This window comes from Eschrichtius robustus, chromosome 10, assembly GCF_028021215.1.
Source record: "Eschrichtius robustus isolate mEscRob2 chromosome 10, mEscRob2.pri, whole genome shotgun sequence".
In the NCBI taxonomy this organism is placed as follows: Eukaryota; Metazoa; Chordata; class Mammalia; order Artiodactyla; family Eschrichtiidae; genus Eschrichtius; species Eschrichtius robustus.
Window position 1 is genome coordinate 45661334 of NC_090833.1, and position 144179 is coordinate 45805512.

Genomic DNA, 144179 nt, shown 5'->3' on the forward strand with positions numbered 1-144179 from the left:
TTAACAAAGCACATTTGAGAATCCTGTGGAACACAATCCTGTCTTTATGTTATCTCTTACCTCAGCACCCTTTGTGGGGGAGGCCAGGAAGAGAAGAAGGCTAACACACATCCCAGTCAATCCCACGTGATTATTTGCCCAACACAGAGATATAAATGGATTAGTATAATATGTTTTACTGTATCCATGGTTATCTTCTAGACTATCATTTCTAGGTTTTGCTTAGGCTACAGCAGGTGACAGGGGTTCACATGTTTTTTCTTGCAGGGGGGAGGGGTGAGGAACTATAACCCAATGTCAGTCACAACAGAAATCTAATAGTTGAGAAAGATTCTAGCCTTGAACAACCAGGAAGAAACACATAAATCCTCACTGTGAATCAAACGTGACTCAAATCATGATAAGGACTGGTTACTTTGTTACCTTACTAGAGAAATGGCATAATTCAGAGATCTGGGAGCTCTTGCTGAGTATCTGATCACAGATCCCACATACTCATGCTACAGTTTCATATTGATGGTGTCTGTGATTCTCACAGATGAGCAGGTGGGTATTACCATGGTTCATTTTATAGATGAGGAAATCAAGGCACAGGGCCATTAAATAAGTTATTTAAAGTCACACAGCTAATTAGTATCACATTGGAGCCTCTTCACCATCAGACTTGGGCTCTTAATAGCAAACATTTTCAAATAAGAAATCAACATCCTAATTTGTACCCTATGCAAAGACAGTGAAAAATATTATTAATGACTTCAGCAGAGAGTGTGATAGAAGCTGGATAATATAAATGCTTAAATATAAGTCTATCCTACTTAATTCAGATCTTTTGTCAGGACTATTTTGAACAATATATTCATTCACCCCCAAACATATGGTGGAAGGCAGCAGTGTGGCAGCTCAAGCTTTCAGAACTGCAGAACACTGAACTCAGGTTAAAAAGATATTGTCCATTCAAATCAAATGATAGGTATTTACTGTTTCATTTTCACTTTTTAAAAAACAGCTTTGAATGGGTAACCTAAGTCCTTATCAGAATATTTTCTGCTCTAGATGAAAAACTTGGTGGGGAAGATGAAGTTAAGTTTAACTTGTGTGAGTCAATGCCATGCTTAAGTGATTGCGAATAAATGTGTTTTGATCATGTCTACTTGCTAAATAATCTAAGTTTCATTTAACTTAAAGTATCTGCTCCAGAGTACTGATTCTATCGATTGTGTGATTCAAGAAAATCACTTAATTTCAGTGGGCCTCAGTTTCCTCATATAAATCAAGTGCTGGCTTAGATGATTTGCAAATTTGAATTTTGTACCAAGCTTGACAAAGAACAGAATCCTCTAGTTTTTCTGTAAAATGTGATTTCATTTTATTTCTTGTAGGAGGAGGGGTGGGAAAAATTGTCACAGAAGTACTTAATGAATAATGTATCCTTTCTCCATTCTCATATTTTCAAATAACAACTAAAATATTCTTCTTCATTCTGTCTGACCCTAGGCTAGTTTGCTGTTGTCACTTGTTTCCTAAATGCAACCATTACAATGGTTTTGTTGCTGTTTGTTGGTTCTAGACAAGGTAAAAGTAAACCTTGCCAAGAAATTTTCAGACATATGCCATAAACTTTAAGCCTAACAATTGTATCTTTATTTTATCCTTAGGAAAGAGAGAGGAGAGACAAGGAAGAAAAAGAGTTTTTCCAAATATGTGATGCTTAATAAGATGTTTATATTTTCCCTCTCATCACGTTAATTGTTTTTAATTTTTCTAGCTATCTTGGCATTCATGTCATATGGAAAACTGAAGGAGCAGAGGGAGACATTTATTTCCAGAATAGGTCAGAGAGCATAATCAGGGGACAGAACTAGTAAGTAATCAAGCATGCGGTACACACTTTCATTAAGGCCCATGTGTTACAAAATGACAATATTTTAATTTTCTGCTTCCTGCTGTTTAGGCTGAAGAGGTTCTGTTAGGGTTTATTTCAGTTATATTTTGCAAAGGATAAAAGTGTGACATTTTCAGTCTTATTAGAGGTGCAATGTTTTATTCTAAGGTTCATCTTCACTTACACGAAAGGAAAAAGCTCCTCGTGATGGTTAAATAATAAAGAAGGCTGATTGCTTACAGAGTCAAGTAACAAGACTCAATTGTGTGCCATGATCCAATCTCTCCTTAAATCTTGAAATTCTTATCCAACTTCATGATGGCATCTGCTGGGAGAAGAAAATTTCCATGGCACATCTTTGTAACAACCCCAAATCTCATGGAAAGAAGCCAGGAGAAAAACTTAAATGAGTGTAATCCTCTAGGAAAGATACACTTAGAAAATTTCTCTTAATGGGAACTTTGTTTGCTGACAGTGAATAGTCTACCCAGATAACACCAACAACATCTGCTGCTGTTGGTAAGAACTGACCTCTTAATCATGAGCTATTCACATCAAAATGACTGCGGGCTGTTGGAACAGCACGAGTTTTCCTGAAGAAGCCTGTCTCAACAATATCATGCAGACTGAATGCCAAAATAATATTTTACCTTTTTGTTTTAAATGCAATTTGCTAAGACAAGGTAAAGGGAACACACAGAACAGGGAAGAACAACAGATCAATCAGGTGAGATGAAGGCGATCTGATTCGTTTGGCATCTGCTCTGGAAGAGTAATGCTCTGGCATGCTTTTATTTCAACTTAGATTTGTCAATTTGAGGGAATCATCTCTTTTTTTTTTCTCTTCAGTAAATCCATCTTTACTGTGACTGTACCAGCTGTTTGTTTTGATTATAGGATGTAGGGACACCAGTTTTCTGACCAAAATGTCCGTGGAGAAAGGAAGGATATGGGGGTAGAGAACCACTACACTTTACAGGTTAAAGGTCCTTACCTTTATTTAAATCTCTGTCTTGGGCCATTGATGTGACAGAATATGACTTATATGTCATATAGTTGGGGACTTTTGGCTGTTCTATTTGTGTGATCCATAGTAGTTCACTTTGTTGTCAGTCTGTTGTCATTTAAGGTAAAGTAGCAAAGTAAAAACATCTTTCTGTTGATCCTCATGGCTAACTTGGAAACTGCATCTCCTGGCCCAGTATTTTAAGTTATTTTATGTTATCTAATTCTAGAGTACAATCAAAGAATTTGAAGGGACCTTAAAGGTCATCTACCCTAATTCTATCCTTTCACAATATTCCTGGCAGAAAATCATCATTCTTGCTTATATATTTCTAGTTACTGTGTAAAAGCTTTCCAACACTGATGATAGGGAAAAGCCAAAATCTGCCTCTAGGTAGTTTCTACAGTGAAAGAAAAAAACTGAATCTCTGTTCTACAGATCATCCCTTCAGATAAGTGGAGAATAACAAAACAAAACAAGAGAAAACTTAACTATTGCATTCTTCCCACACTTGAGCCATCTTTTCAGGACTATTAAGAGGTAATTCCTCATGTGATGATGTCCTAGATGTCCTATGTTTCTAGATCCCTCACTGTCCTGCTTCTTTCCTGTGGACAAAACCTAGGGTAGCTAGGTTTACTTTAAAGTGCATTACGTGCAGAATAGAATAGAACAGAATAGAACAGAACAGAGCTGACAGAACTAAATGATTTCAGAACTGAAAGTAATATCCAAATTTTTAAAAAGTAGAAATGGGACCCAGAGCAGTTCAGCGAGTTGTCCAGTGTCACACAAATGGGTCTCCTCTTTCTCAAAACAATTCTCTTTTCAGTTATTTTCCCTAAACTGAGCATTTTATTAACTAGATATAATATTTCAGACACTGTCTGATCAGCCCAGACCTCAGGAACATATGCATTTGCTTTTATAACAACACTATTATTTGGTTGTTTGTTTTATATTATTTACATGGCAGTTAAATCAGGTCCTATACAATTATGTTTTCCCTTATGTTTTGTCTTTTGAGGTTTAACAATGGGCAAGATTCTCAAGATATTTTTGAATCCTTTCATCCAATCAGTATACCATCTATCCTTTTTGACTTGTGCAACTGTTTATTGTCAGAATGTTTTCTATGTCCTTGTTCAGATTATTGTTAGAAATATTCAACAGGATGGAGGCAAACAAACAAACAAGCAAAAACAAAAACATAAAGTGCAACTCTGTACCATGATATTGGACTCTAGTTCTAGACTGACAATTCACTAACCAAGATGTTTTGAAACCATTTGTCAACTGTGTATGTTTATGCTTATTAACTGTATACTTACCCATGTTATGGTTTTCCTTCTTGTCTACAAACATTCTGTGAAGGCCTATTCACAGATGCCCTACTGGAAGTAAGACATTGTCTAAGATCTGATAACTTTATTTGAAAAGGAAAAGAGGTTACTATGAAATGATTTATTCTTATATTCCTCAGTATCACTTAGAGATCTCTTTCTTTTCTATGAGCTCACAAATCTCTTTAGTAACTTACTCTAGAATTTTGCCAGGAATTGATGAAAAATTCATAAATCCTTGATATTATTTTTAAAAAATTTTTGAAAATCATGACTTTTTCTTAGACCTCACCTATTCATGAATTCTCAGAATAGTACAGTGTTTAGGGGGATAACTTGGCATATAATTGTACTGAGCCTTACTTTGACCTATTTAAAGTTCTTTGTGCTCTGTTACAAACCAATCCTTGGTTTCGGTTTCCTGTTATTGATGCATGCTCTGCCATTTTTAAGATTTAAAAAAATTAAACACTGACTAGATAAAAAGAACATTTATAAAATATATGTCATGTATGGAGAAAAGGACATACAAATACCCAGTTATAAACACAAATTTTAATAATTAGAACATTTCCATTTACTGTGAAGTCCTTTGGGTGTTCTTTCCTAACTACATCTCTTTCCCTCCACAGTCAGAAAAAAAGTGCTGTGCTAATTCCCCCTTGCTTTTCTTTTGCAGATGTGATGCTGTTTTTCTTCACAAGCTCTCACTCATGGTGCTTTCCTACTCCACTTAGCGCCGATATGCAATTTTCCTTGCAGCCCCTCAATTGGTGGGGTACCGGTGGCTATATATATAATATATTTCTTTTTCTTTTTTTTTTTACGGTTTTGCTGAGGGCTATGAACTTTAGGAATTCAAATTTAAGTGGGTGTGTATATCTCCTATTTGACTTCCCACCTTGGTATCCTGTCTTTATCTACTTTATTCCCACGCCTTGAGGACTGTGAAAGAGCTCACTGGAGCTCAGCAAATGCCTCCACTTCAGCCAGCAAGTGGGCTTCTGTGGGATTTGCTCATCTCTCTGGGTTCATATTTGTTCTTAGTTTTTGACCTCTGTGTAGATCTTTTTTTCCAGGTCAGCGGTACATTTATAAATATATGTTTCTATGTCTTATCCAATGTAAGTCATTTTCAGCAGGAGCATTGATCAGGAAACGAAAGGGTGCTTCTACACTTTTCAGTTTGAGGTAATTCTTGATGGAGAAAGCATAATGAAAACAGGAGTTGAATAAATAATTCTATTATTAATATCACACCGTTGTGGCCCTATCTTCTGCTTTCAACATAGTTATTGTCTTAGGATCTTTTCCCCAGTCTTTGTTTATTTGCTCCTTCTACTTTTGCACGTATCCTCAGTTCTGATCTTCTATATTTGTATTCAATCTGATCTTACAATTCCTCTCTCTTTTTGGATGGAATCATAACTATCTTTGCAAAGATGCAACAGTCTTAGAATCAGAAACTTAGAAAATTTCTTTCTAAGAACTTGCATAGAATTAGATCTTTGTTTTTTTGTTTTTCTGTTTTATGGACTCTCCTTACCTTATGACTCTCTTTCTTTATGAGAATATCTTGATCCCATATATTGTGGGACTTGAAAAGCCATAACGCTTTCTCTGGCACATTAAATAGCTATACAGAACACAGGCTCTGTTCTTTGAAACCAGTGATTGTTCATTGCCTTGCAGAGTACTTCTCAACTGCCAAAGGATATCAACCAGTTTAACAGTACAATATAGTACAATATAGGTAACTAAACTCGTTCAGCTTATTAATGTACAGTCTGATTGCATTTGGAACATTTAGAAGAAGACTTCGGTTGATCTACTCAAGGTGCTTTCCTATAAAAAATAAACGGCTGTTGGTGATTCCCCAGTTCTTAGTATCCTGCAAAGACTAGATGGGGTCAGTGGCATAGTAAGCAGTTGAATACTGCTTCGGTATGATGGAAATGATTTTTGGTGTATTTCACCTAATTCAGATTCTGAATATGACTGGAACACCTATGAGGGATGGGAGAAGTTAAAGAACTAGGAATAACCTATTATTCATCATACAGGGATCTTTTATAATCACCTCAAATCTTTAGAGTGTTGGTTTTGAGCGAAAATTTACAATTTGGTGATGATTGATCTGGAACTTAGAACATGGCATTGAGACTGATTCATCATCTTAGCAACTATCCCTAGTTTCAAAATATTTACTATTTATTACCCAATCAATTGACACTATATAAGACTTAAAGGAGAGTTGAATTACTGCTGTTTGCAAATGTTATCTTCATAAACTATATTAAACCTAAAATTCGATTAACTTTAAAACTAGGTGTAGTAAACAGAACTTTCATAGATACATTTTATATTTGTGAATACATGACTTTTATGTAATTTCCACTCTTTCTTACTTTTTATAATTGTGAATTTACATTTCTTTTAAGCTGAAAGTTTGTTGATCGTTTAGCTTTGCAAATCTTGGTCACTATGACTTGAAATTGTACAGGTAAACTGGCACCTGGATTTTCTGATGTGTGTAATTTATGGACTACAGATAATCTTGACTTCCTTGTAAATATTATTAACTTTGGTAAAATGTCATTGACCTTAGAGGAGGTTATATACCTTGGGAGTATGGAAACCCCTAAGATTCTCCCCCTGAACTTAAAGAAAGTTAGGGTCTAACAAGGGAAAAATAAATGTACACAAATGATGCAAGGAACAAATGGAGGGCTCAGATAAGAACAAGGACACTTATTTAATCTCAGAGTTCCAAATTGAAACAATTGTGTTATGGTTTGGATTGCTTTATAGTCCAATTCCCAGTCCCAGTGTGGTGACTTTCCTTGATAGACTAGTTCAAGAGAGTGAGCCAGATGGAGTGACCATGGTAAATTATCTTCCAGTTGTATAGGAGATTTCAATGTATTTGTTGGAAGGGTAGAGGAGAAGGAAAGAAAGAAATAATACTTAAAATCTGGTCTTTGTTGAGACTTCAGTAGAACACAAAACATCCTTCAAGGGCTAAATGGTGAAGAAGCCATGCTTCCTCTCCTCTTCAGTCATTAGCTTTGTCTGGACTCCTGGTTTTCATAGATAAGGACAAAAATCACTATCAGTACGGCCACTCTAGTCTGCATGTATATCCTGTATATTAATGACTAACTAACTTACTAACTTCCATTAATGACAGGAATCGTGAGTTCAAATAAATAGACTGCTACAAATATGCAGAAGCATAAATATTTAACATTATTGTATTTTCAGTGGAGTCAAACTTTTAATCTTTGCAAATTACAGTGAATAAGAACTTGAGAGAATTGTGCCTAACAGTAATATGACTTTCAAAGAGAACAAAAAAGGTGTCCTGATTACAGCTAGAAAGACTTTTAATACTTATTTTTTTTTAATTGATGAATTTATATTGACACATAATAATCACCCAAAGGCCACAGTTTACATTAGAGTTCACTTTTGGTTTTGTACATGCTATGGGTTTGGACAAATGTATGATGACATGTAGCCATCATTATGGTATCATACAGAGTATTTCCACTGCCCTAAAAACCCTCTGTTCCATCTATTCATCTCTCCCTCTACAAATCCAACTCTTGGCAATGCTGATCTTTTCACATCTCCATAGTTTTGCTTTTTCAGAAAGTCATACAGTTGGAATCCTACAGTATGTATCATTTTTATATTGGCTTCTTTCACTAAGTAGTATGCTTTTAAGGTTCCTCTATGTATTTTTCATGGCTTGATAGCTCATTTATTTTTAGCACTGAATAATATTCCATTGTCTAGATGTACCACAGTTAATTTATGAATTCACCTACTGAAGTACATATTGGTTGCTTCCAAGTTTTGGCAATTATGAACAAGGCTGATATAAACATTTGTGTACAGGTTTTTGTGTGGACATAAGTTTTCACCTCATTTGGGTAGATACCAGGGAGCACAACTGCTGGATCATATGGTAAGAGTATGTTTAGTTTTGTAAGAAGCTGCCAAACTATATTCCAAAGTGGCTATATCTGCATTCCCACTAGCAAAGTATGAGCATTTCTGTTGCTCCATATACTCATCAGTATTTGCTGTTGTCAGCGTTCCAGATTTTGGACCTCCTAATAGGTTTGTAGTGGTACCTCATTGTCTTAATTTGTCCCTGATGACCTATGATGTGGGACATCTTTTTATATACTTATTTACCATCTTATTTGTCTTCTTTGGTGAGGTGTCTGTTCAAAGTCTTTGGCCCATTTTTTAGTTGAGTTGTTTGTTTTCTTATTATTGAGTTTAAGTGTTTTTTGTACATTTTGGATGGGTCCCTTATCAGATGCCTTTTGTAAATATTTCCTCCCAGTCTGTGGCTTGTCTTCTCATTCTCTTGACATTGTCTTTCATGGAGCAGAAGTTTTGTTTTTTTTTTAAATTTTAATGAAGTCTAGCTTATCAAATATTTCTTTCATGGATCATGAATTTGGTGTTGTATCTAAGAAGGCATTACCATACCCAAAGTCACTGAGGTTTTTTTCCTATGTTACCTCATAGAAGTTTTATGGTTTTGTGCTTTACATTTAGGTCTATGATCCATTTTGAGTTAATTTTTGTGAAGAGTGTTAGGTCTATGTTTAGATTCATTTTTTTACATCTGGATGTCCAGTTGTTTCAACATCATTTGTTAAAGAGACTACTTTGCTCCATTGTATTGTCTTTGCTCCTTTGTCAAAATTCAGTTGATTTTATTTATGTAGGTCTATTTTTTGGCTTTCTGTTCTGTTCCATTAATCTATTTGTCAGTTCCTTTGCCAATACCATACTGTATTGATTACTAACACCTGAAGAAAAGTCTTAAAGATGGATAGCATCAGCTCTCCAATTCTGTTCTTTTTCATTATTGTGTGCTCTTCTGGGTCTTTTACATCTCCTTATAAACATTAGAATCAGTTTATTTATATCCATAAAATAAATACACTGGGATTTTGATTGTGATTGCTTTGAATCTATTCAGCCAGTTAGGAAGAACTGACATCCGGACGATATTGAGTCTTTCTGTTTATGAACAAGTAACGCCTCTCCATTTGTTTAGTTCTTCTTTGACTTTACTCATCAGAATTTTGTAGTTTTTCTCATGTAGATCTTGTACGTATTTTGTTAGATTTTTAAAAATAAGTTTATTTATTTTATTTATTTTTGGCTGCATTGGGTCTTTGTTGCTGCATGCGGGCTTTCTATAGTTGCGAGCGGGGGCTACTCTTTGTTGTGATGGGTTGCTCGTTGAGGTGGCTTCTCTTGTTGCGGAGCACAGGCTCTAGGCTCTCGGGCTCAGTAGTTGTGACACACGGGCTTAGTTGTTCCGTGGCATGTGGATCTTCCCAGACCAGGGCTCAAACCTGTGTCCCCTGCATTGGCAGGTGGATTCTTAACCACTGCGCCACCAGGGAAGCCCTCCATATTTTGTTAGATTTATACCTAAGTATTTTATTTGTTTGGGTGCGAATGTAAATGGTATTTTATTTTTAATATCAAATTCTACTTGTTTACTGCTGGCATACAGAAAACAGATTGATTTTCTACATTAACCTTGTATCCTACGAACTTGCTATAATCATTTATTAGTACTAGGGATTTTTTTGTTAACTCTTTTGGATTTTCCACATAGATGATCATGTAACCTAAGAATAAAGACAGCTTTATTACTTCCTTCCTAAACTTTATACCATTTTTTTTTCCTTATCATGCCTTATGGCATTAGTAAGAACTTCTAATATGATGTTGACAAGAGTGAGAAGGAAACTCCTTTCCCTGTACCTGATTTTAGTGTAAAAGCTTTGAGTGTCTCACTAAGTATGAAGTTAGTTGTAGGCTTTTCGTAGATAGTCTTTCTCAAGTTGAGAAAGTTCTTCTCTATTCCTAGCTTACTGAGAATTTTTATCATGAATGGGTGTTTGCAATACTTAATTTTTGATGATTGTGGAACATTAGGTGTTACAGTTAAAATCTTTATTAACCTGATAAGTGGAAAGATTACCCAGTGTGTTATATAATTTACATAATTATTAATAAAATAATAAATCTATTGGGCATTTGCTTTTCTTAAGGAAAAATAAATCTATTGCTTGTTCATATACTTGACTTATTTCCTTTTGTGGATGGCCACATTTTCCTTGTTGATTGTTAAAACAGTCATCAGCTTCTGCCCATGATGAAATAAGAGGGTCTTGACTTATCCTCCCTCCATAAACAACTAGATAACTGAATGAAGTTCTTGAAATAACTATTATGAGGGTCTTCCCTGGTGGCACAGTGGTTAAGAATCCACCTGCCAATGCAGGGGACACGGGTTCGATCCCTGGTCCGGGAAGATCCCACATACCGCGGAGCAACTAAGCCCGTGTGCCACAACTACTAAGCCTGTGCTCTAGAGCCCACGAGCCACAACTACTGAGCCCGCGTGCCCTAGAGCCCTTGTGCTGCAACCACTGAGTCCATGTGCCACAACTACTGAAGCCCACATGCTCTAGGGCCTGTGTGCCACAACTACTGAGCCTGCATGCTGCAACTACTGAAGCCCACGTGCCTAGAGCCCATGCTCTGCAACAAGAGAAGCCACTGCAATGAGAAGCCCACACACTGCAATGAAGAGTAGCTCCTGTTTGCCACAACTAGAAAAGCCTGCGCACAGCAATGAAGACCCAACACAGCCAGAAAAACAACAACAACAATAAAAAAACCAAAAACTATTATCGGATATTAGATAGTTGTGATCCCTAGGATAAGGGAACAAGTGAGGTGAACCTGTGATTGCCCTGACTTTCAGTCTAGTGGCACACTCTAGGCCCTGTTCTAGAGAAGGAAATTCCAAACTGAGCATGGCAGTCTTGCTAAGTTGAAAAGACTGGAATTGAGGATGGTTGAGAGGTTAAAAACAGAAGTTTTGGAGAGGAAGAAGATACTGAATAAAAGGAACGTCAATAATCCAGTTAGGGATCTTTTTTCCAGTCTCTGCTGAATACAAGTTTGTACATGCGTAGGATAAAACTTTATGAAGCTGGACAAAGAATGACAGGGAAACTACAAGTTTAACAATTCTTAGAACTCATATAGAGTGGGATGATGGTTATTCTTCAGTCATCTTGAGTAGAGAGTCCTCATTTTATACCTAGAGAACTAAGTAATTACCTCAATGAGTTAAACTTTAACAGTAGGGCTCAATTATCCCTAGAACAAAGGTTACTTCAGATCATCCTAAGTAAGCTTAAAAATAAACCTGAAAAAGATCAAAGTAATCTGTAAGTAATTTTTCTGCCCTCTGAAACAAATTTCAACTGTGTTTACATAAAGAAAACAAAATTCAACACAGAGCATGACTGCAAATCCTAGCATCCAATGAAAAATTACTAGATATGTGAAAAAGCAGCTAGTAGAAAAATCAGTCAATATAAAGAGACCCAGAAATGACAGACGTATTAGAATTAATAGACAAAGACCTTAAAATGTCTATTAAAAATATGCTTGTATGCACAAATGTTTAAAAGAAAATATGAAAAAAATGAGAAACAAAATGAAATACATGGAAAGAACCCAATGAAACCTCTAGAAATTACAAAGAAAAAAATAATTTGAAATGACAATTTTTCTGAATGGGGATAATAACAGATTAGATATTATAGAGGAACAACATCAATGAACTTGAAGACAGAGCAATAGAAACTATCCAAATTGAAGCACACACAGGAAAAGACTAAAATACTTGACAGAGCCCAGTGACCTGTTGGGCCATGCATAGAAGATATACTTGGAACTGGAGTCTCACAAGGAGAAAGGAGAACAAAAAAGGTATAAAAAAGTAGTTGAGGAAATAATGGCTAAAAAGCTTTCCAAATTTGATAAAAACTATAAATTGACAATCTAAAAACTTCAACAAACCTCAGGCAGGATTAAATACAAAGAAAACACCCACTAAGGAACATCAAATAAATTTCAAAGAGCCAATAGGAAAGAAAAAATAATTGGGGGTGAGTGGGTGAGGGAACATACACTGTGTACAGAGGAACACATGTAAGAATGACTGAATATTTATTGTCAGAAACTCAAATCCAGAAGTAAATATGACATCTTTAAAATGTTAAAAGATAAACTTGTCAACCTAGCATTCTATATTCAGGGAAAATGTCATTCAAAACTAATGGCAGTAGGAGTGATGTCAGCAAGATGGTGTAATAGGAACCCCTGGACCTTGTTTTCCCAGAGAGACATTGAGTTAATAACAATATATGGTCCAAAACGCCTTTATTAAAACTCAAAAAACCAGTTAAGAAGTTACAGTACTCCAGGCAAGCACAAAGCCAAGAACAGCTGCATTAAAACAGATAAGAAAAGTTGTTGTGTTTTACCCCTGATAACTCTTTTTCCAGAAAGCACAGTTTAGTGCAATCAGGAGAAAACACAAACTTGCTGCTTTTCCTTTGAGAAGGAAAGAGAAGAGTGGAACATACATTTGATATTCCAACTTTTTGAGGAACTGCTTGAGGGACTGTTTTTTTTCATGCCTGACTCAGAATGTTAATGGAGAACTGGCGTATTTTGGATGCCTGGGGGCCACTAAGAATAAGGGAGAGCTTAGCAGTTTGATTCAGCAACAGAGAACCTGTAGTGCCACAGACAGACACTAGAGGAATGAAGAGAATAAATGCTAAAAAAAGAAACTGGCAAACCTCTTTAATTGAGAAATAATATACAAACCAAGAAAAGATGCATCCCTAAAAAAGGTTTGAGAGTTCCTCCAAATGCCTAGCCAGGCTGACAGGTGAAGGTCTTCCCCGTACAAAACCAGTACAGAGGTGGCTGTTTTTTCAAATGTCCAAATTCCAGCAGCAAAACAAAAACAAACTAACAAATAAAAAACAAGGCATAGAAAGAAACAGGGAAACATAGTGCAATCAAAAGAACAAAGTAAATGTCTAGAAACATACCCTAAAGAAACAGAGATCTATGAATTACCTGAAAAATAATTGAAAATAGCCACCTTAAAGAAGCTCAATGAGCTAGAAGAGAGCAGAGAGACAACTTAAAAAAAAAACCCCGTAAAACACAATTGAGAATATCAAGAAAGAGAAAGAAATTATAAACAAGAAACAAACATATTCTGGAGCTGAAGAATACAATAATTGAACTGAAAAATTCACTAGAAGGGGTCAACAACAGACCTGGTCAATCAGAAGAAATAATCAATGAACTACGTCATTTGAAATTACTGGGTGAGAGGAACAAAAAGAAAAAAAGGATGAATAAAAGTGAAAAGCCTACAGGACTTACAGGCCACAACGAAGTGGAGCAATATACTCATCATGGGAGTTCCAGACGAAAAAGAAGAGAGAGGAATGGGTAGAGAGCTTATCTGAAGAAATAATGGTTGAAACCTTCCAAAAGGACATCCAAATTCATAAACCTCAGTAAACTCCAACGAGGATGAACCCAAAGAGACACACACTGAGACATATTATAATCAAACTATCAAAAGTCAAAGACAAAGAATCAAACTTGAAATCAGCAAGAGTAAAGAAACTCATTGTGCATGGGAGCCCGCATAAGACTATAAACAGATTTTTTAGCAGAAACTTTTCAAGCTAGAGGTTAATGGGATGATGTATTCACTGTACTGAAAGAAAGAAACTGACAATCATTAATACTATATCCTTCAAAACTGTCCTTCAAAAATAAAGAAAAAATAAAAACTTTCCCAGATAAATAAAAGCTGAGGAAGTTCATCACCAGTAGAGCTGCTTCAAGAAATGCTAAAGGGAGTCCTTCAAGTTGAAATAAAAGATGTTGGATAGCAAAATGAAAGCATAAAAAATGCTCTCTGGTAAAGGTAAATATATAGACAAATACAGAACATTGTAATGGTGATATACAAATCACTTTTAATCTGGTAGAGAATTTAAAAGGTAAAAGCATAAAAAATAACTATAACTATGAAACTATGTTAATGGATACACAATGTGACAGGATGTAACTTGTGACACGGATAACATAAACTGGGGCAGGTGATGTAAACGTATAGAATGTTTTGTATGTGATTGAAGTTGTTGTTATCAGCTTAAAATAGATTATTATCACTACAAGATGTTTTATATAATCTCCATGATAACCACAAGGAACACATCTATAGAAGATACACAAAAGAAAATATGAAAGAAATCAAGCATGTTGGTACCAAAAAATCAGCAAAACACAAAGGAAGGCAACAAAAGACAAAATTTGCTACAAGACAGATAGAAAACAATTTAAAAATGGCAATAGTAAATGCTTCCACATCAGTAATTACTTTAAATGGTTAAACTCCCCACTCAAAAGACACAGAGTGGCTGAATAAATAAAAAATAAGATCCAACTCTACAGTCTCCACAAGAGATTCATTTTAATATAAGAAAGAACACAGGGTAAAAATGAAAGGGTTGAAAAAGATATTACATGCAAATAATAACCAAAAGAGAACAAGGATGATCATACTTTTATCAGACAGAATAGACTTTAAATCAAAAACTGTCACAAGAGACAAAAAGGACATTATATAACGATAAAAGGGTCAATTCACCAGGTAGATATAACAATTATAATATATATGCATCTAACATCAGAGGATCCAAATATGTAAACCAAACACTGACAGAATCTAAGCGAGAAACAGTAACACATTAAGAGTTCAATACCCCACTTTCAATAATGGATAAAACAACCAGACTGAATAGAAGGAAAGAGAGAAGTTAACACTGTACAACAATTGGACCTAAAAGACATATACAGAACACTCCACTCAACAACAGCAGAATATATATTCTTCTGAAGTACACATGGAACGTTCTCCAGGACATTAAAACTGATGTCACAGAGTAAAAAGGATCATAAGAGACTACTATGAACAACAAATGCCATGAACTACTATATACCAACAAATAAGATAATCTAGAAGAACTGAATAAATTTTTAGAAACATACACCTACCAAGAATGAATCACGAAGAAATAAAAAAAAAAAAAAAATGAACAGAACTATCACTAGTAAGCAGATTGAATCAGTAATCAAAAAATCTCCCAACAAAGAAAAGCCCAGTAAAGATGGCCTCACTGGAAAATTCTACCAAACATTTAAAGAAGGATGAACACAAATCCTTCTCAAATTCTCCCCCAAAAATTAAAGATGAGGGAACACTTCCAAGCTTATTCTATGAGGCCAGCATTACCGATACCAAATTGATATAAAGATACTTAAAGAAAAGAAAATGACAGCCCAATATCTCTGATGAATACTGATGCAAAAATCTTCAACTAAATACTAGCAAACTGCATTTTAAAATTCAACAGTACATAAAAGGATTATTTACCATAAGCAGTGGAATTTATTCCTGGAATTTAAGGATAGTTCAATATATGAAAATCAATGTAATGCACCACATTAACAAAATGAAGGGCCATAACAACAGTATCATGTCAATTGATGCAGACATGAAAAAGCATCTGATAAAATTCAACACTATTTCATAATAGAAACACTTAATAAACTATGAATAAAAGGAAATTATCTCAACACAATAAAGGTCATATAAGAAAAGCCCATAGCTAACATTACATTCAATGATAAAAAATTGAAAGCTTTTCCTCTAAGATCAGGAAAAGGAATGCCCACTTTTGCTGCTTCTGTTCAACATAGTACTGGAAGCCCTAGCCAGAGAAATATATCAAAAAAAAAAAAAAATTGCTATAAATAAATAAAAAGCATCCAGATTGAAAAGGAAGAGGTAAAACTACCTTTGTTCACAGATGAAATGATCTTTTATGTAGAAAACCATAAATATCCCTATAATTGTTCATGGTAGTGTCTTATGATCCTTTTTATTCCGTGGCATCAGTTTTAATGTCTCCTCCTTATTTCACTAATTTGAATCTCCTCTTTTTATTTCTTAGTTAGTCTAGCTAACGGTTTGCCAATTTTTATGCTATTTTTTTAGAAAACAACTCAGCTTTGTTGATTTTTTTCTATTTTTTCTATCCTTTATTTCATTTATTTCTGCTCTAATCTTTATTATTTCCCTCCTTCTGATAATTTTGGGTTTAGTTTGATCTTCTTTTTCTAGTTCCTTGAGGTGTAAGTTAGGTTGTTGATTTGAGATATTTCCTAAACAAACAAACAAACAAAAAACAAAACCAAAAAAATCCCTGGTAAAAGTAATAAACAAATTCAGCAGTTTCAGGATACAAAATCAACATACAAAAACCAGTTGTATTTCTGTACACTAAAATTAGACAATCTGAAAAGAAAACTAAGAAAGCAATCCCATGTACAAGAGCATCGAAAAGATTAAAATACTTAGGAATAAACTTAAGCAAGGAGGTGAAAGACTTGTACACTGAAATATGCAAAACATTGCTGGAAGAAATTGAAGAAGACACAAGAAATGGAAAGACTTCCCATGTTCATGGATTGGAGGACTTGATATTGTTAATATGGCCATAATACATACAAAGTGATCTACAGATTCAAGGCAATGTCTATCAAAATCCTCATGGCATTTTTTTACAGAAATATAAAGAACATTCTAAAATTCGAACAGAATTTCAGAGGATCCCAAATTGCCAAAACAATCTTGAGAAAGAAAAACAAAGCTGAAGTCCTCACAATTTTTGATTTCAAATCATATTACACAGCTACACTAACCTAACCAGTACAGTACTGGCATAAAGACAGACACACAGACCAGTGGAACAGAATAGAGAGCACATAAATAATCCCTTGCACATATGGTCAAACATGTGAATACACAATGGAAAAAGGGTGGTCTCTTTAACATATGGTGCTGGGAAAACTGGATATCCACATGCAAAAGAATGAAGTTGGACTCTAACCTTAAACTGTATAGAGAAATTAACTCAGAATGGAATAATGACCCAAAAGTAAGACCTGAAACTATAAAAATCCTAGAAGAAAACATAGAGGTAAATCTTCACAACATTGGGTTTGGCAATGATGTCTTAAATATGATACCAAAAGCACATACAACAAAAATAAATAGATAACGTGGATGACATCAAACTTATAAACTTCTGTGCAGTAAAGAAAACAATGAACAGAGTGAAAAGGCACCCTATGGAATTAGGAAAAAATATTTGCAAATCATATATCTGATAAGGGATTAGGAAGATATACTATGGCAAATAAGTACATTAAAAGATGCTCAACATCACTAAACATCAGGGAAATGTAAATTAAAATCACAATGATATATCAACTCAAACCCATTAGCATGGCCACTATGAAAAGAAAAGAAATGAAAAGAAAAGAAGAGAAAAGAAAAGAGAAAAGAAAAGAAAAACGAAGTGTTCACTACAATATAGAGAAATTAGAAACCTTGTGCGCTATCAGTGAGAATGTAAAATGGTGCAGCTATGGAAAACAGTATGGAAGTTCCTCCAAACATTAAAAATAGAATTACTTTATCATCCAGCAATTTCACTTCTGGGTATATATTAAAAGAATTGAAAACAAAATCTGGAAGAGCTATTTGCACAACCACGTTCACTGCAGCATTATTCACACTAGCCAAGAGGTAGAAGCAACCTAGATATCAATCGTCAGATGAACAGATAAAGAAGATGTGGTGTATACATATAACAGAATGTTATTCAGTCTTAAAAAAATAAGGAAATTCTGTTACATGCAGCAACGTGGATACACTTTGAGGACATTATGCTAAGTGAAATAAGCCTGTCACTATGAGACTGTAGGATTTCACTTATATAATATGGTATCTAAAGTAGTCACGATCTCTTAGAAACAGAAATAATAATGGTGCTTGTCAGACTCTGGTGTGAGGGGGAAAAGGGAGTTGTACAATGAATGTAGAGTTTCGGTTTTTCAAGACGAAAAAGTTCTACAGAGCTGTTGCACAACAATGTTCACATAGTTAACACTACTATACTGTACACTTTAAAGTGGGTAAGATGGTAAATTTTATATTGTATGTTTCTTATCACAATAAAAAGATGACAATAAAAAGACTATTTTTAGAAAAACAAGAACTGTGCAAATTTACTGCTAGTGTCTGCAGGTAGAGTAAATGTTAAATCATACTAGGTTGAAATTGGATCTACATAAAAGAATCCAAGAACACTGTACATAGAAATAAGCAAAATAAAATATATAAAATTATTTTTCTAATTTTAAAATAGTTTTCAGATCCTTGAGTACTTCATGTGTCATGACTAGACAGAGTGTATCCTAAGATTGTTTTAACATTCATAAAATAAATCAGTGTAATTCACCATATTAACAGAAAAAAAGGATAAAAACCATACGCTTATTCAAATAGATGAAGGAAAAGTATTTGACAAAACTTAACATCCGTTAGTAACAAAACCTCTCAGGCGACTAGAATTAAGGGAGAACTTTCTCACCTTTATAAGGGGCATCTAAAATTTTACAGCTAACATCACACTTAACAGTGAGATACTGAACACTTTTTCCCTAAGACTGAGAACAAGGCAAGGATATTCCCTCTTCTTTATAATCTTGTATTGAATATTATCCTACGAAATCTACAAAAACTTACTGAAACTAATAAGTGAATTGTGCAAGCTTGCAGACACAAGGTCAATTATATAAAAATTAATTGGATACTAGCAAAAAACAACTGGAAATTAAAATTTTAAAAATTTCATTTACAATGCAAAAATTGAAATCATAGGAATAAATTTAACAAAGTATGTGCCACACCTCTACACTGAAAAGTATTGCTGAGAGAAAGGAAAGAAGTCTAAATAGATGGAGATATTTACCTTTGTTAATGGATCAGAAAACTCAACATAGTTAAAATGCCAATCTATAGATTCAATACAATCAAAATCTAAATCAAAATCTCAGCAGGTTTCTAAAAAAAATCATATGATGAAAATCTGGTTCTAAAATTTATGTTAAAAAGTCAAAGGATCCAAGACAGCCCAACTAACTTTGAAAAGAACACATTTGGATTTCAAGACTTACTATAAAACTACAGTAGTGGTTTTGGTATTTGCATAATTAAGAAAATGAAAAGACAATCCCCAGACTGGGAGAAAATATTATGTATATACTGACACAGGAGTTCTATTCAGAATACACAGAAGGGCCCTGACTTACGAGGGTTCCACTTAGGATTTTTTCAACTTTATGATGGTGCAAAAGCAATACACATTCTGTAGAAAGCGTACTTTGATTTTGATCTTTTCCCGAGCTAGCAGTAGTACACAGTACAATACTCTCTCATGATGTTGGGCAGCGACAGTGAGCCTGCACTTACAACCCTTCTGTATCCATACAACCATTCTGTGTTTAACTTTTAGTACAGTATTCAATTACTTGAGCTATTCAACATTTTATTATAAAATAGGCTTTCTGCTAGATGATTTTGCCCAACTGTAGGCTAATGTAAGTGTTCTTAGTAAATGTTTAAGGTAGGCTAGGCTAAGCTATGAAGTTCGATAGGTTAGGTGTATTAAATGAATTTCTGACTTATGATATTTTCAACTCACAATGGGTTTCTTGGGATGTAACCCCACTGTAAGTTGAGAAGATGTGTATAAAGAACACTTGCAACTCAGCAACAAGACAAATCACCCAATAAAATAACAGGCAAAATATTTGAATAAGCACTTCACAAAAAGATATATGAACGGCCAATAAGCACATAAAATATGCTCAACATCATTAGTTGTCAGGAAAATACAAAATAAAACCACAATGAGATATCACTAAACACCCATTAGAACCACTGACAATACCAAGTGTTGGCAAGTATGTGTAATAACTGGAACTCTCAGACTTTGCTGGTGGAAATGTCCAGTGGTGGAATAACTTTGTTAAACTGTTTGGACATTTCTTATAAAGTTGAACACACTCCTAGCATATCACTTAACCTTTCTACTTCCCAGATATTTACCTAAAATAAATGAAAATATATGTCCACACAGAGACTTGCACAGGAATCTTTCTAATGGATTTCTTCATAACAGCTAAAAACTTCAAACAACCCAAACTGATTATCATCAAGATAGATAAACAAACCATGATATAATAGTGAAATACTATCTGCAACAAAAAGAAATGAACTACTGATACATGCAACAACATGGAAGAATCTCAAAACCATTAAGTTAAAAAGCCAGACACAAAAGAGTATGTACTACATGAATCCATTTAGATGTACATCTAGAAAAGATTAATCTGATTTACAGTAACAGAAAGCAGATTAGTAGTTGCTTGGGGCCTGGGTGAAGGGCTGATGTCAGGTTGGGGGAATAATTAACTGAGAATGGGCACAAGAAAACTCTCTGGAATGATAGAAGCATCTTGAAAATGGTGGTGGTTACAGGCTTACAGCTGACAAAACCCATCAGACTATACACTCAGAACTGGAGCATGTAGTATATACCTCAACACAGCTGACTTTAAAAAAAAGGATAATCTTTCCTCTAGTCATTTGTTTGTGGTAATTTTGGCATACAAAAATTTAAATTTTTACACAGTCAAAATATATCAATCTTTCTCTTCGCTGTTTTTGAGTTTTGTGTCATGTCTAGGAAAACTTTACTTGAATATTTCATAGAGAGGCCATTTGACAGAATGTTTCATAATGTAGATTCTGACATCAGATAGCCATCAAGAGACTATTCACACTTGGGCAAATTAATCTCTATTTTATAATTTCCCCATTTAAAAACCTGTAGATAATTACAGTTTCTACATTAAATGGTAGACAGTGACAAAATGTAGGTAAAATAGAATACTAATAGATACACTGAAAGGTTTAATTAACACTAGCTATTTTTATTACCATATTTTCATAGTGTTTATTATTTGAACTATTACACAAATTAAGAGCAGTACAGAGATTATAATGAACACCTGTGTAGACACTATCCAGTTCTGTCAAATCTCCATTAACATTCTGACAAATTTGTTTCAGATGTCCTTCCTTCAAGGGCAACTGGATTCCTCTTTGTACTCTTTGATTCCAGTCTTTCCCCAACTTACACATAATCACTTTCCTGAAATTGGTGTGTATTTTTCTTGTCCACATTGTAAAGTTATACTATATATTTTTACCTTTATAAAAATATAAATTATTTGAATTTTCAATTTTACATAAATGGCACACTGTATGCATTGTTATACAACTTAATTTTCTTAATCAACTAATACAGTTGAGACTTATCTATGTTTTTACATGTCAGAATAATTCTACATTTTTATTTTTCACATCTATGTTTGAACCTATCTGGATCTTATTTTGATGTAAATTATGATGTAGGCTTGGAATCCACTGCTTTTGTTAATGGTTAGCTGGTTTCAAAACCACATGTGTAATTTTTTGCCTCACATACTTGAAATTATGCTTTTTATTGTTGTTAAATTTTCTTCCCCCAATTTTATTGAGATATAATTGACACAAAGCACTGTATAAGTTTAAGGTGTATAATGATTTGACTTATATACATCCTGAGATGATTGCCACAATAAGTTTAATGAACATCCATCATCTCATATGGATACAAAATTAAAAAAAAAATTTTTTTTCCTTGTGATGAGAACTCAGGATTTACTCTCTTAACAGCTTTCATATGTAACATGCAACAGTGTTAATCCTATTAATCATGTTGTACATTACATCCCTAGTACTTACTTATTTTATAATTGGAAGTTCTAACCTTTGGACCACCTTCATCCAATTCCTCCTCCTCACCCCCCACCCTCTGCCTCTGGTAACCACAAATATGATCTCTTTTTCTATGAGTTTTTCTGTTTGTTTGGTTGGCTTTTTTTTGACGTATAATTTACCTACAACACTATGTTAGTTCCTGGTGTACAACACAGTGATTCAATAATTCTATACATTACAAAATGATAACCCTGATAAGTCTGGTTACCATCTGTCACCATACAAAGATACTACACTGTTATTGACTATATTCCCCACTCTGTACGTTTTATCCCCGTGACTCATTTGTTTCATAACTGGAAGTTTGTTCCTCTTAACCTCCCTCACCTATTTCTCTCACCACTGCCCCCCACCACAGCAATCACCTGTTTCTTCTCTGTATCCGTGACTATATTTCTGTTTTGTTATGTGTATTTGTTTTGTTTTTTAGATTCCACATATAAGTAAAATCATACAGTATTTGTCTTTCTCTGTCTGACTTACTTTACTTAGCATCAAACCCTCTAGGTCTATCCATCTTGTTGCAAATGGCAAGATTTCATTCCGTTTTATAGCTGAGTAATATTCCATTGTATATATACATCTTCTTTATCCATTTATCTATTGATGGGCACTTAGGTTGCTTCCATATCTTGGGTATTGTGCATAATGCTGCAGTGAACATAAGGGTGCATATATCTTTTCAAATCAGTGTTTTTGTTTTCTTTGGAAAAATACCCAGAAGTGGAATTATGCCATTTTGTATTCTACTATAGACATATATACTTAATATGTTTAAAATGTATTAAACATATTTGGGTATGTGTCTTGATTTTTCTTTTGTTACTTTGATCTGTATCTTGGATTCCATGTCACTACCACATATTTCAAATATTTTAGCTTTTTATATAATTATTGCAGCTTATATATATACGTGTACATATATATAAATATGTATATAATCATAATGCTGTAAATGATGTTTGTTTTTAATTTTTAGATTTACAATGTACAAAGCATGGAAGACAATTATTGTTACAGAACAGATATAAACATTATGAATCATAACAATTTAAAAATAATATTATAAGTAACACTCTTGGAGAAAGGGAAGAGAGAAGACTGGTGGAAGAAAGTTTAAAGGTGCTAAAATCTTAGTCTGTCCAAGTGGGGAGTCAGTAGGTCCTGTCTAAGCATACTAAATAAAGTAGTACAGGTCCAAATTTACTTTTTAAGTTTAAACATCAATTATAAACAAATATTGGGAAGTACAGACATAATATAAATGTACTAGAAGTTTTATCTTTTAAAGGATTGTCAGTAGATACTATTCAAATTGACAGATCAAGATATAAGAGCACCTATAAATTACTTAAGTTATACTGGAAACTGCCAGAAGATCTAGAAATAGAATTTATTAATAGCAATTATCCCTAGAGAATGGACTAGTGATTGGGGAAGAAACTTTATGTTTTATACCCTCACATGTATTACTTTCACCATAAAAATAATTTAAGAAGTTAATTGTCTCCAGAGTATATCACTGGAGTTTGGATAAATTATGCCAACTATATGCCACAAGGCAAAGGCAGATGATCCAGGGGCTGATGTGGGACTCTTTAGAATCTAAAGCCCCCAAACTAACCATTCTAAGGAATTAGGAATTGTTGGATCTTAAAAGGTTTACCGGAAAAATTGCTCTGTAAGTAATTTTTTTTTTTTAATTTTATTTATTTATTTATTTATTTTTGGCTGTGTTGGGTCTTCCTCTCTGCACGAGGGCCCTCTCCAGCCGCGGCAAGCGGGGGCCACCCCTCATCGCGGTGCGCGGGCCTCTCACTATCGCGGCCTCTCCCGCCGCGGAGCACAGGCTCCAGGCGCGCAGGCCCAGCAATTGTGGCCCACGGGTCCAGTCGCTCCGCGGCATGCGAGATCCCCCCAGACCAGGGCCCGAACCCGTGTCCCCTGCATTGGCAGGCAGACTCTCAACCACTGCGCCACCAGGGAAGCCCTGTAAGTAATTAATAATCAAAGTCCTAGCACCAATTTCGAAAGAGCCAATTTTCAAGCTATTTATTACTAGGATATTCTATTTCATTTTTCTGGCAATATTAAGAGAAGATTCTCTGGATATATGTCTTTTCCTCTGGTTATGCAGGCTGAGAAGAAGCCGGCTAGGGTAGGTGTGTCCTATGTATTTTTTAAATGGGGTCAGTTTTAGTTTGTTAGATGTTCTTAGGAATATTTGACCTTCTTAGAAGACAAGGTCTTCAGTGAAGATGCTGATTCCATTTCAAATTATAGTCCCCCAAGAAAGTCTTAATCAGGGAATGTCAACACTGATTCATGAACATCTTTTATCTGTCATCCATATGCCATCCTTGAAATCAGAGGTATAGCAAGGCAAGTTGTTGAAATTTCAAGGCTACCTTGATAATTCTCTTGATATTATGCCAATTTCCTCTTGTTTTATCCTCTCTGGGTTATTACTAAACGTGCATTACTTCTTTAGGAACACCATTACCCTACAGAAACATTCATATGACTGTACATCCACCCATTTTCAAAAGGAGTTTCTTCTCTGGCCCTTTACTCGTTGAGAGGTAGGACTCCAAAATGGCATTCTACCTTCCACAAAACTAAATTCTTGACCTAGTAATTTTCTGACTCTTCTCTCTCTTACTGAAAATCCTTAGGAAATCTGTATTTTCTCACTTAAGCTCTACTGCTAATGCCTTGGTTTAGAATGCCTGTAAATTCATCTTCTGTCAGGAATTGGTTGGTTACCTTCTATTTTGGCCCAGTTGATCTGCCAGATTGGGACACACCACACAGGGTGCTCTCAGGGCTATGAGAAGCAATGACCCTGGTTGATGATGGGCCCAAAAGTAAGAGCTATGAAGGTACATTTTTAGATCCGATAGAATCCCTTGGATCATGCTCCATGGTGACCAAGGATTATTTTAGAAAAATGGTTCATGAGGGTAGAAAAGAAAGAAAGCAATTTTTTAGGTATTATATTTGTGAGAAATTTTAGAATTCTATGCTTGCAGACAAATATTAGTTTATTTTTAAGGGTTTCGGACTTTTCTCTTTCTGGCCCTTGGTGGGGAAAAGAGTAGGGGTACAGTCAGGAAGGTAATTTGGTGAATTGGCCAAATCTACTATTCAAGGTTCAGGGGAACTGCTGTCAAGCTGCCCAACTCAAATGATGAGAGCTATTTTATTCTGTTTTTTATATAATTCCCTGGCAAGCAGAATATGATATCTGTCTTAACACTTATATTCTCCCTGCCAAAAGCGCAGGCAGTATGTTTGGACATATGGTCTCATTTTTATGATCTTTTAACCTTTATTTATTCTACATACCCTATGGCAGAGGTAATCACTTGTGGGACTTGAATTGCTAGGAAAAGTTCCCATCTGGAGACTCTGAAAAAGAAGAGAATTGCTTCCACGAGGGAAAAAATAAAAAAATAAATAAAGATCGATGGAATCATTTAAATGCAATAATTTCAGTTCCATTCTTGATGATGTTAACCTAGTGATATAATAGGTGGGGGAGAAAATCTATGGGAAATTTTCCCTATGTCTCTTCTCTGGGGTTTAGCACTATAAAAAACAATGTAGTAAGCAACTGGTGCTGCCCACCAATCTTGGTTAGAAAGTTTGTTTTTTATTTTTTGGAGCAAGGCATGATTTTATTATTTAAACATTATTTTTCATGTAACCTATTATTACATTGTCATGTTTTGGGTTCTTTTAAAAAAATTTTATTGGAGTATAGTTGATTTACAATGCTGTGCTAGTTTCACGTGTACAGCAAAGTGAATCAGTTATACATATACATATATCCACTCTTTTTTTTTTAATATTACTCAGCCATAAAAAAAGAACAAAATAATGCCATTTGCAGCGACATGGATGGACCCAGAGATTGTCATACTGAGTGAAGTAAGTCAGACATAGACAAAGTATTTTTTTAAAGCTTGGTCATAGAAATCTTGAACTGTTTTTTCACAAGTGGCTGATGTATCAGTTAGGATTATGTGTGCCACAAATAGTAGTGAACCCTGAATAACAATGGCTTAAACCAGACAGACATTTAACTTCTTCTCATATAAAACAAGTTCCTCCAGAGTTACATACGTCAGACCTGTGTGATAACAATATTATTTACACACAGGCTTTTTCAATGTCTCTGCTTCCCTATTACTACAGTGTGGCCTTTGTCTAAAAGAGCTTCCAGAGTTCCAGTCATTACATCTGAATCCCAGGCAGTAGGGTGGAGGTTGGTGAACGTTGAGTGGTATGAGTTAAGTTGTCCAGGGAAGAGCTCTTGCAGTAAAATGTTGAATAAAAATGGTCACTGAGGTCGTCTTTACCTCATTCCCAATCTTGGGAAATTTTTAATATTTCATAACTATATATTATGGTTATGGCAGTTTTAAAATTTAGAAATCAGATTAAGGAAGTTATCTTTTATTTTTAATTGCTAATTTAAAAACTATGGGGCTTCCCTGGTGGCGCAGTGGTTGAGAATCTGCCTGCTAATGCAGGGGACATGGGTTCGAGCCCTGGTCTGGGAAGATCCCACATGCTGTGGAGCAACTAGGCCCGTGAGCCACAACTACTGAGCCTGTGCGTCTGGAGCCTGTGCTCTGCAACAAGAGAGGCTGCGACAGTCAAGAGGCCCGCGCACCGTGATGAAGAGTGGCCCCCGCTTTCCGCAACTAGGGAAAGCCCTCGCACAGAAACGAAGACCCAACACAGCCAAAAATAAATATAAAAATAAATAAATAAATAAAAGATTACTATTAATTAAAAAAACTATGAATGGTTGTTGAATTTTATCACATGCATTTTTTTGCATTTATTGAGATGTCCAATAGTTCTTCTTATATATTGATTTATGTGGTAAAATACATTGTTTTTTTGAAGATTAAGTCAATCTTACATTTATGGAATAAATACAGCTTAGTCATTATTTTAATATACGGCTGGATCCAATTTGCTGATATATTTGTATTTATGAGAAAAACTTGCCTATAATTATCCTTTTTTATTATATACTTAGGAGATTTGATTATATTGGTTTCATAGAATGAATTGGGAAGTGAACACTATTTTTCTCTTTGTTAGAAGAATTCCGTAAGATTGATATTATTTCTATTTTCTATATTTAGAAGAATTTACTGCTGAAACCATCTGTAGGCTCTTTCATTTTGGGTATTGGTAACTTTTGCCTTCTTTTTCTTGATCAGTATTGCTAGAGATTTATTAATTTTGTAAGTCTTTTCATAGTCAAAATTTGGCTTTACTGGTTTTTCTATATTGTACATTTGTTTTCTATTTCATTATTTTTACTCTTATCTTCATTACTTAATTCCTCCTATGTAACTTGTGTTTTATTTAATATTATTGTTGTAATAATTGTATTGGAGACTGCTATTTAGATTATTTTTAGTTTTTCTTCTTATCTATTACATGCATTTAAGACTATAAACTCCCTTCTAAGCCATGCTTTTGTTTCACCCCACAGATTTTGATATGTTATACTGTCATTATCATTCAGTTAAAATATTTTATAACTTATGTTGTGATCTCTTCTTTGACCCACGGATTAGTTAGAAATCCATGTATTTGGGTATTTTCTAGTTATCTTTTTATTTATTTCTAGCTTAATTTCACTGTGGTCAGGGAACATAATATATATTATTTTAATCTTTTAAAATTTGGTTAGACTTGCTTTGTGGACCAACATATGGTCAAACTGTTTCACAAAAATAAATATGCAGTTGTGTGAAGCATTCCATATATGTCCATACATGTTAATGAGCTGAATTTAAATTGTTCATATCTTCTATATCCTGACTGATTTTATGTCTACTTGGTTTCTCAGTTATTAAGAAAGGTGAATTAAAGTTTTCCACTATGATTGTGTATCTCTCTGGTTTTCCTTTTAGTTATGTCATTTTTTGCTTTTTAGTGCACATTAAACTTCGCATTTTTAACTTCCTTAGACTTGGCCTTTTATCATTATAAAATACTTCTCCATTTCTCTAGTAATGCTTCTTGCATCAAAGTCTACATTAACTGATATTAGTATAGTTACATTGGTTTTCTTTTTGTGTAGTGTTTGCATGACATATCTTTTTCCATTCTTTTACTTTCAATCTTTCTGTCTTAATATATTTAATGTTTGTCTGTTGTAAACAGATATAATCATGTTTTATTTTCTACCTTAGCCTTACAACCTAAATCCTCTAATTAAAATGTTTAATTTATAAGCATAATTATAAAAATATAATTATTTCCAGGTACAGAATTATATCAAATATTAATATCTGCTTCCTTAATATCCTGCAAGTTTTTATTCACTTCACATTTAAATAGTATTTTTACAAAGAATAGAGCTTTATGCCAGCAATTATTTTCTTTCAACATTTAAAAGATACAACTCACTTATGTTCTGCTTCCATTGTTTTTGACAAGAGATCAGCATTCAGCTTTATTATTTCTTTCTTTGAAGGTAATATGTTTTTTTTACTGTGGCAACTTTTCTCCTTGTATGTGATTTTCAAGAGTTTTGTTATGTTGTCCCTAGTTGTGATTTTCTTTTCATTTATCCTGTTTGGAGTTTGGTTATGTCTTAATTCTTTCACAAGTTCTGGACTATTCCTGTTTATTATTTCTTCAAATATGCTTCTGCCTCTTATTTTCTCTCCTTATATTCTGTATTTTCAATTACACATATCTTAGAACTTTTCACCATATTCCATATCTCACATTCTCTTTACATGTATTCTATATCTTTTGCTCTCTATGCTTTAGCTTGGTTATTTTCTAATATTCTGCCTTCTAACTACAAACTTCCTTTTCTGATGTGTCCCTTTTGTTATTAAGCCCATCTATTTATTTCTTAAATTCAGTTGTTGGGCTTATATTTGATTTCTTGTATAGCATACAGTTGCTTATGAATTTTTTGCATCTTGTTTATGTTCTTGTACATATTAATCACATTTAAGGTCTATGATTCAAAACTCTGATATATGAATTGTGTATGGGTCTATTTATATTGTCTATTTTTTCTCTTGGTCTTTTGTTTTAATATGCCTGGTAAGTTTTTATTAAATACTGGATATTTTGTATAAAAATTATAGTAGTTCTGAATGATAATTTTTCCTTTAGAGAGTAGTCACCCTATCCTCTCATAGAGAGCTTAAATAAGGTCAGAACACTATTTTATTCAGAGACTGAGCTGAGTAGACGCTCAGTTCTAAACTTTATAAGCTTTGATCTACCTCTGGTTTGTTTCTATCCCTAAGATGTAGTCTTCTTGAATTCCAAACATTGGGATCGGTGTGTTTAATAGGGTCTCTATACTCAAGTCTAGTTATTATTATTAGTATCTTTCCTCATCACTGTGAGACTGCTGAAAATTATCTTTGCTTTTCAGAGGCTTTCTATCTGGCTTCTTAGCCTCCTCCCTAATGCAGTTAAAGAGTTCAACAAATACTCAAGCAAAACATTGTTGAATGCTGAGCTCAATTCACTGCATCTGCCATCTCTTTTGAATTTTTGCTCTATACATGTTAGTTTCTGTGAAAAGCCCTAAACTTTATGTTTTATCTCCATGTTCTTGTGAGAATGTCAAAGCTCTTCTGGATTTTCTGCCTCTTAGCTGTGCCCTGCTTCCCAGATTCCCAGCCTCTCTCATCTGCACCAAAAGTATAGAAATACCTTTAGCGGAAAAGTAGATCACAGAACATATTAGCTCACCCCTCTGTCATTCAACTATTTCCTTCTCTCTGAAATGTGTATCACTTAAGTACTGGCTTTTGGGAAAGCTCTCTGGTGCTTTCAAACAGGGTTTTTTGTTTTTTTGTTTTTTAATTCAGATTTTAAAAATATCTACAATGAATGTATTGGTCTGTCAAAAAGCTATGGTATCTCATCTGGGAATAAAGTCCCCTCTCCTTAAAAATTAATATTATATTAATCTTTGTTGGAAGACTGAAATAATGAAGAAAGCAATTAGAAGTTAGAAATATTTTACTCGTGGGAAAATTGAGGTTAAATAAAATATTTATGGAGAGCTTACTAAGAACAAAGCATGGAACTATGCTTTAGATGGTGTAGTAATTATAATAATTACTTATAGTACTAATAATAAAAGGCATAATAAAGCCTTTTATCTGATAGAGCTTATAATTTTATAGGAAACACAAAACTAACCCACTGAATTTTTAGAGAAAAATGTCAGAGTACAGTCATACACAATAAACTATATTTATATTCTAGTTCAGGAGTTGGTATACTATAGCCAGAGGGCCAAATTCGTCCCACAGGCTGTTTTTGTAAGTAAAGTTTTATTGGAACATGACCAAAATCATTCCTTTAAATATTGCTATAACAGCAGAGTAGTGGCAACAGAGATTGTGCGGCCTGCAAAGCCAAAAGTATTTATTAAATTACTGTAAAACAGAAATCATTTGCTAACCCTTTTCTTAACTTCAGTATTACTTTGGGTCATCATTTGTTCTCTTGCAGGCCACATAATTTTAGTTGATGGAAAATTCCAAAATATCTCCCCAAATTAAATCATTTCCTTCTTTTGTGGCTATTTTAAAACCATTTATCCTTGCTGGTTCTGGTGTGAGGATTTCAATTCTGTGGTTGTAATCTTGAATTATTACTGTTACTTGGACTGAACCTACAACAGAATTCATTTTGTTTGCCACTGACAAGGTCTTCTGTCTCCTGTACAAAATTCTTGTGACTTTTGTTATTGCATCTTTTGCTATCCTGAATACCATTTATCTGGCTGAGATTATAATTGAAAACAAAAACAAAAAACATTTTGAACTGTTGCCAGTTTTGGAGTCAGGAGGCTCAATAGGGGAAAACAGTCATTTTCATGTCTGGAGACTTGCCATGAGGCATTTTACTTCTCAAGGACCATCTCTTAGGGAATATTGGGCCAAGTGGAGTATTCCCAGGAGAAAGAGTGGGCTCAGAACAGCTGACTATAATCTATGTATTTGTCAGCTTAGAGTTCTCAGTGAGGACATATTTTCACACCCTTATTCTTTCCTTTCTGGCATCTTCTCTCCCACACCCCCATACTGCTTCATTTTCATGGTGCTCCTATAGTGGTAGCACTCTCTGTTCCCCTCCATCCCCATCCCCCTCTCCCAATTTTAAGAGAATTCAAAAAGTGCTGGCTCTTTGATTTGAATTGCTCTTCGGGGCTTCGATCTGTCATGTTTTGTAGTAACTGGTTCTTTGTGTAAATAACTGCAGAAGCCATTAACAGAAGATTAATTGTTGACAGTTTCATGACTCTTGGAATAAATAGAAAGTCCATGGACTGAGATTGAAGAGGCAACAGAATAGCCTTGGAAATGTAAAGGACAGACTTACAGAATATATTTTTGAGGTGCCAATGTCATACTTAAATAGATGCAGCATGAATTCCTACAGTTCCCACCCTGAAGTTCCTCAAATGACATAAAAATATATGAATTAATGGAGAAGCAGAAACCTAAAACCAAAGGAGGAAATTCATCTTCAAGTCAGGAGTTCTCATTAGTGAATGCGATAACACATTTGAGGTAATTGGGGGAAAAAATTTAGTTTGTCAACAAATTGTCTCATCAGTGTAAAGTCAAACTACCAATCTTGATGGATTCCCCCACTAACTGGCCATGCTGATTGTTTAAATTATAATGTGAAGTTAAAATGTCAATTCTTGTCAGCCTTCCACCTGATGTATTCAATACATACAGGAGGTTACTGTGGTATCTCCTGATGTTTCTTTGTGGGTGAATTCATCAGGCAGTATTGGTCACCCCCAAAAACCTCAAATGTGATTCATCAGCTGAAATTCTAATTGATGATATTGTCAACACTCATTGTAGTTAATTATGCAAAACGACAGGGTCAGGTTAATTGAAGGGGCTTACTGATGACATCACTTCAGTCCAGCGTGGTGATGTTTCACACTAATCCACGAGGAGTAAATACCTACATAAAGGAGATCACCACACTGGTCAGTCCAGAGTAGCCCTAGCTACAGCCAAAGTCTTCATAAATAAAAAGCAGGTATGGGGCTTCCCTGGTGGCGCAGTGGTTGAGAACCTGCCTGCCAATGCAGGGGACACGGGTTCGAGCCCTGCTCTGGGAAGATCCCACATGCCGCGGAGCGGCTGGGCCCGTGAGCCACAATTACTGAGCCTGCGCGTCTGCAGCCTGTGCTCCGCAACAGGAGAGCCTGCGATAGTGAGAGGCCTGCGCACCGCGATGAAGAGTGGCCCCCACTTGCCACAACTAGAGAAAGCCCTCGCACAGAAACGAAGACCCAACACAGCCATAAATAAATAAATAAATAAATAAATAAAAATTAAAAAAAAAAAAAAAAGAGTTCTCATCACAAAGGAAAAAACTTTAAAAAAAAAAAAGCAGGTATGGCCCATCACAGTTGATCAGAGCCATAGATTGACAATCCACGTTATTGACAAGTTCCTCTTGACAACTGAATGACGTAAGATCATCTTATTTCTATTAGATGTGAAGGACTTACAATCTGGGCTTAAACTTGGACATCTTTTTTATCTAAAGAACCATTTTGTTGCCCTTATATTGTTTTCCTTTCTCACTAAAATGCTGCGATTTGAATGGAGGGCAGTGTTTGAAACAGCTATTGATAGGTTTTTAGGGAAAAAAGCATCTAATTACTAGCGGGAAAATCCCTCTAGCTCTCCTCTATTTTTGAAAGATAAATGAAGGGACTGTAGATGTTTAACTCCAATTACGTTTCTATTTAGTTCATGCTATTGAGGTTGATTTGTATGTAACCACAGTGAATTGTTCATGTCCAGAATCAGGGTTTTTTTCTTGTAATTGTAAGAGATCACAGAGGCATTTACACCTGCTAACCATAGGTTTTCATTAAGATGATTGATTGCTTGCATTGATTTATTTGATATGTAGGCATTCCTGTGGTGTGAGTTTTCACTTTAAAATGTACACAGTTCATCATTTGGGCTCTTCTCTGGCATTGCCATTAAAGAAATTTTGAGCATGTGTTCTTCCAAAAGGCTTTCCTTGATTAGGTAAAAATGTATTGCCTTTGAAGGAATAAGATATGAATCACTGAACGCATTTCTGGGTTGTAGTGGTGGAGGGGACACAATGAAAATTATTCTTAACATACAGATGTCTTTTTGACTTGATATCTGTGGTTGCCAGTTTATTTAGATATCTGCTCCTATGGTTGAAAGCAGATTTAAAATCAGAGGGATGTTCAAGGTTTAACACTAAAAAGGATAGAACCAACTCACATTGGTTCTTCCTAGGCCCCGGATTACATTCTGAAACTCCTTTTTGCTATCATAAATAAAATAATTGAAATAAATCAGTCCCTGCTTCCTAGGAAATCCCAAATCTTTACTAGATTTGTAATCTAGTAAATTGGAATTGTAAACTAGATTTGTAATCTAGTAAATTATAATTTGGAAGCAAAAGGAACTTACATACTTATAGGGAGTTGTATTGTGCCCCCCAAAAGACATACCCATGTCCTAACCCAAGTACCTGTGAATGTGACTTTATTTGAAAATGGGGTCCTTGCAGATGTAATTAAGTCATGTATCTGGAGATGAGATCATTTTGGATTTAAGAAGGGCCCTAAATCCAATGAGCGGTATTCTTATGAGAGGGAGATTTGACACACACAGAAAAGAAGGTCATGTGAAGATGGAGGCAGAGATTGAGTTATGTTGCCACATGCCAGGCTGCCTGGAATGAGGAACTAGAATGCCAAGAGGCACCAGAAGCTGCAAGAAGTAAGGAAAATTTTCCCCTAGGGCCTTTAGAGGAAGTGTGGCCCCACCAACACCTTGATTTTGGACTTCTGGCTTCCAGATAGTGAGAGACTAAATTTCTGTTGTTCTAATCACCAAGTTTGTGGTGATTTGTTGCAGCAGCACTAGAAAATGAATATAATATCCATATTGTAGTCTGTCTGAATAGCTCCCCTAGATTTGTGCCTTGTGCTACCTGCACTACTTGACCAGATAGCCTTGACCTTCATGCTTAGAAAATACCAGATGCAAAATTTACTACCAAATGTTGGCATTCGTGTCACTTGATTCATGGAATCTCTATGTTATACTTTGATTTATTTATTTTTAAATCTTAGTCAAGAAATTACAAATCCTTATAAAACTTTCCTAGTTAAATTTCAATCAAATTAGTCTTGACACCTGGGCATTTTACTTAGATTACCTAATAGCTCACTTTATGTTTTCTGTGGTTGTCCCTTTAGCTTTTATACAATGCTTACAAATTTAGCATTTCATATAATTGTATGTTTGATGGTTCTGCACACAATTATTGTTGTCAGTATACACAATAATAAAATGAAAACACATACAGGTTAAGCCTCTTGCCCTTAAATAAAGAATGATAGGGACTCAGGAAGAGAACTCTCTTCTCAGAACTCTTACTGTCAGTATACTCAGGTGAGCACTTGGCTATACAAACATGGTTTTCACTTCAAACTGTTTCTTGGGTGTAAATCTTATCTCAACTATGACATAAACTTTCTGAAAGCAGCAATTGCCTTAAACCCTTTACATGACCATTGCCCTCCCAGGGTTGTTCCTGGTGTAGTTGCTCAATAAATGCTAATCCAACTAAATTGATCTGTGGGCTTCTGATGCAGAGCTCAATACTTTAGATCATTTCCAGAAATTCCTACAGGATGTAAGAATGTATGATGATGAAAAATCATCAAATCCTTCCCTCCAACATGTATTACTTAATAGACTCTTAAGTTTTGGAGAAAAGAAATTAAACATTATATGGAGAAAAGATTTTATAAACTGTAATCAATTGTTTAGGAGGGTACTAACCTCAGAAAAGAAATCCAAATAACCTATTCCTAGAGGAAGGTAACTTTAGAAGCTAAATTTGTGATAAAGGATTTTTTTTTTGGGGGGGGGAAGATAGGAAAGAAATAGTAACTATTACTATTTTGTAATAGTTACAAAATAGTTCTGTAGATTGAAAATTGGGCAGCTCTTTTAATTTTCAGGAGTGGAGGGAATGGGTAACTTTAATCCAGTGGAGGAGGGGGCAAGCATGGATTGGTCACTCTGTATTGAACCTGAGTATTTCTTATTTTAATTGACAACATTCACATCTTTGAGCTTCTCATTTAGACTTTGATAAAATCAACTTGCAGAGGCAGATGGCAGGCTGTTATTTTTAATTCACAAGCCATGTTAAATGTATGCCATATGTTATAGAACTTTTCAGGCTCAGCCTTTTGAGTGCTACCACAATAAACTCACCAACTTACAGAAAAGGAAATCTGACAGGAAGAATTATGCACTTGCGGGTTACATTTTTGAAAACTGAAGTCAGTTACTTGTCTCTTTGCCTGATTTAAGGAGGGGTGGGTGGGGAAGAAAAACCTCTCAGCAAAAATGAGAAACCACACATTGAAATGGTAATATCTGTGTAAAAAAGAAGTGGGATTAGTGGGATCTGATTGTTGCTTTGTACTCAGAAGTGATATGTCGCATCAACAGTACAACACTTCTTCCGAAGAATATGAGGCAGCCCATTATAATCCATAAAGGGACTGAAACATGAGTTCTAATTTGTATATTGCTAACAATCCTCAGCAGGGGAGTCATTTCTCTGGCCCTTAGTAGCTCATATGTCAAATAAAAAAAGGTGAATTTGATAATTTCTAAAGCCCCTTCCAGAACGTATATAGTACAAATCACAACCTACCCTCATGGTTACTCATGGTTAATCATAGCCATCTTTATAGGGGCCATATTATGGAATATTGCTCCTTTTTAAAGAAATTCTTCACTTGTCAAGACTCCTAAGTTTCATGGGCATTTTACAAATTACCGTTAATGAAGATCAACACGGTTGTTACAAAAAGCTTTTGTTGAGTTACTTTTATGACATCCATTTATTTGTTCATCTCTATATCCAAGATGATCTCTGCCCATTCTAGGTTTAATATCTGAGACACTATACTGGTAATTGAGATACAGCAAAGCTTTTGGCCACCTGCCTCTGTTCCTCTGGATACAAATCAGTTCCCAGAGACCCAATTCTAGATACCTAACCAGAATGTGGGGAACTCAGGGATCATTATCCAATGATGAGAAATTTTGTATCTACTTGTTGCAAGATTTAATATGAATATTAACATTCATATTAAATGTCTATTAAAATGAGTTTCAACTTCTAAATTTCCTTTCTATTCCTTAAGTAGAATAGGAAATGCCTTCTGTTCCAAGAGCAAGAGGTAAGAGAGAAATGCCAGATAACACCATAAATACTTGAACTAGCTGGTAGGGGGTCTAGGAGTTAGAGAACAGAGAATGCTTTATATGAAAAACACAAAACAAGGCTGTAACTTTCAAAGAATAATTTATACGATGCTCTTCCTTCCTTCTCACAAGTTCCTCATCGTTTTATTCTGTTCTTACTCTTGGAACCGTGAATATAACAATCATGTTCAGTAGGAAGCACAGAGGTAAGTCAAGGTTTACCTGGTGTGTCTTGGGTGGGGTAGAGGCAGATAGGAGAGTGCCTATTGCTGAGATCTCAAATTCTTCCATAAAACATTTATCTGTTTGAATTAAGCTGCATCCTCTCTTAAAGGTGGGAATTGCACTGGAAATGTACCCCCTTTCGTAACTCAGAATCACCTTTGTATAACATTCAGGCTCTTTCCTTATTATAACTTCCTGGTTTCTATCCCAAGTTGGTATGCTAATGTAGAAGCTCCCTGAGATGGTTTTCTTGCTCCTACCTGGTTTGACTTTTGCCACTGCAAACAGCATGGAAGGAGAGCTTTCCCTTACTTCTACAACCCTACCTGCACTGCTCTCCTTCCCTTTCACAATGGTGTGCGCACACACATGCCCAAAGCTGTGGTAGGCATCTCCTTTTACTGTTACCATTGTTGCCTGCCCCTGTACAAAATGCACTTCCCCAGGCACACTACTTTCATACCCACCTATACATGTTTGTCTTTCTCAGCCTTCTGAACCTGAATTCCCTGGGGGCAGGGGCCCTGCCCTATTTATCTTTATTTTCCCAACATCTAGCTAAACCTGGTACATAGGAAGGACACAAACAGATGTTTGCTGGGTAAAAAAGATGAATGAAAGTGCAATAAAGTATGATTTAATAGACATCTTAGCTAGTTAAGTCAAGAAATGCCTCAATTTCTAGGTCATTTATTCATTCAGTCATTCACTAGACAACCGTTTCACAAATTATTTTATGGAAGAGGTTGACATTACTATACAGAGTTTGCTGTTTGTGTATATGTGAATGCATGTAAATCCACACATGTATATTTAGAATGAAATTAACTATTAAGTTGGAAATTATTCATTTCATAGTGTTAGTTTAATCATTCCCGCTAATCTTTTTGTTGCCTTTAAAGTTTCTAGAACATTTTTATATATAGATATCTGGTCAAAGTGTGCTGCACTCACTGCCAACTGTAGTTGAGATTTGAGAGTCCAGAATAGATGGACCAGATGGGCAGCTTCCCTCACAGCAGAGTTTCCCAAAGTGCACTCAGCAGATACTTGTTTCATGGGGTGTTAAATGGGATGTTACTAGGTGTTATGAGCAAAGCAACAGAGATAGAGGTAGAAATTGAGAGAGTGAGAGAGATTTATATACTCACATGTATTCACATATATAAATATATATGAATATAAAAATATATATTCATATTTCATACAATACATAATGACACATTTGGATTTAATGAAGTTAAATAGATTTATTACTTCAAGATTTTTAAGAAACTTTAATTCACTAATTGCTTTGAAAATAAATAATAAACAGAAACTACATATATATTAATATCTAGCATTTCTCAAATACATTCTTTTCATGAAAGTTAAAAATTTTAAAGCATTTTCAATAACTTTTGGCCCTATAAAACTTTAGGAAATTGCTAGATTATTACATCACAGCTGAAGGGCATACTCCTGACTGATTGTGCCACATTTTATGAATTCATAGCTTTATGTGGATATGACATATTTGTGAGATCTCAGCTTGTCCTGAATTCTGGTATACATGTCTTTCTAATTTTTCTGGATTTGATATGATGTCTAGCTTTTGGACACAATACTAATTGTTTCCATTCATCTCCTTGATCACCATAGTTCCCTGCTCTTTATTAGGCAGAATCCCATTAGGAAATCAGAAATGTCTCAAGATATTTTAAGCAGAAAGGACTTAATTTAGGGAATTGCTTAAAAGGTTTTGGAAAAATCTTGGAAAGCAAACAGAGGTAGAGGAGGACTGGAGAAAACAGAAGAAGGGTTTCTGCATATTTAAATTCAAGATCTGAAGCCGCTAAATAATCCTAGGCTGGAGCCACCCTGTCCTTCAGGGTGCTGGGTTGCTGGAGGCGCTGCTGTAATTGGACCCACAATGATGTTACTGAATTGGACTTTTCCAGGAAGCCAGATGCCCACTGCTGCTGCTGAGCTGCCACCAACAGAGCTAGAGCCCACAGTCACCTAGAGTTACTGTCAGGTGCCAATCAATGCTACTGCTGCTACTGAAGAGGTGGCCAGAAGAAGAAAAAAATGGCATCTCCTTTCTCCCTAATTTCAAAAATCTCCTACTTTTGCCTTCCATTGACAGACCTATCAGGAACTCAACTGGCAAGGGGGTTTTAGAAATGTGGCATGCAGGCTTTCAATCCTGGTGGGATGGGGGAGGTTACAGAAAGGCAAGTGTGGGGATGAAAGCAGCAGACACTCTTGAGCACTGTCCACTTCTTTGGGCACTTGACATCCATAAATGTCTTTCTATTCATACTTAAGCTTTCATACAAGAACAAGAAGCATTGAACCTCTACTTAACAAGACGTACTATCACTTTTACCAACAGAGACCCTAAACTGAAACATTGGTAAAAATCTTTGACTTCATAAAATTACGTGTTACACTGCCCCTGTGTAAAAGCCTCTGCTGATCTTCATAGCTTGCATTCTAAGTTCATCATTGTAATCATTTCCTTACAAATTTTCTCTACTTCCCAGCCTTTCTCTATTCTCGACAAACCTCAATCCTATATGAACCCCAATCAGCTAATTTTATCCAAAGCTGCTCCTTTTACAGGCAAGCCTGACTGGAAAAAATCGTGTAAACTAGTTGACTTGTATCAAAATAAGTTAAAATCACCAGCGTCCAGTGAGTATGCAGTACTGCCCAGGACTTCTCCACTAAGCTTGTCCTCTACTCTGTGCAATGATTATTTCAGAATCTCTGCTCCCTTTCCCACATTCATACCATGATATTTGGAAAAAGAAACCAATAGCTGTGAGCTTGATCATCTTCCCAAGAGAAAATCGTAAATGAATCTGCATCTTTATCTCACTGACCTTTCATCCCTTTGCCACAAGAAAGAAAATGTCCTTCCATCATCTTGAAGCTAATGTCGTCTGGAACCTAACATCTCTCAGTTTCTCAAGATCTCTGCTTTTAAAAAAAAAAAAAATTCACACCATTATTTCAATATCTGCCTCTGCATTATTCCCATCACCAGATAAACCTGATCTAGAATTTTAAATCACAAAACAAAGTCAAACTACCCTCCATTGTCTTTCTTTACTTTTTATTTATTTCTCTGTTACATTTCAGAAGATGGCTAATTGTTCTGCCTCTTCTTCCTCATTTTCCAGTGACTCTTCTTTGTACCCAAGTTTGGCTTCTGTTATCAACACCCTATTCAGACTGCTCATGTCAAGTAACTATATTTAAGGAAATTGGTGGACACTTTCGTGCTCATTTTACTTGGCCCAGTTGACTACTTTCTCCATCTTGAACTGACTTTTTATTTTATTGATTGTTTCTCAATACAGTCTCTCTCTGAAAAAGTACTTCTCTGTGTTGACGATCTTTAGGCCCATATCTTAGGAGGATGTTCTCTTTCTTTATACTCTCTTCCTAAATGACTTCATTAATTCCCAAGGCTCTTGATGACTCTAAAATCCCATCTCCAGCCAAGAGCATGTCTCTGAGCTCCAATCTTGTATAAATAACTAAATTCTTCAAAACTTCACTTAAATATCTCTCAGGCATCTCAAACTAAACATCTCTAAAGTTGGATCTGTTGCTTTCTCTTCTAAATCATTTTCTTCCACAGCCTTCCCCATCTCAGAAAATGATCCTATCCATGTGCAAAACCAGACATTTGGAAATTATCCTTCATTATTCTTTCTTTTATCTTCTTCATTCATTTCACCAGTATGATCTGTGAATTACACAGGAATCTACTTCTTTCCATCTTCACTGTTACCCAACTTGTCCAAGGCTCTCAATTAGACTAAAATCCACCATCTTACCATGCTCTACAAGGCAGAGCATGATATAGTCTTGATATAGCTCTCTAACTTCATCTCCAGTCTTACTCTCCTCCTCATTTACTGCCTTCCGGCACCCAAATACAAATACCTTCGGTTCCTCAAATACATCAACCTCTTCTCTGCCTTAGGATCTTTTGTACTTGTGCCTTCTCTTCCTGGAGCTCCCTTCCTCCAGTACTTCAGATGGTGGCATTTTCTTGTCCTTCATAATGGTAAATGATGTTTCCCCATTGCCTTACTCGGATCCTACCAGTACCCTCTTAACAGCATTTATTTCACTTTCATTTTAGTACCTATTTCAGTCTGTAATTATCTAGTTTTGGTTTTATTGATTTATTGGATCCCTTTCTAGGTTGTAAGCTCCATAAGGCAGAAACCTTGTCAATTCCATCTAGTAAGTCTCGTAGTACCTGGCACATAGTAGGTACTCAACAGAATTTGCTGAAAGAATGAAAGCATGAAGATTGATACCTAGATGGAATTGTAGGAGGATCTTGGTAATGGAGTGTGATTGTTTGAATTTCACCTGTTGAGCTCTAACAAGAAGCCTAGATAGAGAATTGTTTGGTTTGGAGGATTAACTAGAGAGAAGCAAGATTTATCCACTAAAATTTGGACATTAAAACCATTTGTGACCAGTATCAAGCCTGTCCTCATAGAAGAAGAAGGTGTTTGTGAGCCCAGTGACTAAGAGGCTCCGAAGGTAATTGCGGGCCAATGCTTCAGAGATATACCATCATGAAATTGCTGGCAAGTGTCTATTAGGATGATTAGTTTCTCTTAAAATGCCTTGGCTTTTGCATGTAGTTTTATTTATATGCAAAGAATTCTGTTTTTGCATCACTTTGTCTTGTAACAGAGGGCTAGAACGTTTGATGTTACTGAAAGCATTGGGGAGAAATCAAGACAAATTCCATTTTGAATTGTCTGTTTCTCTTTTCTCATGAAGTGGAAACTGAATAGAAAAAAGGATGCTTGAGAGGTAACGAAATATTATTCTCCTTGGCCTGACAATTCTTGGGGCTGGGCAGAGGTTGGGTACTGTTCTTCTGTTAACATGAGAAGAGAAAGGACTGTATGAAAACTTTCCCTTTGCTTTATTCTATCAATACTCCTTCAGTTTCCATGGAAATAAGAGCTGAAAGGCCAGTGAGAGAGTGAGTTCTTCCTGGCACACTTTGGCTGCTTACAGTCAAGGGCTTGCAGGAAGTGTCAACTACCAATTTAAACAAGATTTAACTTTTAGTATTTTGCCCATTTTTTTTAACGGTGCAGTTTTCCTCATATCATTAAAAAAAAAGAGAAATAGGAACTAAAAGATAAGAAACAAAATTTATACAAGGTCTTTCCATAACTGTAATTTGAGTACACATGTTTGGGTCTGTACATCTGCACTATATTCCTTTAAAACCAAAGGGGCTTGCTTGGGTTTTGCTTTTGGGGATTGTCAGAAAAGGGTGAAGAATTTCGAAGACTGATTTACGTTTTGCAGTCAGTTTTAAGAGTGATGAGAACCACTCCTACCATCTCCTCCACACCTCCCCAAGAGATAGAATGAGTGGCAGTTAGAAAGATGAAAATGAAAGGAGGCCAAATTTTGGAGAAATCAGTGGTCTTGCAGGAAGAAAGAATGAGCAGAGAATGGGATGAGAAATGATCCTGGAGGTATGAACACAGTGAGGCCCATTCGCCCTCTACTATTTATTGCACTTATTCTTTACATCATAGCTTTTATATTTTCTTTCAAGAGTCTTTGCAAAATGTGAACCTGAAAACTCTAGAAGGTACTATTCAGAGGAAATGGGACCTGGTTTCAAATGATCAGAGTACAGTTTATCCATGTCTTATTATTTTTTCTCATTTATTTCTGTTTCCCTAATTGAGGCTCACCATTAACACCTGGAATTGAAGATCACTGCATTTTTCCCTATGGATGAAACTTTTATAATTATTAACTTACAACCAACCAGGAATGTTTGGAGAATATCATAACTATCTCAAGCATAGCTTTTTTTCATCTCAATTACTAATTTTGAGTCTCTTCTTCTTCTACAGTACTGTGTGGAACACAGAGTTTGGGTCAGAATGCTGAATGCAGACAACAAGTGGCTGTACGAATGTAGCCAGAATTTGGCTCTGAGTTTCTTAGCATTCAGAGTCATTGGTATTAAAAGACATAGAGTTCTAAAGAGTAAAGACTGCCAGTTGCTCGGAAGCAGTAGAGTTGGGTTTTTTTTTTATTTTTGGTGGGGGGTACTAGGAACCCAGAGCAGTGTCTCCTAGGGATTTTTACACAAACTATACACTCTGTAATAGAGACAAATATATCTGCACTACCCTTTCTGTAATATACCGGGCAAGGAGTTGTGTGTGCTGAATCTTATACTGTTCTTCAATACATTTTGGCCACATCATGCTAAAGTAAGACTGAGTAATGCCAAATATATGGAGAGCCAAAGAATGTGGTCCAAAAAATACTTGATTGATCTAAAAATAAAAATATATAATACCTAGGAAAGTGCATCATATATTAGAAACACTATAATACCAGAAAGAAAAAGTAATTATCTTCTGTTCCACTAGAAGGTGGTCAAATAGTAACTTGGGCTACATTTTTAGCCTTTTTTTTTTTTTTTTTTTTTTGGCAAACTTGAGGCAATATTGACTCCTCGTTGTTTGAGAAACTAACAAAATAAAAGCATTTTTATTGTAAAATTAGTTTATAATTGTCTTATTTAAGAAAACAAATAGAAACATCACTAGAAGGACCATTTTCTGGCTCTAGTGGTAATGCACTTCAAAACACAACACATATACACACACAAAGCCACATATACAGCCACAAAGAATTGCCAATTGATGCTAAACTAAATATTTTAGATTATAATTGAGGAAATTTGATTTACAACTTAAACAACTAGTATTTTTAAAAAAGAATTCTTTTTCTCCATGTAATTTTGGTAAAGAACAGAATTCTCTTTAGGAATGAAATATAGCTGGAGACTCATCCATTTTCTCTTCTATAATGGAAATGTATTTCAGTCTCTATAAAATCTCACATAGCCCTTAAAAATGATGAAAATGGATTGACTATATTATAATATTTGTAGGAATCGATTTGAGAGAAGGTCTTCTTTGCAAAACTTCTGCTGAAAGATTCTGGGCTTCCTGAAGGTACTTATATCCATCTTGGATTGCAACACACCATCTTAGGTATTATTAAGGCTTTATTCACTAGATCAAAATATAATTGAGCCAAATGTAAAATTTTTACACTTAGCTCATATTAAGGATTTCCTCTTGCCATTGAATATCATAACATAGCACTGATTTTCCATCTTACCCAATTTTAGTAAAAATTTAATACTAATGGTACAGCTTAGAGTTTGGTTATCTCAAAGTGATAGTATAGTTAGGTATCCCAGGTATATCTAAATTCTCTTTCTTGTTAGATTTCTAAGGTAGTTGTACATATAAGTGATAATGTGAAAGGAGATAAAGGTATCATTCATTCAAAACTTTTCATTGAGTATCTGCTTCATGTCAGGCACTGATTTTGCAATGAACAGAAGTGACATATACACACGAATATGTATCAAATGGATAATTAATAAGAACCTGCTGTATAAAAAAAAATTTAATTAAAAAATTAAAAAAAAAAAACAAAGAAGAAAGTGTTAATAGGGGGGAAAAAAAAGTGACAGAAATGTCCATTACAAAGTTTACATTTTAGTAAGCAAATCAATAAAACATGGAACATGTTAGACTGACTTAAAAAAAAAAAAAAATCTAGACTATTTCTTAAATTTCTTATCCCAAAGCAGACCTCTGTGTTAGATCTAGATCGAGCATGTGGCTTACGCTCTTCTTTTATCCTTCCTTTCATTGTACCCCCATCTGGCCACTGTGCTCACAGTGATGAATGCACCCCACCTCACAGTACAGGAGAGAGGAAAGGCAGAGAAGTTTTATGGCAGTGATTTTTCCCACCATTAAACAGGCCCTATGGTGTCAAAATTGGACCAATCAAATTTTTAACTCCTTAGGACAGGACTGCTGTATTGGAGAGGTGGGAGACAGTCTGGGTAAGAGGTCATTTGAGGAGAGGAAACACCCCTCACCCTTTCCTTGCTGCACAAGAACCCATGCATTGCCATTCTTGTGCAAAGACTTATTCGTGTAAACAAAAGAAGTCCTCCTGTTTGGGCCACGGACACACACAGAACTAGTACCTACAGTCTAGTAGTGTTCACTGGCTTCATTATATGGAAATATGACAAACCAAAATACGGATACGGATGCCCACTACCAAGGATAGCTTGCCTATGCTCTGTATCAAGAGAACCTCCCTTCAGTGCACTCTCACAGCTGGGATTTTTCTTTTTAATTTTTATAGTCAATTTATTATTATTAATATGGAGTAATGAGGATAAGGTTTTTATCCCTCTAAGATTAGAGTCAGGTAAAAATTTCTTAGTGTACATGGTAATTATTTTAGGAATATATAATTTCTCTTAAATTGGCTGCTCCTGGTGCACTGATTCAGAAGGCACTAACTCATTCACAAATAGAATCATTAGAAGCCAAGCCAAACAGGCAGCTGATCTGCCTTGTATAGTATATGGAGGTTGCTTCAGGAGTTCTCTGTCTCTCTCTCTCTGTCTCTCTCTCCCCCCCACTTCTTGCTCTCTTGCTCTCTCATTAATTCCGTTTTCAGGGCTGCTGCAGCAGGTAGGGCATTTTTTATTCTCATCTCATTAATCACTTGTGGGTGGCTGAGCAGAGCTCTATTAATACCTGGTCAAAAGACAGGATAATCCATAACATCTTCTTGCAGCAACAAAGCCAGCTGTGGAGCCAATGTGTTACTATGTAACCAGGCTGAAGTAATTTATGCAAACTAACATAACGCATCTCTAAAGGAAACCTGCTTGCTCAAACCAGGAGAGAGATGATTACTTTAACCCCTGCCTGAATGACTGGCCCTCTGCAGAGCTGTAACATGATTAAAGTTGGCTTTTGCACTCCTAACATTTCTGCTATGTATCTTCTCTCTTTTCTACCTCTTCTGACACTACAGGATCCTAGGATTCCTCCAGAACCCGGCTCTTCCCTGCCCTTATCCCACTAACTGCTCTCTCAAATTTTTGATTCAGACTTTTCTTTAAAAATGTAATACCCCTTCTACAGTTCTTTTTAACTGTGGTTAAATTTTCAGTTAAGATGTTGGAATCTGAAGGTGAAATCAGATTAGTGTTATTTGAAACTCCTGAAAAGTCATATAGGCTACTGCTTTTCAAGAAGTTGAGCACCAAAATCTTCCATGACCCTCACAAAAAGCTGTATGTATCGTGTTAGCTAATGCATTTTATAATTTTTTAAAAAAATCACAGACATAATATAACTGCTAAATGGATTATCTGATACAAGAGATCAACATTCCAGCCAAAAGCAAAGCATCCTGTCACTTAAGCTAATTTTTACAAACTTCTTCGGGGAAGTAGAAGGACACACTGGATCTGAATGTTGAAAATTGCCTGGAGATCACCATGACTAGCTTCATGGATCTCTACAATAGATGGTAGCTTATAGTTGAGCCCGGACTTCACACTCCCCAAAGAACCAAAGATACAGCTGTAACAAGGAAGGGCTTCCATTTCGGAAAGTTGGACAAATGATGTTTTATGTTGTTACTAAAGGAACTGTGACTGAGAAATTAAGAGACTCATAAGGATTAAGGTTTAAGATTGGGTTATAGTGAGTGGAGTAGCTAGAGTCCAGTTAGAGCAAGTTCCAGGAATATATACATATTTGTACATTTAAAAAAATTAAATATTGAATAGAATTTGAATACGACTACCACATGGTTAGGAAGTCAGAAGAAGTAACCGCTGAATACTGACTGGCATCAGTGTTTCTGTAGTTCCTCTTATTAAAGCTACGTTATAGCATATTTGTTGTAAAACCTGCATCCAAACTAAGGTCTGGGGCCATGGTTTCCCATTGAAATTCACTATACTTGGTGTGCTTAATCTTTGGGGTGCCATAGACTACTGTGGCACCTTGGTGAAGCCCAAGAATCCCCCAATACTGCTGTGATTTTATTTCTTCTCACAGGCTTAACTGAAGGAAATGATAACTTTATTATCACTAGAGGCTAGTGAAAATAAGAATGTAATTTTTCCCCATCTAAGTATCTGGACTCCCTAAATTCTATCTTAGATTAAGAACCTCTGCAAGTGTGATCTATTTTTGTGAGTTATTCAGGCACAGTAAAAACTGGGTATGCATTAAGTTGCATACAGAAAAATAATGCTGAAGATTTTTTAAGCTATTAAATCCACCCCATGACTGCATAACTAGAGATACAGAGAAGCAGCTCTCTAATGCTTCCTCTGCCTTTGCAGTCCTGATTCCCACTCTGTATTCTGACGTCCTGGATCTAGCTGATTTGGACTCCTTTGTTCTTTTTACAGTTAACACATGACCACTGTCCCTCAGATTTGGTATCCTATAATGATTTCTTTGTTAAAAAAATATCCCTTCCCTTTGTGATCTCTGTTTCCCTTTGACTTCCCTGCATGTCGACATTTAGTCTGTCTCTGGACCACTTACCATGGATCTACCTCCCATGAACGGCCCATCTCCAACCCCACAGAGGAATTTGGACAAATGAGAAGAGAAGCAGTTTCTTATATTAATTAGGGGAACTAGAAGCTTATTGAAAATTTGACACAGTACTTTGCCTTTTGCTATGACATTCTTTTTGGCAGACAGAGTTAAGCAGTGAATAATTTTAACTATATCATGGGTTGATGCAATTTACAATACCATGTTTGCTTATATTTTGGAATGCAATAGAGAGTTCCTAATGCAGTGCAGGTCATCATCTCCATTTAACTTTCTGCAGTGGCTCCTAATAACTAGGATATAGCAATAAACCAAAGTCTAGCACCCTGAAGTGATCTGGCTCCATGTTGCACTTAGTTGGCAGATAATATGAGTTAGTTTATTTACTTATGAGACAACAGATCCCCCCCCACCTTCCTTGATGAATCAAATTTACTTCCTTAAACATATTCTATGTGTCTCTCTAAGTTTTCCAAAATTTTATTTAGGATAATACACATTAGTTGATTCCACTGGATTTCTAACTAACCTCGTTTAGGTGGTAGAACCTCTATAATCCAGAGCAATTTGTAACACGCTTTGTAATTGAATAACAATCTTCTGCATTATTTAGATGCACAGCGACCAAACCAATGATGATAAATGTCCTGTTATACTCTACGCTTATCTGTCTGAACTTGCATGAGAATGATAAGAAAGCACATAGGGAAGGGGGACATGATGGGCTTGCAAACTGTACCATAGGTAAAATGTTTGAGGGAATTGGGGTGTTTATCTTGGGACATTACAGCAATATTTAAGAATCAGAATAACTGTCTTGAAAGTGGGGTTCAATCTTGAAGGAGCCATTGCAGAAATTTAAATGAGGATGATGATGTGAACTGTATTAGGAGGTCTCTACTGCATTCTAAAATAAAAGCAAACATGGTGTTGAAAATTGCATCAACCCATGATACAGTTAAAATTATTCACTGCTTAACTCTATTTGTCTTGAGTAGAGGACAGACCAGAACCAGAACCACTGAGCAAAAGTTAAGAAAGGTATATTTTAGCTTAATATAGGAAAGAGATTTCTATTATTTCTATTTATTAGATCTTTAAACAAATAAGCAAAACAAAAACAGAAGGCAATGATGTCTTAATTCTTCAAATTGTTTGGGGTTGGGAGAAGTTGGAGGGGTGAGACGGAGAGTGAGTAAGAGCCTCTTTCTGCCTAGATGCTGGAGGAGTCTTTGCGTCATGGATAGGAATGGGGTGGAGGAGTAGATAGTTTCCAAGGGCCCATCCAACTCTTGTAATTTATGATTCTGTGATTTGAGCGGGGGTCATGGGATGAAGCCTTCATTCTGCAGGTGACTTAATGATGTACACAGACATTCTAGTCTGTTATTCATATTTATGGCATCTGTGTGTCTACTCTCCTATGCACACCTTGCTGTTGGCCATAGCTGCGACTGTCATTAACATAGACTAGTATTTTATTTCTGCAAGTCTAGCAAAAAAAAGGACATATTAGATTTTTATGCTATTTGCATCCATGGTAAAAGTGTCTCCTTCAGCTCCTAGCTCACAGAATCAGGGATTCATAATCTTTTTTTTACTTTACAGGACAGTCTGGATATCTCATAGAAATTATGAATGCTATTCCCATAAAAATGTACACATTCACCAGTACACAATTTTTGCACACAATTCTAGCGGTATGTGCAACCTCTGAAGCCAAACTGTAGAATCCTAATTAAGAACCTCAGTGTTAGAGATTTTTGGCTGTTTTATTTCAATGAAATGAGCACCAGCAAGAAACAATAGCACAGCTTGAGTTTTTTCACTTGCTCCTTGTAGTTTATTCTGCTCTACAATGCAGCAGGGACCTCAGGTGGTGATCTAGATCATTCTTGTGCTACTTTTTCAGCAGGATTTAGTAGGACTGTACATGTGCTTCCCAGAATACTGTATTGGCAAAACTCCCAAAGAAGATTCCATGATTTAATGCACTTTATTAACTGTAAAAGATTGTTTTCTTTGCTTTGTTTTCAGCTAAAGGAGTCTTTTAGTTGTCTTGTAAAGCATAACTGTCTCAGTTTGAAAGCACACCACTAGACCAGGTACAAGTAAGTTAGTTGCAAAGTGCAGCAAATATTGGTAGAGGAAAGGGAAGTGATACAGGGAAGAAAATAAAGTGAGAGAGTCTGTGGCCAAGCCAGCAAACCTGTGGACAACAGGAGCTAACTACCTACCCCTCAAGTCCACCATGTTGGGAAACTCTGGGAACCTTTGTAGAATACATGTTTCAGAGTTCTCCTACCTAAAAGACGAGAAAGCTGGGGTATATGGAACACAATGCACATCAGTCATTTTTTGAGGGCTGCTGGAGGTGGGTAGGTAGTACTTTTGGCCTATTAATCAGGTAGCAAAGAGGGCCTCAGTGGCCAGAAAAAGTTCTTCTGGAAAATAAATTTAGGCACTGGAGTTGGGAAGTCATACTGGTCTTTCCTGAAGTGGTGAGGTGGGTGTGGATATGGGTGTGGCACCTGGAGCACCTCCTGCAAGAGGTTTTTTTGGCCTTGTGCTTGAAGATTTTTTCAATGCATGTTGGAACAAACTTAATAGTATGTAGAATAAGATGAGTTTGTTAGTCTGATTAAACAATACAAATTTAAAAAAAAATTCCTTCTTTACTAAAAGTACCTACTATTGTGACTAGGACTAACTATATTGTTGCTTTATTTTAGTGGAGGTAAATTGGTTTGAAAGATACCTGCAACTCATTTTTGCTCATAAGTTCAACTTGTGTTAAATATTCTTCCAGAGTTTCTATTTCTAGAAAACATGATGGCTATCAGTTTTATGTTCCTCTATTCTTTTGATATATCCTAAGAAAGGAATACTTTTGTCCTCATGGCAGGATGAACTTTGGTTATAAAATGAATTGGGAAGCGTTCCCTCCTCTTCTACTTTTCGGAAAGTCTGTAAAGATACAGCATTAATTCTTTAGATTTTCCTTTGAAATTCACCATCAAAGCCACCTAGGCCTGGGATTTTCTTTGTGGGTTTTTTATTGATTACTAATTCAGCCTCTCTTCTGTTGTTTAGGTCCATTCAGATTATCTATTTCTTCCTGAGTTAGCTTTAGTAGTTTGTATCTTTATAAGAGTTTGTCCATTCATCTAAGTTATATAATTATTTGGCATACAATTATTCATAGTATTTATTTATAATCCTTTTTTGCTTTTCAATAAGGTCAGTAGTAATGTCACCTCTCTTATTTCTGATTCTAGTAATTCGAGTTTGTTCTCCCTCTCCCTCTCCCTTCCTCCCTCCTTCTCCCCCTCCTGCCCTCACATCCTTTCTCTCTCCCTCCCCCATTCTGTCAATCTAACTAAAAAGTCAATTTTGTTGATCTTTTTAAAAAAAACCCAGCTTTTGGCTTCATTGATTTTTTTCAAATATTTTCTCTATTTCATTAATTTCCACTTTAATCTTTATTATGTCTTTCCTTCACTTGCTTTAGATTTACTGCACTCTTCTTTTTCCCATGTTAGTTTAAGTTATTGATTTAAAATCTTTCTTCTTTCTCAATATAGATATTTACAGCCATAAATTCCCTTTAAGCACTGTTTTAGCTGCATCTCATAATTTCTGGTATGTTTTTATTTTCATTCCTCTCAAAGTATTTTCTGGTTTACTTTTTATTTTTTGACTCATTGATTATTTATGTGTGTTGTTCAATTTCTACTTATTTGTTAGTTTTCTAAAATTTTCCCTGCTTTTGGTTTTTAATTTCATTCCATCGTGGTCAGAGAATATACTTTGTACTTTTTCTATCTTTTTAAGTTCATTAAGGTTTGTTTTATGGTCTAGCATTTCTTAGAGACTGTTGCATGTGCTCTTGAGAAAAACACTTACTCTGTTGTATTGGGTACAGTGTTCTATAGATGTCTGTTTACTTTAGTTGGCTTTCGGTGTTTTTCAAGTCTTCTTTTTCCTTGTTGTTCTTTTGTCTAGCTGTTCTATTTATTATTGAAAGTGAAAATCATCCATTATTGATTTAAATTTTTTTTCTTAAAATATTCCCAGTTCTATTATTTGAGTTGTGATCATAAAATTTGGCTGTAATTTCTCAGGGGATAAAACAATATTAATTAATTCAAAAGTAACTCTTGCACCTTGGTATTCCCATCTTCAAAATGGAATAGTAATCTTTTCACTGCTTATTTTAAATGGATGATATTTGGATTACACCTGAAAATATATATAAAACCATTTTGTAATTACATAGACTGCCACACCAGTGGTTATCAACTGGGGGCAATTTTGTCTCATAAGTGACATTTGGCAGTGTTTGAAGATATTTTTGATCATCACAACTTGGAAGGTGCTACCGGCATCTAGTGGGTGGAGGCCAGGGTTGCTCTTAAATATCTTACAAGGTACAGGACAGCCCTTTTCAACACAGCATTATCTGGTCCAAAATGTCAATAGTGCCACTTGTTAAGAAACCCTGTGCTATACATGGGTGATCCAGGTATTGCAAAATAAAGGCTCAGAGAAGATATAAGTGGTATTTATAAAATCATGGAGAGTATGATAAGGGGATATTAAACTTAGTCTCAAACCATGAACGTCTTAAAGAAGGATATTTCCATTTGACCTCAAAAAAAAGTTGAAAAATATATATACTGAGAAAAAATACATATATTAGGTTTTACATTATACCTGTAATCATAATTAAATGGCTTATGTATGCACAATAAAATTTACAGGTCCTCCATTTTCCCAGAATAACTAGTACAATAATAGTAAAAAAAAACACTGGGGGAAAAAGAAGGCATGGATTTAGATTCCTTATACTAAAAACATGTATAAAATTATAAGTAAAAATAAAGATTAACAAGTACATTAAAATAAAATATAAGACCTATTTGTTTGGAGAGATGAAGAATTCTCTGCTCAAATCTGGGGATTATGTTACAAAGAGGAAAATGGATATATTGGCAACCTGAAGAGTAGAGCTTGACTAGTTCAAAAAGGCATTTGAACAGGCATCTAAAGCAAACACAATGGGGAAGATATTTGAAAAAGATAACTTCTGCCATGCCATTCTACCAATCATACTTCCGAAAAATAACCACGATTAACATTTTGTGTCTTTCTAGGAAAAAAATGGATCTAGTTTTAAAAACTAGTAAATTCACTGAACTTAAAAATACAATTTATATGGGTTTATGTGAGTTCAGGGGAAGATATTTCCATAGTATATTAAAGGAAACCTGGGATGTTCTGGATGAGACTTTTGACTTTTTAATTATGATACATCAAAAAGAAACTCTGATCTACACAATATTTTTATCAGTTACATTCCCAGAAGCAGAATGGAGTTCGAAGCAAGTATATGGCATTTGGATGTCATTATTACTCGGATTATTCTGGTATCTCTGAGTTTATAATGTGTATCCTCAAATATAATTCACTGCTATACCTATTCTGAGAGGACATAAACACAACCACAGGAAAATGACAATTTCAATTACTAAACCATATCTCTGGTATATTCATTTCAGTTAAATTTCAAACTTAGCTAAGTCTTTCAGGAGCTTTAATGTTTTCAAAAGCTCCTTAGAAAATCTTTCAGGCAAAGGAGAGAGTCACACATTCCAAAGCTGAGCAGTCAATGAAAATGCAGATAATAAGAATTTAGCAAACCATTTGCATGCAGCTGCTTCATTCCTTAGAGAATAATTTTTTCCTACAAGTGGACCTCTTTCTTTTTGGGCTGCATTTTACTGCAGAACACCTCAGGAATAGGCATCATTGACAAGATTTTCAGTACAATGCACCATCCTTGGAACTTTTCAAATAGCTCACCCTCAGTCTTGCATGTGATAAAGATCCATGACTTTCATGGGATTCTTTTTTATGATAGGCCACTAATCACTCTTGATCCTATGATAAATTTAAATACTGACTAATCCACTTTGAATAGGGATTAAGCTTCAGTGTAGGAGGAAAGGGTTCATTAGAATTCATTACATCAATTTGTAATCTGAATGATGCACCTTCTAAATAAGGTACTGCAATTTCTAGTGATTGTTAACTGGGAGCCTAAACATCCTCATTATTAATTAATGAAAAGTGATAAAATCTATAATAATTGAGGGAATGCTTGTGTGCTCCCCTCCTCCCTTAGCTTCTTGAAATACCTAGCAGTTATTATTTTTAAGACAAACAATGTCAAGATAGAATAATCACCATGGTAGAAGGAAAAATATAACAGACTCAAATTTCTTATGTCAAGGATAATTTGATGTGCATGAAAAATGGAATACATACTGCAGACTTCCTTATTTTGATGTATGCTTTATTCTTGGTGAACTCATTGTTGTCAAATTATTCTACAAATTTGGGATGGAAAACAGATCAGATAATCATCTATCACTGTCTTATATTTTCCATATTTGGAATGATAACATCTAACATTACTGAGCTAAAGTTCAATAATAGCTTTCATACCTGAGTAATATTTCATTCCAAATAATTGTCACTATAGTACAATAATTTAAACTTTGATCTTAGAATATTTAAGCCATGAAATCAAAATGAATTAGACATTTCTCTTTCTCACTTAAAAAATAAATACTTTTGTAAGTAGTCAGTCATTTGAGAACTGAATAAAAAACATGAAATTTCTGGGGTCTCGGTGCCTATGAAAGTATTTCACTCAACTTGAAAAATTAAATCATGATCTTTAAAGCAGTAAATTGTCTTAAATTTTAATTTTATACTGCATAGGGTATCATCAAAGTTGATGTTCAGTATTTCTATTCTGCTGAATGTTGTAACTCATTAAAAGTGATTTTTGTTATCAAGATTGATAGTGAAATAATTGGGAATAACTGCATGGTACTTGATGTATGCTAGGCACCATGCTAGTGTTCTATGCAATCAACTCATTTAGTCCTCACAACAGCCTTGTAATGCAGTCATATTAGCAATCTCATTTTATAGGTGAGGAACATGAGACTCAGAGAGTAAAAACAACTTGCCCAAGGTCACACAGAGAGTTAACAGTGGTTCTGGGATTCAAACTTAGCTAATGTGGCACTAGAGTTCATGCTTGTAAATATTTACTCCACTACACTGTCTTATTGATGCTCTACATCTCAGTGATTGTGCTCTCCCAAGGATCCATTTCCTATACATATGGGCATGTTTTCTGACTTCCATAATGGGATAATCTAGTTCCTCTTCTTCAGCTCATGATTGAATTCTTTTTAATCATGTGTCTTGAAAGGAGCCCAGCCCATTCTCATAATCCTAAAGCTGGTATCAATGAAAAATGCCATCATTGCAGGTAATTCCCAGAAAATTTCTTTGAATCTTCTATTTATTGTCTTACTCTTCACTTTGCTTTTTTCACCAGTTAGGTCCTGCCTGACCTCCTAACACGATGTGAACATCATTCTCACATCACGAATTTGGTGATAGATTTTGACTTCTCTGATTTTTGTCCCTAGTTCCTCCATAGACCATAGCTTGTATACTCATCTCTGCATTTTCTGCTCCTGGTCTTATACAGTATTTTTATTCCCCATATCTTCCTTGGTTTATTTTATACATATGTCAATCAAGACTGAAATTTCAGTGCCTTAACAATAAAGGCACTTCCTCCTTCTTTCAGCCTTGCTATCAGGAGCAGGTGGTTTCCAAGGTCTCCATGATAGGGGAAGATAGGGATGATGGGACAAGCTGACTCTTAACTGTCTTAGCCCCAAAATGGCACATGTTCTGCTCAGAACTAGTCTATGGTCCCAACTTAATTGCAAGGGAGACTGGGAAACATAGGGGAGCACATGGAATATCTGGTGAACTTTAATAATCTTTCCTAGAATACATTAAGATCTCAAAAGTTTTTGATATATAACTTACAAAATTGTCTTTTGGTTTTATCCTGAGAACGAGCTTACAACCTACTTAAGAGGACCATATATTATTAAAAGTCCAGAATACTGTAATATTCTTTAATGGTAATATTATAATGATATTTTGCAATACTAGTAATGTACATTAGAGGACTCCAAGTGCCATTTGGTTTTAAGTCCATGAGGAGATGAAGAAAAAAAAAATTAAGAAAAAAAATCTCTAGTGTGTTGCAAATCCTCTCTCAATTTCTCTGGCCCTGTCGTCCATAAATATTATAAAGTGGAGTATGTATATCAGTCAAGATAATTCCCGTAAGAGTATTTTACAGATGAAAACAACAAAACTATGTTATTGTCTTGGTGTTATGGGGGATCTCTTGTTTATAGGATTCTAAGGTGAACAAGCTGTATCGAATTGTCCAAGCTTACATAACTATTTTCCAAAGAAGAATGAAAGAGACACTTCAGTTTGGAAGCCATTTGTAAAAAGGTAAAATTATTAATATGCACATATGTTTGCATCATTGTAAGATAATGAGAGTGAATATTTATATAAGGAAAAATGAGGTTACTTCCCTTGAAAGAATAAATAATGTCCTTGTTAAAACTGTTTGACCCTAGAGAGGAACAAAACTAAATTTTTTTTTTTTAATCTTTATTGGAGTATAATTGCTTTACAATGCGTGTTACTTTCTGCTGTATAACAAAGTGAATCAGCTATACGTATACATATATCCCCATATCTCCTCCCTCTTGCATTTCCCTCCCACCCTCCCCATCCCACCCCTCTAGGTGGACACAAAGCACCGAGCTGAGATCTCTGTGCTATGCGGCTGCTTCCACTAGCTATCTATTTTACATTTGGTAGTGTATAGATGTCCATGCCACTCACTCACGTCGTCCAGCTTACCCTTCCTCCTCTCCGTGTCCTCCATTCTCGAAGTCTGCATCTTTATTCCTATCCTGCCCCTAGGTTCTTCAGAACCATTTTTTTTTTTTTTTTTAGATTCCATATATATGTGTTAGCATAGGGTATTTGTTTTTCTCTTTCTGACTTACTTCACTCTGTATTACAGACTCTAGGTCCATCCACCTCACTACAAATAACTCAATTTCGTTTCTTTTTATGACTGAGTAATATTTCATTGTATATATGTGCCACATCTTCTTTATCCATTCATCTGTCGATGGACACTTAGGTTGCTTCCATGTCCTGGCTATTGTAAATAGTGCTGCAATGAACATTGTGATACATGACTCTTTTTGAATTATGGTTTTCTCAGGGTATACACCTAGTAGTGGGATTGCTGGGTCGTATGGTAGTTCCATTTTTAGTTTTTTAAGGAACCTCCATACTGTTCTCCATAGTGGCTGTATCAATTTACATTCCCACCAACAATGCAAGAGGGTTCCCTTTTCTCCACACCCTCTCCAGCATTTATTGTTCGTAGATTTTTTGATGATGGCCATTCTGACTGGTGTGAGGTGCTACCTCATTGTAGTTTTGATTTGCATTTCTCTAACGATCAGTGATGTGGAGCATCCTTTCATGTTTGTTGGCAATCTGTATATCTTCTTTGGAGAAATGTCTATTTAGGTCCTCTGCACATTTTTGGATTGGGTTGTTTGTTTTTTTGATATTGAGCTACATGAGCTGCTTGTATATTTTGGAGATTAATCCTTTGTCAGTTGCTTCGTTTGCAAATATTTTCTCCCATTCTGAGGGTTGTTTTTTCGTCTTGTTTATGGTTTCCTTTGCTGTGCAAAAGTTTTTAAGTTTCATTAGGGCCCATTTGTTTATTTTTGTTTTTATTTCCATTTCTCTAGGTGGGTCAAAAAGAATCTTGCAGTGATTTATGTCATAGAGTGTTCTTCCTATGTTTTCCTCTAAGAGTTTTATAGTGTCTGGCCTTACATTTAGGTCTTTAATCCATTTTGAGTTTATTTTTGTGTATGGCATTAGGGAGTGTTCTAATTTCATTCTTTTACATGTAGCTGTCCAGTTTTCCCAGCACCACTTATTGAAGAGGCTGTCTTTTCTCCATTGTCTATCCTTGCCTCCTTTATCAAAGATAAAGTGACCATATGTGCGTGGGTTTATCTTTGGGCTTTCTATCCTGTTCCATTGATTGATATTTCTGTTTTTGTGCCAGTACCATATTGGCTTGATTACTGTAGCTTTCTAGTACAGTCTGAAGTCAGGGAGCCTGATTCCTCCAGTTCTGTTTTCTTTCTCAGGATTGCTTTGGCTATTCGGGGTCCTTTGTGTTTCCATAAAAATTGTGAAAAATGTGAAAAATGCCATTGGTAGTTTGATAGGGATTGCACTGAATCTGTAGATTGCTTTGGGTAGTATAGTCATTTTCACAACGTTGATTCTTCCAATCCAAGAACATGGTATATCTCTCCATCTGTTTGTATCATCTTTAATTTCTTTCATCAGCGTCTTGTAGTTTTCTGCATACAGGTCTTTTGTGTCCTTAGGTAGGTTTATTCCTCGGTATTTTATTCTTTTTGTTGCAGTGGTAAATGGGAGTGTTTCCTTAATTTGTCTTTCAGAGTTTTCATCATTAGTTTATATGAATGCAAGAGATTTCTTGCATTAATTTTGTATCCTGCTACTTTACTAAATTCATTGATTAGCTCTAGTAGTTTTCTGGTAGCATGTTTAGGATTCTCTATGTATAGTATCATGTCATCTGCAAACAATGACAGTTTTACTTCTTCTTTTCCGATTTGGATTCCTTTTATTTCTTTTTCTTCTCTGACTGCTGTGGCTAAAACTTTGACAACTATGTTGAATAATAGCGGTGAGAGTGGGCAACCTTGTTTTATTCTTGATCTTAGAGGAAATGGTTTCAGTTTTTCACCACTGAGAACGATGTTGGCTGTGGGTTTGTCATATATGGCCTTTATTATGTTGAGGTAAGTTCCTTGTACGCCTACTTTCTCTAGGGTTTTTACCATAAATGGATGTTGAATTTTGTCAAAAGCCTTTTCTGCATCTATTGAGATGATCATATAGTTTTTCTCCTTCAATTTGTTAATATGGTGTATCACATTGATTGATTTGTGTATATTGAAGAATCCTTGCATTCCTGGAATAAACCCCACTTGATCATGGTGTATGATCCTTTTAATGTGCTGTTGGATTCTGTTTGCTAGTATTTTGTTGAGGATTTTTGCATCTATGTTCATCAGTGATATCGGCCTGTTGTTTTCTTTTTTTGTGAAATCTTTGTCTGGTTTTGGTACCACAGTGATGGTGGCCTTGTAGAATGAGTTTAAAATTTTTTTTAACTTGGTAGGAGACAGCTGTCTTATAGATCTCCAGCTTGAAACTTCCTTTATATCATCTCTGAATGTCTAAAACCTTCACATAGTGACTTTGATCTGAAGTTCTCAAATTTATATTGACCTCTACATGAATATTTTATATTCTCAGATTAAATGATATCAGGAGCCAAGAGTATGATTTCTATTCTTGTCACCACATCAAGTGAAACAGCAATAATGGATACTGGATAGGAAAACAAATAATGTAATTATGGATTACTGGCACTTGATATAAAGAAAAAAACTCAAATTGGTCAATTACTTATCAAAATACTTGTCCACTTGTATGATTTCTTCAAATCATATGATCTGCTTGTAGAACAATTTTAATGAATCAATATTTGCAAAACTCCTAGAAGAATGACTACTTTAATAGTAAGAAAAATATCAACAAAATAATAATAATAAGCTTCCGATTTTTAAAAATTTTCCTTCTTTTTGATTTTCTTTTTTTTTTTAAGTCTTTATTGAATTTGTTACAATATTGCTTCTGTTTTATGTTGTTTTTAGTTTTTTGGCCCCAAGGCATGTGGGATCTTAGCTCCCCCACCAGGGATCCAACCCACACCCCCTGCATTGGAAGGTGAAGTCCCAGCCACTGGACCACCAGGGAAATCCCTTGATTTTCTTCTTTTATTTTTAATATTTTTAAGATGAATTTTTTGATAGTGACATTATCCATGGTGGGCTTTAATTTTGGTTTTAGCTACTGTTGATAGAATGTATAACGTGTTTATGGAAAGTAGGTTTTACACATAACCAAATCATTATGCTAATTACATATGCTGTTTTATTTTACTGAGAAATTAGGAGCAATATAATGTTTGCCACATTTTTTCTATCATTGGTAGACTAAGCTTAAGCTATTAATGCTTTTAAAAAGTTTGCATCAAAATATTATTGTGAAAATTAAAGAGGGTGGCAAGATTACATTTTTGCCACTAATTATGCAAATGAGCTCAGCAGGAGACAGCTTACCCAAAGTCAGGCATTCCATGGATTCACACTGACCTTCCTACAAGAACTTCAAGGGCTGAATGCAAATACCTTCACTGCCCTGAAATTTGTCTCAGTCAAATCCCCTCTTTCAAACCCTGCACAATAGAAGTCTTGGGTCCCCACCAAGTCCTTGTTTACATACTTAAGCAGATTTTCTTTCCTTTCTTTCGCTTTGGAAAAAAATTGGCCCAGCCTTTTGGGATCTATGTTACCCATCCCTGTGCAGAGGCTGCTGATCTTTCTGGTTGAAAGTTAGTGAGGATACTACTTTGTATAGAAAAATGACAGATACAGCACTAAATTATCAGGCATAAAATGGCTATGGATCTTCTCCATTAACTACAATACAGGGGTAATTTTCAAATCACCAGAAAGGAAAATCTTGTTGACTGTGATTTAGCAATTTATGGATACTTATTTAGGTTGATTAATATCGGAAAGACAGACTCTATAGAACATGACCAATGTCAAGATCAGAGTTTGCAAACTGATGGCCTGTAGATATGCTTTATTTGGTTAGAAGCTGTGCTTTGACCACATCCACATGTTTGGTTTTACCTTGTTTTAAAATATTAGTTGCCTACATTAAAAACAAGAAACAGGATATAAAGGTTCAGATGTAAGTGTCTCTTCAAAAATCAGAGGCTGTAGCAACACTGGACCTACATTCCTTGCATTCAACTATAGGAGCCTAGAGTCTTAAGATAAGACACATGTTCTTTAGCTCACAGTTTAGCTCACATTTTACCATGTGAGAGACAAATCTTTTGAGGTTTTCCAGGGTCCCTCTGGGAAATCTCAAAGTTATGTATTCTGAGGTCAAAAAGACTCCATTTAGAATTTGATTTGGGGAAGTTGTCAAAACGTCTAAGGGTTTGAACATTTGACTAAATCGGATCATAGATCATTATGGAATCATACTTTAACCAAAGTGACAGTAGAAGATATTAAAGGCAAATATAGAAGTTTACATAGTTGTGAGTAAAACTTGGCTCTTTTAATATTGAGAAGACTGGGTTTTCTTAAGTAATTAAAGATAATAAAGACAATGTGAAGTACAGTAAATTATTTTACTAAGTCAATGTGAAGTACAGTAATTTTGCTAAGACACCAAATCTTTGCCGTCCAGGTAGATTACTTAAAAGGTAAAGATACATTCACAACTGCTTATCAAAAGCAGACCAAAAGTCCAATATAACTTTGCCCTTTTAGTAGAGTGAAAACCAAATTCTAATTTTGCACCAGTGTATTTTTGATATCAAAACTGATTAAAAATAAATAAATCCATTCCAATCTTAGCCAGCTTAACCACACATAAAATTTCCTTCCCAAGATTGCTTTTCCACAAACCTTACACAACTTTTTAATATCTATTCAGATTTGGCCCTATTTTTGCTGTTGTTGTTGTTATTGTTGCTGTTACTTTTCATTCTGGAATAACCAGTCATTTCATGTTCTTTGCCTACTTTTCATACACAGATTTTTCCTTTCACCCAGACACAAACAGAGATTTTAAAGTTTTTGTATTAAAAATTTAGCTGTCAGGTACAGTAATACAAAACCCACTAGTCTATAAATAATAGTTAAATCCAAATTTTGTTTCTGGCAGTTGAAATAAGTTAAGCTTAACTGTTCAGATGGCTAAAGCTTTTTACTAATATTTAGGGATAAGATACTTAAGATTTTTCATATGCCTAGTTTCCAAATAGACTTTCCTCCTTTTTTTTTTTTCCTTCTGATAAAAATTACTTCCCTGAAGTTTGCATTTCACAGAGATGGTCTAGGTAAGAGTTCCTGGAGTAGACCAGGTAGAACATTTACATTTCAAAGGCACAGGAACAGAATGCAAGATCCTCCAAGAAGGACTTTTGTTTCCTAAGTCCAGAATTTTACAATGCCTACAAACCTTTTGAGAAAAATAGGGGAGGTTCTGGGATTGGTAAAAAGGATAGGTGGGCTTTGAATTGCTTCTAAAGCTGCATTTCTGTTCTTGCAAAGATTCAATATGTTAAGACTAGGACAGTGTTTTTAATTCCTCAAAGAATTGGATTGTAACCTAAAACACATCATGGGCTGACCCACCCATCCAACTGCATTATCTTCAGTTTGCTTCTTTATATCAGGAAGAAGGTCTTCAACTAAGATGGAAATAAAAAGATTCCTATGTTCTAGACTTAGAGCTGTTTGTCTTTGGAATACTTTTCTTTCCCTCTTGGTACACAGTTTTATTTATTTTAGGGGAGGAGGGCTTAAAAAAAGTTCCTATTGGGCTCTGAATACCAGCTTCCAATTTGGCCAGCTTCTGGCCATAGTTAGTTTAAAAAAAATTCGTTTCAAATATCTTGTCAGGTTCATCTGGGACAAACAGTAAATATTCCTGGCAGTACTGAACAACCCCTGGACTCAAGAGGCATCCCCAAAAGACTAAAAAGGATATTACCCTCCCAAGACCCAGAGACACTTCTAATGATAGCCCAAAGAAAGAAAAACTTAAGACAATTCCCCTCAAAACTGGCAATAGTTGGTAGGACCCTAGTAAGAAATGGAGTGCAGTCTACATTTTTGTCCGGCTATATCTAGCCACAAGCGGGGTGCAACTCACATTTCTGTCCAGCCATAGTTTTGGTGCCCCTGACCTGATGGTTGCCAAGCCAAGTGCTCAAGGTACAAAACAAGACAAACAAGAAGGCCCAAGGCTGCCCCTGGGAGAGAAAGGATAAGTAACAGATGGGTCTGGATTTGGAAAGAAAAGGACAACGTGAAATTTTACCTTCCTCTCTCAAGTGGGTGCTACACACAGAGATCTGGGAGAGCTGACTCTGATAAGAATTCCCAGGGTCTTATCTGCAGACTTCGGAGTGAATGCAGTTTAAAGTAGAGAGTGTAGCTTGGTATCTACTAGAATTTGGCAAGATTTTCTGTTAATTTTAACTTTAGTTTCCCTTTGGCTGAGAATAATTGGTAGTGGTTTATTGAAGAATGTCCTGAAAGGGATCCATATGGGGGTCCTCCTTCAAGGATAAATATGGAGGTGTCCGTAAGGTCACTAACTTGGTAAAGTTTTGTTTATGGCTTTGTAGTTGCTTCAGAGTGGAAAGGTAATTCAGAGAGAGGATTAGTAGACTCTGAATACTCAGGTAAAGAAGGACAGAAGGGAGTAGTATGAATCATGTCAGTCTTAGTCTTTTAAGTACCTCTTGTGTCTTTAATTTTCATTAGCCTTTTAAAATGAATCTTTCAATGAAGCTATTTTGGAATCTTGAAGGCTTTTGGAGGCTTCTGCATGCCAATTAAAATAGGTATCCCATTCTATTTCTTTCCATTTCTGAGCCCTTGGATACAAGTGCACTTCTTAAATGAATAATCTTTTCTAATTGGAATGTTCCCCATAATGGCGATTGTAATTCAAGGTTGTCTTAGTGAGATTTTTCCCTTATTGTGGATATCTACAGCTTCTGGGACCAGAGTTCTTAGGTATAAAATAAGCAGTTGTGCTGGAAGGTGGTGTGCTCAGTTCTGTGAAACTTGAGGATCCCATTTCTTTAGCTAAGCCTTAGTTCTCTGGGAACCAAATTAATACCTAAGAGGGATGTGCTACTGGATTGAGGATTTTATGGCTTTTTAATAGTGTACTACGTTGCACAGAAATTTTCTTGAGCTGGGTGGGTGACCTAGCAGCAATCTAACCCATTCCAGGACCAACTTATTCTAGTTCATTAGTCTTAAGAGTTAGATGGTGAGAACTCCAACAGCTTTTAGTTTCTTGACCCCTGCCCACCAACTTTGTGGCTTTGGCTTCCAAGGTTCTCATTAACAATAAGTCTATTATTCCTTTACCTTATGTGCATAATAACAGAAACCAACAATAACCAAGGAAACAAAATGAGCAATAACTAAAGAGATAGTACTGTGGACTGACCAAGAGAAAGTCTTAGGTGCACACTACCAGCATTCCCAAAATGAACAGACTGAATCAGCAGACCCCCAATAAATGGGGACTGTAGGCTGAACCAAGAGCTATGGATTCATGTTCCAGGTGGAACTGTCTGCCAGCTCAAGCTGACCTACTAAGTCTGGACTGGGACCATGGACTAACAGAGGGCCAAGGACTGACGCTCTGTTATAGCCTCCAGTCAGTCTAGACTGACTCAACAACCCTAGACTGGAAAGCCAATTATACTGGGAGATCAACACAAAGAGAGTGGAGCTCAGATCTGAGAGCAACTTACCCATGGCCCTTGGAAATGATGAGAAAGAGACCTCAAAGGGTTTGCAGGTACCAATGCCTATGTTTCTCATTGTCCCTGCAGCCATCAGATGTCTCCTTTGGGTCCCATTACTGCCACCAAATTGTTAAAAAACAAAATTCAACTGAGTAAATTTTAAAGATATTATTGGCTTTATTCAATGACTCATAAATTGCAGCATTCAATCTAATAGATAGAAAGGAGCTGAGGGGAGCTGTACAAAATAAAAGACTTTTATAGGCAAAAGGGAACAGAACAAGGAAGTTTCACTAGACAATAACTGGTTACTGCAAGGTCACTTTTTAGGGGATGGCAGAGGTCTCTCTGACAGATAACCTAACTAGTGTTGATCAGGCAATTCCTGATTAACTGGTTTAAGATTCTATTTCTTGGAGAGTCAAAAATCTTAGTAGGTTAGTTCTTGATTTGGTGCTGTGGGGCTTAGCATAAGCAACTCCATTTTGGGCCTGTTGTCTTGTTTTTAACAATACTTATTATCATAGTTTAGTTTTGTCTGTTCTAGCTCTTCCTATAGAGGGAACTATAAAGTATGTACTGTTTTATACGAAGCTTTTTTTACTCAGCAAAATGTTTTGTGTGACTTATCCATGTAATTGCATGTATCAGTAGTGTGTTTGTTTTCATTGCTTAGTAGTTTGTGCACTAATTGTGGCACTAATTGTTTGTCAGTTCTCCTATTGATGGAAACCAGGCTGGTTCCAGTTTTTGGTTACTATAACAAAAACAGAAGTTGCTGTGAACATTCTTACACAAGGCTTTTTGTGAATATCTATTTTCATTTGTCTAGATCAGGGGTCCCTAACCCCTGGGCCAAGGACCAGTACAGGTCAGTGGCCTGTTAGGAACCGGGCTGCACAGCAGGAGGTGTGCAGTGGGAGAGTGAGCGAAGCTTCATCTGCCGCTTGCTCCCCATCACTCCCCATTGCTCACATTACAGCCTGAACCATCCCCCCCACACCATCCCCGGTCTGTGGAAAACTGTCTTCCACAAAACCGGTCCCTGGTGCCGAAAAGGTTGGGGACCGCTGGTCTAGATAAATATCTAGGAGTAAAATTACCAGCTCACAAGGTAGATGTTTAACTTTCTAAGAAAGTGCTAGATTCCAAAGCAAGTTTACTATTTTACCCACTCATCAAAAATATGTGAGTTTGGTTGCTGCACATCTTTACCAACATTTAGTGTTGCCTTTTTCTTTTTAGCTAGTGGTACTAGAGTAGCATCTCATTAATTTGAATTTCCATGGTGAAAAATGATGTTGACCACTTTTTCATATGTGTATTGTCCATTCACATACCTTATTTTGTAAAGTGTCTATTCAAACCATTTTCCCATTTTATGTGTGTGTGTTGGGTGGAGGGGTTATTCTTTGCATGTTCTAGAGTCAAGTCAGATATATGGAATATGAATATTTTCTCCCATTGTACAGTTTGCATATTTTCTCAGTATTTTATGTCCTTTGATGAACAGAAGTTTTAATTTTGAAGAATTCAATTTTATCATTTCTTTTCTTTATGATCAGCATTTTCTGTTTCTTCTTTAAGAAATCTTTGCCAAGAAGTCATTGGAGGCATGTTTTAAAAAAAGACAGTTAATTTAAGAAAAAAATGGGCAAAAGATTTGAGGAAGAAATTCACAGAGGAGGAAATACTAACAGCTAATAAATATAAGAAAAGAAGCTCACATACAAAAGACAGAAGGACAATGCATACCTAAGTGGTATATCATTTCACACCCATCAGATTTGCAAAAAGTAAAATACCTAGAAGTAAAGCATTGATGAGGATGCGGAATCTCATATACTACTGGTGGGAGTATAAAATAATAGTTACTTTGTAAAGCAATTTTGCTGGACTTATTATGGTGAATACTTTATTATCCCTCCAGCTCCACTTTCTATCTTTCTTTGCTCAGCTTTTTGCCCTACGAGGCTGATCTTACATCAAAAGGCTCCCTGGTTCTTTGGCTTCTAGTTCGGTTCAGTTGGAGAATGGAGGATGAGAGGGAAGTGAGTTCATGGTATTTATTTTCTTGCCCCTTTTATTTGTATTTATCGTACCCTATCCCTTAAACCACAGATCCTGTCAGAGAGCTCTCTCCATGGAGTTACATTTCCCAGATCTTTGTAACTGCTTCCTCCCCTCACTATTTGAGGCTTAAGAGTGGTGATATCTTTCTGCTGTAGCTAATCCCAGAGTATTGCACTATTTCTTACATTCCTAAGCCTTGACAATGCATATTAAATATGTTTTTTATTCAATTCTCCTTAAATTTACCAGTTTGAATGTGCTATCTAATTCTTGCTAGGATCCCAAGGGATATCCCTGGTAAAGTTGAATAGGTATATACCTGTGATTCAGAAGTAACAATTATTAGGTATACATCCTTGAACTACTCTTGAACATTTGCTCAATCAGTTATACGTGAATGTTTATTGAAACATTATTGTAAAAGCAAAAATAAAAAATTAAATTATCTAAGTGTCCAAAAAACAGGATAATGGATCAATATGTTGAAGTATAATAATACAGTGTAACATTATACAGCAGTGAAAATGAAAAAAGGTAGAGCCATTGTACCAACATGGATACAACTCAAAAAACACTTTTTTAATTGAAGGTTACATACATATATATAATAAGAATAAAAATATACACGAAAATAATAAACCCAAAATTCAGGAAAGTAGTCACCTCTAGGAAAGAAGAGTGGGATTGTTTAGGGATCCATAAAGGTCTTCACTTCAGGTGAAATTGTGATGTTTTATTTTTTTGTGGTGGTAGAGGATGTATAAGTTTTCATTATATTATTACTTTAAAAATTTTTAATACCAGAAATAGTTGATAATTTAAAAGAGCAGGAGAGGTATAACCAATCTACAAAAAAAAGGAGCATGACCTCTGTTCATGATATTTCAAATTTGCCTTGAGTTGTTCTGTCCTTACTTTTGTCCCCACAGAAAATGTTACTACAGCCCTCTAAAATCCTGCTTAATTATCTAAGGATAAGGCCATCTGGTGATATCCTATATACCCTTTTGCAACATTTGTGCAGTTTTGGTTAGAGTGGAAATCCGTCATCTTTCAGCTATTTGTTCTGGACACTGGAACAAGTATGGATTTAAGGGAGAGCCCTGCTGCCAACTTCTTGCTAGAATCCAGCTGGGGACATTTTTAGTGTTGCATAAGACAAGATACCAAGAGACCCTGATAAGGGCACTCCATGGGGACAAACATCTCCACTCCCCGAATCTTTCAGGATAATGCCCTTGCATTCATTTTAGGATTATTATGGAGATGGCAGGGGAATATGAAAAATTTTGCAATATGGAGAAGGAGTGTAACACCTACTTAAGCTTTATCCAGATTTATTCTTTAAGCTGTCATGTTGTACTCCTAAGACACAAATGGGCTACATCAGATCCTTAAGTTTTCCTACGAAATGTCAGGGTTTTTTTGTTTTGTTTTTTTAAACCATGTTAACTAAGAGATGCTGGAAGGGATATAGTATCCTCATGGTGGTAACAATTAGCATATTATATCACAAAGTAAAATGTTTATTCTTATTGGTAGCATTGGAATACATACATACCTTGCCTGAGTTTGAGTCCTTATTCTGCTAATTACTAGCTGGAAGATCTTAAGTAAGTTACTGAACTTCTCTGTGCCTCAATTCCATCATTTGTCAAGTGGGAAAAATAATAGTACCAACATCACAGAGTTGCTGTGAGGGTTATGCAATCACTTAAAACAGAGTCAAGACATGCTACTACCATGCAACCCAGAAATTGCACTCCTAGGCATTTATCCCAGAGAAATGGAAACTTAAGTTCATACTAAAACCTATACACAGATGTTCATAGAAATTTTACCGATAGTGGCCCCAAATGAAAACAACTTTGTTTTAAAATGTAGATTTTGTTATTATTCAGGTACGGTGAGGCCAACAGATTAGGAGATAAATGCCAATGAAAAGATAGTTTGTTACTCACACTTCCCAAGACGTGGCACACTGTTCCACGCAAGTATGCCTTTGCTGCCAGCAGTATCAGATGGTATCGCACGTGGTCTCCTCCACCCAGGAGAATATCCAGGTGGTTAGGTCAGTCCATGCACCCCCAGGCATGGGGGTGGGGGGGGGTCCCAGATGCCCAAAGCCTGCTGAACCCGTGCCTACGGGTACTGAGCATGCACGTGCCACGCAGTTCAGGGCAGCCAGGGATTTGGAAAGAGTTCCCAAGTCCTGAGGGGCTGGACCACTGGCGCGGGCTTCTGGGGATCCAAGGACTCTAATTCCAAGCCCGAAAATAACCAATGGAGCCTATTCCGCCTGAAGGCAGATTTGGAGGGAACTTGAAAATCTTGCTCCCGCCGCATAGGGCAGGGCGGCCGGGGTATCTGTCAAGAAGAGGTACCTGGGAGGCCTGCTGGCGGGAATGGCGGCGGCGAGCCTAGCGCAGAAGAATGAGCTGCGCATGCGGATCCCGCGCAGCTCTCCGGAAGAAGGAAGTGTGGGCCAACCGGGACCCCGTACCCATCCAGGACCCGGCTTTGAAGATGCCAGGTCACTCTTGCGGGCGCTTGGGAGAAACCAGGCCTCTGCCGGTGTCCAAGACCGCACCTGCACCACGGCTCCTGTTCACCCTGACTCCTGCCCTCACGGGAACTTTTGAAGCCTTGCTTGGTAGGGCGGGGTGTCCTGGAATGAGAGACTACTGGGACCCCTGGTTCCTGTAGAGGCCCAGGTTCCCATAAACAGCGCTGCCGAATAATGACTGACTGTTGCCACCTTTGCAGTAGCAGTATCTGATTTTATTCAGCGGGTGCCCCACCCGGGTGCCTCACCCCACCTACGCCCCACGAAGATATCCGGGTGGTCTGGCCGGGCCATGAACCCACAGGCCTGCAGGGCCTGAGCTGACCAAGGCCTTCTGAATGGGTACGTATTTCGCATGTGTGCCTTGGGGTTCCGGGTAGCCGGGGGTCATTGAGAGGCAGGATCACTGGCTCACAGGTGGTGAGAGGCAGCTTTGTTGGTTCAGTCTCCTGGGGTTTGTCAGGGGGCAGAAAGCGTGGGAAGAAGATAAGAGCAAGGGTCTTTATTGAGGTTTCTGCAGAAGGAACTGGAGAGGCAGGGCAAACAGATTTAGGATTGGCTAATTTGAATAATTTCATTGGGCTCTGGGATGTTGGGACTGCCCTGAATCGTTTGGGACCTGGCCTTGGGGTGATAACGACAGGGGAGTATTGGCTTTTGCCTAATAGAGGAATTATGCATGTGGGGGTAAGGACAGGTGCATGTTTACTATCTCTAGGAATTGGCTAACCCTGCGGATTGGGGAGCAGTTTCCCCAGGGTCAGTAAGGCCGCAGATGCCAAAACGGCATAATAGAAGACATGCTTAAACAAACTCAGATGATTAAACGGACTGTGATAAACCGTGGAATACTTTTAGCAATATAAAAGAATGAACTATTTGATGCATGAGCAGCTTGGATGAATCTCACTGGACACATGGCATAGGGTGGTGGTGATGGTGTGTGTGTCTATAAACGGGCAACACCAGGGACCCTTGTGATGATGGAAAGGTACTGTACCTTGACAAGATCAAAGTTAATATCCTAGGTGTGACATTGTACTATAGTTTTGCAAGATGTTAGCATTGTGTACGACTCGGCGGGTAATAGGATCATTAAAAATAAAAAGCCTGGCACATAGTTAGAGCTTTTCAAATATTACTTATTTTTAATATTATTTGCTCTATGATACTAGTAAATCTGTTACAGAATGCATTAGAGTTGATTGATTCAGTAATTCATACATTAGTTTAGCAGTATTTATTGATTCTTACACAGGTAAGGTCCCATAGAATAGGGTTATAAAGACATGACTCCTGTTCTCATGTAACTCTAATACAACAAAGAAAAGAAGTGCTAATTATTATAATAGGAAGCATAATGGAGTCCTTTAAAGCAAGATTTAGAGCCAGGAAGACTTGTGTTGAATTCCTTCAACTATCTGCATTTTCTCAAACAAGTTACTTAACTTCTTTCTGTTGCTTCATCTATTAAATAAATGATGAAAATAATTTCTCTTCTTAGTATTGTTCTGAAGCTTAAATGAGATACTACTTTCATATTTTAATAGATGTCAATTTTGCACCTATAACTGGGCTCTATACAAGATACTGGGCACCCAACAGTGCTTAAGAAAATTATGTTATTCATGAAGTTTATTGTCTTGTGGGGTCTTTGAACTCTCAGAGGGAATTGCTAAGGAATTGAATGCTTTCACTGCAAGGTTGTGGGCTTTTAGAGAACAGTGATACATCTCTGTTTTGAGATAAATGCAAGCACCTCAGGTGCTTTTGCTGCCGTATGTGCTTTATAATGTTTTCTTTATTACTAAAAATGTGTATGTAAACTGAACTGTGTAGTTCCATTGTAATTTCATTAATGCTTTATCTTTATGTACATTTAATCTTTGATGGGCAGCAGGGCTTATGTAGTCACTTACTTAGCAAGTGATCAATAAATAATAGCATGCAAAAGAGAGAAAGAGATATATAGAGTATTGGGAATAGAAATGATTTCTTTTAGAAAAAGCTTTTTGAAGGAAGTGGCATTTGAGCTGGACCTTAAAATAATAGGTAATATTCTAAGCACAGCTCAGATCACATCTAACTGAAGAAATTTAGCACACATAACGTCCTCAAAAAGGGATTTATGCATTAAGAAAGAAAAGAGTTTTGCTTTTCTTAAAGATAAAAGAATTTGAAATGAATGGGGAAAATTGAGTAGCATTCTTCATACATCTTCACTCGTTTTACCTATAAATGGTACCCTAAAAATCTGCATGCAGTGTTGGCTTCTGAGGCTAGGAGGTAATTCAGCTGGGCTGAGTTCTCTAAGTCTTTGATATGAATATACTGAAGGAATACAATAATTTTCTATAAACACATTGTAGGAAGTATCTTGCTGCTCAGTGATAGTGAAATGGGCTTTAAGGTTGAGACCACAATCACTCATGCCAGCCACTCTATTTTATTTAGTAGTATTTCCTAGAAAACAGCAGTTCAAACAATCAGTGTTTAGCTTTATCCTTTAGAAGATTTGAGGCTGATTGTATCTTTATCCTGAAGAAATCCTTATAACTGTTAATTTGTGTGAAGAGTTATGCAAAATAATTGAAAGGAATTTTAATTGTTAGACCTGGAAGGTAGCTATAAATTTCTTCTAGAGGATTAATGCTCTTCTCATTAGCTTTATATTTAACATTACGTGATGTCTGAGTTCTTCCTTTTTCAATACACAAGAATGCTTTGATAGTATGTTTAAAAGTTCTATTTCTCCAAACATTTTTGTTTTCTTTTACGTATCATTTTATTTATAGAATATTTATTGAATGTCCATTTGTGTCTACTCAAGAGTATAATGCAGTTTATGACAAGTTGAAAACCAAGGCTGCTTTAAGGTTCTCAACACACTAGATACAAAAAGGAATGTTGTCACAGAGGGAATTTAGGAATCTAGAGTGGAGGGAAGGATTTGAGGCTTTGACAATAGGTGAGTTCCCCTGAAGGGATGACCACCACCCATTTAACAGCTCAATTACCTGTTCTGCATGTGGCTGGGCCTTCTGGAGTTTCTGATAAAGATGATGAGAAATGATTATCTTCAGCTTAGCTGTAATACAAAAGTCTATTAAGTATCAGATGCAAAACACAAAAGTCCTTTGAATCGACCATTTTTTTTCTCACTTGGCATATGATTTGCTTGAGTCTTTTTTAAATTAAACTTCTACTCCAAAAAAAAAAAAAAAAGTCATTTTTTCTTGGAAAATATTTTTGGAAACAGTTTTTGTCTCTGGGAGAAAGGTATGGGATAAGTTTTTGTATTCAGTCAGCTACTTAAAAATAGAAGGTGAATATCTTTTTTTTTTTTTAAGCAGATATCTATTTAAAGCTACTTCATTATAAAAAATATCAAGATTGTGTATATAATTATGATAATGTACTTATATATTGTTACATGATTTGTTTCTATTTTTTAATTTCATTGACACTTATTTAGAGGCATTTTAAAAACAAACACATGGTTTAGAAAATCTTCTAGTAGAAAATGTGTTATTTACAATAGATAAAATATATATTAAGTACCTTGAAATATGCTGAAATATTTTTTAGAGATTGTTTTATTAGACCTTTATTTGTTTAAATATCTTTAGTCCAAAGAAAGAACTAGAAAACTAATCCCTCTGAGATTAAATTGAACATCTGGGCCTTGTGGAATGCTGAGAACAGAGTTAGGTTTCAGAACATAAAATTTATTTGTCTCTCTTTCATGTTTGTTGCTGTTCTGTTATTTAAAATGTTTCTGTAACTACTGCATTCTGCTTACCTGTCACTGGCAGAAACGGTTCTGCACTCATGTGTAAGTGAACCCCTATGTGTGACAAAGTATGAAAAGAGAATGAACAAACCCTTCTTCACATTACACAGAATCTTTCCTTATTTGAAAGAAGAGGAACTTCTCCATATTATGTCTGAAATACCACAAGGTTCTGTCTTACCCTTAAATTACAGTTTTAAAACATAATAATAATATGTTCCCTCTCTTTCTCTCTCTCTCTCTCTCTCTGTATATATAGCAAGCCCTCGCTCTGAGGCAGACATTTTTTGCATATTTTAGAAATGAGGAAACTGAGACTAAGAGAATTTAAGTAATTTGCACAAAATCACAAACATGCTGAGTAGTAATAAAGACTTGAACCCAAACCAAAGCTCATGCCCTGCCCACCAATTCTGTTGCTGTTGCCTCTCTTGTTGGAGTCTTTGGAAAAATTGTAGAACCGTTTCCATTTTTTCAAACTAGAACCTATATACATCTTGCAGCTTCATTGTCATGCTACTGATGAAATGGCTCTCACACACACAGAAGGATGGCAGAGCGGCTACCCAGCCAAGTTGGGCGTGATTGCCACCTGTTCAGTTCAGGCAATGGTTGGAAAGGTTGGAATGGTTGGACTCATAGAAACCTGGGCCCCCTTCTTAAACGCAGTCCTGTTGTTTCAGGTCATTTACATTCATGCAGCACTTCAGGACTCTTCTCAGCAAACTGCCAGGGCTCTGCTGTGGGAACCTCCTTGGTATGCAGGCACAGACAAAGCCCCTTGAAGATGGCTGGTGCCCCAGGTAGGAAGATGACCCAAGTGAGTTCCTTGACTCTTGAGAGATGAGCTCAGTTATAAGAGGAAAGTGTGTTCTGAGACTTGAAACAGAGGAAGGAGAAAGTGAGTAAAATTGGATTTAAATGGAAATCTGATGTTCATTTGAATTTGTTCCAGTTATGCTTGGAATGCCTGATGCATTTGAATTTTCAAGTTTAGAACAGTATTATGTGAAAATGCCTTGATAATTCCAGAAAAGAATATGTCTAAGGAGAATGAGGAAGTAAAGGTGTCTTTTATTACTTTCAGCTTTTCCTTAAATCCATTTAATTATAACAGTAGCTTACATCTTTAATAGCTTTCAGGGCACTTTGTGGTATGTAACTTTATTTTATATTCTCACAATAGATCTTCATTGTAGGCCACACAATTAGTATCTTCTCCATTTTGCTGATAAAAAAACTGAGAGACAGAAAGATTATATAAATATATTATTACTATAATTACTGGTGGTGAGTCAGTTAAACAATAAAGTTGATTATTTTTAAAAAGTATATCTATATCTGTCTATAATTATACCTTAACATTTTATTTCAACTTTAAATATATGAGTGTACAACTTGACATGGGCTAAGGCCTTTTATTTGCATATCTTTTGATGAATTGAAGTTCTCTAAGATTTCTTTTTCTTACATAAATCACACCCATATTGAATCATGTATAATTTCTAGGGTTTTTCTTGGGGGCAAGGGGGTTAACTACGTAAAAACATTTTTTAAAACAATGAGTGCAGCCTCCTTTTATATTTTTATAGCTGTTTTACAAATATTTTATTGTCATCAAATCTGGCATTTTTTGTTGTAACTTGCCTTTACTGAATCTTACTAAAACCTTCAATAGCATTTTCATAGTGATATGTCTATTTTCAGATCCATTGTCTATTGGTGTATAAATATTTACTGAAGTTGTATAATTGAAACAAGTGCAACAGACATACATAGGTTTGGGAGCAGACACAACTGATTCTTATTAAATATACAACACAAGTGTGGGCAAAAGTATGTAGTTGCACTTGTGAATAGTCTGCTATCTGTGAGCATTCATTGTACCAAAGAATACAGATTTTTTTGGAGATGGAAAGATGAATCTCAATTTATTTTGATTATAAAAAGCAATTGAGAAGGAATAATCTTGAATGTAGGCAACGATTTAGCTAGGGTCTGTTCACCATAATGTCTACTTATTAAACCAGTATTTTTTTAAAGTACCAATTATCTATCAGATATACAATTCTAAGAGCTGAGGACATGCTTATGAAATAGAGTCTATAGTTCTGGGAGAAGGACATTAAACAAATTAAATGTGTAAGGTGGTGAAAAGTCTATGGAAAAGATACTTCGGGGTTTGAGACGGAGACTGTGATTTCAAGGCCTCACTGAGAAGTCGTTATTTCAGTAAAGATGTGAAAGAGGAGAGAGAGTGAATATACTTTAACACTGCTAACGCAAACGAAATGCGGTGGAGTTCAAAGGAGACAGGTTTTATTTAGCTATAGCTAAGTTTGTGAATGGGGGGACCAGCTGAGGAACAGCAAGTATAGAGCTCCTGAAGTGGAAGAGCAGGTGTATTTGAGGGATAGCAAGGAGGCCAGTGTGTCTGAAGCAGGGTGGGGGCTGGGAAATAATAAACTGGACCAGAAAAAAATGAGTGGTATGGGGAGGAGTGCTGTTGCAAACAGAGTCACCTAGTCTTGGATTAGGACTTTGGTTTTTACTCTGACTAAAACAGAAAGACATCGTATGATTTGAGTGGATGGGGGACATGATCTGACAGGTGACAGAATCCTGTGTGCTCAGTTGAGAACATCCTAAAGACCAAGAGTGAAAACACTGAGACCAGTTGGTAGACTACTGCAGAAGTCCATGTGAGAGACCATGATGACGTCCACAATTTCAAGCAATGGAATTAGCAGTGAAGGTGGAGAATTATTTATATTATTGTTAAAAATAAGACAGTAGGCCCAAAATGGAGTGCTTAGGCTAAATCACATGTCACTAAACTGAGACAACTTAATTACAGTTTCTGCTCTTCCAGAAATGGAATCTTAAACCAGTCAATCAGCAATCAGCCGATTACTAGTTAGGCAGTCCACCTGATAGACCCCTGCCATCCTCTAAAGGAAAGTGACCTTGCAATAACCAACTGTCTTTTTTTTTTTTAGTATAACTTCCTTGTTCCTGCTCCCTTCTGACTAAAAAATTCTTTCATTTTGTACAGCTACTTAGAGCTCCTTTCTTTCAGCTAGATTGGATGCTGCCTGATTCATGAGCTTTTAAATAAAGCCAAGAAGATCTTTAGAATTTACTCAGTTGAATTTTGTTTTTCAACATTATTAAAAAATGTTTGAAGGTAGCAGGAAAGATGAAGACAGAAAAATTGAAACAATCAAAATATTTAAGAGTAGAAGATTGTCTAAATTATGTTGTGGCCATATAATGAATATTATATAAAATGTATGTTATATACAGAAAAAAGATCATAGTGACACATTCAGACATGATACATGGTAGTATTAGGTAAATGCTGTAGGTTGTAGGATAGACAAATTATGTTTTCACACATATACAATATGAATCTATGTTATACATATGAGGCAAAAAAGACAGGAAGAATATATAATATATACATGGATTATGGTTGTTTTGAAATGTTCTTATTTTTGCTTCCCTGCATTAAAATTTTTTTAATAAAAACCTGCTAGATATATTAGTTCATTAATTTCTTTGTTCAATCTTTCTTTTTTTGAGAAGGGATTATCTTTAATATTCTGCTGTTGGCTTTGAAAAGCATTCAAAAATGAGTGAGACATAATTCTTGTCATCAGTCTTCAGAATCTTGTAGGTGGAGAAAAAAAAAAAACAGGTGTACATACCAGTATATCAAGAAATTAATACCAATGCAAATAGAGAAGCACAGACAAAATACTATGAACATTTATAAGATGACAAATATTTAGCTGTCAGCATTTGAGTTGGGCTGTGAAATATCAGGGAGGTGTTTTGACAATTTGTGGAATGGCATTCTCAGCTGAGGGAACAGAATTAGAATTATAGAGGCAGGGATGTATGTACCATGTTAGAGAAAATGAGTATGTAGTGTGGCTAGAGTGTAAAGGAAGCACATATGGAAAAGTATATAAGTATAATATAGTATAAGGAAGTATGTACGTATAGTGGAATAGAATCAGACATGAAAAATGGCAGACTGAATGTGATAGAAAATCGTTGGTCATTGAAGAGCTGTATATATGTGCTGTGTTTATAGATGAAACATATTTGCATAAGTTTGTATTCATATATTAGCCAATCTGTATATTCAGGTTGCTTGGATTATTAATATTAGACTTGTGCCACAAAATTGAAATTTAATGAAAAGAAAAAGGTACCCTTACAGCTTCCCTCCCTTCCAGAAATATTTACTGATTTATTTTGGGCTCTAAAAATACAAATATGCTGTAAATATTTATTTGTGGATTGAAAATTTTACTCTAGGCCTTCACGTACTAAATTTCTTCTAAGTAGAAGCAAGAAGAATCTAGTTCATTATATGTGAAGTTTATTTGGAAGAATGAAAAGAATTTTTGCTTTCCAGAAGAACTCAGTAGTGACGTCTATGGAGAGTGCTGGGCATCTCCTTTCAATTTTTCGTGACTTAAGGCTATGGAATGGAGCCAAAGCCAGCATTATGGCTGCCCTTTGTCACATTGCTGCAGTTTGTAAGTTTTCATTAGTCAACAGCACTTTGGAGGGTCTGATTACTTACTTGTGAACATTTGCTCTTGGCTGTAAACTGGTAAATAAACAAAGGCTTTGCATGAGAGAGCAATGACATTTGGGTAATTCTAGGGGAAAAAAAGTCAATTTGAGCACTTGGTTATAAAGAGAGGAAACCAAGATGTTACATTTTGCAGTCATTTGTCCCTCCCATTTGTAACTGACAGATTGGATTTAACACATGGAAACTGGAAGACTACTTGTCTTTAAAAATGGTCTAATTACATTTGGAACTTAAGGGGAAATAGAAGATTCCAGGATATTTTTGTTTTGAATTTGAAATTGGGGACAGCGCATGCACAGTTGTTTGTTTTCACACTTTATGGGAGTGAATCACACCATGTCGACCGTGAGATTTAATTATGTATTTAGCAGAGAAGCTGGAGATGTGCCAGTGCAATAGCTAGCTGCTGGAATAGCCTGTGCACAGCCCCTTCCAGTTTCCAGACACTCCAAACATTTCCTAATAGCACATTTAACATAGGAGATGGAATGGTGTTGATGAGATGCATCAAATCTCAGTGGAATTGTGTCTGCTTGGAAACAAAATGCTGATGTCAGAGAAGGACATTTTTATAACGGGGAGCAAAGCTGCTGAATCTCTGGGCATTGAGTCTAACATCAATTGAGGCAATCCGAGCAAAACATGTCATCTCGGCCTGTTCCCATTGTTCTTTTCATCTATAGGTCAGTACATGAACTCTCTTCTATCCTAAACCTTGACACACACACAGAACTTGTTGTACTATTTAGACCTTGGGGACCAAGGGGTGAACTGAAACTTGAATTATTTTATTTAAAAATGTACCGTTATTTTAATGAGTCTTCGTTAATACTCAATTCAAAACAGGATTGGCTGAGAAAATTCTTAGGTTGATATGTGTTCAAGTATTTTTCTGATAACAGCTAACTAAATAGGTTAACTTATTCATTAAGGATTCATGACGGATACTTAAATAAACTAAAAGGGAATAAGTAAGGCTGTTACAATTTTGCCATAAAATATATTTCCTTCTTAGATGTGTTTAATCCAGAGTTGTCATTCATTTCAAGGTTCTTGAAAGTAGCTAGGAACATTTATGGTTCTTAATACGTCAAAAGCCTAACAATAGTCATACATTTCATTAGCATTAGAGAACTGTAAAGCTAATGAAATATTTTTTTTCTTGTTTGCTATAATTGTATCACTCTGGCTGATTGACTATGGAATTTTAGAGTTTCATTGTGGAGGAAAGTAACAAAAAACAAACCTTTCATGGTAAAAAAGCTGGGATCTGAAGATACAACCTCTAACATTTATGTTCTTATGATTATTTCTGTCTGCATTTTTTCCATGTTCTCAAATAGGGATGGGAATTCTACGTAAAAGCAACATAATGACTTTGGGCATAGACGTAAGAAGTGAAGAATGCTAATTCCTTCTGATTTATAGTAAATTCTATTTGTAAACAACATTTAATCTTTTGATCCTTGGACCCTCTGTGTATAGTTGTTGGATTCATTCTCCTATAGTCTAGGTTGTTGTTTGTGGGGTTGTTGGAATTTAGTCTCAGTGAATCTTTGGATGGGCAGTGATACAGGTGTATTTTTAATAAGATGATCAATAGAACTTGTTTTCAGTAACTTCCAGTGAGTAGAGTGAAACTGCTTGTGATTGGGAATGATGCTTTCTTTGTATTGGTAATGTTAAATGGGCACCTTCAAAAATTGACTGGCCAGTTTGCTGAAGCAGGACTGTTACTTGAGGAATTAAAAGTATTTGGTTCCCCTGCTGACAGTCGACTATAAAACAGGTTTTTAAAGATGAGTCCTTTTAAAGATGAAAATACATAAAACTAGTTTAAAAAAAAAAGGAACAAAGCAATTCATTCATGATCACAGGTAGAATTATGCCTCCATAGTTGACAGGCAGGGCAGCAGCACTCAGCTGTGAACCTCCTTCAAAGAACTCCCTGCCTCAGCTGAAGAATGCTGACCTGTCCAAGGTCATGCCCCTTTCCAGCACTGAATGTTGGTAGGGTGTGACAAGGGGACAGTTATAAAGACATGGCCTCTCATCCCAACTTGGGACAGCTTCAAAATTAACTCTGTCTTCAGAACCTCCATGAATTTGGCTGAGGCATTCACTGAGACCACATCACAATTCAGCTTTTCCCTCTGCTCAGCCCTGCCTCTTTCCCTTCCCTTCCACAGGTGTTGATCACAAAGCATCTCCCAACATCCTTCTGCACAATAATTCCTTCTGAGTCTGTTTCCCAGGAAACCTAACCTACAACAGCCTCAGTGTGTATAAAAGAAAGAGCTACTCCTGGCTGCTTTTATGTCCCATGTGTACAGTCTGGTGCCTGTAGCATACCCTGACTCAGGAGGTGTGGTGGCCAGCCTCCCTCCTTATACTCAGTCTGGGTTGTCCTTCTGACTATATCTAGCCATATATCCTAAATCAATCTCTTCAGTCTTAAGAAACCCTAAACATTCATATATTCCATTCTAACTACCTTGAAGAACATCCCCTTCCCTCTCTACCCACGAAAATGAATTGTGTATTCAGATCCAAAGCACGTGAAATGATTTCAGCTGAACTTAAGCCATGACCAATAGCCATGACCATGGTCTTTCATGCTAAGCACCATACTTTGAGTATCTGAATTCACCCATAAATAACATTATGCACCTTATTCTGTTTTCCAGAAGATGTTTCTTTGGATCCCAGATGTTGAAAGCATCATCATGTTAGGAGCCAGGAAATGTTTTGTCATTTCTGTTATGTGTGAAAAATAATATTTAAAATATTTCTCTGAATTTGTTATTTTCCATCTTGCTTTGCAGTTTTTATCATTTGTAAGCTCATATTGGTGTTGCTGTGTATGTTTTTGGTGTGCCTGATTAAACCTGTTATTGTGATTTTATTTTGACACTCTTGGTGTGAATTTTTAGGAAACACCTGTCTAAAGAACAAGGTAGAGCTCATCCCACAGGACTGAGCCAGCCATCTCTGCCAGGCATAGTAGCATTCTAGCATCTGTGTGTTCAGACCAAATGGTGCCTGAACCAGTTTAATTTAATTTACTTACCATTTCACTTTGGAGAGAATTCACAGTACAAAGATACATTCACAAAGAGACCATTTCTGCCAAACCAAAAACCAATTTCAAAGTGTTTCTAGAATGTGTAAATATTGATTATTGAGTCAGAACTTTCTCTCATTTTAGCAGTTTTCCCATTATACCTTTAGATCACTAACACAGAACTTGGTTAACTATGAATCTAGCTAATGAGTGATGTGTACATAATGTGAAAATGTTAATCCATATCTGCAAATATCTTTTCTTAGTTGGCTATGATTTGTAAATACTGGAGAAAATGAGTTTTTATCTCTGGAAATGATCTATCTTCATAAGTACTCTTTCTCTATTTTCTTGGCATTTATATATGCATGCTCACATATCTTCCTGTTAAAAAATAATAGTAATTAGTAGAAGGGGTAACCCTCAATCCATACACTAAAGTATCCACACAGTGTTCCATGTCTTCATTTTTCAGTGAGTGAACTCAAAGCCAAATTCTGAGAACCTTTCCTGCTGTGATGATGGAAAGATTGAGTTTTTCTTTTCTTAGTGTTTCACTCTCTTCTCTGAGTTGGGATATGAATCTCGGGACTTTTTCAGAGGTAAAGTATTAGAAAGGAGGCTCCTGCTTGTCATCATGGGACATCTGTGTTATGGACTGAATATTTGTATCTCCCCCAAATTCATATGTTGAGGCCTAACCCCCAATGGTGATGGTATTTGGAGGTGGGGCCTTCAGGAGATAATTGGGTTAGATGAGATCACGAGGGTGGCCTGGATGATAGGAATTGTGTCATATAAAAAGCGGGAGAGAGATGAGAGCTGTTTATCTCTCTCTCTGTCATGTAAGGACACATCGAGAAGGGGGTGCCCACAAGCCAGAAAGAGAATCTCTCACTAGGAACTGACTCTGTTAGCACTTTAATCTTGGACTTCTCAACCTCCAGCACTGTGAAAAATAACTCTCTGTTGTTTAAGCCACTCAGTCTATAATATTTTCTTATAGCATCTTTAGCTAACTAATACAGTCTGTCTACACTGATGGCTATGAGATGATCCTTGCTCCTGTCCGCATGGCCTCATCAAGTCTGACACTTTTCTGTTCTTTCTGTGCCATGCTTGTGTCTTGGAAATCTCTGCCAGTCTGTCTGTAGTATCACTTATTTGAAGCATCATGCATCTCTCTCAAATCTTGTTACCTCTTTACAAGCAGCATACAGGTTCTCTTTCTCTAGAGATGGATATGCTTACTCTATTTCTACTGGACTCCCTGCCTCTGTTCCTAGTACTTCAGTGTTCCTTAATGGTGTGTGCATTTAAGGGGAAATCTCCAGACCGACTTGTAGGTAGGCAATTTCTATATTCACCAGTCCTTGAGGTACAGAAATCCTATAATTTCCTCAAGAGCAGATTACTTGCTTTAAAAAAATAATAATAATGCAGTCAGGGGAGGAAGGACTGCATAGACTTTAGTATCTCAAAATATTTTTTAACCACAAATCTTAGCAGCTATTTATTGACAGGCGATTTCATTTTAGACAGATAAAGAAAGGAGGATGCAGTGTGCCTTGTGCAGAATTTGTCACCAGCCAGCGGAGGGAGCTTCTGAAGGAAGTTTCAGTGCAGGTGTAGCAGGCATGGGGACCAGTGATCAAAGGTGGTTTGTCTTAGCAATAACAAGGTATGCAGATGCTTAGTGATGGGGAATCAAAGGTCTTTCTCCTAACACCTATGTTTAGATCCTTACTAGCTGTGAGATCCGGGCATGCCACTTAACCTCTCTGTTCTTTAGTTTCCTAATCTGTAAAATGGGCAGGTGATTTTTAAAGTACGTAACACAGTTTCTGACACATATTATTTTTACTTAAGTGATTGTTCATGACAGTGATTATTGAAGAAAATACCAGGACCTTTGGAAATGTGGGTTACTCTCTCATCTTCTCCCCCTGGCAGGAAAGAATGGGGAGGAAAAATATTAAATTGACAGCGTATTTATCTAAATGGAATGGAATTAAAACCAGAAGGAACTAAATTTACTTTGAAATGGTAAGATTAAGTTTCCTGACATCAGAGAAAATGGGTGTCTATAAATCCATTTTTCACAAGTGGGTCAAAGTGTCTATAAATTCATATCTTGCTATGATAATTAGATAATTACCTTTTAAAAATAACATGTGGTTTATAATGCATCAGACACAAATGCAGGATTTATTGGCAAGAACTAATTGATTCTAATTAGTTTGATACCTAATTTGGTTTTATGTTTTTCTCTACATTTTACCTCCAAATTGAAGACTTTTACCTTAACAGCTCATACAGCATAATCTGTTAAACATTTCTGGAAAAAGAAATATATCTTCCCCTTTGAAAGTTATTCATTCCAATCATAAAATGCCACAGGCTTTTTCCTCCCCCCACCTCACCCTGCCCCCATTCAGAATTCTATGGGGAAAGAAATGGTAGGGAGAGGAAAGTCCTTTAAGACTTCTCCCTTTAAGAAATGAGACTCTCTTTTCCCTAATTTAATTAAAATAAACATGACTTGAGAAAGAACAAAAAATACCTGCAGGTTTAATTCTAGTTTCTCTCCATCTGTTAGACCCATATTTTCTGAAATGACCTAGCAGCTGTGCTGCAAAGACACCCCGCACTAATATTCTCTTTTATACATGTCTAAGACTAAAGCTTTAGTAAATATTTCAGAATTTTATTTATATCAGATATAGTCACCTTTTAAAAATGCCACTGAAAGCTCTGTGTTTTCCTTTGAAGGTGGCATGTTGGTAATTGAAGTGAGTCCTCTCGCTACATTGCTGACCTCTGAGAAGATTTAGGAGAGTCTTCTGGTTGAGAACTAAATATCAAATTGTACCAGGAGGATCACTTTTCAGAGTGACTCAGAGTGGGCCATGGTCTGCTATTCTGAGCAGTGGCCAGCATATATTTTATATATTCTCAATAAAAGGGATCACAGGATTATAAAACAAAGCAAAAGTAACTTGATGGTGATACCTGGATACAAAATGGTGCTTTATTTATTCATTTAGCCATTCAACTATTTACTCAGCACCTATAATGCTATGCACTATTGGAGGAGCAGGGGGCACTTATTTAGATGCAGATCTTGCTCTCAGGTACCTTAATGCTTAAAGAAGCCCTTAATAAGGATGACATAATGTGTCACCTGAGAGGAAGGAGCCAGAGGATTACTCCTTAAAGAGGGTGAATGAGAGGGAAGGTTGTGTGGTTCTCCAAGCCTCCGTGGAAGACTCAACTTTTAAATCCAAGCCTTGATAGATGGAATTTTATAATGTGTTTATAAAATACGTGTTTTTTAAGGGGAGTGAACAGCATAGGTGCATTCAAAGGACTCAGGAAGGTAGAGGGTATATGCAGGGAGAGTGAGTGGTGCAAATGAAATAAAAGATGATTAATAATATTTATTACAGTTGATACTAATTTATTAAGGAGCTTTCACATTCTAGAGGGATTCTTAAAACTTTCCTGGGAGTATACTAATAGCCAGGAGGAACTTGGTAGTGTAGCCAGAGATGGCCAGCTGCAGGATTTAAACTTCTTTAAAGTCTGACCTTTTTTGCCTAGTAATTCATACAAAGTTTGCATTTTATTCCATAATACAAGTACATTTGTTTCAATATAAAAAGTGTCTCAAATTGTTTTCAGGAAGATGCCACTGTCCTGTGGCTGCACTTACGCCTTGGCATAGTGAGTGCCTCATAGTCTTGGATGTATGAGCCCTGAGTTTGAGAGGCATGGGCAAATACTCACTCAGATATGAGCAGCAGAAAACAAGAGGGGAAAGAAAGATTAACACCACATTGTGGTTGGCCTTGAGTGAGCAGTTCTAGGCTAAAGTACTTGGAAGGAATTCTGACGGGGAAATGATAGAAGTTTTAAATCAGTTAGTTATGAGACTCCAGCTTACTCTGGACAAGCAGGCTTGACTTGGTAGCATATTTAAGATAGATTAGGGGTGAAGAAGGAGGGAAAGGATAGAGGGAGGCCAGTTAGTAGTTTAGGTGAAATTTAGTGTCGTGGCAGAGATACAGTAACAGAAGAGAAGAAAGTCAGCATAGACACCGAACAAATGGAACTTGAAAATTGATTGGATGTTGGTGGACAGTGGCGAGAGGAACATAAAGTTTTCTTGATTCTGGGTGTAATTGTGAGGTCACCAAAAGTTCCATTAAAAGACATAGGAAATCTAAGGACCAGAGGAGCAAATTTGAAAGTAAAGGGTGGTAAGTTCTACTTGAAACACAGACTTTGAGATAGCCAAGAATCATTCTAGTAATCTGTCCTACAGAAGCATGGACAGTTTTTTTTTAGTCTCCATTTATCTCATTAGGGTGCATACATTTCCAATAAAATCATGATGATATATCAACATTTTAAACATCTTTATTTATGTAGTTGTTATCAATTGTTTATTACTAATACAATGATAATTTAATCTAGTTTTTTTTTAATATTAGAGATTTAGGCCTCAGGGAATAAAATAAACTTTAAATTCCAATTAATAAACACAACGCATTTTTGGTGCAGAGAAGCATGATAAGAGATCACTAAAACACTTTAAAGGGTAAAATATGTTTTATTAGAATAAAATTATATGAGAGAAGTATAATGAAAATATGAGTTGAAGGAGAAAAGGAAAAGATAAAATTCCAAATGTTTATTCATTCAGCTTGTTTATGTAGGTTTAAAATAGATGATTGCAGAGTAGAAAAAGAAATAAAAGGAATCCAAATCGGAAAAGAAGAAGTAAAGCTGTCACTGTTTGCAGATGACATGATACCATACATTGAGAATCCTAAAGATGCTACCAGAAAACTACTAGAGCTAATCAATGAATTTGGTAAAGTAGCAGGATACAAAACTAATGCACAGAAATCTCTTGCATTCCTATACACTAATGATGAAAAATCTGAAAGTGAAATTAAGAAAACACTCCCATTTACCATTGCAACAAAAAGAATAAAATACCTAGGAATAAACCTACCTAAGGAGACAAAAGACCTGTATGCAGAAAATTATTTGAGACTGATGAAAGAAATTAAAGATGATACAAATAGACGGAGAGATATACCATGTTCTTGGATTGGAAGAATCAACATTGTGAAAATGACTCTACTACCCAAAGCAATCTGCAGATTCAATGCAATCGCTATCAAACTACCACTGACATTTTTCACAGAACTGGAACAAAAAATTTCACAATTTGTATGGAAACACAAAAGACCCCGAATAGCCAAAGCAGTCTTGAGGGAAAAAAATGGAGCTGGAGGAATCAGGCTCCCTGACTTCAGACTATATTACAAAGCTACAGTAATCAAGACAGTTTGGTACTAGCACAAAAACAGAAACAGAGATCAATGGAACAGGATAGAAAGTCCAGAGATAAACCCACGCACATATGGTCACCTTATCTTTGATAAAGGAGGCAAGCATATACAGTGGAGAAAAGACAGCCTCTTCAATAAGTGGTGCTGGGAAAACTGGACAGCTACATGAAAAAGTATGAAATCAGAACACTCCCTAACACCATACACAAAAATAAACTCAAAATGGATTAAAGACCTAAATGTAAGGCCAGACACTATCAAACTCTTAGAGGAAAACATAGGCAGAACACTCTATGACATAAATCACAGCAAGATCCTTCTTGACCCACCTCCTAGAGAAATGGAAATAAAACAAAAATAAACAAATGGGACCTAATGAAACTTAAAAGCTTTTGCACAGCAAAGGAAACCATAAACAAGACCAAAATACAACCCTCAGAATGGGAGAAAATATTTGCAAATGAAGCAACTGACAAAGGATTAATCTCCAAGATTTGCAAGCAGCTCATGCAGCTCAATAACAAATAAACAAACAACCCAATCCAAAAATGGGCAGAAGACCTAAATAGACATTTCTCCAAAGAAGATATACAGACTGCCAACAAACACATGAAAGAATGCTCAACATCATTAATCATTAGAGAAATGCAAATCAAAACTACAATGAGATATCATCTCACACCAGTCAGAATGGCCATCATCAAAAAATCTAGAAACAATAAATGCTGGAGAGGGTGTGGAGAAAAGGGAACACTCTTGCACTGTTGGTGGAAATGTAAATTGATACAGCCACTATGGAGAACAGTATGGAGGTTCCTTAAAAAACTAAAAATAGAACTACCATACGACCCAGCAATCCCACTACTGGGCATATACCCTGAGAAAACCATAATTCAAAAAGAGTCATGTACCACAATGTTCATTGCAGCTCTATTTACAATAGCCAGGACATGGAAGCAACCTAAGTGTCCATCATTGGATGAATGGATAAAGAAGATGTGGCTCATATATACAATGGAATATTACTCAGCCATAAAAAGAAACGAAATGGAGTTATTTGTAGTGAGGTGGATGGAGTTAGAGTCTGTCATACAGAGTGAAGTAAGTCAGAAAGAGAACAACAAATACAGTATGCTAACACATATATATGGAATCTAAGGGAAAAAAAAGTCATGAAGAACCTAGTGGTAAGACGGAAATAAAGACACAGACCTACTAGAGAATGGACTTGAGGATATGGGGAGGGGGAAAGGTAAGATGTGACAGAGAGAGTGGCATGGACATATATACACTACCAAACGTAAAATAGCTAGTGGGAAGCAACTGCATAGCACAGGGAGATCAGCTCTGTGCTTTGTGACCACCTAGAGGTGTGGGATAGGGAGGGCGGGAGGGAGGGAGATGCAAGAGGGAAGAGATATGGGAACATATGTATATGTATAACTGATTGACTTTGTTATAAAGCAGGAACTAACATACCATTTTAAAGCAATTATACTCCAATAAAGATGTTAAAATAAATAAATAAATAAATAAATAAATAAATAAATAAATAAATAAATAAAATTAAAATAGATGATTGGATATATCAAATTGTTATGTATGTAGTTTCCATTGGCTACATTGAAAATAATGAGATTTTTATTTTGAAGAATCAATATTTACAGTATGCTGGAAATTGCATGCTTTTCAGTTATTTAAACCTCTAATGAAAAAATTTTAGTTATCAACTTAGAAAACATAGGAGGGGTAGATAGTTATTCAGAATTATTTTAGGGAATACATGAGCAGTAAAAACTTTGAAGAGCACTGCTCTGGCATATTTTGGAGAATGATAGGTTTGTCACACAGCTATTCTCGAATCATCTCTCTGGATCCTGTTCTTCTGAATTTTTTTCTTCTTGATGCTCTTCACTCTGTTTAGATAATGTCTCACTCTGTGGCTGGTTTCAGCATGGAGCCTGTGGCTGGCAGTTCCCCTGACGGCAGTATTGCCAACCCTGGAAGGCCTCTAGGGTCGGGGATGAGCGTGGTTCTAGCCAAACACTGAACATCTACCGGGACTCATCCTGGGCCAAAAATCCTGACTCGGTTTCATCCTAGCTGTGTGACCTTGGGCAAGTCACCCAGCCTCTCTGAAACTCATCTGTAAATAATTGATGGAGTTGCTGTAGGGTTAAGTGAGATCATGTCTATGGATTACTTTGCCCTGTTTGGTGCACAGAAAGAACTCGAGAAGCTGTAGTTTTTCTCAGGGCAGCTAGTCCCTTCAGAAACAGGCGAGTTCATAGAGCTATATCAGTTTCTGCTCACTTTTTTTCTTTAAAGCAAGACAAATTTCTCATTAAGTAAGTAACTAAAACAGTAAGTGACAGTAAAATGTTAAAACAGGTACTTATCATGATTCTGCTGCTCACCAACTGTTAAGTACCTTTTTGATTATTAGGGTATTTCTGTACTTGTGAGTCGGAGCCCCCTAATTAAGAAGCCAGAAAATACCCTTGCAGGTAGGACATGAGTATGTCACAAAACAGTTGCATTTACCCAAGACTTGGGTTGGGAGGCGAGTAAATGTGACTGCATTTTCTAGGGGAGGCTTTTGCAGTGGCATGAAGCGTTTGTGCCTAGTTTTAAATCTCTGGTGTAGAAGTGGTACTGGTGACCATAGTGATGGGAGTGGAGTCACAATCCTGGTGGCCAGATAAATTTCAGCATCTAGTTCATGATGGCAGCAGAAGCAGATGATCATCAGACTGGTTCCAGACAATTTATACATCTTTCCTAGGAGCTTCACTTCTTATCTGGAACTCCAATCTTCTCATCTATCCTGTGAGCCTCTAATATTCTTTCAGCTGACTTCTTTGTCTGCTTACCCAGCCTATACTGCTCAGACTGAAGCAAACATACAACAGGTGGTTTTACATGGCAGGCTTCTAAAGGAACAAGCCACCTATATGTTAACATCAATAATAGCTTAATCTAATCACAATCTTCCTCAGACTGTTTTAGAATCTTTTTTTATAACATCGCATCCTCCACACATAGTTCCAGCTTGTTGGTGTCTGCAAAGCTCTAGGCTCTGTGCTATACAAGGAGTTACATTCTTATCTTTCAAAGCAGTTCTCAACTTTTTATCTGCTGCCAACAACTAGACCAGTATGAAATCACACCCATGATAGCTGCTATGTTGATGGGGTGGGAGTGGGATTGGAGTTGGGTGGGGCACTGAAAATTGAAGAAACTGGGGTAAATGAGAACATCCAGTGGGTGAATGTTGTTTGAAAAAGCCTAGAGCAAAATATGATTTACCATCGTGTACCCTTCACCCTGTCCGTCTGATTCTGGCAGCACTAATCTAGAGTTGAGATCTGTTTTGTAAGAGCTAATCAAAATGACAGGCCGTAAATAGTAGAGGATGATATTTGCATCCCCCTTTTCATACGTAGATGTAGAAAAGGAACGATACATCCAGGGAATGTGAGCCCCTGAGAGTGGCTTGTCCTGTAATCCATCCATCCTTGGAAAACAACATGAGGTAATACTTGGAGACAGAAAAGGCTGAATGTTTTGGTTAGCAGGTATGAAATTATGTTGTGTAAAACACTTTGTGTGTATTTTTAATGGGTGTGGTATTTAATGGAGGCAATATTTCTGATTCTTCTTCACTCCTTCATTGATCAGAATATTGCTAATACCACATGCTGCATATACCTTTTAAAAAGACTTCTTCAATTACAGTGATAAGTGTAATATAATTTTCTTTAAGTTTGCTCTGATATACTAATTAATGAATAAACACATTGCAGCCTCTTTGTGAAAGATGAGGGCAGAGTAAATGAGGCCTGCTGTTTCAGAGGGCTTCAGATTTTATCTCTAATGCTCAAGATTTTGAACTTGAATATTACATTAACCTTAGATATGGTAGTAATCAAGTGTGGCCAGACAGCTGTCTCCTGATTACATATCTGAGAAGATAAATGTGGTATTTATGCCAGTCAAAGTCAGCTTCAGTTCACTTGTTGACTAGTCCCAAGCTTAATAGAGGGTTCTGCAAACAGAAGAAGCTTAAGAGATGTCAGATGGAAATGAAAGCAATATTTACCCCCCAGACATCTTCAGGCTAGAGATGCACAGTCCCTCAATACATTCATTAAATGTGAGAAAGTCTGCAAAAACTTGGCAGGTTTACTGATATGTCATAACTTATGTAAGAATTGCCTGGTCTATGAAAAAAAGTCTCTCTCTTTTTTTAATTGTGAAAACAATGTCACAACATTACAGGGAGTTTGGCAAATAGAGGGGAAGATATCAATCATAATCCCAGTGTTCAAACATTAAACCAAGTACAATATTTGTGGGTTCTTTTCCTTTTGTTTTTCATTTAAATGGTAAGTTTTCCATTATTGCAATCATAATGTCCTCATAACAACTTTGTTCCTTCTTATGAAAGTCAGCTTAAGAGGAATTTTTATGTTTTGCTATGTTGACTCATAATTATCCATTTTTAAAAGTTGCATAGTTTTCAGTGAGGTAGATATACTATAATTTATTTAACTAGTCTCTTACCTGTGGGCATCTCATTTACTTTTTTTTTAATTAATTACATGTTTGCATTTATTTGTAATATCTACTCAATTCAGTGCTAAATTCTATGAGGGCAGAGACCTTGTCTTTTCTGGTCATTGTTGTACATCTGGTACCTAGCATAGTGCCTGGCCCAGAGTAGATCTCATTTACTTTTAACATTTTGAATTATGCAGTGTGTCTCAATGAATATCTTTCGATCATTTTGTTTTCCATATTTTGGGTAATTTCTTAAAGATAAGTTCTTAGATAATATAATGGCATGCCCCCTTCCCCTTTAATTGGTGATGTTGGTAAAACCAATTACATGGGATGTTGGAGAATAAAAGCTAGTCTTCTTCAGTGGGTTGAGGAGTGAATGGGCGTGAAAAACTGGAAAATTTTTCTGCTGATTGTAAAAAATATTTTCAAGAAAAAATTGAAGTTATAGGAACAAAAAGGAATGGCTGAAATAATGAAGTCCTAAAAAGACAGGAAGATCTGGGGTCCAGAACATCAAAGGTCCATGGAAAAATTAGCAGTGGCAGAGGGAATATGCTATCCCCTATATGTGAGGGAAAGCACAGTTGTAGGTGTGGATGCAAGTAAGCCTTTTGGTTTGGTGGCAAGAAACTGAGGGAATCCATAAGTGATTACAGAGGTCATCTGCTGAGAGGAAAACAGAGTATGTCTAAAATAGCCACTATTAAGAATGAAAGATAATTGACAGGTCATAATAGCTGACAATTTCTTCTGTGCACTCACTATGTGCTTGCTGATGTGCTAAGTGCTTGATATGCACTGTCACATAATATTTGTATACTTTTCCACCAATCCTCAACAGCACAAGTGTAGGCAGACATTTATTCAAGTCTGTGTGTTTGCCGCGTGGATGCAATGGAAGGGCATTGCTAAAAGGGAATTGATAATGCGGCATGAGAGAGGTTGAGGAGAAAGATCATACATCTCAGCTAGATAGGAGAAGTTGTAAAAGAGTGTACACCATGTGGTGCTAAGGGCAAATTTACACCAAAGCACTGGCTGAATGGCCCATAAATAAAAGGATAATTTATGGGGCCAAATCTTCAATCATGTTTTACATTAACAGAAGATACCTGACTCTGGCATTGCTGGTTTATTACCCCACTAGGTGGGCAGTCCACTCTTTATAAATAAACTTCCAAGGATATATGGGTGGAAAGCCAAGTGGAAAAATACATTGAGTTTGAATGTCTTGACTGGTCATCATAGGAAGGGCCATATAATTGTCATTAGCCTCATCATATTGCATAATGGTTACTGCACAGGCTTCAGGGCTAGGCTGCTTGAGGTAGATCTTTTATCTGCCACTTACCAGCTGATAACCTTCTGCCAGTGTTTCTATGGCTCAGTTTACTCATCTGTAAAATGGGGATGATAATGGTATATGCTTCATAAGTTTGTTATGAGGATTATGAAGACAAAACATATAAGGCACTTAGAGAAGCTAAGTTTGGATGAGCTGTCACCATGTTTATTATTATAACTACCACTGTCTGAGACTCCTAAGTGCTAGCAATATGCTAAGTACATTATTACTTTAGCTCATTTAATTCTCACAAAATTTTTCCCCACTTTACAGATGAAAGAATTGAGACTTAAGTCACTTGCCTAACGTCATCCCAATTTGTAAATGGCAGAGCTGGGATTCAAATCCAAGACTGCTTGAACCCAAAGTCTTAGACAACTTTCTTGAGCGTATGAATACTATAATGTTTGGTTTTGTTTTGTTTCTTCTCTCTAAAAAGATGTTAAAAAAAATAAAGTTTGTTTTGGGAGCTATAGTAGGTAGTGGTAAGTGGCTCATCCATATTCCCTCAAATTTCTTTACCATTTTCTGCCCATTAGCCCCTGGTATGTTTTCTCTCACTATAGCCAACATCAGTGTTCCTTTGGCAGAGGGTTGCCTTCAGGCTGCTGAAACCACTAGTACATATATAAGGTCATGTAAGTCCTAAAATAAACAAAATCACCAGGAGGACTTGTTAAAAATAGATTGCTGGCCCTGTCTACAGAGTCTATGATTTAATCTGCCTGGAGTGGGGTTCCTAGATTTCCATTTCTAATGAGTTCCCAGATCTGGGAATCACACTTTGAGAATCATTGTCTTAGAGTTTCCATTTTAATCATTCATGAGTGTTCAACATTACTATGAAAACAAACATCATTGTATTGTTTAAAAGAATAAAAAACTCATTTAAAACTATATTTTGAGTGCATAAGCCCAGTCTATTCTCTTAGTGTTTTTTGTTGCATCTTTTCCTACATTTTTTGCTATTTTGGATTGTTTGCTTTTCCTTTTTCTCAATTGTTGGTTTGATCAAGATGCTGTTTATTCACATTTTCCCCTTTTGATTTGGAGGGTTTACTGTCTATATGTTTTCACTTCAGTAATGGTCACCACTGATCTCTTAACAAGGTGAGATAATTCTACAATAAGTTCTGCACAATATAAAGACTTCTCCCCATCCAAGAATACCATGCTCTAATACCCTGCTCCTCCAGCTTCCCTCCTCTCCTCTCTTCCCCCAGCCCTCTGATATCTTTGGAGTGCTTCCACCTTTCTTCTCTCCCAACCCACCTTCAAGTCCTAAAATAGTTTCTTAGTTATAAGAATTTCAGAAATGACATTGTGTACTTCCACATGGGAGTGGCAGTAGCAGATATTTGGAGGAAGTAGGTCCCATGGCTTTTTCATTAAATCACAGCATTGAGATTTTTTCTCTTCCTCCTCCCCCTTCACCTGCTCCTTCTCTCCCTCCTCCTCCTTTAATTAAAGGCTCATCTTGAGCTTCATTGTCTCAAATGAGCTTGATCTTGGCTGTGGGATGTTCTCTGCAGGGGTGTGCCAGCAGCAGCAGGGGTGGTAAAATTCCCAACCGCAGAAGCATAGGAGGCTGGCTGTTGTTCCACCTATTTCTGTACTTGTTTGGAAAGCTAACTAAAATAAAGGAGAGCTACAGAACTATGTGTGTGTATATACACACACACACACACACACACACACACACACACACACACACATCAAATGCCTTATTTTAGGAAGGTGAATGATTTCCAGTGAACTGTGTCTTCCCTGTGTTGTGCCCTGACACTTAGCCACCCCTGCTTCTTGGTGTCCCTGCAGTTGGTCCTTGATCCCCTAGGCTTCCTTGAGACCTCGGGGTCCTCAACAAAGCACAGGCATGTGTCTGGTTGCACCTGAAGGAACATGTGGTTACCCTGCTGTTCTCTGCATAGACAGAGCATGCTATCCCCTAGTAAAGTAAAAAGAACTTTCAAGGCAAGACTGGATTCAGCTATTATCCATTTGTTTCTGGGCCCTGTGGTCAGGTTACATCATTCTCTTTACTGACCCCAGTGAGGTGTGCCCTCTAGTTTCTGAGAGACACTGCAGTATTTGCTTGTGCAATTTAAACATCTTTCCTGATTTTCTTTTAAAGTTTCAATTTGAAGGGTTTGCTGACTCTGCCACCTTTTTCTCCTACTAGACATCCTTGAGGTATGTCTCTGATGCTGTAATATGAGCTTTGTTGAGTCTAGGGTTTATGAATATGAAAAGCAGGAAATTTGCATGATTATAGTGCATTCTTCACTGAAATTCTCTTTTGTTTGAGGACAAAGCCTCTATCAGTGTATGAAACACTTAATTAATGAACCCCAATTGTTGAAAAAGAAGTGAAATAAAAGAACCTAAGTGAGATTGTAACTTTTCTAAGTGTTTTATAGTTTAGCAACTATAGTTTATTTTATTTTTTAAAAAATTAATTAATTAATTAATTAATTAATTATATTTTTGGCTGTGTTGGGTCTTCGTTTCTGTGTGGGGGCTTTCTCTAGTTGCGGCAAGCGGGGGCCACTCTTCATCGCGGTGCGCAGGCCTCTCACTATCGCGGCCTCTCTTGTTGCGGAGCACAGGCTCCAGACGCGCAGGCTCAGTAGTTGTGGCACACGGGCTTAGTTGCTCCACGGCATGTGGGATCTTCCCAGACCAGGTCTCGAACCCGTGTCCCCTGCATTGGCAGGCAGATTCTCAACCAGTGCGCCACCAGGGAAGCCCCAGCAACCAGTTTATTTCTGAAATGGAGTGTCAACACAACATGCTTTTAAGATTCCTGATTGTTATCTCTTTTGGAATTTTGGACAACGCTTTTTTTTCAAAATTGAAGTATAGTTGATTTACAATATTGTGTTAGTTTCAAGTGTATAGTAAAGTGATTCACTTATATAGATATGTATATATGTATACTCAGATTATTTTCCATTATAGGTTATAACAAGATACTGAATGTAGTTCCCTGTGCTATGTCTATTGTTTGTCTATTTTATGTATTGTGGTGTGTATCTATTAATCCCATACTACTAATTTATCCCTCCCCCACTCCCGTTCCCCCTTGGTAACCATAAACTTGTTTTCTATGTCTGTGAGCCTGTTTCTGTTGTGTAAATAAGTTCCTTTATGTCATTTCTTAGATTCCACATATAAGTGATAGCATATGATATTTGTCTAGGACAATACTTCTTTAGTTTGAGTATTTAAAATTGTTTTTAAACATAAACTTTTGATTATAGTTTTCCTTTTTTAAATATGAAATATCTCCAAAGGCCTTCAGTGATGAGTTTTAAGTTCACCCTGATGAGATGAGGTAAGGTATAGAAATTCGAGAAGAAACAGATGATAATGTCACTTTAAAATGAAGAGAGGTAATTATCTTTCTGAATATTGATATCCACATGAGAAAATTCAGTTTAATGTAATGTTTTTCTTAAAAAAGTTAAAATAAATAGCAAAAGAAGGAGAGAGAGAGAGAGAGAGAAACAGAGACAGAGAGGAAGATAGGGAGACTCTTCCTACTGCATTTGCCCATTTACCTCTGGGGAAGAGAAATCCAACTCAGAAAACTCCTGGTACCATTTTTCTGGCCCTATTCTGTTTAAGTAGTGCACTTTTCCAAAATGTGTTTGTTAAAATAACAACCTCATAGTGTTATGTAAAATAGAAAGTGCATTGGACCTGAGAACAGAGGATCTTTAAACTGAAGAGTAGCCTGAAGGTCTAGTCCTTGACTAGAAGACTTCTTAGTTAGTTGACTTTGGGAAAGTCAATTAACCATTCTGAATCCCACTTTCCTCTTTTTCATGAGGTTGTTGTGAGGATCAAAGATGATGGGCATGCAACATCTTTTTCTGCTTTATTTTTTAACTCTTTCCAGAACTATAAAGTACTGTGTATATCCAAGGCATTCTTTCATTTCTCCAAATATTTATCCAGTGTCAGGGAGCTTTTTAGTTTTAAATGGTGCATGTACTCCTATGGAAACACATTCAGAATGAATTTACAATTAATTAGTTGTCTGACTACAGTGATAACTGAAAACACCCAAATTTCAATCTTTCAGAAAGACAAAAAAATCTAATATGTTCACGGAGCTAAACCCACAGGTCCCTGACAAGGTGGAATTACGGCTGCAGGCCCTCCACAAATGCTCTTGACTAATTGCCATATGCATAGGTACCCCTGTAGCTTTCCCTAAATCCTACCATTCCAAGTGACATCCTCTGCTTGAACTCCATCTACAGCCGACACATATTCTAGCTTTAAAGACAACAGCCACCTGTTCTGTTTTCCCCATCTGAAGGTCTATTTATCTATTTTCCCCATCTTAAGGTCTTATTATTACATCCCTCAACAAAGCAAGAAAATTTAGCCAACTCTAAATTTGTGATGGGACTCAAAAGAAACAGTATGCCCAGAACAGGCCTAGAATTTTGATTTTTATCTTATTTATTCACACAACATTTGTGAGGGATAGAACAAATCGTTGGTCTTAATCGTTTGAACTGAGGAGAAGGTTATCAAATTGAGAAGAGATGGGGAATACCTGACATTTTTTTTGAAACAGTGAATAGGCAGAGTTTGCAGATATTTTAATCTTGTTCTATCTCTGAGGCCTTGTGACCTTTGAGAAGAAACATGTGACTCAGCCCAGAGCAAAATGGAAAAAACAAAGCAACAAGAAACTCTTAAGGGGGTAGAGACTGTAGTTAGCCTAAAGCATTTTGGTTTTCCTTGATAGTACATTCTAGTTCTCAAACTAGTTTTCTCTGAAAAACAAAAACAAATAAAAAACACTGAAACCTCTCCAACTATGACCTGCCAAATCAATTTTCTTAAGTTTCTTAATATTATACCTTCCTATAGGTTATATGCTGAAAATAGAAGATAGGAAACCTCCTCTGACATATTACTTTTAATAAAGTGATTAGCTTTAGTAGGCTCATGATTTGTCACTAGAATTTTATTTCTTGTTAGATTAACTATCAAGCATTATGATTCGGACAGCTATCAGGCTGCTGTCAAAACTTGAAATACTCTTACTAAATTTATTTTTAAAATATGTATCTCATCGAAAGGATAAAATAAATCATATAAAGTTTGTGTGTAAAAAGAATTGTTCAGAATTTAAGCAACATCGTATTTATGCTTCAGCATTTGTCCTGAAACAATTCTAAAATATCATATTTTTTTTCTGTGATAGTCCAAAAATATAATTTAGACATTCTTTTTCAGGTCTATGTTATAAGTTGATTATATGCAAATCTCACTTAAAAGGTGATATAAGACATATTGGGGCATTAGACAGGAATGTGGTTCTGTCATCCAAATTCTAGGTTTTATTATTATTGTCACCCTGAAACAGTTACAGGCTAGCTTTTATACTAAGCATGGAGTCCCCATTTCCTCAGGGTACTGTTCTTTCAGACTCACACTTGCTGCTTAAAGTGTGGGCACTCTGTTAGATATGTGAAATCTTGAGCACTGCCAAATCAGGACCTGAATTTTAGCAAGGTTTCCAGGTGATTCACATCCAGTTTGAGAAGTTCTGCACTAAGAGAAGTTTGCTTGGGTTTCTGATTTTTAACTGGTGAATTTATTTCTACCAATGGCCCTGAGAAGAAAGAAGCATTCAGTTTCTTTCTTCAAGCGTGTAGGGAGAGTTCTGGATTCCCTATATCAGAAACAGGGCTGTCCTTTGTGATTGCAGCCTGTTACATGCAGTGATCCTGTGCCCTGGACATCCTCCCCAAGTGGGCATCGAAGCCTCAGTCTCATGAGCCTTCTACACTCTCATGAGCCCCTTGACTTTGCTAAACAAAATAATCTGATTTTGTGTTCTTTCTTCACTTCTGGTAGCTTTCTATATATCAACATTTTCTAGGTTTTTTAAAATGGTGATTTTGTTTATTTAGCATTTATGGGTTTTTGGAAAGGAGGGGTGGAATTGTGGGAAGTAGGAAGAGTCAGCAAAATATATTAGAGAAAGACCATGGCTATTAATTGTGATAAAGTAATATAAGCTTAATTATGGCTGTTAGTAAAATTAAAGTACATAGAAGTACTGTAAAATTAACAGAGAGAAAAGGGAGGAAGAGGAAATGAAGAAAAAGTTGACTAAGCTGACAAAAGTAAGGAAGGGTAAAGAAAGGACACTAATGATATGTTAAATAAGTAAATGTGTTAAACAGTAAATAAGATGGAGTGAATAATACCTTGTATGTTAGTTATATCAGCAAATTTACATGTATTTCTATATCAAATAAGTAATCACAGTGGTGTAAAAAAACAAAGAAAATTCAATATTTTGTTTTTTTAAGAAAGACACTAAATCAAAGTGGCAGAGGAAGGTTTAAAATATTAAAAATTGATAAAGATATAACAGGCAAATGTAAAAGTAAAAAGGAAGGAAGGAAAGAATTCAGACAAAGCAGGCCTCAAGATTAAAATCATTAAAGAGGGCTGCTGAAATAGACTTCAGGCAGGCCTTCAGTTTGGTTTGACTGAGGGATGATACACCTGGGAAACTGATCTTCGCTCTACTTATCTCTCCCCAAACACTGAGGGATATGTTAAGGCTGTTTTGTACCAGTTGCTTGTATCTGGTGAGCAGGCAGGAGAAGAGCCAGGTTTTCTAAGCTTGGGTGGCCAGGCTTAGAAACTTCTCTCTTAAAAACAGAGGAATGCTCACTCCATGCAGGTGACATTCACAGAAACTATATGGCCCTGTAGGCACATGAAGACCTTGGGGATTGGGGGGATGCTGTGGTTGCTCCTGCTTCATGTAACTACCTCCATAAATTTCCTTATTCTTTGTCAAAAAGGTACTTTACATGCTCTTATTCTGTCTGATGGAGTTCTTCAGTCAATTGCATCACTATCTCATTTGCATTAAAAAGAGATATAAGAAAATAAAATGAGGTGATATTAACTAACACCAAATATTTCTATTCTATCAAATAATATAAAGGAAATAAACTCAATTTCTAAAATAATATTATTTTTTAAAATTTCTCATTTAATTACAAATACAACCCAACAAGATACAGTACATGAGAAATGAAAACATACAGGTCATATGAGACTTTAATTTACTCTTCTCAGTTCATGAATAATCAAGTAAAGGAAGAAAAATGGAAACCTATCTAATTTAACTAATAAGGCAGATCAGTGACTCTATCTCTTTATAGGAAAAATAAAACCCTGCCCTAGAAATTAGAGAACAGACTAAAAAAATCCTTTTAAACAACTTTTATGCCACAGAAGAAATAAAGTTATAAAATATTGCAAAAAATAAATGACAAAGCACCGTGTATCAGAACCTATGAGGAATCCCTGAAATAGGGCTCAGTCATACCCATAGCTTTTATATAGCTATATTATTAAGACCTAATGAATAAAAAATTGATTATAGCCTCTTCAAAATGTTAAAAGTCTTTAGGAAGCAGAAGTCAATGGACTAATGTATAGGAAAAACAAGAACTATTATGTGAACCCAAGAGTAAATTCTTTTTTAAAAGTTAAAAATAAATAGATTTGCTTTAAGGACCAAAGATGAAAAAAAACATAGTGAAAAGTTTTAAGATATGATGAGCATGGAATAAGATAACACTTTGGTTAATTCTCTGCAAATACATTTTTTTAATCTGAAAGAAATTGATGATATAATAAAGTAATGGTGATGATGAGAATTTACCAAAACTAACCTTGATGTAAAATCAAAGTAAATCATTTACCATAGAAAAACATTGATAAAGTAAAAAATTAATAACGTTTTCAAAGGGCTACTTCTTTCAATAAAGCATTAGACCATAGAGTTTAATCAGTGACTCCTACCAAGTCATTAACAAATACAGAACTCCAGTGTTATTTAAGTTGTTCCAGAGCATAGAGTATGAAAAAATGATTCAAAGTCTGCTTTTTTTCAAAATCTTTTTATGCGATCAATATAACCTTGAAACTGAAACTGGACAGTAAAAGCTACAGACCAGTCTCACTTAATGAAATGTTAATGCAAACATCTAAATAAAATATTAGCAAATTGACATGTGACATCCATGTCAGTAATTTAAAGATGGGTAAATATTTTGAAACCTATTAGGGAAATTAACTAGAACAATAAATCAAAGAAGTAGAATTCTTCAATTAAGATTACTTTCATAGACGTTGAAAATATATTGAATTAAATTTAATACTTATCCTTCATAAAAACTTTTTATAAAACACGAATAAGTAGACTTTTAATGAATGTGTGTGCGTGTGTGTGTGTGTGTGTATGTGTTTCTGTCCAGCAGCAAGCTCACTGTCAAAGCACTAGAATTATTACTATTCAAGTCAGAAATATGTATTCAAGTAATGGTGAGTTTGATTATTTGGCAAAATATAAAGCTGAAAAACAACTAAAGTGAATAGAAAATATTAAAAATGATCTAACATGTTAAAAATGTTCCAAGAGAGTGATGAATTTCTAGAAAATATTCTGGGGGAGTGTCTAAACTCAGAGAGGTAAGTGAATCTATTTCCCACAGCTAGTAAGTGTCAGAGCAGAGATTTAATTCAGCATGCTGAATTCAGAGGTTCTGCCATTTGCCATTTTACAATACTATTTAAATATGCTAGGAATTCATGCCTCCTTTGTCATAGATTAGGTGAACATAGGTGTATGGGTTTATCTCTGGGCTTTCTATCCTTTTCTACTGGTCTATATTTCTGTTTTTGTGCCAGTACCATACTGTCTTGATACTGTAGCTTTGTAGTATAGTCTGAAGTCAGGGAGCCTGATTCCTCCAGCTCCATTTTTCTTTCTCAAGATTGCTTTGGCTATTTGGGGTCTTTTGTGTTTCCATACAAATTGTAAAACTTTCTGTTCCAGTTCTGTGAAAAATGCCATTGGTAATTTAATAGGGATTGCATTGAATCTGTAGATTGCTTTGGGTAGTATAGTCATTTTCACAATATTGATTCTTCCAATCCAAGAACGTGGTATATCTCTCCATCTTCCTGTGTTGTCTTTGATTTCTTTCATCAGTTTCTTATAGTTTTCTGAAAAGACAGCCTCTTCTATAAGTGTTGCTGAGAAAACTGTACAGCTACATGTAAAAGAATAAATTAGAACACTCCCTGACACCATACACAGAGGTAAACTCAGAATGGATTAAAGACCTGAATGTAAGGCCAGACACTATAAAACTCTTAGAGGAAAACATAGGCAGAACACTCTTTGCCATAAATTGCAGCAAGATCTTTTTTGACCCACCTCCTAGAGTAATGAAAATAAAAACAAAAATAAATAGGACCCAATTAAACTTAAAAGCTTTTGCACAGCAGAGGAAACCATAAACAAGATGGAAAGACAACCCTCAGAGTGGGAGAAAATATTTGCAAACAAAGCGACTGACAAAGGATTAATCTCCAGAATATACAAACAGCTCATGGAGCTCAATATCAAGAAAACAAACAACCCAGCCAAAAAATGGGCGGAAGACCTAAATAGACATTTCTCCAATGAAGACATACAGTTGGCCAACAAACACATGAAAAGATGCTCAACATCACTAATCATTAGAGAAATGCAAATCAAAACTACAATGAGGTATCACCTCACACCAGTCAGAATGACCATCATCAAAAAATCTACAAACAATAAATGCTGGAGAGGGTATGGAGAAAAGGGAACTCTCTTGCACTGTTGGTGGGAATGTAAATTGATACAGCCAGTATGGAGAACAGTATGGAGGTTCCTTTAAAAACTAAAAATAGAACTACCATATGACCCAGCAATCCCACTACTGGGCATATACCTAGAGAAAACCATAATTCAGAAAGGACACATATGCACCCCAGTGTTCATAGCAGCACTATTTACAATAGCCAGGACATGGAAGCAACATAAATGTCTATCAACAGAGGGATGGATAAAGAAGATGTGGTACATATATACAATGGAATATTACTCAGCCATAAAAAGGAACGAAATTGGGTCCTTTGTAGAGACATGGGTGGATCTCGAGAGTATCACACAGAGTGAAGTAAGTCAGAAAGAGAAAAACAAGTATCGTATGTTAATGCATATATGTGGAATCTAGAAAAATGGTATAGATGATCTTATTTACAAAGCAGAAATAGAGACACAGACGTAGAGAATAAACATATGGATACCAAGGGGGAAAGGGGGGGAGTATGATGAATTGGGAGATTGGGGTTGACATATATACACTATTGATACTATGTATAAAATAGATAACTAATGAGAACCTACTGTATAGCTCAGGGAACTGTACTCAATGATCTTTGGTGACCTAAATGGAAAGGAAATCCAAAATAGAGGGGGTATATGTATACATATAGCTGATTCACTTTGCGGTACTAACACAACATTGTAAAGCAACTATACTGCAATAAAAATAATAAATAAATAAATAGATAGATAGATAGATATGCTAGGAATTCAAATAGCAAAAGGAGGCACACCGGGGAAAGTAGCTTCCTTTCGGTTCTTCTCAGAGGCAACCAGTGTTTGCAAATTCTAGTGTGTCCTTTAAAAAAAAACTTGCTTAATCAGCATAAATGTATATTCATCTATCTATCTATATCTATTTACCAATTAATTGTCTCTCTTTTTATATTAGGCAGGAAACATAGAATGCATAAAGGAGAGGATACATTTGAATATGTAATCAAGACAATTGTCTTGATTAAAGATACTGTTTTATAAAGTGAAAGTAAACTGGAAAAAATGAATTGCATATGAAATGCATGTGATAGACACAATGTAAATATCTTTATTATACAAAGAACTGCTAGAAATTAATAATTGGGGGAGGAAAGCAATAGAATGATGGACAAGTATATGACAAAACAATTCAGAAAAAATGAAAATCCCAAAGAGATGTATGTATAAAGATGATTTTTGCAGTGGCTAAAAACTGAAAGCAACTTGAATCATTGGGGAATGGCCTGCTATTAAATATATAACTACTTTAAAAAAAATAAAACAATGAGTTAAAGCTAGGTGTTTTGAACTGGAAGAATGTTCACATTATACTTTTTTTTTTTTTTTGCATACAATACGCACAGTTTAATTTTCAAAAAAGAAACACTGGAAGTATAAAATAAAAACAAAAATGATTACATGTAGGAGGATGGAGAAAACAAACAGGGTGGGGGAAACAAAGGTGAAAGTGACACCACTTTGAATGTACTTTGTTTTATAGTATTGACTTCTGAGTAGAACTTATGAATTTTATAAAATAAAAGAGATTAAATTTAAAAATCCTAAAATTAAAAACTAAAACAAATGAGCTTAGCTGTATATCAAAGTAGTGACATAACCACAACGGAAAAGAATTATTTCAGCTGACCTTAGATTGTAGAATTTTGACTGGGCTGACTCAGTGAGAGATTATTTCATTCAGTAGTATTATTAGTAGTAATAAGATTGGTATTGTTTTTGAAACTATTAGATGTATATTTGAAAGATAAAACAAATATTATGCTAATATTGTTAGGAATATATATTTCAGCACAAGAACAAAGTGAGACAATATAAAATCAAATAGAGTTTTTGTAACCTTAAATTTGAGTTTGAAATATTTATGAACTTGTTACATTGTTTTCTGCTTTAAAAGGTGCTGCCCATTGAAAAAGTCTAGAAGTTATGATACAGTAGTAGTGATCACCTATGGTACCCTGAGTTTGGTTTCCAAATACTATTAAAGGAACTGGGATTCCTTAGAAAAATGGCTGATTACAGGTTTAGGACAGGAAGTGCACATAATAAATCTGGGATTTTTTGTGTGTGTGTGCCAGAAAGAAAGCCATCAAAGCCTATTATCACCATCAGAAGGTCACAGCAACCAGCCCACAGGGCAAAAATGGAGTATTCTAATGAAAATTAACAACTGAAATTGATTAAAACACATGAATATGTAAAAAGACATGATTTAGTGACAATGTAAAATCAATCATTCAATTAATCAATTGATAAAAGAACAGAAAGAGAAAATTCATTGGACATCAATGGAGGCTGCACTGAAGTTTATAATTAAAAAAAAAGAAATAAAGTAGTTGTCATGACTTCTGGTATGAATCATATTTCACAGTAATCAAAGAAACCCTAATGGATATGAAAACTTACTTTTATTTATTTATTAAAAAAATTTTTTTTAACATCTTTATTGGAGTATAATTGCTTTACAATGGTGTGTTAGTTTCTGCTTTATAACAAAGTGAATCAGTTTTACATATACATATCTTCCCATATCTCTTCCCTTTTGCATCTCCCTCCCTCCCACCCGCCCTATCCCACCTCTCTAGGTGATCACAAGGCACCAAGCTGATCTCCCTGTGCTATGCGGCTGCTTCCCACTAGCTATCTATTTTACGTTTGGTAGTGTATATATGTCCATGCCAATCTCTCACTTTGTCACAGCTTACCCTTCCCCCTCCTCATATCCTCAAGTCCATTCTCTAGTAGGTCTGTGTCTTTATTCCCGTCTTACCACTACGTTTTTCATGACTTTTTTTTTTCCCCCTTAGATTCCATATATATGTGTTAGCATACTGTATTTGTTTTTCTCTTTCTGACTTACTTCACTCTGTATGACAGACTCTAACTCCATCCACCTCACTACAAATAACTCCATTTCATTTCTTTTTATGGCTGAGTAATATTCCATTGTATATATGTGCCACATCTTCTTTATCCATTCATCTGTCGATGGACACTTAGGTTGCTTCCATGTCCTGGCTATTGTCAATAGAGCTGCAATGAACATTGTGGTACATGACTCTTTCTGCAGGGCTTTTATCATAAATGGGTGTTGAATTTTGTCGAAAGCTTTCTCTGCATCTATTGAGATGATCATATGGTTTTTCTCCTTCAATTTGTTAATATGGTGTATCACATTGATTGATTTGCGTATATTGAAGAATCCTTGCATTCCTGGGATAAACCCCACTTGATCATGGTGTATGATCCTTTTAATGTGCTGTTGGATTCTGTTTGCTAGTATTTTGTTGAGGATTTTTGCATCTATGTTCATCAGTGATATTGGCCTGTAGTTTTCTTTCTTTGTGACATCTTTGTCTGGTTTTGGTATCAGGGTGATGGTGGCCTCGTAGAATGAGTTTGGGAGTGTTCCTCCCTCTGCAGTATTTTGGAAGAGTTTGAGAAGGATAGGTGTTAGCTCTTCTCTAAATGTTTGATAGAATTCACCTGTGAAGCCATCTGGTCCTGGGCTTTCGTTTGTTGGAAAGTTTTTAATCACAGTTTCAATTTCAGTGCTTGTGATTGGTCTGTTCATATTTTCTATTTCTTCCTGGTTCAGTCTCGGCAGTTTGTGCATTTCTAAGAATCTGTCCATTTCTTCCAGGTTGTCCATTTTATTGGCATAGAGTTGCTTGTAGTAATCTCTCATGACCTTTGGTATTTCTGCAGTGTCAGTGTTTACTTCTCCTTTTTCATTTCTAATTCTATTGATTTGAGTCTTCTCCCTTTTTTTCTTGATGAGTCTGGCTAATGGTTTATCAATTTTGTTTATCTTCTCAAAGAATCAGCTCTTAGCTTTATTGATCTTTGCTATCGTTTCCTTCATTTCTTTTTCAGTTATTTCTGATCTGATCGTTATGATTTCTTTCCTTCTGCTAACTTTGGGTTTTTTTTGTTCTTCTTTCTCTAATTGCTTTAGGTGCCAGGTTAGGTTGTTTATTTGAGATGTTTCCTGTTTCTTAAGGCAGGATTGTATTGCTCTGAACTTCCCTCTTAGAGCTGATTTTGCTGCATCCCATAGGTTTTGGGTCATCGTGTCTCCGTTGTCTTTTGTTTCTAGGTATTTTTTGATTTCCCCTTTGATTTCTTCAGTGATCACTTCGTTATTAAGTAGTGTATTGTGTAGCCTCCATGTGTTTGTATTTTTTACAGATCTTTTCCTGTAATTGATATCTAGTCTCATAGCGTTGTGATCGGAAAAGATACTTGATATGATTTCAATTTTCTTAAATTTACCAAGGCTTGATTTGTGACCCAAGATATGATCTATCCTGGAGAATGTTCCATGAGCACTTGAGAAGGAAGTGTATTCTGTTGTTTTTGGGTGGGATGTCCTATAAATATCAGTTAAGTCCATCTTGTTTAATGTATCATTTAAAGCTTGTGTTTCCTTATTGATTTTCATTTTGGATGATCTGTCCATTGGTGAAAGTGGGGTGTTAAAGTCCCCTACTATGATTGTGTTACTGTCAATTTCCCCTTTTATGGCTGTTAGTATTTGCCTTATGTATTGAGGTGCTCCTATGTTGGGTGCATAAATATTTACTGTTGTTATATCTTATTCTTGGACTGATCCCTTGATCATTATGTAGTGTCCTTCTTTGTGTCTTGTAATGGTCTGTTTTAAAGACTATTTTGTGTGTATGAGAATTGCTAGTCCAGCTTTCTTTTGATTTCCATTTGCATGGAATATGTTTTTCCATCCCCTCACTTTCAGTCTGTATGTATCCCTAGGTCTGAAGTGGGTCTCTTGTTGACAGCATATATACGGGTCTTGTTTTTGTATCCATTCAGCCAGTGTATGTCTTTTGGTTGGAGCATTTAATCCATTTACATTTAAGGTAATTACCGATATGTATGTTCCTATTCCCATTTTCTTAAATGTTTTGGGTTTGTTATTGTAGGTGTTTTCCTTCTCTTGTGTTTCTTGCCTAGAGAAGTTCCTTTAGCATTTGTTGTAAAGCTGGTTTGGTGGTGCTGAACTCTCTCAGCTTTTGCTTGTTTGTAAAGTTTTTAATTTCTCCATCTAATCTGAATGAGATCCTTGCTGGGTAAAGTAATCTTGGTTGTAGGTTTTTCTCCTTCATCACTTTAAATATGTCCTGCCACTCCCTTGTGGCTTGCAGACTTTCTGCTGAAAGATCAGCTGTTAACCTTATGGGGATTCTCTTGTGTGTTATTTGTTGTTTTTCCCTTGCTGCTTTTAATATTTTTTCTTTGTATTTAATTTTTGATAGTTTGATTAATATGTGTCTTGGCGTGTTTCTCCTTGGATTTATCCTGTATGGGATTCTCTGTGCTTCCAGGATTTCATTAACTATTTCCTTTCCCATATTAGGGAAGTTTTCAACTATAATCTCTTCAAATATTTTCTCGGTCCCTTTCTTTTTCTCTTCTTCTTCTGGGACCTCTATAATTCAAATGTTGGTGCGTTTAATGTTGTCCCAGAGGTCTCTGAGACTGTCCTCAGTTCTTTTCATTCTTTTTTCTTTATTCTGCTCTGCAGTAGTTATTTCCACTATTTTATCTTCCAGGTCACTTATCTGTTCTTCTGCCTCAGTTATTCTGCTCTTGATCCCTTCTAGAGTATTTTTAATTTCGTTCATTGTGTTGTTCATCGTTGCTTGTTTACTCTTTAGTTCTTTTAGGTCCTTGTTGAATGTTTCTTGCATTTTGTCTATTCCATTTCCAAGATTTTGGATCATCTTTACTATCATTATTCTGAATTCTTTTTCAGGTAGACTGCCTATTTCCTCTTCATTTGTTAGGTCTGCTGTGTTTTTACCTTGCTGCTTCATCTGCTCTGTGTTTTTGTGTCTTGTCATTTTGCTTATCTTACTGTGTTTGGGGTCTCTTTTTCGCAGGCTGCAGGTTCGTAGTTCCCGTTGTTTTTGGTGTCTGTCCCCAGTGGCTAAGGTTGGTTCAGTGGGTTGTGTAGGCTTCCTGGTTGAGGGGACTAGTACCTGTGTTCTGGTGGATGAGGCTGGATCTTGTCTTTCTGGTGGGCAGATCCACGTCTGGTGGTGTGTTTTGGGGTGTCTGTGGCCTTACTATGATTTTAGGCAGCCTGTGTGCTAATGGATGGGGCTGTGTTCCTGTCTTGCTAGTTGTTTGTCATAGGGTGTCCATCAGTGTAGCTTTCTGGTCGTTGAGTGAAGCTGGGTCTTTGTGTTGAGATGGAGATCTCTGGGAGATTTTTGCCATTTGGTATTACGTGGAGCTGGGAGGTCTCTTGTGGACCAGTGTCCTGAAGTTGGCTCTCCCACCTCAGAGGCACAGCCCTGATGCCTGGCTGGAGCACCAAGAGTCTTTCATCTGCATGGCTAAGAATAAAAGGCAGAAAAAATAGAAAGAAAGAGGATAAAATAAAATAAAGTTATTAAAATAAAAAATAATTATTAGGAAAAAAAATTTTTTTAAGTAAAAAAAAAAAAAACAAAAAAACGGACGGACAGAACCCTAGGACAAATGGTGAAAGCAAAGCTATACAGACAAAATCTCATACAGAAGCATACACATACACACTCACAAAAAGAGGAAAAGGGAAAAAAATAACATATCTTTCTCCCAAAGTCCACCTCCTCATCTTGGGATGATTCGTTGTCTATTCAGGTATTCCACAGATGCAGCGTACATCAAGTTGTTTGTGGAGCTTTAATCCGCTGCTTGTGAGGCTGCTGGGAGAAATTTCCCTTTCTCTTCTTTGTTCACGCAGCTCCCCGGGGTTCAGCTTTGGATTTGGATCTGCCTCTGCGTGTAGGTCGCCTGAGGGCGTCTGTTTTTCACTCAGACAGGACGGGGTTAAAGGAGCAGCTGATTCGGGGGCTCTGGCTCAGTCAGGCCGGGGGGAGGGAGGGGTACGGATGCGGGGTGAGCCTGCCGACGGGACGTTGCACCAGCCTGATGCGTGCTGTGTGTTCTCCCGGGGAAGTTGTCCCTGGATCATGGGGCCCTGGCAGTGGCGTGCTGCACAGGCTCCCGGGAGGGGTGGTGTGGAGAGTGACCTGTGCTCACACACAGGCTTCTTGGTGGCTGCAGCAGCAGCCTTAGCATCTCATACCCGTCTCTGGTGTCCGTGCTGATAGCCGCGGCTCATGCCCGTCTCTGGAGCTCCTTTAAGCGGCGCTCTTAATCCCCTCTCCTTGCACACCAGGAAACAAAGAGGGAAGAAAAAGTCTCCTGCCTCTTCCGCAGCTCCAGACCTTTTCCCGTCCAGCTAACTGTGGTGCACTAACCCCTTCAGGCTGTGTTCACGCCGCCAACTCCAGTCCTCTCCCTGCGATCCGATGGAAGCCTGAGCCTCAGCTCCCAGCCCCCAGCCCCCGTCCACCCCGGCGGGTGAGCAGACAAGCCTGTCGGGCTGGTGAGTGCAGGTCAGCACCGATCCTCTGTGCGGGAATCTCTCTGCTTTGCCCTCCGCAGCCCTGTGGCTGCACTCTCCTCCGTGGCTCCGAAGCTTCCCCCGTCTGCCACCCGCAGTCTCCGCCCGCGAAGGGGCTTCCTAGTGTGTGGAAACCTTTCCTCGTTCACAGCTCCCTCCCACTGGTGCAGGTCCCGTCCCTATTCTTTTGTCTGTGTTTTTTCTGTTTTCTTTTGCCCTCCCCAGGTACGTGGGGAGTTTCTTGCCTTTTGGGAGGTCTGAGGTCTTCTGCCAGCGTTCAGTGGGTGTTCTATAAGAGCAGTTCCACGTGTAGATGTATTTCTGATGTATCTGTGGAGAGGAAGTTGATCTCTGCGTCTTACTCTTCCGCCATCTTCTCCTCTCCTCCACAGTATACTATTAAATGACAAAAGCAATTAGAATAATGTGCTTTGGGTGATTTCAGTTTTGTTTATAAAATCTCAACTCTATAAACTCTAAGATTTATGTACTGTATATATGTGTATGTGTGTGTGTGTGTTTGTTTATATGAGTGCAGAAGATTGCAAACTAGGCTGCTATCAGGAATTACTTGTCACTGTGGTAGGAGAAGGAGGAGGTCAGTGATCAGAAGGAGAAAGCAACATGAGAATAATTTTACTGCATGCATATTTTGTTTCACTTACTACAATGATCTTTTCTTTATTTCTAAATATACATATATTAAAGAAAAATGAAATGAAAGCCCTTATTTTAGAAGAGTTTGATTAGTGAATTGCAGATAAACAGTACACAATTAAGATAAATTGGAGGACTTTTTTGAGGAAAATATGCAGCTATAAAAAATGAATTATCTACACAGATGAACTAGTGAAAGCAAAGTGGAAAACCAACAATATGCCACATTAAGATGCAACAAAAGATTAAACAAATTTAGATTCTTTTGCTCATTCAAAATTAATAATTAATTTATGACAACAATTTGTACATTCAGGTTAGTAGGCTTTATTAATTTTTTCTATTTATGAGTGTTTCTGTAAAACTATGAAATTATAGTGATCCAGATGACCTTATGCCATTACTGTGTTGAAAAATACACTTATTTTCTAGGCATCGAATTTTAGTAGACCATTTAATTAAACCAGGTATGAAAGAAGAGTGGCCCTGGAACAGTTGTGAAAACCCGAGCAAACTGGGAGTCTGACAGGGCCTGCAGCATTGCTTCCTTCTCTTACACCAGTTAGCTTATTAGGTTCCCTAATATCCCTAAGGAAATAAAGTCAGGTATAATCATACAAGTAAAAACAACAAACAAGCACACAAATTCCAGGTGGATTACATATTTAAATGTAATACAAATCAACAGTAAATGAACAACTAAAATCCCAAACCCACTAAAATAATATAACAACAAAAACAAATGCAAAAATAAGTAAATATACTTATTACTCTGCACTTACCATTACTGTCCTTTCTCTAAGAACTACTTTCTCTGAAGTAGTGAATTTTAGCCTCTGACTTAATTAAACACCAATTGTTGAAGGTTCTAGCCAAGGCAATTAGGGAAGAAAAAGAAATAAAAGCAATCTAGATTCGAAAGGAAGAAGTAAATCTATCTCTGTTTGCAGATGATGTGATCTTATATAGAGAAAATCCTAAGAAATCCACCAAAAGCTATTAGAACTCATAAATGAATTTAGCCAGGTTTTAAGAAACAAGATGACTAAACAAAAATTGATTGGATTTTTGTACACTATCAGTGAACATTCCAAAAATGAAATTGAGAAGACAGTTCCATTTATAATAGTATTAAAAGAATGAAATATTTAGGTACAAATTTATGCAAAACTTGTGCAGTGAAAACTATGAAATATTGTTGAAATGAATTAAATAAGATCTAAATAAATGACAGACATTCTATGTTCATGAATCGGAAGATTTAATATTAAGATGCCTATATCTCCAAATCAATCTACAGATTTAATGCCAGCCCTAATAAAATTCCAGCTGGTTTTCTTACAGAAATCGACAGGCTGATGCTAAAATTCACAAAATGGAAATTTAAGAGACCGAGAATAACTCAAACAGTTTTGAAAAGAACGATGTTGGAGGACCCATACTTCCTAAATTCAAAACTTAATAAAAATCTACAGTAATCTAGATAGTATACTACTGGCATGAAAAGAGACATATAGATCAATAGAGTTGAGAGGAAATAAAACCATAAATTTATGGTGAATTGATTTTTGACAAGAGTGCCAAGATAATTCAGTGAAGAAAAATAGTCTTTTCAACAAATAGAGCAGGGAGAACTAGATATCCACATGCAAAATAATGAATTTGGACACCTTTCTCAAATCATACACGGAAGTTAACTCAAAATATAAATGTAAAGGCTAGAATGATGAAACGCTTAGAAAAGAACCTAAGAGTAAATCTTCTGACTTTGAGTTTGGCAGTGGTTTCTTAGATTCAACTCCAAACGCACAAGCAACAAAAGAAAAAATAATTTGGACTACATCAGAATAGTTCTCAACTGCAAAAATAATTTGCTGTAACTTTTTGTGCTGCAGATGATTCCATGAAGAAAGTAAAAAGGCAACTGATAGAACATATTTACAAATAATATATCTCATAAGGGAATTTATAAAAAAAGAATAAAAAAACTCTTACAGCTTAATTAAGAAAAAAGACAAATAACCCAGTTAACAAATAACCAAAGCATCTGAATAGATGTGTCTCCAAAGAAGAAATACAAATTGCCAATAAGCACGTGAAAAGATGCTCAACATTATTAAGAAATGCAAATCAAAATCACACTGATGTACTATTTTACACACACTAGGATGGCTATAATAAAAAGACAGACAATAACAAATGTTGTAGAAGGTGTGGAGAAATTGGAACCCTCATTCATTGCTGTTGGGAATGTAAAATGATATAGCTCATTGAAAAAGTCTGGAAGTTCCTCAGAAGCTTAATAGATTTACCATATGACCCAGCAATTCTTCTCCAAGATGTATACTCAAGACAAACAAAAACATATGTCCACACAAAAACTTATACCTGAATATTCATAGCAGCATTATTCATAATAATCAAAAAGTTGAAACAACTCAAATGTCCATCGCCTGTTGAATGGGTAAACAAAAGTGGAATGGAAAATTACAATGGAATATTATTCAGCCACAGAAAGAATATGAAGTACTGATACATACTGCAACTTGAAACCTTTTTTTTTTTAAAGCAACTAGTGCTCAAGTTTTTTTTCTTTTATTTTTTTTTTATTTTTGGCTCTTTTGGGTCTTTGTTGCTGTGCGTGGGCTTTCTTTAGTCGTGGCGAGTGGGGGCTAATCTTCCTTGCGGTGCATGTGTTCTCATTGCGATGGCTTCTTTTGTTGCGGAGCACAGGCTCTAGGCACGCGGGCTTCAGTAGTTGCGGCTCGTGGGCTCTAGAGCACAGGCTCAGTAGTTGTGGTGCACGGGCTTAGTTGCTCCGCGGCATGCAACTTGAAACCTTGAAAGTATTATGGTAAGTGAAAGAAACCAGTCCCTAAATACCACATATTGTGTGATTCCATCTATATGAAATGTCCAGAACAGGCAAATCCATAGAGACAGAAAATTGATTAGCGATTGCCTAGAGCCAGGAGTGAGGGTTTGTCAGAAGGCAGTGGAGAGTGATTGCTAATGTTCTTTTTTTTTTTTTTTCAGTGACAACAGTGTTCTAAATCGAGTGTCCCCAGCCTTTTTGGCACCAGGGCCCAGTTTCATGGAAGACAGTTTTTCCACGGGAGGTGGGGGAGAGGGGATGGTTCAGGCGATAATGCGAGCGATGGGGAGTGATGGGGAGTGGCAAATGGTTCGCTGGCTTGCCCGCTGCTCATCTCCTGCTATGTGACCTGGTTCCTAACAGGCTTTGGACCGGTACCAGTCCGTGGCCTGGGGTTTGGGGACCCCTGTTCTAAATTAGATTATAATGATGGTTGCACGACCCTATAAATGTGAAAAAAATTATACATTTTAAATGGGTGAATTGTATGGTGGTATATGAATTATGTATCAATAAAGCTGTTAAAACAGACCCAAAACAAAATAAAACAAAGCCACCGATTGTTGAAGGCTTTAAGTCAAGAACTAACTGTACTATTTTGTAGAGAACTGCCTCTGGAGGAATGACAATTTTACACTTTTCTAGGGCCCATTAGAAAAAGTAGATGATCGCTCTTCACCCTTGTATAATGTTCTACATTTCTAAAATATGCTTGCTTGTATGCCATCTGAGTTAATTCTTCTAATAATATTGTAATGGAACATATCCATCATTATAGTCTGCCCTGGAAGGTGAGTAAACACGAGTCTAGAGAATTAAATGGTTTTCCTAAAGTCATATCTCTAGCAGAAGGAAAATCTAAGTCCAATGTTCTTCCACCATTTCTGGCTGACTTGGATTTCTCCCAAAATGATTGCCAGCCAAGACATTTCCTTGCTGTACCCACCAAGGTCAAAACCCCCAGTCTGAGCATGTTTGAAATCTTTACTTGGTTCAATTTTTTTTCTTTCTGTTGAGAGGAATGTCTTTCTTTTCTACACTCAGATTTGCTTATTGGGTATTTTGTTGTTGTTTCCTTTAATTTGACTTAATACCAGAAAAAATATCACAAACTAACTTAAAATACAAAGAAAAGATACTTGCATTCATCTCACTCTCAAAAAATTTAGAATAAAATATATAGATTCCTACTAATCAATGAGTGATAAACAATGATAATGAGCAACTATATGAGTAGGCAATTAACAAAAATAATGCATGAATAGAGAAAAATGTACGAAAAGATTCACAATAATCACAGATATGTAGATTTTGGTAGTTTTAAAGTATGACTGCAATGTTTTGAACATTCTTTGAATCCAGAATTTGGTTCTGTGTTCCCTTAACTTGAATCTGGGTGGGCCTGTGATGGCTTCAACCAATAAAAAATATGACAGAGTTGACATTCTATTATATCTGAGCCTAGATCATAAAAAGCCATACATATTCACCTTTGATCACTTGAATTCTTGCTCTTGAAGCCCTGAGTTCCGGGTTTGACTCCTTGAGGCTGCTGTGTTGTTGGAACCTTGTATGGGTCACATGTAAGTGCTCTGGTCTTCAAGCCTCACTTGTTCATCTTCCCAAACTGTTTAAGTCTTCCTATTTGAAGTCACAGATGGTAAGGTGGAAACACAATCCATCCCTTTTGTTCCCTGTCTGAATTCCTCATCCATGGGAATAGTGAACATACTAAACTGGTTGTTTTCTTATTACCATTAAGTTTTGGGGTAGTTGGTTACACAGCAAAAAAAAAATTGGGAACATAGTTTTCATTGGATATTAAACCTATGTTTAGTGAACACGAATTTGATTCATGCAAGTAAAATGTAATAAGTAGAATTAGGTGAGTATAGAATCTAAGATTCCATGGGAAATAAAATCTAGAAGAGGGTCTCAGAAAAGAGTCATTAGAAACCTAGGCATCAGGTACAAGCAAAAGAAGAATCTTTCTTGTGAACTCATATGAATCCCCAGCACAGGATCCCGTACTCTGTGAGGCTGGAAACCTGTCTCCGTGCTCAGTAACGTGGCATATTTTGGCAGTGATGGGTGTGACCATCTGACTGAGTTGGAATGTGATAGGGCAGAAGGGTTAGCAGTTCCAAACATTTGTTTCTCTCAGGGGCTCCAATTTTTCAGTCTATGAAACTTGGCAAGGTTCCCATTTTTTGATTTTTTTCTTTTTTTAAAAAACTCCCCTTCTCCCTTGCCAACTTGCATTGCATGGCAACTGGGAAAATGCCTGATCACATAAGGAAAATTCTGATTGAGGCCAAGCAGTGTACGAAGCCATAGTTCAACTTTGAGCTTTGCCTCTGACCCAGATACATACAACCTAGGGACTTAAAAACCACATGTGGCAGTTATATGTGGGAACAGGATGGAACTGACTTTCTGCCTCTGTGTAGAAAGAGAGGAGAGATAAAGGTGCCGACAAAGAAGAGTACACTTCTTAGGTTTCAGACTATTCAGCCAGCTGAACTCCATTAAAATTGGTGCCACAGGGTAAAGTAATGGCCACATATTGGCATTTCAGAGATCCCTTACGTATATGGCTTTGTGTACCAGAGAAATCTTTTGAATTGTAGCAAAATCCAAATCCATCGAATAGTAAGGCTCATCATAAGAGCACTATATATGAACAACTCTCTTTGCATTCAGAATTTATTCTAAAATTACCAGGTTGTCATATGTGTGTTACTCTCGCTCATTTCATTTGACTCGAGGAAAAGAATTAAAAACAAACCATTATTCTGAAATTACCAGGTTGTCATATGTGTGTTACCCTAGCTCATGCCATTTGACTAGATGTAAAGAATTAAAAGCAAACCATGGAGATACTATTTTATTCCAACTCTAACTGCTGAACACTGTTCTCACAGAAAAAAAAAAGCACAGGTAGCAAAACTTCATCTCCCCCAAATACACTTCAATACGTTTTAAGTGTAAAACCCTGATTTAAAATAATGTCAGCATCTTTGGGCTGTAGAATATGAGGCTCAGCATCTTTAAATTATTTAAGAGGTCCACAGAGAACCAGTTATGCTTATAATGTCAGATTTACTCAAAGAAAGGGGAGAGCAAAGCAAAGTGTTGAATAAGGGTTTCCTCTGCAGTTTCATTGAGTTATTTCTACATTCAGTAATTGCAATAGTAGTCCTACCAAATGTTAAAACAAAACAAGATATGCATGTACATAACGTTATGAGATCTATTTAGTGTATTAGTTTTGTGGTTTTAAAACAAATATTTGTGTTCTAGTGCTACTACTTCTCTTTTTGGCTTTTATTTACTAACAATAAGATCTTTCAAAAACACACTAAAAAAAAATAATGCTTCTGCCCCTATAAAACTTGTCATTATTTCCTTTAAATAAGAGATGGGTAATCTCTAAATATATATGGTATATAGCTAGCTGCTTTGGTTTCCTCTTTTCCAGTGGTCTGGTATGGAAAACACAAGCCTCTTTTTTCCTTAAGGCAAAGCATACTATATAAATAATTTTAGCAGCATATTAATCTATAAAAGTTTGTTTATCATACAAAAGAAAAATCAGTAAAATATATAGTGTAATGCTCAGAGGACTCTTTGGCTGTCTGGAGTGTTAAGAAAAGACACAGAATTTTTGAAACTAGACTCTCTATCCAAAATGAATATGGTAACATGGTGAGAGTTTATTGTCAATACATTAATTATTAGAGTTTTCCATAAAGGCTTCATAGTATTTTAGAGTTCATTATCAGGAGTTCAGTAGATGTGAGCACTGCATATCTGTCATCTTCTAATGGTGACTCAATCTCTTTTGAGAAATACAGTTTACTGACACTAATTAATGGACACATTTCTATGTTAAGGCCAGAGGTACATATTTGCAGACAGACAGCCTTCACTGGGGTTGGTCAGAGAGATCTGCCAAATTCACAGAACTATTAGGCTAACCCAAAAGAACGGTCATATCAATACCTTTTGTAGTTTGCCTGATAATGATATAAATTTACAGTTATTCTAGGAGCTAAGAAAGAGCAGACAGGTCTCTGATAACACAGAAATGCATTTGCTTCTTTTCTATACATTTCTGAGTTCTTTAAACAGACTTTCACAAAGGTATTTTCTACCAGACTAATGGCTTGGTATTATTCAACAAAGAGGTAACTTGTATTTGAGTGGTCTGCATTCTAAGGATGTAGGTGATGTAGGACATGTTCCTTTTTATACTGGATAAACTTCCTTATCCTCCAGGGAGCTCTGCCTGGAACATGACAAGCTTCAGGGGAAAACCACACAGGCTTTGCTAAAATTATTTTTCTCTTTGGGAAAATTTCAGACTTCCTTTCTGAACTTACGATCCCCTTTCATTCTCTACTTTCATTCATTGTTTATCAGGAATTATGGAGTTGCCTAGGTTGCTGTGTGAAAACTTATCCTGTAACTCTCACCTCTTATCTCCAGTGCTGACCTTCTCTCCTATTCCTCATCCTCATTGAAAAAAGAGGTCCAGTGCCCATCCCTGCCTCATTCCTTGAGTGACCCCTGATCCACTGTTGCCCTGATCTGAGCTCTGTTTTTTCCCCTTACTTCACTTATTTCACTGGGATTTTTCTGGGCCACAATTTTTCCTTAATTTTTATTTATAATTTATACTTCTTATACTTTAAAATTCTCTTTAAAATGCTGTAATAGTAATTAGCTAAATGAAAGTTAAAAGATTAAAAATTATGTAAAAGATTTAAGGGAAAACAAATATAGAGAGGAAAAGGAATTATGAGACATTTCTGTAATTAAGCCTGAAATTTAATCTGTTTCCTGGAAGCCAAAGTAAAGAGGGAAAGATGACAGATTACCTAGTTATCAATGTCTGATAAATGGAAGAAGACTGACTCTTCAGTAGAGAGAAACTTCTTTGGCATTAAATTCTATGGGGGGAGGAGAGAAGATGGCGGAAGAGTAAGACGCGGAGATCACCTTCCTTCCCACAGATACAGTAGAAATACATCTACACGTGGAACTGCTCCTACAGAACACCCACTGAACGCTGGCAGAAAACGTCCAACCTCCAAAAAGGCAAGAAACACCCCCGGACTTGGGTAGGGCAAAAGAAAAAAGAAATAACAGAGACAAAAGAATAGGGACGGCACCTGCACCAGTGGGAGGGAGCTGTGAAGGAGGAAAGATTTCCACGCACTAGGAAGCCCCTTCGCGGGCAGAGACTGCGGGTGGCAGAGGGGGGAAGCTTCAGAGCCACAGAGGAGAGCGCAGCCACAGGGGTGCGGAGGGCAAAGCGGAGAGGTTCCCGCACGGAGGAGCGGTGCCGACCAGCACTCTCCAGCCCGAGAGGCTTCTCTGCTCCCCCGCCGGGGCGGGCGGGGCTGGGAGCTGAGGCTCGGGCTTCGGTCGGATCGCAGGGAGAGGACTGGGGTTGGCGGCGTGAACACAGCCTGAAGGGGTTAGTGCACCACAGCTAGCCGGGAGGGAGCCCGGGAAAAAGTCTGCAGCTGCCGAAGAGGAAAGAGACTTTTTCTTCCCTCTTTGTTTCCTGGTGCGCGAGGAGAGGGGATTCAGAGCGCCGCCTAAACGAACTTCAGAGACGGGCGCGAGCCGCAGCTAACAGCGCGGATCCCACAGCAACAGGGGCACAGAGGAAAAAGCGGAGAGACTCCCGCACAGAGGCTCGGCGCCGAGCAGCGCTCACCAGCCCGAGAGGCTTGTCTGCTCCCCCGCCGGGGCAGGCGGGGCTGGGAGCTGAGGCTCGGGCTTCTGTCGGATCACAGGGAGAGGACTGGGGTTGGCGGCGTGAACACAGCCTGAAGGGGTTAGCGCACCACAGCTGGCCGGGAGGGAGACCGGGAAAAAGTCTGCAGCTGCCGAAGAGGCAAGAGACTTTTTCTTGCCTCTTTGTTTTCGCTGCGCGCAAGGAGAGGGGATTCAGAGCGCCGCCTAAACGAACTCCAGAGAAGGGCGCGAGCCGCGGCGATCAGCGCGGACCCCAGAGACGGGAGTGAGACGCTGGGGCTGCTGCTGCCGCCTCCAAAAAGCCTGTGTGTGAGCACAGGTCACTCTCCACACCGCCCCTCCCGGGAGCCGGTGCAGCCCGCCACTGCCAGGGTCCCATGATCCAGGGACAAATTCCCCGGGAGAACGCACTGCGCGCCTCAGGCTGGTGCAACGTCACGCCGGCCTCTGACGCCGCAGGCTCGCCCCGCCTCCTCCGTACCCCTCCCTCCCCGCGGCCTGAGTGACCCAGTGCCCCGAAGCAGCTGCTCCTTTAACCCCGTCCTGTCTGGGCGGGGAACAGACGCCCTCAGGCGACCTACACGCAGAGGCGGGTCCAAATCCAAAGCTGAACGCCAGGAGCTGTGCGAACAGGGAAGAGAAGGGGAAATCTCTCCCAGCAGCCTCAGAAACAGCGGATTAAAACTCCACAAACAACTTGATGTGCCTGCATCTGTTGAATACCTGAATAGACAACGAATCATCCCAAATTCAGGAGGTGGACTTTGGGAGCAGAATATATTAATTTTTCCCCTTTTCCTTTTTTTTGTGAGTGTATATGTATATGCTTCTGGGTGAGATTTTGTCTGTATAGCTTTGCTTTACAATAGCTTTATTTTACTTCACTATATTATAGCCTCTTTCTTTCTTTCTTTCTTTCTATTTTTTCTCCCTTTTACTCTGAGCCGTGTGGACGAAAGGCTCTTGGTGCTCCAGCCAGGCATCAGGGCCGTGCCTCTGAGGTGGGAGAGCCAACTTCAGAACACTGGTCCACAAGAGACCTCCCAGCTCCACGTAATACCAAACGGCAAAAATCTCTCAGAGATCTCCATCTCAACATCAAGACCCAGCATCACTCAATGACCAGCAAGCTACAGTGCTGAACACCCTATGCCAAACAACTAGCAAGACAGGAACACAGCCCCATCCATTAGCAGAGAGGCTGCCTAAAATCATAATAAGGCCACAGACACCCCAAAATACACCACCGGACGTGGATGTGCCCACCAGAAAGACAAGATCCAGCCTCATCCACCAGAGCTCAGGCACTAGTTCCCTACACCAGGAAGCCTACACAACCCACTGAACCAACCTTAGCCACTGGGGACAGATACCAAAAACAACGGGAACTACAAACCTGCAGTCTGTGAAAAGGAGACCCCAAACACAGTAAGATAAGCAAAATGAGACGACAGAAAAACACACAGCAGATGAAGGAGCAGGGTCAAAGCACACCAGACTTAACAAATGAAGAGGAAATAGGTAATCTACCTGAAAAAGAATTCAGAATAATGATAGTAAGGATGATCTAAAATCTTGGAAATAGAATAGACAAAATGCAAGAAACATTTAACAAGGACGTAGAAGAACTAAAGAGGAACCAAGCAATGATGAAAAACACAATAAATGAAATTAAAAATACTCTAGATGGGATCAATAGCAGAATAACTGAGGGAGAAGAAAGGATAAGTGACCTGGAAGATAAAATGGTGGAAATAACTACTACAGAGCAGGATAAAGAAAAAAGAATGAAAAGAACTGAGGACAGTCTCAGAGACCTCTGGGGCAACATTAAACGCACCAACATTCGAATTATAGGGGTCCCAGAAGAAGAAGAGAAAAAGAAAGGGACTGAGAAAATATTTGAAGAGATTATAGTTGAAAACTTCCCTAATATGGGAAAGGAAATAGTTAATCAAGTCCTGGAAGCACAGAGAGTCCCATACAGGATAAACCCAAGGAGAAACACGCCAAGACACATATTAATCAAACTGTCAAAAATTAAATATAAGGAAAACATATTAAAGGCAGCAAGGGAAAAAAAACAAATAACACACAAGGGAATCCCCATAAGGTTAACATCTGATCTTTCAGCAGAAACTCTGCAAGCCAGAAGGGAGTGGCAGGATATACTTAAAGTGATGAAGGAGAAAAACCTACAACCAAGATTACTCTACCCAGCAAGGATCTCATTCAGATTCGATGGAGAAATTAAAACCTTTACAGACAAGCAAAAGCTGAGAGAGTTCAGCACCACCAAACCAGCTTTACAACAAATGCTAAAGGAACTTCTGTAGGCAAGAAACACAAGAGAAGGAAAACACCTACAATAACAAACCCAAAACATTTAAGAAAATGGGAATAGGAACATACATATCGATAATTACCTTGAATGTAAATGGATTAAATGCTCCCACCAAAAGACACAGGCTGGCTGAATGGATACAAAAACAAGACCCATATATATGCTGTCTACAAGAGACCCACTTCAGGCCTAGAGACACATACAGACTGAAAGTGAGGGGATGGAAAAAGATATTCCATGCAAATGGAAATCAAAAGAAAGCTGGAGTAGCAATTCTCATATCAGACAAAATAGACTTTAAAATAAAGACTATTACAAGAGACAAAGAAGGACATTATATAATGATCAAGGGATTGATCCAAGAGGAAGCTATAAAAATTGTAAATATTTATGCACCCAACATAGGAGCACCTCAATACGTAAGGCAAATACTAACAGCCATAAAAGGGGAAATCGACAGCAACACGATCATAGTAGGGGACTTTAACACCCCACTTTCACCAATGGACAGATCATCCAAAATGAAAATAAATAAGGAAACACAAGCTTTAAATGATACATTAAACAAGATGGACTTAATTGATATTTATAGGACATTCCACCCAAAAACAACAGAATACACATTTTTCTCAAGTGCTCATGGAACATTCTCCAGGATAGATCATATCTTGGGTCATAAATCAAGCCTTGGTAAATTTAAGAAAATTGAAATCGTATCAAGTATCTTTTCCGACCACAACGCTATGAGACTAGATATCAATTACAGGAAAAGATCTGTAAAAAATACAAACACATGGAGGCTACACAATACACTACTTAATAACGAAGTGATCACTGAAGAAATCAAAGGGGAAATCAAAAAATACCTAGAAACAAATGACAATGGAGACACGACGACCCAAAACCTATGGGACGCAGCAAAAGCAGTGCTAAGAGGGAAGTTTATAGCAATACAAGCCTACCTCAAGAAACAGGAAACATCTCGAATAAACAACCTAACCTTGCACCTGAAGCAATTAGAGAAAGAAGAACAAAAAAACCCCAAAGCCAGCAGAAGGAAAGAAATCATAAAGATCAGGTCAGAAATAAATGAAAAAGAAATGAAGGAAACAATAGCAAAAATCAGTGAAACTAAAAGCTGGTTCTTTGAGAAGATAAACAAAATTGATAAACCATTAGCCAGACTCATCAAGAGAAAAAGGGAGAAGACTCAGATCAATAGAATTAGAAATGAAAAAGGAGAAGTAACCACTGACACTGCAGAAATACAAAAGATCATGAGAGATTACTACAAGCAACTCTATGCCAATAAAATGGACAACCTGGAAGAAATGGACAGATTCTTAGAAATGCACAACCTGCCGAGACTGAACCAGGAAGAAATAGAAAATATGAACAGACCAATCACAAGCACTGAAATTGAAACTGTGATTAAAAACCTTCCAACAAACAAAAGCCCAGGACCAGATGGCTTCACAGGTGAATTCTATCAAACATTTAGAGAAGAGCTAACACCTATCCTTCTCAAACTCTTCCAAAATATTGCAGAGGGAGGAACACCCCCAAACTCATTCTGTGAAGCCACCATCACCCTGATACCAAAACGAGACAAAGATGTCACAAAGAAAGAAAACTACAGGCCAATATCACTGATGAACATAGATGCAAAAATCCTCAACAAAATACTAGCAAACAGAATCCAACAGCACATTAAAAGGATCATACACCATGATCAAGTGGGGTTTATCCCAGGAATGCAAGGATTCTTCAATATACGCAAATCAATCAATGTGATACACCATATTAACAAATTGAAGGAGAAAAACCATATGATCATCTCAATAGATGCAGAGAAAGCTTTCGACAAAATTCAACACCCATTTATGATAAAAGCCCTGCAGAAAGTAGGCATAGAGGGAACTTTCCTCAACATAATAAAGGCCATATATGACAAACCCACAGCCAACATTGTCCTCAATGGTGAAAAACTGAAACCATTTCCACTAAGATCAGGAACAAGACAAGGTTGCCCACTCTCACCACTGTTATTCAACATAGTTTTGGAAGTGTTAGCCACAGCAATCAGAGAAGACAAAGAAATAAAAGGAATCCAAATCGGAAAAGAAGAAGTAAAGCTGTCACTGTTTGCAGATGACATGATACTATACATAGAGAATCCTAAAGATGCTACCAGAAAACTCCTAGAGCTAATCAATGAATTTGGTAAAGTAGCAGGATACAAAATAAATGCACAGAAATCTCTTGCATTTCTATACACTAATGACGAAAAATCTGAAAGTGAAATTAAGAAAACACTCCCATTTACCATTGCAACAAAAAGAATAAAATATCTAGGAATAAACCTACCTAAGGAGACAAAAGACCTGTATGCAGAAAATTATAAGACACTGATGAAAGAAATTAAAGATGATACAAATAGATGGAGAGATATACCATGTTCCTGGATTGGAAGAATCAACATTGTGAAAATGACTCTACTACCCAAAGCAATCTACAGATTCAATGCAATCCCTATCAAACTACCACTGGCATTTTTCACAGAACTAGAACAAAAAATTTCACAATTTGTATGGAAACACAAAAGACCCCGAATAGCCAAAGCAATCTTGAGAACGAAAAATGGAGCTGGGGGAATCAGGCTCCCTGACTTCAGACTATATTACAAAGCTTCAGTAATCAAGACAGTTTGGTACTGGCACAAAAACAGAAATATAGATCAATGGAACAGGATAGAAAGCCCAGAGATAAACCCACACACATATGGTCACCTTATCTTTGATAAAGGAGGCAAGCATATACAGTGGAGAAAAGACAGCCTCTTCAATAAGTGGTGCTGGGAAAATTGGACAGCTACATGTAGAAGTATGAAATTAGAACACTCCCTGACACCATGCACAAAAATAAACTCAAAATGGATTAAAGACCTAAGTGTAAGGGCAGACACTATCAAACTCTTAGAGCAAAACATAGGCAGAACACTCTACGACATACATCACAGCAAGATTCTTTTTGACCCAGCTCCCAGAGAAATGGAAATAAGAACACAAATAAACAAATGGGACCTAATGAAACTTAAAAGCTTTTGCACAGCAAAGGAAACCATAAACAAGACCAAAAGACAACCATCAGAATGGGAGAAAATATTTGCAAATGAAGCAACTGACAAAGGATTAATCTCCAAGATTTACAAGCAGCTCATGCAGCTCAATGACAAAAAAACCAACAACCCAATCCAAAACTGGGCAGAAGACCTAAATAGACATTTCTCCAAAGAAGATATACAGATGGCCTACAGACACATGAAAGAATGCTCAACATCATTAATCATTAGAGAAATGCAAATCAAAACTACAATGAGATGTCATCTCACACCGATCAGAATGGCCATCATCAAAAAATCTAGAAACGATAAATGCTGGAGAGGGTGTGGAGGAAAGGGAACACTCTTGCACTGTTGGTGGGAATGTAAATTGATGCAGCCACTATGGAGAACAGTATGGAGGTTCCTTAAAAAACTACAAATAGAACTACCATACGACCCAGCAATCCCACTACTGGGCATATACCCTGAGAAAACCATAGGTCAAAAAGAGTCATGTACCAAAATGTTCATTGCAGCTCTATTTACAATAGCCAGGACATGGAAGCAACCTAAATGTCCATCGACAGATGAATGGATAAAGAAGATGTGGCACATGTATACAATGGAATATTACTCAGCCATAAAAAGAAATGAAATGGAGGTATTTGTAATGAGGTGGATGGAGTTAGAGTCTGTCATACAGAGTGAAGTAAGTCAGAGAAAAAGAAATACAGTATGCTAACACATATATACGGAATCTAAGCGAAAAAAAAAAAAAAGGCCATGAAGAACCTAGTGGCAAGACGGGAATAAAGACACAGACCTACTAGAGAATGGACTTGAGGATGTGGGGAGGGGGTGGGGTGAGATGTGACAGGGTAAGAGAGTGTCATGGACATATATACACTACCAAATGTAAAATAGATAACTAGTGGGAAGCAGCCGCATAGCACAGGGAGATCAGCTCGGTGCTTTGTGACCACCTAGAGGGGTGAGATGGGGAGGGTGGGAGGGAGGGAGATGCAAGAGGGAAGAGAAATGGGAACATATTGTATATGTATAACTGATTCACTTTGTTATAAAGCAGAAGCTAACACACCATTGTAAGGCAATTATACTTCAATAAAGATGTTAAAAAAAAAATTCTATGGGGAAAAATCTAACATTTGGACTTTTATAATAAAGGGCATTTAATAAAGTCATGGCAGTATATTTAGCAGTTTTATAGCAGATGCAGAAATATCCCTATATGGCTGTTTATTAGAGCAAACACTGATATAAAATGAAATCATAGTAATAAAGACACTTCTACAGGGACTGAGATAATACTGTTCAATCATGTTTCTTTCTGATGACCTAATTTGATAGAATAATAAAATGTAGATAATCTACAGAGAGAAGTGATTCATAGTCTGGGTGGGTAGGGGGGATGAGGCATATATCAGTATTATCTTGTAATCATTTTAAAACTACACACACTGCCCTTAAGCCGAGAATTTGTTCTTAGTTTTTTTCTATATATACTCATAATTTATATAAGCCAGTGACACCCATGTTTTTATGTCTAACCCATACCTTTCTCCAAAAGTTATATATCCAACTACCAGTTCCACATCTCTACTTGTATATTTAATCAACATTTCTCAATAGATGACAAGTCCATCCACCTAATTCTTCAGGGCAAAAACCTTGGAATAGCCAGACTCCTGTCTCTCATGACCCCCAACTTCTTTATATAATCCATCAGTAAATTCTATTGGTTTTACCTATCATCAAAATATATCTAGAATCTGAACCAACTACTGATGTGAAACTCCTGGTCAGATCCACCATTATCTCTTGCATAGATTAGTGTCATAGCCTTTTAACAAGTTCCCTCTTTCTATCCTCACCATAGTTTGTAACCAAGTAAGATGTAGATATTTGCTGCAAACAGAATTTTAGGAATCTTGGAAGAGTCCCCATATGTAATGTGATCAAAATGTATTCATTACTTTTCATGTGTTAGTTAAGAGAAGAAGCATTCTATATTATAGCTGAAATAAACTTTTACTGTGTCTTCATTTCTATGGCTGGCCAAATAAAGCATAAATTTAAAAATTATGAAGGTAATTCAATTCTGCTTTATAAGACACTTTCAGATAAGTATTCAGTTAATTCATAGTTCAAACTCTCCATAAGGAGTGTTTTTTTTTTCACACACTCTTTGAAGTCTGCATCTCCCTCCTCCTTGCAAAGAGCCTCTTTACTGTCAGGGTTACAAAAGGGGCTCCAGAACTTCATTTGCTTCTAGTGAGTTCCTCATAGTTCTTCCTTCCCACCAACACTCCCTGACTTGCTGCTATCTCCTGAAACCAAGATAGATGTCCTTGCTTGCACCAGTCAACATAAGACCATGTCACTGAAGACCATTCTTACATGCCAAACTGATGTCCATATAAGGCTCATATACTCTTTTCTGATAGCGTTTCTCACTCCTCTTCAATTTCTGAAACACTTCTGTGTCCCTAGAACTGGTACCTCCTATCATCAAAATCCTTTAGATACTCAATCTCTTCTCTGCATTTTGCTTTGTTTATCTCTCTTTTCCTCTAAGTGAAATTAACTCTTGTTTAGAGGAGAGTGTTCTCTTGCAGTGTTCTCTACCATGCCTTGTTGCAGTTGTTGATACTCATGTTATTTCTTATCACCGTTGAACATATTGGTAGTTTCATGGTCAGTGTTTCCAGTACTACTCTTGTTATAATTTTTGCTAATTTTAATGTCCATGTATACTCTCTCCATACCTTACTCTTTCAATTTGTTTACCCGTCCTTCAGCAATAGTCTTGTGCTATACCCCATCTCATTACTAATCACTCCCACGACAGACTCTAGACCTTGTCATTACTAATAACAACAAATCTTCCATAATGTCAACTTCAAATATGCTACTGTGTAAGGGCTATACCCTATTTTTCTGGCTCACTCTCTCTATAGGTCTTCCACCTTATCAAGATATATAACCTAATGTATTATTTCATTTTCATTCTCCTTATTATCCCTTGTTTACTGCCCAGTTTTCAGTTACTTTCTTTCCACTTTTAATTCCATGATCTTTCATTTTAATCCCTTACGTGGATACACCCTTAAGTGTTTGCTCTATCATGGTTCGTGGTACTTATTTGGCAAAACATCAAACCCTATTTAATAAACCTTCTGACCACTCTATGTATACATCTGCACAGCCAAATTTTGCTAGGGAAAAACACACAACCATGCTGTCAAGGCTTTAATTCATGGCCACAAATATCACCTAGCCTGTGAATTGCCCTGAAATCATGATGCATTGCCCTGGTTTGCTCATGTCTGCAAATGATGATGTCATACTGTTTTCTCTTCTTAAACCTTGAACACCTCCTCTTATTTCTCACTCTCAGCTAAAGACACTGCTGCTTATTTTTCTGAAAGAAAATAGAGGTATTCACAAGAAAGCCTCCACAAATGCTCACTGCCACATTTGTCATCTACTTGCCTCTCTGCCCATCTATTCCACCTTTCTTCTGACTATCGTGTGTGAATTCACTGTGTTCCTCCCTAAGATTAATCCCTCTTCTTGTCCGCTAGATATCATCTCCCTTCACCTACTCTAAATACATCACTTTTGAAATTCTCTCTGTGTCTCCTTCGTTATCATGTTTTTCACTTACTGGATCATTTTCATCAATACCAAATATATATTACTCCATTTTGAAAAGAAAATTTTTTTTTGCCTCACATTAATCTCTGGCTAGCTCCTCATTTCTTTATTCTGCTTTGCATCAAATACCAAAAGAAAAGTCATCAATACTTTATTTTCAACTCCTCCCCATTCATTGTTTTTAATTCACATCAGTCGCAATATTTGCCCTACCTCACCTTAAAAAATGCTCTTAATGGTGGTTTCTTCTTTGCTAAATGTAGTAGTCACTTATTTGTCTTCATCTAACTCCATCTGACTCTCTTCTATTTGAAGCATTTTCTTTTATTGGATTTTAGGACATTCTCATGGTTTTTCTTGCCCTCCTTGACCATACCTTTGGATGTCTTTCACTCTTTTCTCATTTTCTCAAACTCTAAATGAAAGAATTTTCAGTTTTCATACTTCTGTTCTGTAAGTTCACTCATTTCCTTGGGGATGCTATTCAGTCTCATCACTTCCAAATTTATATCTTCTGTTGTGGCCTCAGACCTGAATTCTGGACTTGAGTATACTGTCCCCTTTGAGACAATTCACTTGGTTGTTTGGGAGATATCTCTAACATAGCATGTCCCTGTGACATTATGATATAATCCGAAATATAGATTTGGGGCTTTGTCCCTGGCTCCTGGCCAGAGCTCCTAAAACCTTTGTAATTTCCTGAGCAATTAAGGTACTAGGAGCATCTTTTGTTCTAATATTTTGTCTTTGACCCTGGCCCTTGATGCATAGCTCTTAAACTCCTTAGGATTTCTTGGGTGACAGGAGCATCTTTTGCTCTAATATGGTGACTCTTGGTGGGCTCCTGGATGGGGGCTGCTCACCAGAAAGACCAAGCCATGATTAGAAGCTTGGAACATACAGCCTTGCCCCCCAGTAACGAAATTGAATCAGTAATAAGAAAACTCCTAAAGAACAAAAGTTCAGGACCACATGATTTCACAGATGAATTCTGCCAAACATTTGGAGAAGAGTTAACACCTATTCTTCTCAATCTATTCCAAAAAATTGAAGAGGAAGGAATGCTTCCAAATTCGTTCTACAGGGCCAGCATCACCCTCATGCCAAAGCCAGACAAAGTATCACTGATCAACTTAGATGCAAAAATCCTCAACAAAATATTAGCAAAATGAATTCAACATGTTAAAAGTATCATACACCATGATCAAGTGGCATTTATCCCAGAGATGCAGGGAAGGTTTAATATCTGCAAATCAATCAGTGTGATATACCACATAAACATATTGAAGAATAAAAATCATATGATAGTCTTAATAGAAGCAGAAAAAGCTTTTGACAAAATTGGACATCCATTTATGATTAAAAAAAAACTCTCAAAAAAGTAGGTATAGAGGAGGTGCACTTCAACATAATAAAGACCATATATGACAAACCTACAGCCAACACTATACTCAGTGGTGAAAAGCTGAAAGCATTTCCTCTAAGATCAGGAACAAGACAAGGATGCTCACTCTCACCACTTTTATTCAACATAGTATTGGAAGGCCTAGCCACAGCAATCAAGACAATGAAAAGAAATAAAAGGAATCCAAATTGGAAAGGAAGAAGTAAAACTGTCACTGTTCACAGATGACATGATATTATATAAAGGAGATCCTAAACATGCTACCCCAAAACTCTTAGAACTAATAAATGAATTCAGTAAAGCTGCAGGATACAAAATTAATATATAGAAATCTGTTGCATTTCTATACAGTAACAATGAACTATCAGAAAGTGAAATTAAGAAAACAATCCCTTTTAAAATTGTATCAAAAAGGATAAAATACCTAGGACTAAATCTAACCAAGGAGGTAAAATACCTGTACTTGGGAAAGTCTAAGACACTGATGAAAGAAATTGAAGATGACACAAACAAATGGAAATATAGACTGTGCTTATGGATTGGAATAATTAATATTGTTAAAATGGCCATACTCCCCAAAGTAGTCTACAGAGTTGATGCAATCTCTATCAAAATACCAATGGCATTTTTCACAGAATTGGAACAAATAATTCTAAAATTTGTATAGACAGACAAAAGGCCCCACATAGCCAAAACAATCTTGAGAAAGAAGAACAAAGCTGGTTGTATCACACTCCCTGATCCAACCATACTACAAAACTGCAGTAATAAAAGCAGTATGGTACTGGCACAAAAATAGACACATAGATCAATGGAACAGAATAGAGAGCCCAGAAATAAACTCACAGTTCTATGGTCAATAATCTGTGACACAGGAGATAAGAATATACAATGGGGATGTCTCTTCAGGCAAGGGAAATGAAAGCAATAATAAACAAATGGGGCTACATCAAACTAAAATGTTTTTGCACAGTGAAGGAAACTATCAGCAAAATGAAAAGGCTGCCTACTAAATGTGAGAAGATATTTGGAAACGATGCATCTGACAAGAGGTTAATATCCAAAATATACAAAGAACTCATATAATTCACCACCCCCCCGCAAAAAAAAAACAAACCATCAAACAACCCTCTTAAAAGACGGGCAGAGTATCTGCATAGACATTTCCAGAGAAGACATACAGATGGCCAATAGGCATATGAGAAGATGCTCAACATCACTAATCATCAGGGAAATGCAAATCAAAAACACAATGAGATATCCCCTCACACCTGACAGAACGACTGTTATCAAAAAGACAACAACTAGTAAGTGTTGGTGAGGATGTGGAGAAAAGGGACCCCTTGTGCACTGTTGGTGGGAATGTAAATTGATATAGCCACTGTGGAAAACAGTATGGAGGTTCCTCAAAAAATTAAAAATAGAACTACCATATGATCCAGCAATTCTACTACTGGGTATTTTTCTGAAGAAAACAAAAACATTAAGTCGAAAAGATATATGCGCCCCTATGTTCATTGCAGCATTATTTACAATAGCTAAGATATGGAAGAAACCTAAGTGTCATTGATAGATGAATGGATAAAGAAGATATGATATAAGTATGATGGAATATCAGCCATAAGTAAGAACGAAATCTTGCCATTTGTGACATGGATGGACCTAGAGGGTATTATGCTAAGTGAAATAAGTCAGACAGAGGAAGACAAATACCATATGATTTCACCTGTATGTGCAACTTAAAAAACAAAACATACATAACAAAACAGAATCAGATTCATAGATACAGAGAACAAACTGGTAGTTGCCAGAGGGGAGGAGAGTGGGAGGATGAGTGAAATAGGTGAGGGAGATTAAGAGGTACAAACTTCCAGTTGTAAAATAAATAAGTCACGGGAAGTAATGTACAGTATAGGGAATATAGTCAATAATATTGTTATAATTTTATTTGGTGACAGATGGTAACGAGACTTATTGTGGTGATCATTTTGTGATGTATAAAACTATTGAATCACTATGTTGTGCACCTAAAACATATCATATTATAGGTCAATTATATTTCAATAGAAAAATAAAAAGGGGAAGAAAAGGAATTATTTTTTTATTACTGAGCATCATTCTTTTGTATTAAGTCATTCTCAATCCCTTTCTTTTGCACACTCCGTATTTAGTCCATCAGTAAATCCTCTTACTCTTACCTTCAAGTTATATGCTCATAAAAGAGCCCTCAATTTCCCTCAGAAGTTGTAGGTGCTGTGGTGCACTGACCCATTTCTCTCTTGAGGACAGTGGCAAGCATTGCTTTACTGCTGGAAATTCTGGCTGCTGATGGTTTGTAAGAATTGCCCTTGATTGAAGGGAGTTACCTCATCCAAGTATACCAGCTTTTGGGGACAGCCAGCCTTCAGTGATTGGTTGATGTGGAAGGAGAGAGACAGACAGAGGGAAAGAGTGAGAGAGAAAGATAAAGAGAAAGAAAGGGGGATTGATTTATTATAAGGGGGATTGAGCTGAGGACGCTGGACTCAATTCAAGACAACTCTTAAGAACCATTCGTGGTCCCCGAGCTCCACATACTATTGAATAAGGTCACTATTGCTGCTGTGTCAGTTTTGGGCTTCTCCCTCTGTCCAGTTCTGCTTCCCTCAGTCCCTTACGCGTGATCCAGAGAGCACTGCTTGACATATCTCTGGCACACAAACCTGTACTTCAGAGTCTGTATTTCTAAGAACTCATGAGACAGAGGTGGACTTCTATGACATCCTAACCTACTAAAAAGTCTAACTTTTTTTTCTGAACCATTTCAAAGTAAGTTGCCAACCTGATGCTTATTATCCACAAAAACTTCATTGTTTATATCTGACAAACAAGGCTATTTTCCCACATAACCACAATATATAATCATAAAAATCAAGAAGTTCACATTAACTGCAATTTTTAGATGCCATTCAAGTTTCACAATTATCTCAGTAATGTCCTGTGTAACAAAAGGGTTCTGTTCTTTTCACAAGCTGCACTTCGTAGTCCTGACTCTATAGTCTCTTTTATCTGAGAATAGTTCCTCATGTCATTTCCTGATTTTTGTATTAGTTTACTATTGCTGCTGTAACAAATCATCACACACTGAGTAGCTTAAAGCAACATGAATTTACTCTCTTACAGTTCTGGAAGTCAGAATCCTGAAATCAAAACGTCAGCAGGGCTGGAGACTTCCAGGAGAGAATCTGTTTCCTTGACTTTTTCAGCCTCTCGTGGCCACCTGTATTCCTTGGCTTATGGCCCCTTCCTCTGTCTTTAACATGCATCACCCCTATCTCTGCTGCTGTCATCATATCACCTTCTTCTCTGAGTCCAATTCCTCATAGTTCCTTCTTAGAAGGATTGTTGTGATTACACTGGGCCCATAGGATAATCCAGGACAATATTCCCATTTCAAGATCCTTAACTTAATCACTTTTGCCATGTAAGGTGACATCCACAGGATCCAGGGATTAGGATGTGGACATATTTGAGGGACATTATTCAGCCTACTACAGCTTTCTTATGTTGAGACTTTTAAAGGGTATAGGCCAGTTATTTTTGTAGAATGACCTCAATTTGGATTTGTTTGATATTTCCTCATTGCATCCTGTCAGGTATATACATTATTTTGATTTGTTCTAGTGATCTATTAAGTTTAATCTCTAATCTAAGGTGGTGTCTGTCAGGCTTCTTCACTGTATAGTTGCATATTTTCCCTTTGTGATTAATATTTTTTTGGCAAGGCACTTTGAGACTATGTAAGTATCCTATTTTTCACCTAACTTTATTTATATAGATAGGTAAATATAAATAGGGATATTGATCTATCTATCCATCTATCTAGATCTATCTTTCTCTCTATTTATATCAGCATGGGCTCATAGATTCCTGTTTTATGAAATGTGTTATAAACTGTTATTATAATTATTTTAATTTCATGCTTTTCAAGTCATTTCCAAATTCTGGGAGCTGTTTCAAGCTGGCTTTTGCTTTTATTCATTTTGTTGATGAATTATTTTTATTATTTGATTACTTACTGTCTGGCACAATAAGATATTCCAGACTTATGTTATATTTTCCTGCTCTAGACCTAGAAGCAGCCACTTCCAAGGAGTCCTGGTTCCTTTCAATGGAGATTGGCATTTAGAACCTAAGACCAGGCACTAGCCATGCTCATGTGTTGGAATTTCACTCTTCCTACGCCTTCTCAGTAGATAAAGATAGGAAATATGTGTACACACACATTCACATTTATACTTATTTTGAATTTATCTATTTGTATTGAAATCAGTGGTTCACACAGACATTTCTATTTCAAGTCCAATTCTATAGAGTTCTATCTAGCTTCTTCTTTTCCATCTTTGTAACTTTTTTTCTGCAAGAAACCTGGCTGCCACCGTTCTCAATATATTTATTTATTTGTTCAGCTCCCCTATGATAGTGAATTTTTCTATTAACAGCTTGTGCACATTTTTCTGGTTTTTTAAAAATTGTTATACACAAATTCTTCATATGTTTGAGGTACTAATTTTCTGGATTATGTGCATGGCAAATATTTTCTCCGAATCTCTCTGGCTTTTCTTGGTTTTGGTGTCTTTTACTTATATATTTTTTTAATTCAGTGAAATAAAATTTACCAGTCCCTTTTTAAAACAAACAAAACAAAACTAGCACCTTTTTTCTTTTTCTTTTTTTAATTGGGATAAAATAGTACATAACATAAAATTTACCATTTTAATCATTTTAAGTGTACAGTTCAGTGGCATTCAGTATATTCACATTGTTATGTAACTATCACCGCTCTCCATCCACAGAACTTTTTCATCTTGCCAAATCTAAACCCATTAAACATTAACTCCCCATTCCCTCTTCTCCAAGACTCTGGTCCTCACTATTCTACTTTCTGTCTTTATGAATTTGACTGCTCTAGGTACCTCCTCCAAGTGGACTAATGCAATGTTTGTCCTTTTGTGACTGGCTTATTTCACTTAACAAAATGTCTTTAAGTTTCATCCATTTTGTAGCATGTATCAAAATCTTATTCCTTTTTATTAAGGCTGAATAATATTCCATTGTATGTACAGTTGACTCTTGAAAAACATGGGTTTGAACTGCATGGTTCCACTTACAAGCAGATTTTTTTTTTTCAGTAAATATAGTACCTGTATTTTCATTTTATAGATCTTTAAGTATGGGGAAAAGTTTATGTTTGATTAGAGATCACAATATATGATATCAAAAGAACTAGGGTTTGAGTCCTGAATCTATCCAAACTGATCCAGCTTCCTTCCCTTGGGTGAGTCGTTTATCAATTCCTTTGTTATTGGGGCAGAGATAGCAGTACACAGATTTTTGACTCCACAGGGGTCAGCGCCCCTATCCCCCACGTTGTTCAAGGGTTAACTGTATACATTACATTTTTAAAACCCATTTATCTGTCAATGGACATTTGGATTGTTTCCACCTTTTGGCTATTGTGGATAATTCTGCTGTGAACATTGGTCATTGGTACACAAATGTTTGTTTGAGTCCCTGCTTTCAATTCTTTGAATTTATACCTAGAGGTGAAATTCACTGGGTCATATGGTAATTTTATTTGAAATTTTTTGGGGAACCACCATACTGTTTTCCACACTGGCTGTATCATTTTACCTTCTTACCAGCAATGCACAAGAGTTATAATTTCTCCATATCCTCCCCAGCACTTGTTATTTTCTGTTTTTAAAATAATAGCCCTCCTAATGGATGTAAAGTGGTATTTCATTGTGGTTTTGACTTGCATTTCCCTAATGATTAGTGATGTTGAGCATTTTTTCATGTGCTGATTGGCCATTTGTATATCTTTGAAGAAATTTCTGTTCACATCCTTTGCCCATTAAAAAAATTGTGTTGTTTGCAAGATTAGCTTCTTAACATAGAATCACTGGGACTCTTTATTCTAGTCTATTTTAATCATCTCCATCACTTGGACAGTAGTATATCTGGCTTGCTACTAATAGCAGAGGGGTTAGAGAGGAAGGAAAAAAAAAGACATATACTGAAATAAAAAATATTTCAAAATGTGTTTTTAAAATATGAAACTCGGGCTTCCCTGGTGACGCAGTGGTTAAGAATCCGCCTACCAATGCAGGGGACATGGGTTTGAGCCCTGGTCCTGGAAGTTCCCACATGCCGCAGAGCAGCTAAGCCGGTGTGCCACAACTACTGAGCCTGTGCTCTAGAGCCCACGAGCCACAACTACTGAAGCCCGCGTACCTAGAGCCCATGCTCCGCAACAAGAGAAACCACCTCAGTGAGGCCCACGCACTGCAACAAAGAGCAGCCCCCGCTTGCTGCAACTAGAGAAAGCCCGCGCACAGCGATGAAGACCCAACGCAGCCAAAAATAATAAATAAAAATAAAATAAATTAATTAAAAATAAATAAAATATTTGACTCTTTGGAAAAGCAAAAGAGCAATTCTGTTTAGAAAGAAATGCCATTTTAGTTAACAAGTGTATATTTAACAACTTCTATGTGTTAGGCATTATTCTAGACACTGGAAGGAGTATTTGACCATAAACAAAAAATGTTTAGGTGAAAACATGATCAGCTATTTGGTAGCAGGAGACAGAAGCACACTTTTAAAATAATGTATGTTTATCTTCTATGCAATTGCATAATGTGATATATATACACATTGGTGTAAATAATATACCCCAAGGCATTGTTCCCAGTCAAAACTTCAATGACTACTTAATGACCTTTTTTATTTAGAGTGCATGAGTGAAGTACTTACTTGGTTTAGGAGAAATAAAAAGTAAATTGGTGCTAAAATTTGAAGTATGACATTGTTCTAGAACAGAAAAATTTCAGGGATTTCTCATAGAAACTGGCTCTTTGAGTTTTCCAAATACTTCTATGCTGGGGCATTCAGAATGAATGAAGATATGTTCAGGAAGGAGTTCATTTTTTCACCTCTAATATTTGTGAATACTATCAGCATATCAGAGAGAAAATCCAGAGAGTTGAGTAAAACAACAGAAAAAAATTAATGAAAAATTCACATACGGACAGTTATTTTCATGCATTCATATTTTTCTATATCCATTTCAATATTTCCACTATGTTTTCTTCCTTGCTAGTGTTCTGTGTCTGTAAGGTTATAGATTAGAATACAACTAGAGACTTATTTTGCTAATGATGGCAGTTTTTCATTTGGGAGAAACACAAAAAAAAGATATTTAAAAAATACTTGTGTCTTTGTACTCTGGGCTCCTTACGATATAATCAATATGGAGGCACAAAAAGTCTCAGTAAGGTAAAGTTAAAAAAAAAATTGTCCATCTTGGCCAAGAAGCACATGAAATACTGCTCAACATCACTAATTATTAGAGAAATGCAAATCAGTACTACAATGAAGTATCACCTGACACCAGTTAGAATGGGCATCATCAGAAAATCTACAAACAACAAATGCTGGAGAGGGTGTGGAGAAAAGGGAACCCTGTTGCACTGTTGGTGGGAATGTAAATTGATACAGCCACTATGGAGAACAGTATGGAGGTTCCTTAAAAAACTAAAAATAGAATTACCATATGACCCAGCAGTCCCACTACTGGGCATACACCCAGAGAAAACCATAATTCAAAAAGACACATGCACCCCAATGTTCATTGCAGCACTATTTACAGTAGCCAGGTCATGGAAGCAAACTAAATGTCCATCGACAGACGAATGGATAAAGAAGATGTGGTACAATTATACCATGCAATATTACTCAGCCATAAAAAGGAACAAAATTGGGTCATTTGTGGATGGATCTAGAGACTGTCATACATAGAGAAGTAATTCAGAAAGAGAAAAACAAATATCGTATATTAGCGCTTATATGTGGAACCCAGAAAAATGGTACAGATGAACCGGTTTGCAGGGCAGAAATTGAGACACAGATGTAGAGAACAAACATATGGACACCAAGGGGGGAAAGTGGCGAGGGGGGTGGTGGTGGTGGGATGAATTGGGAGATTGGGATTGACATATATACACTAATATGTATAAAATAGATAACTAATAAGAACCTGCTGTGTAAAAAATAAATAAAATTAAATTTAAAAAAATTGTCCATCTTGTCCGATTATCTACATGCAATAGATGAATGTCACTCTTGATATTAAATATGATAATGTCTAGAGACTACAAATGCATCAAGCACATGAGACAGATCATGCCTAATGGTCATCTCAGATACCTGTCCTTCTTCCTTTTGTAATATTTTTTTAGGGCACTTTTAGTTTGGTTAAAGAAGACCAAGCTTGGGTTTATTCCTAGTTCCTCAAGCTTGAGTTCATTCCTAGTTTCTGCATCCTCTTTATCAAAAGTTATTTAACTCCTTTCCAACTATCTCCTTATTTTGGCACCTTAATTGTTTAAGTGTGGGGCTCATAGCAAAAACCAGGAGAATGAGTGTGTCTGTGTTTCATCAAGTACTTACTATGTTGATGGAATTTCACATTAAATGAGCGTAAAAATTAATCATGTTGGTGTATGGTGCTAAATAACTATTCATATTCATTTTGTAGACAATCCAATACTAAAGGGGTATGTTATTCAGTCAGAGTGTAATTAAGAAAACTTTATAATAAAACACCTTACTGAGTAAGAAAAAGGCCACATCATTGCAACTGCTGCTACAAAATCAGCTGGTACCAAACAAAGAGCTTTGCTGCAGGGCATTTCTACCTCAAGTTCTCTTAAGAGCTTGATAGGATTTAGTTCCTCTCTTCCAAGAATTTGCTCTTCGCAAAATTAGCTTCAGAGGGAAGGATAGATGGTGTCTGAGTTGAAAGAAAGGTAGATTTTTGGAATTGGTAAGCCTATTTTTGAGAGTATGATTGGTCCATTTTAGTAGTTACTGTTTTTTAACGTCAGCAAGCATTTGGCTTCAGTGAAGTCAGAGAACTTTCTTTCCCTCATATGGCAGAGCTCTCTACTACAAGGGCAAACTGTGTTTCTTTCAGTATCTAGCACAAGAGCTTCAGAAAAACTTTTGATTTGATCCGATTACATTTATTTACTTTATTACTTCTGAAGACTTGTAAGGTATTCTAATCTTTTTCTTAGTATGTATCTGAACAGTAGTCACTAAGCATGGAAAGAGGATCAATGATCTAAAATAACTACCGGTTCTGTATGTACATCAGATTCAAATCTATTGTGAATTAAATTTTCCAAATTGGTCACCATGCTCTTAGGTAAGAGGCAATACAAGAATCACCATTAGTCTCTTGCAAATTGAATAAATGTGAAACATTCAAATAATACTTTACCTTTTTAACTTTTTCAAGGTTCCCATATAATTCCACACCTCTTGGTCAATATAGTGACTCATTCAGTTGTTCATTATTCCCTCAAAAATATTTACTCAACATTTACTCTGTAATAGGCATTGCCCTAGAAGTGAACCAAAGGAAATACAGCACCTGACTTCATGGAGCTTAAATTTATGTTACTCTAAATATAACAGAAATAGTTTCTCAATGCTCTCCTAAAACCTGGAAGTCATCCACAGTTTTTTATACGACTGTAACCCAATTAACACAAGTTAATGACTTCACCAGACAATAAAGACTCTGATTTAGAAGGAGATGGTCCCTGGACACAGTGTTTTAATTATCAAGCCGTAACTGTGCAGAAAATTTATTTTTATTTTATTTATTTTTTGAATTTTTGAATTTAATTTTACTTATTTTTTTATACAGCAGGTTCTTATTAGTTATCCATTTTATACATATCAGTGTATAGATGTCAATCCCAATCTCCCAATTCACCCCCCCCCACCCCCGCTTCCCCCCTTGGTGTCCATACGTTTGTTCTCTACATCTGTCTCTATTTCTGCCCTGCAAACCGGTTCATCTGTACCATTTTTCTAGGTTCCACATGTATGCATTAATATATGATATTTGTTTTTCTCTTTCTGACTTCACTCTATATGACAGTCTCTAGATTCATCCACGTCTCTACAAATGATGCAATTTCGTTCCTTTTTATGGCTGAGTAATATTCCATTGTATATATGTACCACATCTTCTTTATCCATTCCTCTGTCAATGGGCATTTAGGTTGCTTCCATGACCTGGCTATTGTAAATAGTGCTGCAATGAACATTGGGGTGCATGTGTCTTTTTGAATTATGGTTTTCTCTGGGTGTATGCCCAGTAGTGGGATTGCTGGGTCATATGGTAATTCTATTTTTAGTTTTTTAAATAACCTCCATACTGTTCTCCATAGTGGCTGTATCAATTTACATTCCCACCAACAGTGCAAGAGGGTTCCCTTTTCTCCACACCCTCTCCAGCATTTGTTGTTTGTAGATTTTCTGATGATGCCCATTCTAACTGGTGTCAGGTGATACCTCATTGTAGGTTTGATTTGCATTTCTCTAATAGTGATGTGGAGCAGCGTTTCATGTGCTTTTTGGCCATCTATATGTCTTCTTTGGAGAAATTTCTATTTAGGTCTTCTGCCCATTTTTGGATTGGGTTGTTTGTTTTTTTAATATTGAGCTGCATGAGCTGTTTATATATTTTGGAGATTAATCCTTTGTCTGTTGATTCATTTGCAAATATTTTCTCCCATTCTGAGGGTTGTCTTTTGGTCTTGTTTATGGTTTATTTTGCTGTGCAAAAGCTTTTAAGTCTCATTAGGTCCCCTTTGTTTATTTTTGTTTTTATTTCCATTTCTCTAGGAGGTAGATCAAAAAAGATCTTGCTGTGATTTATGTCAAAGAGTGTTCTTCCTATGTATTCCTCTAAGAGTTTTATAGTGTCCGGTCTTACATTTAGGTCTCTAATCCATTTTGAGTTTATTTTAGTGTATGGTGTTAGGGAGGGTTCAAACTTCATTCTTCTACATGTAGCTGTCCAGTTTTCCCAGCACCACTTATTGAAGAGGCTGTCTTTTCTCCATTGTATATTCTTGCCTCCTTTATCAAAGATAAGGTGACCATATGTGCGTGGGTTTACCTCTGGACTTTCTATCCTGTTCCATTGATCTATATTTCTGTTTTTGTGCCAGTACCATACTGTCTTGATTACTGTAGCTTTGTAGTATAGTCTGAAGTCAGGGACTCTGGTTCCTCCACCTCCGTTTTTTTTCCCTCAAGGCTGCTTTGGCTATTTGGAGTCTTTTGTGTCTACATGCAAATTTTAAGATTTTTTTGTTCTAGTTCTGTAAAAAAATGCCATTGGTAATTGGATAGGGATTACATTGAATCTGTAGATTGCTTTGGGTAGTACAGTCATTTTCACAATATTGACTCTTCCAATCCAAAAGCATGGTATATCTCTCCATCTGTTTCTGTCATGTTTTGTTTTTATTATTTTTTTAACATCATTATTGGAGTATAATTGCTTTACAATGGTGTGTTAGTTTCTGCTTTATAACAAAGTGAATCACCTATATATATACATATATCCCCATATCTCTTCCCTCTTGCATCTCTCTTCCTCCCACCCTTCCTATTCCACCCCTCTAGGTGGTCACAAAGCACTGAGCTGATCTCCCTGTGCTATGCGGTTGCTTCCAACTAGCTACAGGTTTTACATTTGGTAGTGTATATATGTGCATGCCACTCTCACTCTGTCTCAGCTTACCCTTCCCCCTCCCCATGTCCTCAAGTCCATTCTCTAGTAGGTCTGCATCTTTATTCCTGTCCTGTCCCTAGGTTTTTCATGACCATTTTTTTTTTTTTTAGATTCCATATATATGTGTTAGCATGAGGTATTTGTTGTTCTCTTTCTGACTTTCTTCACTCTGTATGACAGACTCTAGGTCCATCCACCTCACTACAAATACCTCAGTTTTGTTTCTTTTAATGGCTCAGTAATATTCCGTTGTATATATGTGCCACATCTTCTTTATCCATTCATCTGTGGATGGACAGTTGGGTTGCTTCCATGCCCTGGCTATTGTAAATAGAGCTGCAATGAACATTGTGGTACATGACTCTTTCTGAATTATGGTTTTCTCAGGGTATATGCCCAGTAGTGGGCTTGCTGGGTGGTATGGTGGTTCTATTTTTAGTTTTTGAAGAAACCTCCATACTGTTCTCCGTAGTGTCTGTATCAATTTACATTCCCACCAACAGTGCAAGAGTGTTCCCTTTTCTCCACAGCCTCTCTAGCATTTATTGTTTGTAGATTTTTTGATGATGGCCATTCTGACCGGTGTGATATGATATCTCATTGTAGTTTTGATTTGCACTTCTCTAATGATTAATGATGTTGAGCATTCTTTCACGTGTTTATTGGCAATCTGTATATCTTCTTTGGACAAATGTCTATTTAGGTCCTCTGCCCATTTTTGGATTGGGTTGTTTGTTTTTTTGATCTTGAGCTGCATGAGCTGCTTGTAAATTTTGGAGATTAATCCATTGTCAGTTGCTTCATTTGCAAATATTCTCTCCCATTCTCATGGTTGTCTTTTAGTCTTGTTTATGGTTTCCTTTGCTGTGCAAAAGCTTTTAAGTTTCATTAGGTCCCATTTGTTTATTTTTGTTTTTATTTCCATTTCTCTAGGAGGTGGGTCAAAAAGGATCTTGCTGTGATTTATGTCATAGAGTGTTCTGCCTATGTTTTCCTCTAAGAGTTTGATAGTGTCTGGCCTTACATTTAGGTCTGTATTCCATTTTGAGTTTATTTTTGTATATGGTGTCAGGGAGTGTTCTAATTTCATTCTTTTACATGTAGCTGTCCAGTTTTCCCAGCACCACTTATTGAAGAGGCTGTCTTTTCTCCATTGTATATTCTTGCCTCCTTTATCAAAAATAAGGTGACTATATGTGTGTGGGTTTATTTCTGGGCTTCCTATCCAGTTCCATTGATCTATATTTCTGTTTTTGTGCCAGTACCATACTGTCTTGATTACTATAGCTTTGTAGTATAGTCTAAAGTCAGGAACTCTGATTCCTCCAGCTCTGTTTTTCTTTCTCAAGATTGCTTTTGCTATTCGGGCTCTTTTGTGTCTCCATACAAATTTTAAGATTTTTTGTTCTAGTTCTGTAAAAATGCCATTGGTAATTTGATAGGGATTGTATTGAATCTGTAGATTGCTTTGGGTAGTATAGTCATTTTCACAATATTGATTCCTCGAATCCAAGAACATGATATATCTCTCCATCTGTTGGTATCATCTTTAATTTCTTTCATCAGTGTCTTATAGTTTTCTGCATACAGATCTTTTGTCTCCCTAAGTAGGTTTATTCCTCGGTATTTTATTTTTTTTTGTTGCAATGGTAAATGGGAGTGTTTCCTTAATTTCACTTTCAGATTTTTCATCATTAGTGAATGGGAATGCAAGAGATTTATGTGCATTAATTTTGTATCCTGCTACTTTACCAAATTCATTGATTAGCTCTACTAGTTGTCTGGTAGCATCTTTAGGATTCTCTATGTATACTATCTTGTCATCTGCAAACAGTGACAGCTTTACTTCTTCTTTTCCGATTTGGATTCCTTTTATTTCTTTTTCTTCTCTGATTGCTGTGGCTAAAACTTCCAAAACTATGTTGAATAATAGTCGTGGGAATGAGCAACCTTATCTTGTTCCTGATCTTAGTGGAAATGGTTTCAGTTTTTCACCATTGAGGATGATGTTGTCTGTGGGTTTGTCATATATGGCCTTTATTATGTTGAGGTAAGTTCCCTTTATGTGTACTTTCTGTAGCGTTTTTATCATAAATGGGTGTTGAGTTTTGTGGAATGCTTTTTCTGCATCTATTGAGATGATCATATGGTTTTTATTCTTCAGTTTGTTAATATGGTGTATCACATTGATTGATTTGCATATATTGAAGAATCCTTGCATTCCTGTGATAAACCGTACTTGATCACGGTGTATGATCCTTTTAATGTGCTCTTGGATTCTGATTTTTAGTATTTTGTTGAGGTTTTTTGCGTCTATGTTTATCAGTGATATTGGCCTGTAGTTTTCTTTCTTTGTGACATCTTTGTCTGGTTTTGTATCAGGGTGATGGTGGTTTTGTCGAATTAGTTTGGGATTGCTCCTCCCTCTGCTATACGTTGGAAGAGTTTAAGAAGGATAGGTGTTAGCTCTTCTCTAAATGTTTGATAGAATTCGCCTGTGAAGCCATCTGGTCCTGGGCTTTTGTTTTTTGGAAGATTTTTAATCACAGTTTCATTTTCAGTGCTTGTGATTGGTCTGTTTATATTTTCTATTTCTTCCTGGTTCAGTCCCTGAAGGTGGTGCTTTTCTAAGAAATTGTCCATTTCTTCCAGGTTGTCCATTTTATTGGCATAGAGTTGCTTGTAGTAATCTCTCATGATCCTTTGAGTTTCTGCAGTGTCAGTTGTTACTTCTCCTTTTCCATTTCTAATTCTGTTGATTCGGGTCTTCTCCCTTTTTTTCTTGATGAGTCTGGCTAATGGTTTATCAATTTTGTTTATCTTTTCAAAGAACCAGCTTTTAGTTTTATTGATCTTTGCTATTGTTTCCTTCTTTTCTTTTTCACTTATTTGTGATCTGAGCTTTATGATTTCTTTCCTTCTGCTAATTTTGAGGGGTTTTTTTTTGTTCTTCTTTCTCTAATTGCTTTAGGTGTAAGGTTAGGTTGCTTATTTGAGATGTTTCTTGTTTCTTAAGGTAGGATTGTATTGCTATAAACTTCCCGCTTAGAACTGCTTTTGCGCATCCCATAGGTTTTGGGTCATGGTGTTTTCTTTGTCATTTGCTTCTAGGTATTTTTTGATTTCCTCTTGGATCTCTTGGTTATTAAGTAGTGTATTGTTTAGCCGCCATGTGTTTTTATTTTTACAGATTTTTTCCTGTAACTGATATTTAGTCTCATAGCATTGTGTTCGGAAAAGATACTTGATATGATTTAAATTTTCTTAAATTTACCAAGACTTTATTTGTGACCCAAGGTATAATCTATCCTGGAGAATATTCCATGAGCACTTGAGAAAAAAGTGTATTCTGTTGTTTTTGGATGGAATGTCCTATAAATATCAATTAAGTCCATTTTGTTTAATGTATCATTTAAAGCTTGTGTTTCCTTATATATTTTCATTTTGGATGATCTGTCCATTGGTGAAAGTGGGGTGTTAAAGTCCCCTACTATGATCGTGTTGCTGTCAATTTCCCCTTTTATGGCTGTTAGTATTTGCCTTATGTATTGAGGTGCTTCTATGTTGGGTGCATAAATATTTACTGTTGTTATATCTCCTTCTTGGATTGATCCCTTGATCATTATGTAGTGTCCTTCTTTGTGTCTTCTAATAGTCTTTGTTTTAAAGTCTATTTTGTCTGTATGAGAATTGCTAGTCCAGGTTTCTTTTGATTTCCATTTGCATGGAATATGTTTTTCCATCCCCTCACTTTCAGTCTGTATGTGTCCCTAGGTCTGAGGTGGGTCTCTTGTTGACAGCATATATACGGGTCTTGTTTTTGTATCCATTCAGCCAGTGTATGTCTTTTGGTTGGAGCATTTAATCCATTTACATTTAAGGTAATTATCGATATGTATGTTCCTGTTACCATTTTCTTAATTGTTTTGCGTTTGTTATTGTAGGTCTTTTCCTTCTCTTGTGTTTCCTGCCTAGAGAAGTTCCTTTAGCATTTGTTGTATAGCTGGTTTGGTGGTGCTGAATTCTCTCAGCTCTTGCTTGTCTTTAAATGTTTTAAGTTCTCTGTCTAATCTGAATGAGATCCTTGCTGGGTAGAGTAATCTTGGTTGTAGGTTTTTCCCTTTCATCACTTTAAATATGTCCCACCACTCCCTTCTGGCTTGCAGAGTTTCTGCTGAAATGTCAGCTGTTAATCTTATGGGGATTCCCTTGTATGTTATTTGTTGTTTTTCCCTTGCTGCTTTTAATATTTTTTCTTTGTATTTAATTTTTGATAGTTTGATTAATATGTGTCTCGGCATGTTTCTCTTTGGGTTTATCCTGTATGGGACTCTCTGCACTTCCTGGACTTGAGTAACTATATCCTGTCCCATATTAGGGAAGTTTTCAACTATAATCTCTTCAAATATTTTCTCAGTCCCCTTTTTTTTTTCTCTTCTTCTTCTGGGTCCCGTATAATTTGAATGTTGGTGCGTTTAATGTTGTCCCAGAGGTCTCTGAGACTGTCCTCAGTTCTTTTCATTCTTTTTTCCTTATTCTGCTCTGCAGTAGTTATTTCCACTATTTTATCTTCCAGGTCACTTATCCGTTCTTCTGCCTCGGTTATTCTGCTCTTGATTCCTTCT